Consider the following 121,896-nt stretch of genomic DNA (forward strand, 5'->3'; position numbering starts at 1 on the left):
GCTCCATTTTTGCAATGACCCCCAATGATAGAGTCACATCACTGGAAAGTCAGGTTCCAAAATTAGGGCTTAACATGATTGAATAAAGTCAAAACTAATCTTAAAAATTATTCAGAAAAGCCCCGCATTGGAGACCATCATGATATAGTGGAAAACAGATTGCTGTTTCTTTGGCTCAGCACCAGGTGTAGTAATTAGCTTGCATTCAGGGACCATGTTGTATGAGAAATAGTTACCTTTAAACTGTAAACTCAAGGTCAGCATAGCAAGATAATCACAGTTGGAGAGGCATTTGAGACCTGAGTCTGAAGGAACAAGTGATTTCCTTCTTTTTCTACACCCTGGAGCATAAACATACGGAAGAAGCTTGCTCTTTCCTGCATGCAACCTCTTTCATTCTTTCCCTCTTCCTCCTCTTTTTCCCATTCCCAACATTTTGAGTAGTTGAATGCACAGTTGAATCTATATATAGAGAGAGGTATAATTTACATATGTGTGTGTGTGTGTGTGTGTGTGTGTGTGTGTATATCAAGTTACATTTGCTACAACTCCACTAGAGTCAACGAAGGCATAATTGGTGTGATGGATGGGGGTGTATATGTTGATGTTTTAGGCATCAAACCAGAAAGGAGTGGCTGGGAGGGAAATTGCTAGAGTGGAGGAGGAGGAGCATTTGGCAAGATCGCTGGCATGAAGTGAGGGAAAGTCAGGTTCAAAGTCACAGACTCCATGAAATGTCTACATCTATTCTTTGAATCATACTTTTGTTCTGTGAACATTTTAGGAAGCTTCCCAGACCCCGAAAGGTAGACTACTAACAACTGACTTTCAGTTGTGAAGACACTTCTTCAACATGTAAAAACATGAGACTCTTCTACATAATGCAAAAGGAAAAATTAACTGGACTGGGGTCAAAGGCAAGGGTAAATGAGCTGCAGTGTAAACCCAGGGTGGGTACTGAAGGAATGTAGAGCATCCCATTCTGACAGAGAATGTTTCATTTTAAATTGAAAGGTAGGTAGGGTGGAGGGGGGGACATTTACAGATGTCTTAAAGGAGGAACAATATTTTAAGGAAAAAAAGAATGTCAGCCATGCAGCTGTTGATGAAGAGGGGGCCATTTAGCCTAAATAGAATCCTAGACATCTCTTTTTATATCGTTTCTATCGCAGTTCATCCTTTTTGGCATGGGGCCTTTTAGGGGAAATGTACAACATATTTTAAATCTGAATCTTTCGTTGTCAATTTCTTACCTACTGATTTCACCTTCCACTGTTTTTCTGGGAGGATTCATCTGTCTTCCACAGAAGAACTTTCCTATTTCAGTTACGTCTTTACTTTTAAAGCTGTTTTAGCTTAGCAATTTCTGCTGTCATTCAAATAAATCATTTTAAAATAATGTATAGGAATTATTATAATTATTGAGGAAAAAATGGAACGAATGAAGTTCTGCATAGTCAGTAACCTTTTTCCAAGAAGATGAAAAAGTTTATATATTGAATTTAAAGAAATTGAAAGTGTAAAAGTAAACCTTAGCTTTGAATATATTCAACCCCAAATCAGTTTTTTTTCCTTTGAAATAGAAGTTTGCATTTGCCAAAGGACACAAAATAACTGCTTTGCTTGCCAGTCAAGTTTCCTCTTTTGTTTTCCAAGATTAGAAAGAAAATTGAATTACCGCTATTTCATAAGGGTACAGGAGCTCTATTAAATTAAGATTATATTACACTCAACATTACACATCCACCTGAAATAATCAGCACACAATTGAGAATTTTCTCAAATATTTTCTATTATTTCTTCATTGTCCTAAAAACTCCATGTGCAAAATGTAATATGCCTTTCAGGTATCCCTTTGTCTGGATGTTATTTTAGACATTCTTAAAGACAGATTTTTTTTTTTTTTTTTACAATATTGCAGATAATGTATTTTCATAGGGCATGAAGAGGAAAGGTGTTAAAATGGATTTTTAACCAAAATGGGAAATGGAATCTGTAGTTTTTATTTGAAATTTATTTATAAATACATTTTTAAAGGTTAACATTCTTTAAATTACTAGCAGAAACAAATCTGTGAAATGTCGTATATTTGTAATTGTCTTCTGTCCATACTGATCAAGAACTAAATCGAAAGAGACGGAACAGGACTTGGGGGCAAACATCATTCTGCATCGTACTCGTAGATTTTGTCGTTGTATAGAGTCCCTTAAACAAATTGAAGCTGCACTGTTAGCTGAAGGGTGTCTCATGATACCATTTTACTGTATTTCAGGAAAACAGTGCATGTTCCTGGTGGATCTGGATCGAGCAAGAGCTGCAGAAGAATGTGGCTACTCCATCCAAGTGATATCCATGGAGCCAGAGAGCTGCTCTCCCAAAAATAACATGATCGTGGGAGTCCCCATTTAGCATGAGATATTCCACGTTTGATGTTTTGCCATCCGTCTCTGTGATGAAAGCCCAGTGGCATTCAGGAGGGTCTTGGCATAACTAGGAGACAGCATTAGCCATCTTGAACCTATTGTGCTCAGGAAAGAACACAGCAGGAAAGTCTTGGAGGAAGGCTGCCTGCAAAGTGTCACAAATGCTCTTGTAATTGTGATTAAAGGACTGCTGGTTTTCATAGTGAGAATCCCCTGAAGCCTCAGCTGCCAGCAGAGTGATACTCACGAGAGGAGTTTCCGTTACTGGAATAACGATTTCTCTCTCAGTTCGCAGCTTTTCTGATCTTGCCAGTGTGGGGTTCAGTTCAAAAGAATGTACTTGCAGCCTTAAAATCATTTAGAGATTCAAGTGGAGACCAAAACTAGACTCAGTGGGGTTTGTTGGTTGGTTGGTTTGTTTGTTTTTTATATTTTTAGCAATTGTACTTTTTAAATAATTTTTTCAAAAATCTAGTCAGATAGTTACAGTATGCTTATATTTTTAAGCCGGGGTGAGTTGGACTTAGGTATCATTTCATATACTCCTTTTAAAGATATTTCTCATAAATTACCAAATAAGATCATTGCTGGTTCAAACATTTTATATGAAGATATTAAATAATTTCAGTAAATTTCCCATTACAGGAACATGTAATTTGGACTTAAATTCTAACTAATCAGTAAATACATTGATTTATTAATTCAAGTCAATAAATAATTGTCGCAGATCCATTATTTTCAAAATCCTGACCTAGATTTGTCTAAGGATACAAAGATGAGTTGCAACAGACACAGTGCCTTGCCTGTAAAAGTAAATCATGTACAAGAGAAAGGTTCATGAATTAGTTAAGTTCTTTACATCATAATATGATGTATGGTCACAGGATTTGTTTTTCAGATACCAATCATTTTTTATTTTTATTTTTTTATTTTTTTTTTTGGTAAAACATACTGAATATAAATTGCAGGTGGAAGGAGTTGAGTATGGAAGCTTATTTGAGTAGTTCTCTCCACCCAAATTGTCCTTATTCCACCAGCCAAAGTTTTTAAAACCAGATGGCAGGTCTTTTCTCACATGCTGCTAATTATTTTTTACGTGTCCTGGGTTATTCCACTTGAGATAAGATTTATTTCATCAATTTTGATGTTTTCAACCCCCCGTATGACACATATCATGAGGAGAAAGGGCTTTAATAAATAACTCTTTCATCACTGTGGATTAAAATACAGGAATAATTTATAAAGGGGACGGGGGTTTGAACTCTTGCTTTCTGGGATAAAATTAAAGAAAAGAATTAAGCATCAGCCCTGAGTATCTTAGTCATTTGCACCTATACACATGCTCTTTTATCCAGGGCTTTCTTTTTCAATTGAGGAAAAATTTACAGCCAATAAAATAGCAGATTTTAAGTGTTCAGTTTGAGAAGTTTTGACAACCGTATATACTCATGCAACCACCACCAGAAATAAGATATAGAATATTTCTGTCAGTCCAGAAAATTCTCTCATGTGCTTTCAGTTCAATTTCCCCCACCCCAAAGGCAACCACTCTCTGATTTCTATCACCCTACATTTGTTTTGCCTATTTTTGTCCTTCACATAAGTGAAGTCATTTAGTATATAGTCTTTTGTGTCTGGCTTCTTTTGCTCAACATGGTATTTTTTGAGAAATATCCACTTCATTGTGTGTATCAATGCTTTCTTCTTATTCCTAAGTAGTATTTCGTTATATAAATATATCAAAATGTGTTTATCCATTCTCCTATTGGTATTTATTTGGATTGTTTTCACTTTGAGGATATTATGAATAAGGTCTATGAATATGCTTGTATAAGTCTTTTTGTAGACATATATTTTCATTTCTCTTGGATAAATACCCAGTAGTAGAATTGCTGGGTCATTGAAGAAATGAATGTCAGTTGCCAAACAATTTTCCAAAGTTGTTGTACCATGTTATATTCCCACCAGCAACGTATAAAGGGTCTAGTTCTCTACATCCTCACCAACATTTGATGTTGTCAGTTTTTTAAAGTTTTACCATTCTGGTGGATGTGAAATGGTATCTCATTGTGGTTTTAATTTTCGTTTCTCTGATGACTAGTACGTTAAGCGTCATTTATAAAGTGTCTACTCAAGTCTTTTGCTCATTTTTAAAATTAGGTAATTTGGGGTTTTTTATTGTTGATTATATATCCTGGATATGAGTCCATTGTCATATAAATGTATTGAGACTATTTTTCCCAGTCTGTGGCTTGCTTACTCATTTTTATAATGAATGTTTCAGTTTTTAATAAGCCTAATTTATATTTTTCTTTTATGGTTAATATTTTCTGTGTCCTCTCTTATAAATCTTTACCTACGCTAAGATTATAAAAATTCTTCCTATGTTCTTACAGAAACTTTATGGTTCTAGCTTTTTACATTTAGGTCTATGATTCATCTCAAATCAATATTCACTTATAGAGGTAGGTTTTGAGGAATATACAGTTGTTTCAGTGCCATTTGCTTAAAAAACTTTCCTCTCCTCATTGAATTGACTTTCAACTGAATTCTCAGTTGAAAATTGATAGACGTATAGGTATGAGTCTATTTCTGAATTCTCTGGTCTGTTCCATTAATCTGTTTGATTATTGGAGCTTTATAGTAAGTCTTGAAATTAGGTAGTTTGTCTTCCAATCTCACTTTTTATTTTGCAGATTATTTTGGCTATTCTAAATCCATTGTTTTTCCATATAAATTTTTTAATTGGCTTATCAATTTCTTTTAAAAACAAAAAGGCTGCTGAGATTTTTGGTATTGCCTGGAATCTTTAGATCAATTTAGGGAAAATGGACACATTAACAATATTGAGTCTTACAATCCATGAACATAATGTACCTTTCCATGCATTTAGATCTCCTTTAATTAATCTCAGCAATATTTTGTAATTTTCAGTGTAGATGTCTTATTTATTATTATTTGATAGTTCTCAGGCTGTTACCTTGAGTTTTTGCATGCTGTTCCCACTACCCAGAATAGCCTCTTTTACCCCTCCCACTAACATAATCTCATTCATCCTTCTGTTCTTAAACTCAACCTCCTGAGGGACGCCTTTCCTAACTTCCCTGGAGTTAGGTACCTGTTATAGAATGTGCACCATCCAGAGGAGTCTTCTCCATCCTCCCCAAGTGACTCAAAGCACCCCTTCCCCACCCACAAAAAAAAAAGCCCATATGATGAATATGGAGAATAAAAAAGGAAGTGATCCCACTGTTCTCCCACCCTTGTTCTCAGGCATGGAATTCTTCAGCTGTGATGGCTGTGGCCAGTCCTAGACATGGGTATTAACAATTGCTCTTGGGTCATGATTTTTTCTGCGTAAATCCTTGCCAAGGCTTCTTCTCAGCCAGAGCAAATAAAAGGGGTTGGATGCAGGCAGCAAGAAGGTTGTTGCAGTGACAACAATCCCAGAAAGTGACCTGGTCTCACCCCTACCCTTGTCCATCAAAAGCAACGCTGCTCCTCAATGATTTGTCTCCCCCATGGTTGTAATATTAGAAGCCAGAGCTTATCGTTCATTGACTTTTGAGCCTGGCGCAGAGAAGCAGGGAACAACTTTATCTTATTTAAGGAGACAAATTTCAGTCATATTAGAAAACAAAATATTTTCAGAGCATGCATACAAAGTTAAGATGTGCATAACAACAGTTAAATATTTTACCTCATTCTCAAGATTTTGGCTACAAGTGTTGCCAGCTCCGTGGTTCCAGAAAATTGCTGTTAATAGAACTTCCACGTACTGACACCTGTTTTTCTATTGACTTTCATAGTATAATTAGAGATACGTTCCTGTGGAAGTCATGGAATTGTAATAAGGCATACATTTTGTTTAAAGTACAATTTTTTTAAAACAGACTCTGAATGCAAAGTAGTTAGGAGTTTTTGAATAGGTTTTTAGATTACACCAGAAATACATGCCTGTTGAGGAAAAACTAGAAGATGTGGCTAAACAAAAAGAGGAAACATTTTAAAGTAACTTAATACTGTGTTGTATTCCTTCCTAGACTTTGTTCTGCACACGCACAAACACACACACACACGGATTTATTTAACAAACACTGTATTTAGTATTTGCTAGGTACTATTCTAAACCCTTTACAAATAATAACTTATTTAGTCTTTTTTTTAAGTTATTTAATCCTCATGATGACCCTAAAAGCTAGACACCATTAGTAATCCCATTTTACAGAACCAAGGCCAACGTTTCATAGTAAGAGCAGACCCAGATTTGAATTTAACCAGTGAATGGCAGAGATAATATTCAAATTCAGGCTCCTCTTAGGATCGGCTGAAACAGCCTATACTAACTAAATCCCTGTACCTTTTGAAGTTCTACACAAGAAAGATGTATTTTTCGCTCACACTACATATCCACGTTAGCGCTGATTCTACATTATCTTCACACCTGACCAGGCAGCCTCTACTAGGAACATAGCTTGTCTCATGGCAAAGGAAAAATAGGCATGGCAAACTATCAGCTGGCTACTGAAGATTCTGCTCAGATCTGTTACACTGCACTTCCCTTATTTTGTTGACAGAAGCAAATTACATAGCCACTCCTGAGTTTAACAGGGTGGGGATGTGTATATAACCTTGGTGGGGGGCTGCGGGGCGAGGCGGGTTGCAGATAATTGCAAACAATAATGTACTACCAACAATGTAGTTGAAGGAGAAAGAGAAGAAAAGGAAAAGAAGGAAGGAAGAAGAAAACAGAAAGAAAAGGCCATTGTATCTTCCAGTTTAGAAACAGATTCTGAATGCTATTGCCTTGGTGTAGGGCATTTTACTGGATCCATCAAAGAGAGAAAAGGCATGTATGTGCCACAAGCTTTTCTGACATTGCTCTGTGGACTTTTCATACTTACTTTCAGAAAGGAATTTTCCAGAAGATGCTCAAAGGAGTTGTTTTTATTGTTATAGAATGTTGGAGAAACTTCTACTAAATGGAGTTTCAAATTTGCAAATTCTGCCTCCTGTGTTAAAGTGCTTGATCTATAATGCCAAATATTCCTTCAAGAAGGTATGAGTTTACATGCCTAGGAATGTATGATTGTTTATATCCCTGTACTCTTAACCAACACAGGCATTATCAGAATTTTGTTTTAATCTTGGCCAATTTGATGGTCAAAACTCCTATTTTGTTTTGATATTCATTCTTGAAATTATTCCTATAATTGCACACTTTTCATATGTTTATTGGCCATTTACATTCTGCCAATTCATCAATTTGTTCGTTTAAGCAACATATATTGACCTCTTGCTTTGAGGTCAAGTATTGTGTACATATTTCTGGCTCATTTTTCATCTGGTACTTTCATCTTTTATATAAAGATTAGTAAAGGGTTTTTTAAAATATATATTTATATATGTATTTATTTCTGAGTTGTTTTATTTTTTTAATTTTTATTGGAGTATAGTTGATTTACACTAAATGTTTATTTATGGATTAAAGACTTTTGTTAATTACATTACAATTTAAATTGGCCTTTATGGGGGAAGGTGTTGTGTCTGTTTTCGTTTTGCTGTTATAAAATTTAAAATACGCATTTTATCATATATGTCACTCTTTTTCTTGTGATCTCTGCTTAGAAAGATTTTTCCTACCCAGTGATAAAAAAAATACTCACCTATATTTTTGGTATTCTAATTCTTTAATAATTTTAGTTTTTACATTTAAATCTTTTACTCAGCAAGAATTCCTTTCGGTGGGTGGTTTGAGGTAGAAATCTAATATTTCTTTTCATGTCATTAGTTACTTTTCACCATACTATTATAAAAATCTAACTTTTTCCATTGATTCCAGATGCCTTTAAAATACTAAGTATGCACTAGACTTTCTTCACTTTTATTCTTTTCTATTGAATTCTTGTACCAGAATCATACTCACTAAATTATTGCAGCTTTATAAGACATTTTGACATCTAGCAAGTAAGTTTTATGTTTGGTAATAATTTCAAGGGTTTGTGACCTGAGACAGAGAATGTGTGACCCTCTCCTGAAATTGTACCCTATGGTTCAAATAGACACGCATTTTCCTAGAGAGAGGGGCCATAGTCTTAATTAGATTCTCAAAAGGATCCGTGACCCCAAATAACATTATCACTGATCTAAAGGAAGCAAAAATGTAACAGAATTCAATGTTCTGCCCTAGAGAATTAGCCAAATATTAGAATCTTTTTTCAATATTTACAATAAAAGAATCATTATTTGCTTTTGCAGGATTCCTTTTTCATAGCTCTCTAAAGAAGCCAGGTCTTGTTCACTTGTATTTGTTTGTTTGCTTGTAGGTCTAGTTTATCTGACCTGAATAACAACAGTTTATAATCGAGCAAGAAAACAAAGTTCAACAGCAAACAGAGGAGAATATTTACTGGATGACTGATCTAGAGCATCCTGAACGTTTTCATAATGTGAGTCAGATACTGTTGTTAGCTGCTGTCACCTTCTAGAAGGAAGCTTTCTGCCTAACTAAAGTGGCCTCTCCTGGTTACTCGCTATCTCCCCACAATACGTTTGTGTACGTTTATTATTTGTCCCTCCATAGAATTTAAGCTCCAAGCAATCTGTTTTATCTACCATTATACTTTCAGAACTTAGTCCAGTGTCAGGCACATAGTAGGAACTCAGTGAATGTTTATAAAATGAATACTATATATTTAACACCTTCCATGTGGGGTGAAAATGCATCTGAGGTTTTCCTTTCCCATCTGTAGACATACATCCAAGCATCAGGTGTGTGGGCTTTTCTTATTGTTTGGGTTTATGTTGTTTTTATTTTGTTTATTGTTCTGCAAACACATTTAGCAAATCCAGCGTAAAGAAGAATAAGTAGTGACAGTTATTGCCTATGTCATCTGAATAGCTTTTATGCAGAAAATACTGGTAAATTATTTTCCCTGTCCAAGGAGGAAAAGGCAAAAGGGAATATGCTTAAGCTAAAGTGAGAAGAAAAGGTTCTCAACAAATGTCAGTTGGATGTTTACCGTTATAAACCTGTCCCAGCATAGAGCAGGGCTCACTCGAAGTGATTAGTAAATATCTGTTAAATGAGTGTTACTGAACGACCGTTAAAGAAATAAAACCGTGGAATGTGTAATCTGTAGGGAGAGGGCATTTCTCTGTCACCGGGGCTGCTTCAATGAGAAAAGAGATGCTTGCTCTTCACATGTCTGATGACTGGGCTCAGTTACAGATCAGTTCTCACCATCTGCCTGCCTCTCAGTCAGAAGGGGACCGTATGCACAGCCAGGGAGTCTCACAGACTACTTTCCTTGTATGATGCTTCCTCCTTTGCACAGAATAGCTCGCTCAATTATCTGAAAATAATAGATATCCCAGTATAATTTTGGAATGCACCACATATTTTGTTGAGAACGACAGCCTTATCCCTTACGAAGTTCTCAGTAATTAAGAAAAGTAAGCTAGAACTTCTTGGATAGGCAAGGAAACACAGCATAAGGGTAAAAATTTACCATACACAGTTAAGACCATGGTTTATACACATAACCAACTAGGCATTGACTATATATAATAGTAATAAAGGTGACTTTTCTGTATAACCAAATTTACTTTAACTGCAAATTTTAAATGATCATATGACTCATTTCTTTGTTTCAAACCTGTCTATTATTTCTATTAGATCCTTCATAAATCATCCCACAGTTTACTTTGAATTTAATGAGACTAAAAATATATAAGTACATCCCTAGGTAAATGGCGACTGTTCTTCCTTTATTATATTTTGAGTTTAGAACTTCCACAATGCAGGGATGACAATGATACTCTTTGATTGGATTTTTAACTGAGTACTTGGAGGCATGTTTGCTACTGAATTGAGAGCAGGTAGTTACTTTGGGAAAACATCTGTTTGTGTAATTTGGGGAAGTGAAAGAAGGTCATGGGGAGAGAGGAAACAATGCATATAAATTAATACAGCTCAATTTCCCCCTCAATCTCCCCATAAGAGAGCATCTTCACGTTATTCCTAGAATTACACAAGTAGAAATAGTTGATGTAGCAAAACATGAATTTCAACACCTTTAGTAAATTGAGCACCCAAATTTCCCGACAGACTAAAGTCAATCTGATTTTTCTTTTTAATTAATTAATTTATTTATTTTTGGCTGTGTTGGGTCTTCGTTTCTGTGCGAGGGCTTTCTCCAGTTGCGGCAAGTGGGGACCACTCCTCATCGCGGTGCGCGGGCCTCTCACTATCGCGGCCTCTCTTGTTGCGGAGCACAGGCTCCAGACGCGCAGGCTCAGCAACTGTGGCTCACGGGCCTAGTCGCTCCGCGGCATGTGGGATCCTCCCAGACCAGGGCTCGAACCCGTGTCCCCTGCATTGGCAGGCAGATTCTCAACCACTGCGCCACCAGGGAAGCCCCAATCTGATTTTTGAAGACACCCAGAGCAGGAGATTTTAGCTTCTTTCTCCATAAATCTTTAGTATACTTTCCATATCTCACCTCAAGGAAATTCTGTTTTAACCAAATTCTTCGTGCTACCTTTAAAAGGCATCTCAGGTGCTTATGTCAGTGGAAAGGAGCAGGAGCTATGAACTAACTTTCTTTGTTTTAAATCTGAATATACTTTAAAAGTATTATTTTTACCTGTTTATTATTGCTTATATGCTATTGTTAGAATTATCATCGGAATGAACCATCCTAATTTTACCTTTTGAGTCTTAGGGGTAAGTCTTTCAATATTCCTAAGGCTCCCTTCCAAACCTAGCTCAAGTTCCACCTCCTCCTTGGCTGTAAATCTTGGATGCTTTACAGAAGCTACCTGAATAGAATCATTAATGCTAATTACTATCTTAATTACCTGCAGCTTTCTAAGTCTAGATGTCTGGCAGGGAGAAGCCCTGCCTTGTTCTTCCTCAAAATAATCTTGGCTATTCCTGCCCTTTTGCTCTCTTCCATCTAGAATTTAAGATCTACTTGTCAAGTTCTACAAAAAAGCCTTTACTGGATTTAGAGATTGCATAGAGAAGAATTAACATCTTAACAATGTCCAGCCTTCTTATTTCTGAGCTTGGCGTATATGAACAAGGTAGTTCCCTTCAATTCCAACTTTATTGTGTATAGATTGCTGATTTAGCAAATGCTTTTTCTGTGTCCACTGAGGTGATCATCTGTTTTAACCCTTTTAGTATTTTAATGAGGCTAATTCCATTAATATATTGTCTAATGTTAAACTGTCCTTATACTCTTGGGAAAAACATAAATTGCTCAAGATAAGTTTTTACTAGCTATTAATGTTTTATTTTTAATTTTATCATCTTTGTTCATAAGCATTATTGTCATGTGATTGTCATTTTCTGATGTTATCCTGATCTGGTTTAGGTATCAGGATCAAGGCTATTCTAGCACCATTAACTGATATGAAAAATATTGTTTCTGTTCTCCAGTACAGTTTTTATAACCTAGAGATTGTCTTTCTCAAATGTTTGGTTCACTGGCCTGCAAAACCGTGCAGTATATTTGGGGACAGGATAATAGGAATTAGATTTTAAGCTGCTTATTAAATGTCTTTGGTGATCATTGGTATATTTAGATTTTCTATTTCTTCTTAAATCACTTTCCTAAAGTGTATTTTTCTAAGACACTGTCTGAGTTGACTTTTTTATTTCTTTATAGGTTGGTGATAAAACTTTAAAAAAAAAAAATCTAGGCTCCTACTTGACTTTGAAAAACACCTTGTATTATTTTTTGACCCTCTAGCAATTTGTATTCTCATCTAATAGTTATGCTGTCCAGACCACGTTTTCTAAATTTATTGCCTTATACAACTGAATCACCTAACCTTCCGAGAGCCAAGATAAATTAGAACTATCTCTTTTTCTTGATCTACCTGGGACTTTTATCCTAATAGATGAGGTTAGTCTGACAATGTTTATTCTTCACGAAGACTTGTTGGCAGCTATCAGCAAGATGCTTGCAAGTTTTTCTTTCAATGATGTTTAAATGTACAGACATTTACTGTATACAATTTATACTCACATTGCTACAGTTTTTGGAGGATTTTACTGTGAATGTCATCAAGAGTGGTTTCCAAGAACAAATTTTAGAAACAGTAATAATAGACAATGGAATGGAACCCTGAACAGATTCCTTAAAGAAGCCTCTTGTCCTTAAGAAGACAAGGTGGGATGTCAGTATAGAGAAATGTGTACTAAATCCTGAGAGTTTGCTACCTCCCCAGTCAGAAATTAAATATATTATGACTTATGTCACTGATAACAAGCACTAATGGATAGCTCTGGTGATGTTCCAAAACAACTGAAAGAAGACACCAGCTGCCATCAGATGCAGATTAAAAGATTGTTATTATCAAACATAATAGGAGAGGAAGATCATCTTATCCCATCTTAGGCATTCCAGAGGAAAGGCTATATAGCTGCTGCTACTCTTACTGTGGATTTGTATGGCCTTTATAGTGTGTCTGTGTATGTGTGTGTATGTGTGTATTCAAGAGTTTCCCAGTTCCTAACTACTGCAACCCATTCAATCCTTTGAAATAATTAATTCATGGATTGCCAGACTACAGCCCAAGGGCCAAACCAGCCCAAAGCCTGTTTTTGCAAATAAAATTTTATTGGAAAGCAGTCATGCTCATTTGTTTATGTATTTTCTATAACAATTTTTGCACTACAAGTGCAGAGCAGTTTCAGTAGAGACTGGCCCCCAAGGGTGAAAATATGTAACCTCCTGCTTTTCACAGAAAACACTTGCTAATTCCTGAGTTAAATCATTAGGTGTCGAAAAAGCTGGAGAATCACTTAATCTAGGCAAGTGACCTTAAACTGGCCTTCATAAATATGTATCTGGGGTCCGTCATTCCAAGAAATAATTTGTGTTATTTATTGTATGTGTGCATTTTACTGGTAAGAGAGTCCTGTGTCTTTCATCAGATACTCCAAGAGGTCTTGTGATCCAAAATGTGTTAAGAACTAACTTTTAGGTGACTACTGTTTATTTGTTCTTTTGAAGGCCTATGGGCTAGAAGAAAAAGCAGTTCATAAAACTGACCCAACACAATGAAATATCATTAGACCTGTTAGGATGGCTATTATTAAAAAAAAAAAAAAAAAAAAAAGATAAGTGTTGGCAAGGATGGGGAGAAATTGGAACCCTTGTACAATATTGGTGGGAATGTGAACTGCTTCAGCCCCTACGGAATCAGTACAGAGGTTCCTCAAAAAATTAAAATAGAACTACCATATGATCTAGCGATCCCACTTCTGGGTATATACCTGAAAGAAATAAAATCAGTTGCTCAAAGAGATAGCTGCACTCCCATGTCCATTGCAGTATTATTCACAATAGCCAAGCTATGAAAACAACCTAAATGACCATCAGTTGATGAATGGGTAAAGAAAATGTGATATTGATATTATTCAGCCTTAAAAAAGAAGGAAAACCTGTGATATGTGACAACATGGATGAACCTGAGGACATTGTGCTAAGTGGAAATAGGCCAGTCACAGAAGGACAAATACTGAATGAGTCCACGTATACGTGCTATCTAAAATAGTCAAACTCACAGAAACAGAGAACAGGATGGTGGTTGCTAGGGGCTGGGGACGGGGGCAATGCTGTTCAATGGGTATAAAGTTTCAGTTACGCAAGATGAATGAGTTCTAAAAATCCGATGTACAAAAAATGCGATGTACAATACTGTGCCTATGGTTAACAAACTGTATTGTGCACTTAAAATTTTGTTAAAAGGGTAGATTTCACATTATGTGTTCTTACCACAATAATAATAATTTAAAAACTGACCCAAAGAGTTTTTTGAAAGAATGAGGAAGTTGGTAAATACTGTTGGCTAAGGGAATTTTGTGTGCAAGAGAAAGAATTTTATAACTCTCCAGAGTTAAGTCTAAGTCATCTATTCCTATTGATTATGTGCCACATATTGTTCATAATGTCTAGTTTTCATGACCTTGCCTGATGGGTATTAACCCCTCATTTTACAGAAGCATGAACTAAGGCTCACTAAGGATACATAATTTATTGTCAAGTAACAGTAAAGATTTGAAAGAGCATATGATTCCTAAGACTGTGTACCACACACCCTTTTCACCAAAGTTTCATACATTATCAGAAGTTGTCTATGACATGTTGTTAAGGAATTTAATGCTCGTTTTAAATTGAGAAAAATCTTCACTTGTTGCTCTACTGGGAAGCCCAATGCTTGAGGTCCATTTCCACAAGGAATATTATACAACTCTTCCCTCTGAACTCAGATCACCTCTAGAGAGTGGAGTAGAGGGCTACTCTCTTCAGAGAACTCACTGACTTTCCACAGTCTGGGGAAAATTTTCCTCTCACCAATGCCTTCCTCAAAGTCATTCCTCTCTCTCCCTTCCTTGGCTTTTTTTTTTTTTTTTTTTTTTAATATTTATTTTTGGCTGTGTTGGGTCTTCGTTTCTGTGCGAGGGCTTCCTCTAGTTGTGGCAAGCGGGGGCCACTCTTCATCGCGGTGCGCGGGCCTCTCACCGTCGCGGCCTCTCCCGTTGCGGCGCACAGGCTCCAGACACGCAGGCTCAGTAGTTGTGGCTCACGGGCCTAGTTGCTTCGCGGCATGTGGGATCCCCCCAGACCAGGGCTTGAACCCGTGTCCCCTGCATTGGCAGGCAGACCCCCAATCACTGCGCCACCAGGGAAGACCCCCTCCTTGGCTTTGATACATAGCTTTGCCTTAGCAATGAATTCAGGCTTTCAAAAAAGAGAGAGAGTTATTTTCAAGTTGCGTCTGTTTTAGACCCTGAACAAACCTTTATGCCAAAAAAATACAAACTTGGTCGTGTGTGTGTGTGGAGTGGGAGCGTTATAAGTGCGTTTAGGTAAAGAGAACCAAACCACAAACTAATTTATAAATACATTATCATGTGACAGTCTTATTTGCAATGAGAAGCCATTCGGTTCTTTGTGGAGGGGAGTGAAGGATGGAAGCATTGTTTTAAGAAAAGGGAAACACATATTTGCTGCAAACTTAGAATCAAGCCTTAGACTTTTCACAATGTAATTATTTCACAATAAAATTACTGTGAAATAAAGTTTACTGAGGTTACTTGAAAATAGGTGCAAATACACAAATGGCCAAAATCTACCTTAAAATGTAACTTGCAAATAGAATGGAATTGAATGGGCTTTCCTACTGCCCACCCTCTACCTTACACCTTTGGTGCCTTCTACACGTGAGAAAAAGAAATGAAACACTGGAAATTGTAGCTTTTCCACTGTAAAATCACTAATATGTTAAATCACCCTTTAAAACTAGTAACCAGCATCTTTCTTTGTGATACTAGTGTTCCGATGCTCTCCTTTTCAAGTGTTTTCTTGGGAAAGGTATTCTGTTTTCTGAATGTACGAATCATTTATATGATGCTCAATCGATCATTCTGGATCAAATTGCCTTTGGTCTTTTTATGTCACTGCACTCCAAGAACATCAGGTCCTGGCAACCACATCTGTGCTTCCTGAAGTGGGTGCTGTCCCTTCTGGGTAACCTTTTGTGAAGTCACATGAGTGGCAGCTACCCTAATTCTGGTTGTCCTCCTCTAGGCAATAACATTTGTGCGGTGCTGTTTCATCTTGCAGCGTCTCAAAGCCAATTTTTCCTCCAGGTTTGATTACTCTTTCCCTTGCTGAATCTGTAAAATGTGTCTTGGCATTTTCAATTACCCAAGCATTCAAGAAGACAGCTTTTGTGTGTGTTGACTCAGGCCCACACCCACGCTAATGACAGAGGCTCTGTAAACACACAGCCAACTCCCTGTAATAAGAGTGAATGCACACATAAACTGAATTGTGATTTAATCTATTATTTTAATCACCAAAGTAAAATTCTGGATTATCCTTCCTATATTAGAGGAGCAATTTACAGCTAATCCAAAATATCCTTTTTGTATTAGATTTGGCTTCTCGGTTACAATTTACTACTAACAACATAATAACTAATGAGAGGAGGAGGCAGCACAAAAACATGTAATTCTTGCAGCTAGAATTTAGTAAACACATAGAAAATAAAAAAGTGGAATCAAAAACAGAGTTTAAATTTGAAAACAGTCACAGATCCACAAAGTAAACAGTCTATGCCTAAAGCATGGAGCATGGTTTTAAACGCCCGCTATAAATTGTCTTTTTAGTGAGGGTTTTCCTTATATCGTCCACACACCCCCTAACCGCTTCCCGCCCTGCCAGTGCCCCCAGGAGACTGACATTGGGGGAGCATGCGCAGAAATTCTGAAGGTCGAAAGGAAGGGAGAGAGAGGTAAGGGTATTACTTGCTGCTTCAGGGAGGGTTCTCCAGTACTCTGTCTGCCCTAAAGACTACAGCTCCTTCTGATGGGCCCTTCCTCTTCCTCCATGGTTCCAGTCTGGGCTATGGTTTCCTCTTGTCCTTTTACACACAAGGCTGTTTACCTGCTTCCCACTTTTGCTAGTCTTTTAGCTTTTCACGTCCCTTCATTATTCCCTTCCCCAGGCCTTCACATGCTTGTGGTCCCTGCAGTAAAACCTCTTCATTTGAACCACCTGCTGCAACCCTGATTGATACGAAGAAACTACAGTGAATAGCCATGGAGTGCTTTGAATGGTATCTTTTTCTTTTTTACTGGCCATATTGGAATGTAGGTGTGCATGGGGGGAAAAAATCTTGTGATCAAGCCTCTGACTAATTTACAGATCAAACAGTTAAAGGTTGGCTATTCATAGCTCCTTTGTTAACCATTTATCATGGTGGCCTCCTAGAATTACACTTCCTGAAGTTAGGTCAGATCGTCATCGTGTTTATAATTTAGTAGCATAGAAACAGGGATTCTTTCATTTATTTCAATTTGGTAACTTCTCAATCTGGTATTATTTGAAGGAAAATAGAGTTGTATGACCATAGCAAGCATAAAATGTCTATTAGTAATTCTCAGCATTCATTGGTCATAAAGTCAAACACTTTAGCATAAGTTTCAAAATGTTGAACATTAAAGTAGGTAGGGCATTAAAATGCCTCAAAGATCAAATCAAAGTCAGTAATAGAATTCAAAATGAATAACTCACTTATTTGCATAAGCAATCTGAACTTTAACTCTCAATATTCCAAATCAAATACTAATTTCTTTTATCTTGTGCAGGTGTCTGTAGTAATGTACCAACTAGCAATGTTAATCTGCTAAAACCTCACCCAGTACTAGCACACTATAACTACATCTGTTAAGTGTGTTTTCTTGTTAACATTTATGTCTCAGTGTAAGATACACAGGCACCCACACACACATGTTTTAGAGAAGCTATTTAAGGTTTTTTCAGTGAAAAATAGAAGTGTTTCTAGAGTGTAGATTTGAGTTCATCCCAAGTAAAATTAAAACAGTCCCTCAGAAATGTCTCCTGTTTGCATTTGGTCTGAAACATTGCTTCTCTAAAGTGTCTACTTGTCAGAATTGCCTGGAGAGCATTTTTTTTTTTTTAATTTTATTTATTTATGGCTGTGTTGGGTCTTCGTTTCTGTGCGAGGGCTTTCTCTAGTTGCGGCAAGCGGGGGCCACTCTTCATCGCGGTGCGGGGACCGCTCACTGTCGCGGCCTCTCTTGTTGCGGAGCACAGGCTCCAGACGCGCAGGCTCACTAGTTGTGGCTCACGGGCCCAGCTGCTCCGCGGCATGTGGGATCTTCCCAGACCAGGGCTCGAACCCGTGTCCCCCGCATCGGCAGGCAGACTCTCAACCACTGCGCCACCAGGGAGGCCCTGGAGAGCATTTTTAAACCACAGATTACTGATTTCAATCTCAGTCCTTCTGTGGAGGCTAGGGCAGAATGGGACTATATCTGTTTCATTCATCACTGTGTATCCAGAATGTCATGCAAGGCCCTCAGTAATCATTTGATGAATGAATGAATCAGAATGTCTGAAGGTTGAATCCAGGAACCTGTATTTTTGTAAGGGCCTCCAGGTGATTCTGCTGACCAATCACTTATGGAAAACACTGATCTTTTTTTTTTTTTTTTAAATAACTTTATTTATTTATTTATTTTTGTCTGCGTTGGGTGTCCGTTGCTGCACGTGGGCTTTTCTCTAGTTGCGGCGAGCGGGGGCTACTCTTCGTTGCGGTGTGCAGACTTCTCATTGCAGTGGCTTCTCGTGTTGTGGAGCACGGGCTCTAGGCACGCGGGCTTCAGTAGTTGTGGCTCGCAGGCTCTAGAGCGCAGGCTCAGTAGTTGTGGCGCACGGGCTTAGTTGCTCTGCGGCATGTGGGATCTTCCCAGACCAGGGCTCGAACCCGTGTCCCCTGCATTGACAGGCGTATTCCCAACCACTGTGCCACCAGGGAAGCCCAAAACACTGATCTTTACCTTAGAATTTTAGACCTGGAGGAGATCTTAGCCAGCATTTAATTCAACACACTTACTTTGGAAATGGAAAAACATGAAGTCTGAGAGATTAAATAACATATATAATCATAATATTTTCATACTTAGCAACACATTTTAGGACACATGATGAGAAACAAAGAGAAAGGGAGACTAAAAGATACACTTTTTCTTTGTGTGTGTGTTAAAATGCCAATGTGGCTAGAGTAAAGATTTTTTTTTTAATTGAAGTATAGTTGATTTACAATATTATGCTAATTTTAGGTGTACAGCATAGCGATTTAGTATTTTTACAGATTATACTCCATTAAAAGTTATTATAAAATAATGGCTATAATTCCTTGTCCTATACAATATAGCCTTGTTGCTTACCTATTTTATACATAGCAGTTTGTATCTTTTAATTCCATACCACTAATTTACCCCTCTCTCCCCAATGGTAACCACTAGTTTATTTTCTATGTCTGTATGTCTGTTTCTGTTTCACATATACATTCATTTGTGTTATTTTTAAGATTCTACATATATAAGTAGTATCATAAGTAGTATCATACAGTATTTGTCTTCCTCTGTCTGACTTATTTCACTAAGCATAATATTCTCAGGGTCCATTGATGTGGCTGCAAATGGCAGAATTTCATTCTTTTTAATGGCTGAGTAATATTCCACACCTTCTTTATCCATTCATCTGTTGATGGGCACAAGGGTTGCTTCCATATCTTGGATATTGTAAATAGTGCTGCTGTGAACATTGGGGTGCATGTATCTTTTTGAATTAGTGTTTTCATTTTTTCCAGATACATACCCAGGAGTGGAATTGCTGGGTCATATGGTAGTTCTATTTTTAGTTTTTTGAGGAGTCTCCGTGCTATTTTCCACAGTGGCTGCACCAATTTACATTCCCACCAACAGTGTACAAGGGTTCCCTTTTCTCCACATCCTCTCCAAGATTTGTTATTTGTGGGGTTTTTTGTTTGTTTTTTTTTTTTTTGGTGATAGGCATTCTGACCGGTGTGAGGTGATACCTCATTGTAGTTTTGATTTGCATCTCTCTAATAATTAGCGAATAATTAGTGATGTTGAGCATCTTTTCATGTGCCTGTTAGCCATCTGTATGTCTTCTTTGGAAAAATGTCTATTTAGGTCTTCTGCCCATTTTTTGATTGCATTGTTTGTTTTTTGATATCGAGCTGTATGAGCTGTTTATATATTTTGGATTAAAAGATATGCTTTTACCTTCAAGACAAGCCATTTTACAACTTGGCCTTAAGGACTATAAGAGGTCAGCTGAAGGGCACTCACCTACCTGAGACTCTTGGTCAGGATCCTGTTTCAGGGATAACTAAGGAGACTTCCCTCCTCTGCTCCCTTTCACTCCCACAGACTTTCATCCAGTTATGTCAAATCCTTGAAGAAAAGTGTTTTGCTTTTGCTTGAAGTATCTATAATGGCCTTCTCTTCCAATGAGAATTTCTCAAACAACTCTCATGTTCTCTGTGCTGCATAAATTAGGCAAATAGTTGTGAAGTTATTTTTTTCTTCCAAAAAAATCTGTCAATAATGTAAAATTCACTTGCTAACATAGTATTTTGTGCAAATACACCAAAAAATGTTTAATACCTAACCTTCTTACTTCTGCCTGCATATTAACATGATTAGAAAATATTTGTGTTTCGATAGTCATCAGAAAGTAAACATTTAGTCACCTAGCTATTATTCACAAAATTATTTCACTATGTTTCAATGGAATTTACTGCTGACCACAGTAATTCTTATCTCTCATAAAAGGAGCTATGCAGCTCATATCTTCAAGAGTATTCAATAGCCCAAAATAAAAGTGCTGGCATAATTTTTTAAAGTACTGGCAAAGTAAAATTTAGCATTTGCTAGAAAATGAGCCTCATTCTTTTTAAAAAGGGTGTATGTTGTCTTAAAGACTATAATAATAACAAAACTATAAGTAAGAATAATAGTAATTAGCATTGATAAAGCACTTACTATATGCTAGTTATATGCTAAGCAATATGCATAGAGTACTTCATTTATCTAAAAAAATGTAAGATACTTAGGCAAGTATCATGTGTGAATATTTGTGGCATATCCATACATATGATACAGTATATAGTACTCACAATATATTTACTTAAATACATACGGAAAATTTCTGGGCAGATATTAAGACACAGTTGATCATTTTCATTCTGGCCATCACTGGTGGTTGCCTGCCCAATAGCCATCGCCCTTCTTTCTTGCCAACAGAACACTGGTTTTGTTGAGGCAGCCATGTGCCGGCCCAGGGGAGGAGTTACTATGAACCTAAATCAGTCACGGGTCTCATTCTCTTCTGCCCATGGTGGCTCTAAGGATAGGAGTCAGTTCTTGTCTGGGGCATGAGAGATGAGGGGAAGTCTGCTTAGGGCTTCTAGGAGGATTTCCCGCCTCAGGAAACAAGGATGTGCATGAGGAGAAAGGTCTTTTTGCTTCTAGCCCATTCCCTCCTGCTTAGGAAACTTTGATTTGAAAATGCCTAGAGCTGTGTTAGGCTCCTTGTGGCAATGAGGTGTGACACTGCTGGTACACTGTGAATAGAGGGTGACTTCTTGATTATGTCACAAAGTACAGAATCAACCCTGATACCACCTACCTCTGAATTTCATATAAGTTAACAAAAGCCAATATTAATAGGGGTTCCTGTTACTTGCAGCCAAAGTATTCATGACTGATACAGTTACTTCTGGGGAGTGAGATTGAGGGTACAGGAAGGGAGAACAGTGTCTTACTTTTGATTGTGTATTGCTTTCTGCTGCTTTAATTTGATTTACCATGTATGGGCAATACTTCAAAATTATAAAACAACTCATTTAATTTTTTAAAAATTGCATTTCTGAATAACTGGTATATTAATTTGGAGAAAACTGAGAGCCATAATGTTTTAAATAGTACCCCAACTCAGTAGCTCACAATTTATACCCAGGCACTCTTTGCACCAACATTCATATATGCAATCACTTGGAGTATTTGAGCAGTTAGCTAATTTTGAATTTTAACATCAAATTCTCCTTCTTTCCAAACTATCAATATTTGTGAGTGTTTGTGTATCTCCCAAACAATGTAAGTATGAGTCTCCCTAGCATGTGTTTGGAGGGGAGATGTTTAGTGTGTCTACTGGGATTTACTTCCTACCCACAGTTTTTTTCTGAGTAATAGAGTGAGAATGAAGAGTTGCTTCCACTAGCTGGGGCTACGATGAGTCAGGAGGTATTTATACCAGGTAGATGCGTTGACCGGGATGAGGAAGAAGGGCTGAAGCATCAGGCAACATGAGCTCAAGTTCTCACTGGAATTTCTCCAAGAAAGGACCTTTATCTTTGTACAACCCAATTGACACTAACATCAATTTAACAACTATCAGCCTAGGAGAAGGGTTAGGATTGTACTCGTGCAGGATTTCTGGGGACTAGGCTTGCCAGGGAATCCATTATGTCCTTCCCATTTCTCCTCAGAGCTCTCACATCTCAGGCTTCTTTCTCCCTTAAATGAGGGTGTAGGAATTGAACAGAAGTTGGTTCTCTGATACTACCGCCTAGAGAAACGACAAACTACTGCATCACCAAGAGCTAACATCCCCATCCTCATCAGCAATATTTAATTAGATGGATAGAGTGTGAAGAATCAGGATCAAGACAATCAGAGCCAGGCCAGTCTTAATACTGCCTCTCCTGTGAACCTTCCCAAGGAACAGTCCTCGAATTCGGCATCACATTGACTTCATTATTCATAATGCCATCCTCTACACCTGATCTGTCATCAAGACCTGTTGAGGTTTTCTTGGTTAAAGTTCTTGAAAACCTCACTTCTTTTTCAGTTCCCTGTGCTCTTTTATAACTACGGTATCCTCCTTTCCAGATCTCCACTTCTCCAGGTCATTTACATATAGCTGGCATAATAATCTTTCTTATTTGTCATCATATTATTCCCTACCTAAGTTTTTTTTTTTTTTTTTTTTAAGAAATTCACGTTCTTTTATATATTTATTTATTTATTTATGACTGTGTTGAGTCTTCGTATCTGTGCGAGGGCTTTCTCTAGTTGCGGCAAGTGGGGACCACTCTTCATCGCGGTGCGCGGGCCTCTCACCATCGCGGCCTCTCTTGTTGCAGAGCACAGGCTCCAGACGCACAGGCTCAGTAATTGTGGCTCACGGGCCCAGTTGCTCCGCGGCATGTGGGATCTTCCCAGACCAGGGCTCGAACCCGTGTCCCCTGCATTGGCAGGCAGATTCTCAACCACTGCGCCACCAGGGAAGCCCCCTACCTAAGTTTTACTGAGAGATAGAAACAAACATTTGAACAAATGGAGAGATTAAAAAATCAATCGTTTAATGACAAATGATGGGATCCCCATTTTTCCATGAGATAGTCCTTCTCCCAATTTTTTGGTCCCACTTGTACATATAAACTTTTAGGGATATAGGGAATTCCCTGGAGGTCCAGTGGTTAGGACTCTGTGCTTTCACTGCCGAGAGGGCCCGGGTTCCTTCCCTGGTCGGGGAACTAAGATCCCGTAAGCCGCATGGCACGGCCAAGGCCAGAAAAAAATAAAAAATAAAAAAAACTTTTAGGGATATAGATGAAATAACCATAAATCTATTATTTATTTATTTATATTATTTTAAATACCCTCACTACTTAAAATCACAAATAAGAAATTTTAGATTGATGAACTTAAAATATTTCTTTTTCTCATCAGTGAAGGAAAAAAATTATTGAAACTGTTTCCATTGTAGCTTCTACATGGCATCTTTGTCATGGTTAGAGTTCCTTTTTATCATCTCACAAAAACAGATGTGCATGGTTCTCTCTCTGGGGGAACTACTTAAGAGGAAGAAGGTAACAGAAAACCTAAAGGAGGCTCTGAGGGGAGATCAGGAGGAAGAAACTAAGTCTCCGGCTCAAAACGCCTGTGCAGACAGTGCTTGGATAAGGCATTTCCTGGCACCAGCCTCCTGGGTCTGATACACCACCTCAGTGCTCACTTAGATGGTACATTTTGTTTGGGAAGCCAAAGGAATGCCCTGATTTTTACTAGTTCCATCCATGACTCTTTACCTTAACTTACAGAAGATGCTGTGACATATCCATTCTTCTTAATCTCAGTTTTTACCCAGTCAGCTGAGTATAAATGGCTTTGAGACCTTTTCCCAGTAAGAAAATCTCCAGAATCCCCCAAGAAAAAACAATGTTCCTTTTACCATAACTGTAATAATCATCAATCTTAGAACACTCAGAAATAGAGTAGCCTTGGCTGCACAGACCAGAGGCAGAGCCCTAGGCCACTTGGTCCGCGGGGGGACCCGGGCCCCACCAGGTGGGAGGAAGGAAATTGGAGTGTGAGAGGTGCCCCCCGGGTCCCAGATGCACCTGGATGAACCCACAGTATTTTCTTTATTGCCGTGGAGCCTGAGAGGATTACAAAAGTGTGTCTGGTGAAGTAGGGCCAGGGGACCGGGGTGGGGGAGATTAGGGACAGTGGGTTAAACTAGAGATGAGGGAGGTTTAGGGAGCCCTCTGCCACCGTGACCGTGAGCCCTGGTGGACAATGCCGTGACCACTGTGCAGTCCGCATCCTGGAGATCAGGTGAGGGGTGTGTTCTGAGAACCGACTGAGACTGGGGAAAAAAAGAGAAAAGAAAGCCTTGATGTTGCTCTTTTCATGTAATTACAGTGCAATGTCTGTGGGTCTACTTCTAGATATAATAATTCAAACCTAATGAGAGGTTACTGAACAAGGATCTATAGCCGATATATTATCAGCTATTTTCTCCTCTTTTACAGGAGAAAGTGGGTTGTCATAACGTTACAGTGAGTGTAATTCTGTAATGATGGAGTGAGAAAATCACTTTCCTATCGCCCTAGCATGCTTCTACATATACAGACACTTAAAATGGAGCTTTAAATTGAAGTGGGCTGTAACTAATTCAAACATACATGTTGTCTGCCCTAGGAATACCTGCTGTGAATCCAAGTTTGTGGAACCATCAGACCACACGGTGCAAGAGAGCATGGGTTTCAGGATCAGACACACCTGAATTAGCAACCAGACTCTGTCACTTACTAGCCGTGTGACCCTGGGTGAGTTACTTAATCTCTCTAAGTCTCATGTTCTTCATCCGAAAACCAGGAATAGTGCTGACCTACCAGCGCTGTTGTTTTTCCTGGAAAAGTAACTGAAAAATTCTGCTTATTTGTCCAACTTCCTTTCCCTCTCTGCAAATAAAGGCCAAAGAGGGCGTCCCTGGTGGCGCAGTGGTTAGGAATCCACCTGCCAATGCAGGGGACATGGGTTTGAGCCCTGGTCCGGGAAGATGCCATATGCCACGGAGCAACTAAGCCTGTGCGCCACAACTATTGAGCCTGTGCTCTAGAGCCCGTGGGCCACAACTACTGAGCTTGCATGCCACAACTACTGAAGCCCACACGCCTAGAGCCCATGCTCCGCAACAAGAGAAGCCACCACAATGAGAAGCCTGAGCACTGCAACAAAGAGTAACCCCCGCTCGCTGCAACTAGAGAAAAGCCCGCACACAGCAACGAAGACCCAATGCAGCAAAAAGTAAATAAACTAAATAAATAAATTAAAAAAAAAAAAAAGGCCAAGGAATAAGTAGTGTATGCCAAGTGCCAATGCCCAATTAATTGCAGATACATTTTCTTTCCCCTCTGGAAGAATGTTGTCTTTCATTAAAAACTATAGCTGGGTTTAAAATAAGATATCCTCAAGTGTTAGAACCATATAAAACTCTTTTTTTTTAACTTTTGGCTGAAAATGACAACCACTCAATTATACACAAAAGTTTAATGTAAAAGGGTTCAAACAAAATAACAATACAGTGACAAAGTGACGTGGAAACTGGATTTCAAAAGAAAAAAAGATCAATCACACATGCGTCAAACAATACAAAATCAAAGTAATGGACAAAAATAAAAATTTTACTTTAATTATAACTGAAAAACTAAAATAAAAAAATCCAAGTTTCAAAATTTTCTAAAGAATATATATAACTGCATAATCAAATGATTATTTTTTTGCTTGAATAGGATGTACAACCATTTTTTAAAACAGTGGATATAAACATTGAATATTTAAAAGATTGCATATCCTACATTTTAGTTAAAAATTGAAATTAAAAATAATGTAATATTCAAAAAATGAGAATATTTTGCTATTAAACTATTCCACTGCCAGAGATAAATTCTGATCTGAAATGATGGCCCCAGGAAGTTGAGTCAAGCCAGTTGATTACATCCTGTGAAGTCCCCTCTCTCTGGCCCCCAAATCTGGGCAGGGCTAGGATTTGGCTCTGGCTTTGATCCTATTGGGGGTGACGGAGGCAACAGAAGCTGTCTGTCTAGGAAATTCTTGATCCTGGCCCTTCTCTGATTTAGAAACAAACTTCAACCAGGTTAGGTGAAGGTATCAGAGAAAAAATGAAAAATTCTACTCTCTGCTGACTCTCCTGAAAATGTTCACATTGTCTCAGTCAAGCTATAGCACAATAAAGAGGCATTTTGCTTCAAAATCATGTATTGATAAATATTTATTGCATATACCTGAGTTGGATATTGTCTGCCTTATGTATCACATTGTGTTGATCTTAGATACACAACTCCATCCGTGTTTGTCCTAAAAATCTTCAGTTAATGTTCGAATGTGTCACTAAAAGTTTTTATTTCAATTTTAGAATTTCATTTCATTGGTGGAGAGTAATTCATGAATTTAAACTTCATTTGGTGGAAAATAATTTACATATATATTACTTTTTCCATTTTAATGGCTTTTCTCCCAAAGCCTGCCCCAATATTTGAACTTGTCCTTGGAAGTTATTTAAGATACTGTGAGAGTTCCAGGACACTGAAGCCCTGGGTCCAGACTGTAGTGATTAGAGACACATTTTGAGATTTCTTCCCAGCTCTCTTCTTGAAGAACACCTCTCTCCCTCGGGCAACTAGAGCACCAGCCCTGGGCCCTTCTTTCCTATGTTTATACCAAATAAACCGAACCCTCCTTGATTAGATAAAAGGTGGACACCTGACCCATGAACCAGACAAGTCTGATTATTTTTCTCTTGAGAATTTGAACTGAGAGACACAGGCTGGTGGTCAGGTGCCGGTGGTCATTAGAGCTTCAAGGTCTTGTGGAATGAGAGGCTATGACAGTTATTAAGGGCCATGCATGCAAGGGGCTCACACAGAGACCCAGTCTGCAGGGAGAGACTGGACAAGGCAGGAGAAACAGAAACTGTAGGCAAGAGAACTTGCAACCCGAGAACAGCTGCATAGTCCTGAAGTCTTTTCAGTTTCCAAGTCTAATTCCCCATGTGGCTCGACTCTCCTTCCTGTCTTGAATCCCATGAAGAGCTGCTGTAAAATAAATCCTCATTTACGTGTAGTGGCCAGAGCGAGGTTCTGTTCCTTGCAACCAAATGAGCCCTAAGACCAAGTGAAGCCTTATTGTTTTAGAAATTGTTCATGTTTCACTCCATTGACAGCAAGGGAGCATTTGATAATGGCATCTTCTCTGAAATACTTCCACCAAAGAGTTGTGGATTCACTCTTCTGAGACTAATGACATTTACAACTCAATGTTAATTACACTATTGGATTAGATATATATGGCCTTAGAGAAAATCAGACCATCATATTTTATAACTTAATTCCTTTGTAGAGAGTGAGTTGTAAAATTATGACTCGCTTTACATTTGCCCTACTCTTTTCAATGTGAAGATGCTCCATTTTCCTTGAAGAAGAATGGCAGCTATTGAAAGGCTTTGCCTCCTCCGGGCATCTGTTAATGTTTACCATCTTCCCCAAGCAGTAGGCCTGTTCTTTTCATGGTGATTTTCTCCTTCTAAACATTGCTAAACGAGTTCTGAGGGCCTTAGCCTTTTTCTCCAACTTCAACTTATTTGGAACCCAGCAAAGGACTATTTCTCATAGAAAGCCAGTTCATTTACCTTTTAACCTAAGGGATAGGTAAAAGTAAAATGAACTTGGGGAGATACAGAAATAGGAGAATGAAAAATACGTGATAAAAATAATTGTGGTAAAGAGATGAGTTAAGAATTCACCTTGTAGGGAAAATACACATGACTGCATAGGTTCTGAAGAAGTCCTTAGAGCCAAATGGAATAGCTTGAAATTTCCTATGTGCTCATTTGCCTTCACTTGGACATCTCTACAGAAACGGTCTTTCACAGCCAAGGTGTGTGCTATTTTTAACAGCCACGATTAGGATGCTTCCAACCTTGTCCTGGTGGAAACAGTCTCTCCCTCTACTTCTCTTATTAATGAATAATAGTATAGCAAGAGCAGGAAATGTGATTGTTACAAATAGGCTCTAAAGCCAGACTGCCTGGTTTTGGACTCCAGCTCCATCACTGAACAGCTGTGTGACCTTGCAAGTTACTTCACCTCTCTGTGCCTCTCTGTGTTTTAATATGTAAAATGGGAGAATACTGGCACCTACCTCACAAGAAGGATGTGAGAAGTAAATGAGTCCTGCTGTATTGTATGTGCTCAAGAAAGTCAGCTGTCGTTGTGAGGGTTGTCGTTAGTATTATTTGAGCAAGTCAAGCCTAGGCGGTATGAAAGAGAATGGAAAGTTGAGTCATAATCTCCCAACAGGAGTTTACTCTTTCTACTGGATGACATAAGTGAGGGGAGCCAGGGCCATGAAGTCAGGCTTTACTTCTTTTTTTTCTGTTGATTTTATTTATTTATTTTTTTAACATCTTTATTACAGTACAATTGCTTTACAATGGTGTGTTAGTTTCTGCTTTATAATAAAGTGAATCAGTTATACATATACATATGTCCCCATATCCCCTCCCTCTTGTGTCTCCCTCCCCCCTCCCTATCCCACCCCTCTAGGTGGTCACAAAGCACCGAGCTGATCTCCCTGTGCTATGCGGCTGCTTCCCACTAGCTATCTATTTTACATTTGGTAGTGTATATATGTCCATGCTACTCTCTCACTTTGTCCCAGCTTACCCTTCCCCCTCCCCATGTCCTCAAGTCCATTCTCCACATCTGTGTCTATTCCTGTCCTGCCCCTAGGTTCTTCATAGCCTTTTTTTTTTTTTTTTTTTTTTACATTCCATATATATGTGTTAGCATGCGGTATTTGTTTTTCTCTTTCTGACTTACTTCACTCTGTATGACAGACTCTAGGTCCATCCACCTCACTACAAATAACTCAATTTTGTTTCTTTTTATGGCTGAGCAATATTCCATTGTATATATGTGCCACATCTTCTTTATCCATTCATCTGTTGATGGACACTTAGGTTGCTTCCATGTCCTGGCTATTGTAAATAGAGCTGCAATGAACATTTTGGTACATGCCTCTTTTTGAATTATGGTTTTCTCAGGGTATATGCCCAGTAGTGGGATTGCTGGGTCGTATGGTAGTAGTTCAAACAACCCAATCCAAAAATGGGCAGAAGACCTAAATAGGCATTTCTCCAAAGAAGATATACAGATTGCCAACAAACACATGAAAAAATGCTCAACATCATTAATCATTAGAGAAATGCAAATCAAAACTACAATGAGATATCATCTCACACCGGTCAGAATGGGCATCATCAAAAAATCTACAAACAATAAATGCTGGAGAGGGTGTGGAGAAAAGGGAACCCTCTTGCACTGTTGGTGGGAATGTAAATTGATACAGCCACTATGGAGAACAGTATGGAGGTTCCTTAAAAAAACTAAAAATAGAACTACCATACGACCCAGGCTTTACTAGCCCTCTGACCTTAGCCAAATGACTTAACTTCTCTAAGCCTTGGTTCGCTTACCTAAAATTGGGCATAATAATAGGGGCTACCACATCACAAGTGCTCAAAGTTAGTTATATATATGGTGCAGAGCAGGATTTAAGTACCAAGTGAATATCCATTGTCATAAGAAAACACAATAAGGATTTTGAAAATGAGGAATGCTGCCTCAACTTCCCCAAAGTAACTGACAATGGACAGAAACACAGAGTAAAGCAAAGCTAAGTTCACTTGACCACCTGTGGTCTGTACAGGCCTGCCACACAAAGCTCTCCTCTTAGCCCCACCCTAAGAAAGGAAGTAGGAATAGCCAATGAATTTTTTATGTCTTTTTTTTCTTTTACCTGCTTTAAGATTTTGTCTTTGATCTTACCAGCATCATCTAGGTGTGGTTTCCTTTGTATACATCCTGCTTGGGATTCGTGACGCTTTTTAAATCTGGCTTGATATTTTTCCAAAAATTTCGGAAAATTCTCAGCCATTATCTCTACATACGTTTATTCTGCCCCATTCTCTTTGTCCTGATGTCTCTCTCCTTCTAGGATTACGATTACATATGTATTAGACTTTTTCACCTGTCCCAGGTGTCGCTCACACTCTTTTGTATATTTTCTATCCATTTGTCTCTCCATGATTCAATCTAGATGTTTTCTTCTGACTCATCTGATTCTTTTTCAAGTGTATCTAATCTGTTATTTAAACCTATTCATCGAATTCTTAGTATCAGTTATTGTGTTTTCAATTCTAGAATTGCCTTTTTTTTAACTTTTATTTTCATTTCCCGTTCTCTGCCAAATTTCTCAATCCAGCCTTTTAATTTCTTAAACATATTATCCTAATTTTCAAAAATTCTATTGAATAACTCCAATGTCTATACTCCCTACAAGCCTGTTTCTACCGTCCTCTGTTTTTCTTTCAGTCTCATCTTTTTATGCGCTTGATACTTTTGAATTGATAGCCAGACTTTGATATAAAACATTCAGAGAGGATTTGTGACCACAGGTGATGTTGTCTTCCTCCAGAGAGGGTTTGTTTGGCCTCTGGCGAGCAGCTGGGCTAGAGCGGTAGCAGATAGAGATCACCTAATCAATTAGGCTCTGACCTTTGTGAGGCTAGTCTGTAGCCAGCATACTTTTACTCCTCGGGTATACCCCTTTGAGATTCCAAAAGAACATCTGGGGGGTTTCCCAGGTCCCATCCTCCTCGGCAAGCTCTGAATTCTAATTTTTCTTCCCCCAACCATACATCTGCTGAGAGCTCTGCTCGGGATCCTACCTCTCAGCTCCCACTTGTAGAATTGACATTTGCCTGAAGAAGCGAAGCGGGGAATTTCAGGCTCATTTTTTGGGGGTTCCCTCTGTTCCCATGTCCAGACCCCACTAACCCAGTTCCTTACCACCTAGGTAGATTTTCTAATTCTTGAAGAGAGGGTTGGTTCAAAACATTCTAGTTCACCATTGCTAGAAGCAGAACTCTTGACTATGCTTTTGTTGAAAATCTGATGATCTTACTCTTCATATTTCAAGCAGCATGCAGATTTCTAAAAAAAATAATATTAATAAAGTGATAAAGTTCCAAACAGCTTGCCAAATAAACCTTTAGTGGAGAAAATAAATTTTAAAGACATCGGTAGGTCAATGGGAAAAGATGGAAGCATCTCTAAGGAGATCCAAATCTTTACCACAGATGGTAAGGCCAACATATTCCTTCAGGTTATAAATCACATTATCTATACCTTGAGGAATCTTGTGTGACCCCTTTAGTTTCCAGGATGTTACTAAATTCCTTGGGAGCCTTTGTTCCTGACCTGTTAGTTTTTTTGTTTTTGTTTTTGTTTTGGACATCTTAAAAAATTTATTTATTTACTTATTTATTTATTTGCAGTGTAATTGATTTACAATGTTTTAATTTCTGCTGTACAGCAAAGTGATTCAGTTATACATATATATACATTCTTTTTTAAATATTCTCTTCCACTATGGTTTACCGTAGGATATTGAATACAGTTCTCTGTGCTATACAGTAGGACCTTGTTGTTTATCCATTCTATATATACTAGCTTACATCTGACCCATGAAGTTTTAATCTCCTTTCTCCTAGCCCATCCTAAGGTTACTTTTGATGAGTAAAAAAGATTGATTCATTACCATACAAAAGGCAACAGCATGGTCACAATAATCTGTTTCACAGGTTTGGGGCGGCGGGGGCGGGGGGCGGGGTAGTTTGAGAAAACAAAACCAAATTAAATGACTGTAAGGGATGAAGCTGTCTTCAATCCCAGACTGAAAGGTTGGATAGGACTTAGATGTATCGCAGTACAACACACACGAGAGTTATGCAATAGATACCTGTTGAATTATTTATTGAAAAAAATAAATCTCTCTTCTAGACGATAAAGAAATTTGAGCTGATTTCACCAAGGGTTGACGTGAGCTGAGAGGACATCTCCCGCCAGGCAGGGAGCATTTGGCGCTGCTCCTAGAAACTGAACCTGGATATCAAATCCAGGCGGCGCTTTCTTTTCATTCTTTTGAGTTGGTATGTGTCACTTTCATCTTTATTTCATTAAAATAATAAACTCTTTATGTCTCTAGTCCAGGTGAATCCTTCCCTCTCTGGAAGCTTCAGTTGGCTAGTCTGTTGGCAGAATTCATACCTGTTGTTGAAAGACAGGAGGTCTTCCGCTTCTAGCCTCTATTACAGTAAGAGATAGGAAATCCCTGTAGCGAAAAAAATGATGTGCTCATAATAATGCAGAAATAGTCAGCATTCCTTTCCATCCCAGATGCTACGTCAAGAGATAGAGGGGCAGACACTCCATGGCTTTATATTTAGATAAAGCATGACCATTGGACAGTGACCGAGATCATAACGTTGGAGTTACACCTCCTAATTAGGCTTACTTTTCCTAACAACTACCATTCATTGAAGGTTTTCCACATACTAGGCGCTGTAATGACGGCATTATATTTTAACTCATTATATTTTCACAGTAAGTCTGCAAGACACATGTTGGTTGTTTTATATTCTTTAATGAGATGGTCAGTCAGGTGAGGCCACAAGAGGAGTCAGAGGTGAAGCTTAGGAAGAAACAAAGTTTATTATACTCACAGGTCCTAGAGGCAGGAGGCACACCAACCAGGGCCACATGGAAAAAAACAGGGTGGTCAGAAGGCAGAAGACAGGATGGGGGGTGGGGAAGCGCTTAAGCTACTTCATTGAGGTTTCCATGGGAAATGCAAAGCACAGCAGGGTAAACAGTTTAGGATTGGTGAGTTTGAATCATTTCATTTGGCTCTGGCCTATAAGGGTGGTCACCAGTTGCCTGGCACCTGGCCCTGGGATGATTAAGGCAGAGGAATATTGCCTCTGTACATGCCAGATAGAAGAGATAGGGCTCGGGATAGGTTAGCTTGCATAACAAAGTCATGCTCCAGGCTGGGCCTTTTGCCATCTCTAAGAATCAGCTAGCCCAGGGAGGGGCAGTCTCTCTGTAGCTAGAATGGTTTCTTATGATGTCAAAACATCATAATATACAAGAAATTATATATACACAATATATTAGTATTCCTATATAACAGAAGAGGAAATTGAGGTTCAGAGAGGTTCATTTAGAGCTCAACTGGTATTTATCAGAGTAAGATTAATTTTGAAGTCTGAATGACCATTAATTGCTATCCTGCATTAATTTTTCTCTTAAGTTCTTCCAAGTCATAGTATTTCTAGATATGCATTTAGAAAAATGAGACAATACTGCTAGAGTGATTTGATTTCTTTGATGGATTATTTTGCAAATTAACTGTAGTTAATATGCACAGTTATCAGATTTGAAGACACTCTGTAATTAAAAACATTCATCAACCAATATTCTTCAACTGATCAATTTTAACAAATTTTATATTTCATGTTATTTGCACTGGGGAGTAGGGCTTTGCTCATTCAATAGACCATATAGCTTGAGCTGTATGGTGTTTTGTTTTCTCCAGCTGGGACAGAGCAAGTAAAAATGGTCTTCACTGGACTTCCCTGGTGGCACAGTGGTTAAGAATCTGCCTGCCAATGCAGAGGACCCAGGTTCGAGCCCTGGTCCGGGAAGACCCCACATGCCATGGAGCAACTAAGCCCGTGCACCACAACTACTGAGCCTGCACTCTAGAGCTTGTGAGCCACAACTACTGAGCCCACACGCCACAACTACTGAAGCCCATGTGCCTAGAGCCTGTGCTCCGCAACAAGAGAAGCCACCGCAATGAGAAGCCCACGCACCACAACAAAGAGTACCCCCCACTCGTCGCAACTAGAGAAAGCCCACACATAGCAATGAAGACCCAACGCAGCCAAAAATTAATTAATTAATTTTGAAAAAATGGTCTTCACTGATTTAGGTTATATATAAGAAACTTTCCAACAAAGAGCTGAGAGGTCTTGGAATTGTATTTTGCAGCTTCATTTAGGAAAAGGCAATCTATGCTATGGGAGACAGATTTTACTGTTTGAACAGAAGGAGCAAAAGTAAACTGTTATAAAGAATGTGAACTATATACATACAGGTAAGATAGTACAATTCGAAATTTAAAGAATTTCTGGGAACAACTCAATGTTAGAAGCAGGAAAAAAAAACTTTGATGGGAAATCCTAAAACAACAAACTAAGAAGCAACTAAGCTACAGCTTTTAGATCAAGCCTAAATCTTAATAGTTGGGAGACTATGTTTTTATCTTTTTATTTATTGAATTTATTTTGGTCCTGCTTCTTTCCAGAATGGACTTGGAGAAAAGCCTAAAGATATGGCAATATAAAATAAGGGTAATAGAAGAAAACTCTGTTTCTTCCTACTCACAACACTTCTGACACCAAATGTGTGGGTTTTCCATGCCAAGCAGTTCTCCAGTTCTCTGTGACACCATCTGGGTGTCCTACAATTTAATTCATTATGACACTAACTATCCAGATTTAGCACAAACTCCACAAGTTAAGGGCTCAGTCCTGTAAGACTGCCCCCACTTCAGACACCAGTCACAAGTCCCACGTTGTCACTGGTATTTCTGACTAACAGGCTATAAACCAGAGGTTCCCATGACCCTCTCCTTGAGTTCAATACTTTGCTAGAATTGCTCACAGAACTCAAAAAAATACTTTACTTACTATTGCCAGTTTACTATAAGGGATACAACTCAGGAACAGCCAACTGGAGATACACAGGGCAACAAATGTGTGAACAAGTGAGGAGCTTCATGCCCTCTCCAGACCACCACCTCCTGGTATGTGGATGCGTTCAACAACCTGGAATCATTCTGAACCAAGTCCTTTAAGACTTCAGTGGAGGCTTCCTTACGTAGGCATGGCTGATTAAATCTTTGGCCATTGGTGATTAACTCAGTCTCTGGCCCTTCTCCCCTCCTCAGAGGTCTTGGTGTGGGGCTGAAAGTTCCAACCATCTAATTGCACGGTTGGTTCCTCTGGCAACCAGCCCCCATCCTAAGGCTACCTAGGGTCCCAAGGAGACTCACCTCATTAACTGAAAAACAAGAATGGTCAAAAGGGGCTTATTATGAATAGGAAAAGACATTCCTCTCACCCTTATCATTCAGGTAATTACAAAGGTTTTAGGATCTCTGTGCCAGAAGCCAGAACAAAGACCAAATATATATTTCTTATTATATCACAACATGTTAGGTAATAAAACAGAAAGAGAAAATCGGGACTAGTGAAAGAAAAAAAAGAGCACACATGCTAATCCACCTCCAGAATTTAAATACCGGGCTTCCCTGGTGGCGCAGTGGTTGAGAGTCTGCCTGCCAATGCAGGGGACACGGGTTCGAGCCCTGGTCTGTGAAGATCCCACATGCCACGGAGCAGCTGGGCCCACGAGCCGCAATTGCTGAGCCTGCGCGTCTGGAGCCTGTGCTCCGCAACAAGAGAGGCCACGATAGTGAGAGGTCCGTGCACCGCGATGAAGAGTGGCCCCCGCTTGCCACAACTAGAGAAAGCCCTCGCACAGAAATGAAGACCTAACACAGCCATAAATAAATTAATTAATTTAAAAAAATTAAAACAAAACAAAACAAAAAAATTTAAATACCTCTTGTGGCAGAGTTTAACTCAGAGAGATTGGTTTAAGACGGCTGAGTAGAAGGAAGTGTGCTTGTTCCCTCTTGCGAGACCATTGGAATAACAACTAACTGCTGAACAATCATCAACAGGACAACGCTAGAACTCACCAAAAAACATACCCTACAGCCAAAGACAAAGGAGAAGCTGCAATGAGATGGTAGGAGGGGCAGAATCACAATAAAATCAAATCCCATAACTTCTGGGTGGGTGACTCACAAACTGGAGAACACATACACCACAGAAGTCCACCCACTGGAGTGAAGATTCTGAGCCCCACGTCAGGCTCCCCAACCCAGGGGTCCGGCAACTAGAGGAGGAATTCCTAGAGAATCAGACTCTGAACACTAGCGGGATTTGATTGCAGGACTTTGACAGGACTGGGGGAAACAGAGACTCCACTCTTGGAGGACACACACAAAGTAGTGTGCACACCAGGACCCAGGGGAAGGAGCAGTGACCCCATAGAAGACTGAACCAGACCTACGTGCTAGTGTTGGAGGGTCTCCTGCAGAGGCAGGGGGTGGCTGTGGCTCACCGGGGGAACAAGGACACTGGCAGCAGAAGTTCTGGGAAGTACTCCTTGGCGTGAGCCCTCCCAGAGTCCACCATTAGCCCCACCAAAGAGCCGGGTAGGCTCCAGTGTTGGGTCGCCTCAGGCCAAACAACCAACAGGGAGGGAACTCAGCCCCACCCATCAGCAGATAAGCGGATTAAAGTTTTACTGAGCTCTGCCCAACAGAGCAACACCAAGCTCTACCCACCACCAGTCCCTCCCATCAGGAAGCTTGCACAAGCCTTTAGATAGCCTTGTCCACCAGAGGGCAGACAGCAGAAGCAAGAAGAACTACAATCCTGCAGCCTGTGTAACGAAAACCACATTCACAGAAAGATAGACAGAATGAAAAGGCAGAGGACTATGTACCAGATGAAGGAACAAGATAAAACCCCAGAAAAAAAAACTAAATGAAGTGGAGATAGGTAACCTTCCAGAAAAAGAATTCAGAATAATTATAGTGAAGATGATCCAGGACCTCAGAAAAAGAATGGAGGCAAAGATGGAGAAGATGCAAGAAATGTTTAACAAAGACCGAGAAGAATTAAAGAACAAACACCTAGAAGAATTAAAGAATAAACAAACAGAGATGAACAATACAATAACTGAAATGGAAAATACACTAGAAGGAATCAACAGCAGAATAACTGAGGCAGAAGAATGGATAAGTGACCTGGAAGACAGATGGTGGAATTCACTGCTGTGGAACAGAATAAAGAAAAAAGAATGAAAAGAAATGAAGACAGCCTAAGAGACCTCTGGGACAACATTAAACACAACAACATTTGCATTACAGGGGTCCCAGAAGGAGAAGAGAGAGAGAAAGGACCAGAGAAAATATTTGAAGAGATTATAGTCAACAACTTCCCTAACATGGGAAAGGAAATAGCCACCCAAGTCCAGGAAGCTCAGAGAGTCCCAGGCATGATAAACCCAAGGAGAAGCATGCCAAAACATAGTAATCAAATTGACAAAAATTAAAGACAAAGAAAAATTATTAAAAGCAACAAGGGAAAAACGACAAAGAACATGCAAGGGAACTCCCGTAAGGTTAACAGCTGATTTCTCAGCAGAAACTCTACAACCCAGAAGGGAGTGGCATGATGTATTTAAAGTGATGAAAGGGAAGAACCTACAACCAAGATTACACTACCCGGCAAGTATCTCATTCAGATTCAACGGAGAAATCAAAAGATTTACAGACAAGCAAAAGCTAAGAGAATTCAGCACCACCAAACCAGCTCTACAACAAATGCTAAAGGAACTTCTCTAAGTGGGAAACACAAAAGAAGAAAAAGACCAACAAAAACAAATCCAAAACAATTAAGGAAATGGAATAGGAACATACATATCAATAATTACCTTAAATGTGAATAGATTAAATGATCCAACCAAAAGACACAGGCTTGCTGAATGGATACAAAAACAAGACACATATATGTGCTGTCTATAAGAGGCCCACTTCAGACCTAGGGACACACACAGACTGAAAGTGAGGGGATGGAAAAAGATATTCCATGCAAATGGAAATCTAAAGAAAGCTGGAGTAGCAATACTCATTTCAGATAAAATAGACGTTAAAATAAAGAATGCTACAAGAGACAACGAAGGACACTACATAATGATCAAGGGACCAATCCAAGAAGAAGATATACCAATTATAAATATTTATGCACCCAACATAGGAGCACCTCAATACATAAGGCAAATGCTAACACCTATAAAAGAGGAAATCGACAGCAACACAATAATAGTAGGGGAATTTAACACCTCACTTACACCAATGAACAGATCATCCAAACAGAAAAGTAATGAGGAAACAGAAGCTTTAAATGACACAATAGACCAGATAGATTTAATTGATATTTATAAGACATTCCATCCAAAAACAGCAGATTACACTTTCTTCTCAAGTGCACAGGGAACATTCTCCAGGATAGATCACATGTTGGGTCACAAATCAAACCTTGGTAAATTTAAGAAAACTGAAATTATATCAAGCATCTTTTCCGACCACAATGCTATGAGATTAGAAATCAATTATAGGGATAAAAACGTAAAAACACAAACACATGGAGGCTAAACAATACGTTACTAAATAGCCAAGAGATCTGAAGAAATCAAAGAGGAAATCAAAAAATACCTAGAGACAAATGACAATGAAAACACGACGATCCAAAACCTATGGGATGCAGCAGAAGCAGTTCTAAGAAGGAAGTTTGTAGCAATACAATCCTACCTTAAGAAACAAGAAAAATCTCAAATAAACAATCTAACCTTATGCCTAAAGAAACTAGAGAAAGAAGAACAAACAAAACCCAAAGTTAGCAGAAGGAAAGAAATCATAAAGCTCAGAGCAGAAATAAATGAACTAGAAACAAAGAAAACAATAGCCAAGTTCAATAAAACTAAAAGCTGGTTCTTTGAGAAGATAAACAAAATTGATAAACCTTTAGCCAGACTCATCAAGAAAAAGAGGGAGAGGACTGAAATCAATAAAATTAGAAACGAAAAAGGAGAAGTTACAACAGACACTGCAGAAATAAAAGCATCATAAGAGACTACTACAAGCAACTCTATGCCAATAAAATGGACAACCTGGAAGAAATGGACAAATTCTTAGAAAGGTATAACCTTCCAAGACTGAATGAAGAAGAAACAGAAAACATGAACAGACCAATCACAAGTAATGTAATTGAAACTGTGTTTAAAAATCTTCCAACAAACAAATGTCCAGGACCAGATGGCTTCACAGGTGAATTCTATCAAACATTTAGAGAACAGCTAACACCCATCCTTCTCAAACTCTTCCAAAAAATTGCAGAGGAAGGAACACTCCCAAACTCATTCTACAAGGCCACCATCACCCTGATACCAAAACCAGACAAAGATATTTAAAAGAAAGAAAATTACATACCAATATCGCTGATGAATATAGATGCCAAAATCCTCAAAAAATACTAACAAACAGAATCCAACAACACATTAAAAGGATCATACACCATGATCAAGTGGGATTTATACCTGAGATGCAAGGATTCTTCAATATATGCAAATCAATCAATGCGATACACCATATTAACAAATTGAAGAATAGAAACCATATGATCATCTCAACAGTTGCAGAAAAAGCTTCTGACAAAATTCGACACCAATTTATGATAAAAACTGTCCAGAAAGTGGGCATTGAGGGAACCTACCTTAACATAATAAAGGCCATATATGACAAACCCACAGCAAACATCATTCTCAATGGTGAAAAACTGAAAGCATTTCCTCTAAGATCAAGAACAAGACAAAGATGTCCACTCTCACCACTATTATTCAGCATAGTTTTGGAAGTCCTAGTCACAGCAATCAAAGAAGAAAAAGAAATAAAAGGAATACAAATTAGAAAAGAAGAAGTAAAACTGTCACTGTTAGCAGATGACATGATACTATACACAGACAATCCTAAAGATGCCACCAGAAAACTACTAGAGCTAATCAATGAATTTGGTAAAGTTGCAGGATACAAAATTAATACACAGAAATCTCTTGCATTCTTATACACTAACAACAAAAGATCAGAAAGAGAGATTAAGGAAACAATCCCATTCACCATTGCAACAAAAAGAATAAAATACCTAGGAATAAACCTACCTAAGGAGGTAAAAGACCTGTACTCAGAAAACTATAAGACACTGATGAAAGAAATCAAAGATGACACAAGCAGATGGAGAGATATACCATGTTCTTGGATTGGAAGAATCAATATTGTGAAAATGACTATACTACCCAAAGCAATCTACAGAGTCAATGCAATCCCTATCAAATTACCAATGGCATGTTTTACAGAACTAGAACAAAAAAATCTTAAAATTTGTATGGAGACACAAAAGACCCCAAATAGCCAAAGAAATCTTGAGGGAAGAAAACAGAGCTGGAGGAATTAGACTCCCTGACTTCAGACTATACCACAAAGCTACAATGGTCAAGATAATATGGTACTGGCACAAAAACAGAAATATAGATCAATGGAACAAGATAGAAAGCCCAGAGATAAACCCATGCACCTATGGTCAACTCATCTATGACAAAGGAGGCAAGGATATACAATCAAGAAAAGACAGTCTCTTCAATAAGTGGTGCTGGGAAAACTGGACAGCTACATGTCAAAGAATGAAATTAGAACACTCCCTAACACCATACACAAAAATAAACTCAAAATGGATTAAAGACCTAAATGTAAGACCGGACACTATAAAACTCTTAGAGGAAAACATAGGAAGAACACTCTTTGACATAAATCACAGCAAGGTCCTTTTTGACCCACCTCCTAGAGTAATGGAAATAAAAATAAAAGTAAACAAATGGGACCTTATGAAACTTCAAAGCTTTTGCACAGCAAAGGAAACCATAAACAAGATGAAAAGACAACACTCAGAATGGGAGAAAATATTTGCAAACGAATCAAGGGACAAAGGATTGATCTCAAAAATATATAAACAGCTCATGCAGCTCAATATTAAAAAAACAAACAACCCAATCAGAAAATGGGCAGAAGACCTAAATAGACATTTCTCCAAAGAAGACATGCAGATGGCCAAGAGGCATATGAAAAGCTCTTCAACATCACTAATTATTAGAGAACTGCAAATCAAAACTACAATGAGGTATTACCTCACACCGGTTAGAATGGGCATCATCAGAAAAATCTACAAACAACAAATGCTGGAGAGGGTGTGTAGAAAAGGGAACCCTCTTGCACTGTTGGGGGGAATGTAAATCGATACAGACACTATGGAGAACAGTATAGAGGTTCCTTAAAAAACTAAAAATGGAAATACCATATGACCTTGCAATCCCACTACTTGGGCATATACCCAGAGAAAACCATAATTCAAAAAGACACATGCACCCCAATGTTCATTGCAGCACTGTTTACAATAGCCAGGTCATTGAAGCAACCTAAATGCCCATCGAGAGACTAATGGATCGAGAAGATGTGGTACATATATACAATGGAATATTACTCAGCCATTAAAAAGGAACGAAACTGGGTCATTTGTAGAGACATGGATGGACCTAGAGACAGTCGTACAGAGTGAAGCAAGTCAGAAAGATAAAAACAAATATAGTATATTAACACATATATGTGGAATCTAGAAAATAGTACAGATGAACTGGTTTGCAAGGCACAAATAGAGACACAGATGTAGAGAACAAACGTATGGACACCAAGGGGGGAAAGCAGAGGGCGGGGGTGGTGGTGGTGGTGGGATGAATTGGGAGATTGGGATTGACATATATACACTAATATGTATAAAATAGATAACTAATAAGAACCTGCTATATAAATAAATTAATTAAATTAAAAAAAAGAAAAGAAAGAATTTAACTCAGAGCTTCCTGGTAGACACTTTAGAAAATATATATGAATTTATTTATTTATTTATTTATTTATCCTCCAAGTTTACATGAAAATTTTAATTGTCCATAATTTAAAGTAAATAACATTAAACACAACTGCCATATGAAATTTAAATTATTGGGGAAAATTAATGGTAAGATATATAAACCCTTTCTTTTAAACAAATTTTAATAGATTTATTTTTTAGAGGCGTTTTAGATTCACAGCAAAATTAAATGGAAGGTACAGAGTTTTCCCACACACTCCCCTGCTCCCACACACCCACAGCCTCCCCCATTATCAACATCCCCCACCAAAGTGGTACATTTGTTACAATCAGTGCACCTACACTGACACATTATAATCACCCAAAGTTCATAGTTTTTTTTTAATAAAATTATTTATTTTTGGCTGTGTTGGGTCTTTGTTGCTGCGTGCAGGCTTTCTCTAGTTGCGGCGAGTGGGGGCTACTCTTTGTTGTGCTGCACGGGCTCTAGGTGTGCGGGCTTCAGTAGTTGTGGCTTAGTAGTTGTGGTACACAGGCTTAGTTGCTCCACGGCATGTGGAATCTTCCCGGACCAGGGCTCGAACCCGTGTCCCCTGCATTGGCAGGCGGATTCTTAACCACTGCGCCACCAGGGAAGCCCCAAAGTCCATAGTTTACACTAGGGTTCACTCTTGGTATTGTACATTCTATGGGTTTTGACAAATGTATAATGGCATGCATCCCCACCATCACCATATGACACAGAATTGTTCCACTGCTCTAAAATTTCTCTGTGCTCTGCTCATCATCCCCTTCTCCGCATTAACACTTGGCAATCATTGATCTTTTTGCTGTCTCCATAGTTTTCCGGAAGCCACTTTTAAAAGGGAAACTTGATATAGTAAGTGTTCATCAGAAAATAGAAGACGTAAAATTTTCTCCAAAGAAACAAAATTTTTATTGGCCTGAAATTCTATAAGAAATTACTTTATGGGATCAAAACAGATACATCAGACAACATCCACAACAATCTTCCAGAAAGTGCAGGTGAAGATCTTACTTAACTATATCTTATAATAAACTCATTTAAGCTGTAGGTCCAACTTAGTAAGAGAAGAATCTTCCAGGTTCTAAGTTAAGTTCCAAGAGACTAACTTGATCCAAGGTTAATATTTGGGAAATCCAGAGGAATTGTTAGATAGCACATCCCCTTATCTAGGTTGGCTTCCATAAATATCATTTATTTTAAGAAGGATTTTTATAAGCGCTAAAGTTTTGCCTAAAGAATTGGTCTTCCATGTTGTTTGAGAACAGATCCATGCTTTAGAGACCAGAAGAGTAGGTTGATAGTTTATTATGAAAGGTGAAAAGCTTAACTAGTACTTCCCCCGTGTGGCAGTGAGATGCAAGAGTATTTTAGGCAACTTTGAATTTCCTCAAATACTTTGATAAAAGCTAAATTGAGATTAGAGATTCACAACACAGCATTGTCAGAGCTGGTTTAGGCATAGAAGATGTTCAGGCAAGTGTTTACAGTTGCCTGTCTTAGACATAGAAAAATCTTAGAGAAGCATTTAATTCCCAGCAGTAAAACCAATCAGTATTTGTTGAGCACTTATTACATGTACCATGTGCTTGACTAGGTACTTTACACAATTTACCTAATTTAATTGGGTGAATTATACGTTAAGAATTACCAAATAAATATATTGACTTACTGTATGATGAAAATCATAGACTAAGTGAATTTTGGAGAATGATTTTCAAGTACAATGATTTTTCAGTGATGTCATAATTAGTGTTAAGTTTTCTTTCTGGCAATAATTAAATACTAAGTTTACTGATTTCTTGAGGCTACGGCAAAGACAATGCTAGATATTCAATTAAAAGTTTTCATTTTCCTCCTTGGCACACTGGAAAAATATATTTTCCAAATTCTCTTTTAGTTAAATTGGAGCCATGTAACTAGGTAGTGGCCAGTGGAATGCCACAAACCCCCCAGGTGTAATTGCCTGGGCTCTCTCTCTCCCTTGGCCACGTGGCTACAGGAGAACTCCAGGAAGATAAAACCACAGGATGGAAGGAGGCCAGCTGCCTGAATAGCCACTTGCAAAGGATCTCTTAGGAGAGCTGTCCAACTTGCATTACAATTTTGCACTAATGAAAGGAACTGAATTGTGTTAAGCCAAAGATATTAGGAGTAATGTGTTAAAGAAGCTGGCTAGTGGTACCACTCTTGGTTTTGTGATACTAAAAATTTATTGTCAGTGAAGAAGAATCTTTCTACTTTTATACATAAAAACATGAAGAAAAATTTTTTAAATTTGTATCAGATCATTAAGATACAAATTTAAAACAGCTGAAAGGTAAGAGACTAAACATAACTTATTTCATAATTCTTGAAACTGCTTTCTAATGTGTTGGTCAGCCATTCATGCCTATTTCAATTCTTCCAGTGATATTAAAATAGAATTGAAGGCCTATCAAATAAAGTCTTCCATTGTCTTTGCAGAATTACTTGAAGATGGATGAGAATCACTGACAGTAAGTACAGTTGTCCTTCCATATCCGCAGGGGATTGGTTCCAGGACCCCCACGCAGACCAAAATCCACAGATGCTCAAGCTCCTTAAATAAAATGGTGTAGTACGGTTGGCCCTCTCTTATCCGGTTCCCACATTTGCAGATTCAACCAGTGGTTATCCACCTTCAGTTCCATCTTTGTGACAACCCTATTGGCCTAGTGTCCAGTCTCTGCAAGGGACATGCGCAGTCACTGAACTCAGGTTGTTCCAAAGCTATGGTTTGCCATCTGGCATATTTGGTTCTCCCTGTCTAAATGCAGTTTACCAATCAGGGGTCCATTTTTACCAGCCACATAGCTACACAGTTCACAAATCACCTTATCAGGTTGCCAGGGGAACAATGCTAAAAAGTTAACATAAGGTCAAATTCTCATGAAGAATGGGAAAGGATTTTGTTAACCGTTTACCCACATAGAGGTTTCTGTCAACTTGACTGTAATGGATTCTTTTAGTATATTCCTAGATTGTACTTACTAATCATTTATTTAGGGCTTTTGCATTGCTATTCGTATCTGTATATGTGTGTATGTTTGTGCACATATGAAAAGGCTATTTTTTCAGGTGTAGATATCAACGACTTCTCAGGAATAATTCGTAAGCATTTCTTTTTTGATACTTTAGAAGAATTTAAATAGTATTAGAATTGTTCTTTGAAGGGGTGGTATGCTCTGATTGTGGTATAGCTACAGCTGCTGTGTGTAGGCTGGAAAGCTTGTGACACATGTTATTTTGTAAAATTATTACTATGCTCACTTGGAAGGTACAGTATATATCCAGATAAAAGGAATATCATTATAGAAAATGAGAATGTTAGTATCTTTGCTGCTCCTTGTTGCTTTTATAAGGTATCTTAAGAAGGGGATGGGCTCAGGCAAGAACTGGCTGTTTTACAAGCAGAAATGGCAGGAAATGAGAATGTCCAGAAATTTCGGGCCTCCCAGGGTTGAAAAAGACAACTGCTTTTAGGCCCTGAACATTAATATAAATATATATCTGATCCCTGTGGCCAGGATCAGAGTACGGGTGTGGCCCTCCCCAACAACCCTATAATTTGAGCTAGCCTCAAGGGGGCCTCCGTTAAGATGAAAGAGTAAGGTATGGACACGAGGAATCAAAGAAATAAAGCAGGCTTAGGAACTAGGACTGGAAAAGACTTTGGTTATGTTATCTGCACAAGGAACTGACTGGAAGCAATTAGATCAGAAGTCTATTAGGGTTTTAAGGAGATCTTAAAGCCACAGAAACCATGAGTCTGGCCTGAAAATGTGCTGTCTCTCTTAGCTCCTTAAAAGCAACACTCAGGCCTTCAAATCTGTACCAGTAGAAAAAGAACTGTCAGTGATGTACAGTCCCCAAGGAAGGCATATGCTCCAATAGTCACTTCTGATGTGGCCCTAGAGGATGGATGAATGGACAAGGTAGTAGAAGCAGGGGTGACCTGATTGTCTGCTCCTCCCTCTGCTGCCAGAGAAGAGCATCTCCGTGATTCTTGCTCACCTGGGGTCAGAACTGCCGCGAATGAGCAGCTGTGTGTTCCTCATCCTTCTCTTTTCTTAACAGGACTTTTTGAAGCAGTAGCCCTGTCCCTGTGTCACGGCCGCATATGGGACAGGAGGAGCAATCGCTTGCTTAACAGCTTGCACGACACGGACTACGAGAACTTGGTAGAGAAAACACATTTTCTCTCTCCTTTGCCCTAACACTACCGCTACCCAACACCCTCACTTTATCCTGACTCTGCTCAAATGTCATCTCCCAGAGGTGACCAAATCACTCCACCTAAAATCACAGCCCATCTCTCTCTATCACCTTATCCTTCCTTTACTCTATTTACACCTTTTACCCTCTCTTTATAGCACATATTGTCTTGCTCCTCCAGTGCAATGCAAGCTCTTTCGGGGCATGACTTTGTCTTGTTGCTGAAGTCCTAGCACCTAGAAATGGCCAATACAGGGTAGGCTCTCAATAAATATTTGTTGGGGAAAAAAAAAAAAAGACTAAATAATTAAGAGCTTCTGATTCCCAGGTATTGGAAGTTGTGTTCGCTTAGCTCTATTTTGCCATTTATCTGTATCACATTGTGGCCAGTGATAGATGATTATTTGTGTGCAAGGAAATTGGGATTACTCCTTGCAAGGTGGCATTATCTGGTATGAAACCTAACCAAAACGTTGTCCTACTGGAAAAGTACAGATATTGCTAAAAGCTGTTTGGTATGGTTCTTTCTTATTTTGTTTATTTATTTATTTGGCTGCATTGGGTCTCAGTTGCAGCACGCAGGATCTTTCCCTGCGGCACGCGGGCTCTAGAGCACGTGGGCTTAGTTGCCCCTCAGCATGTGGGATCTTAGTTCCCTGACCAGGGATTGTTCCACATCCCCTGCATTGGAAGGTGGATCTTAAAAACTGGACCACCAGGGAAGTCCTCTTGTTTGTTTTTAAGACTGAGATAGTGAAATGTCACTCCCATAGGAACTCCACCTCTTTTTTGGAATGGGCACGGGTGGTCATAATGGCAGCAGATTACCCAGTTAGACCTTGGAATTCCTTTAGAGTCTCCTCACTCCATGATTCAACAAAGACTGATATAATTAGCTATGGCTGACTCAAGGGAGAAGCTAAAGTTCACCAGGCAGAATTTAATCCAACCCAATGCGATCTATTTAATATTTGCTGAATTTAAGCCTTGTGCCAGGCATCGTGCTGGGCGCAAGGGATACAATGACGACTGCCCTTGCCCTCCTATTGGTTAGATTAGTGTCTCGAGGGAAACTAGATTTGATTAGAGAAGTAGTTCCACCACAGTACGTTAAGAGTTACTCTAGGGCTTCCCTGGTGGCGCAGTGGTTGAGAATCTGCCTGCCAATGCAGGGGACACGGGTTCGAGCCCTGGTCTGGGAAGATCCCACATGCCGCGGAGCAACTGGGCCCGTGAGCCACAACTACTGAGCCTGAGCGTCTGGAGCCTCTGCTCCGCAACAAGAGAGGCCGCGATAGTGACAGGCCCGCGCACCGCGATGAAGAGTGGCCCCCACTCGCCGCAACTGGAGAAAGCCCTCGCACAGAAACGAAGACCCAACACAGCCAAAAATAAACATAATAAATAAATAATAAATAAAAATTAAAAAAAAAAAAAAAAAAAAGAGTTACTCTAGGGGACGCATAGGGCTATAGAAGCACATGCCACAGGAGTCCCAGGCACGCGAAAAATCACAAAGGCTTCCTTCTTGGGTAACTGTCAGCTAAGCTTGTACCCAAACGGTAAGTGGAGAGTGTCCCTATGAAGAAGGAAGATGCTGATTCACTTTGCTGTACACCTGAAACTAACACAACATGGTAAATCAACTATATTCCAATAAAACTTAAAAAAAAAAAAGAAGAAGAAGAAGAAGAAGAAGGAAGATGAATTGAGTGTTTTCTAGGCCAAAGAAAATATATGGAAAAAAAAAGAAGAGATAGGCAGAGGGTGTATTACACACTTACTCCAGACATTTGTCCTATTTTCACCTACCACTCATCCTCCTTTTGTTCCATCTCCAGTTTTTAGCCTGTAGGTTGGCCCCTTTCTCTCTAATCATCCATTGCTCAAGCCAGGAACCTAGAAACAAAGAAAATGGCTAAGAAGCAGCCACTGGAACCTGGAACCAGGCCTACATTACACTTACAAAAATTTGATTTTCTGCAGAAAAAATATTTTGACTCCTACGTTTTTAGAAAGATCTGAAATGGATGACACCAAGCTGTTTGCCTAAAATAATGTCCCAAGCCTGAAATGGAATGGATATTTCCTGAGATTAAAATAGAAACTTGTTTTGCTAACAGAAAACAACTTGGAAATCAAAGAGTCATTTAACTTGAAACCATTATTTTTCCTTTTCTTGCAGAAAATTCCTGTGTTTATACACACTAAGAGATTGAGATAATGAGGTCTCTCTGCCACAGAACTTTCCATTAAAAATTTAAAGTTGGAGAAATCTCAAAAAAACAATAAAGATGGGGCGGGGAGTTTGTAACGTAACAAACTCATTCGGTAAACATTTATGAGCACCTACTACATGCCAGGCACTAAACAAAGAAACTTGCCCTTGTAGAGTTTGCATTCTAGCAGAAAGAAGACATGCAAAACAAGAAATAAGCAAATTATATAGGAAACTAGAAGATGAGTGCTTTGGAGAAAAGACAAATTAGAACAGGCAGGGACAGGTTGCAATTTTAAATAGGGTGGTCAAGGTTCGTCTCCACAAAGAGGTGACATATGAGCAAAGACTGAAGTGAGAATGGGAGCCATGCCGATATCTGGGTCCAGGCAGAAGTAACAGTTAACGGCCCGAGGCAAGGGGCATGCCTGGAGTGTGGGAGAAAGGCACGGAGGCCATGGATTAGAGGAGAGGTATGGGAGACCAGATCACCGGCCTGGGCAGTTATTCCGGGTAGGGCTTGGGAAGAGAGGTGACTTGATTGGACTGATGTTTTAACGTGCATTTTAGGTTAATCACTGAGTGTTTTCATTTGAACACAGTCCTTTTATAATACATTTTACTCTGCAATAACAGAGCAATGATGGTTCAAAATGGTTTTCTAAATGATCTCCGCAGTATCGGGCACCACAGGACTGCTAAGTAGTAACCGCCCTCCCTCTCCGGGGGACACGTGTCCCTAAAGGGGCAGCCGTCGCTCTCCTTCTAATGTGCTCATTGTTGAGCTGGCAGAGATGGAAACAGTCTGCACGTCTCTTCTTCAAAAGTCGAAAAAGAAGCCAAGCATTTCTTTCGCTTGGTTACAAAATTTTTAAAAATCTGCCTCTGCCAACTCTGCGGGAGAAGCAAACTCCCTGAGTTTGCCTTTGCTAATTTGTCCAAGTCGGGCTGCGGTTTCACTACATGCAGACACTGCTCAGCTCCAGTCCCACAAACCTCTCTCATCTTGGACTTCGCCCTCCGGTGAAAGCTGCGGCTCGCCCCTTCGATCACCACCTGCTCGGAAGGAACCCGCGGAGCGCGCACCTCCGGCCCGGGCCCCTTTCCTCCCCGGCTCTGACTTTCCTGCCGAGCACCCTCTCCCCAGCCCAGGCCAGGCTCGCAACTTTCCTCCCAGCCTGGCGCCCACCCCGCTTGGCTGGTCCCCAAGAGACGCTGCCTTCCCGCGGCGCCCCCGCCCGCGAGCTTCCCGCAGCCGGGCCGAGCACCCTCACCCCTCACCCGGGGCCCCGAGAGCGGCTAGTCGGGCGCACGCGCGCCCCCCGCCCCTCCCCGCAGGCGGCGCAGCTTCCCCTGCAGCACCTCCCCTCTCGCGGAGGGAGCCGGAGGGGGCTCGGGACGCCGCGCGCAGACCTGCTCCGGCTGCGCGCCGCGCCGCTCTCCTCCGAGAGTGGCAGCAGTAGCAGCGGCGGCCGCAGGGGTTCCCGGCTGCCGCAGCTCCCCGGGGGAGCCGAGCGCGCCTCTCCTGCGAGCCCAGCACCCCCAACCTGCTCGCCGCGCGCAGCTGAGCCGCCCACCATGGATTTCCTCCTGGCGCTGGTGCTCGGGTCCTCGCTCTATCTGCAGGCGGCCGCGGAGTTCGACGGGAGGTGAGTCGGCCCCCGGGGCGCCCTCTCCTGCTCCATGCAGCGCTAATTTCACACCGCCCTGGGGTTCCCCCTCTCTGCTCTCGGTCCAGAAGTTGGGCCACCGCGCAGCCTCGGCGGGAGGAGAGCCGTCGAGCCGCCCTCTCTACCAGTGGCTGCCCGAGGCCTGGAGGGCGCGCCCCCTGCGCGTCCGGGAACCCCGCCGCGGCTCCCCGAGAGAGGCTGCGCGGCGGCGCGAGCCGCCCACCCCCCGGCTCGGTAAAGAGGGCTGGGAGAGAAGGGAGGCTGGAGCCGGGCGTCTGGGTTCTGAGGGCGCGGGTTAGCCGCCCCGGAGGAGGTGACGCGCGGGACATCCCTTGGCTGGGAAACTCTCGCTCTTGATTTAGACAGCTCTGCGGTGGGGAACTTCCAGGTGGTCGGGACCAAATCCCGGCTAGGAGCTGTCAGGGCTGCTCACACAAAGGGTGGGGAAGAGGAAGCGACTGGGCTTCCGGGGGGGACCTGTTTGCCTCCCCTCTTGGTTTTCTTGGCGGGGGTAGGGGAACTCTGCGTGCGTGCGTGCGTGTGTCTGTGTGGTGTCTGTGTGTCTGTACGCACGCACAGCTCCCGAGACTCAGGGTGAGCCTGACTGCTGCGTGCTCTGACAGGTTCCAACAACCCAAGGCTCTGCTCCGCTCCGCTGTCACTCAGCCGCTCCTCCCGCCGCTGCGCGCGGAGCCCTCTTCCCTGCCGCCGGATCGGCTCCCGCGAGTGTGTGTGTGTGTGTGTGTGTGTGTGTGTGTGTGTGTGTCGGGAGGGCGTGCTCGGTTTCCCCACCTCGGTGCAATTGCAGACCAGACTCGCCCCGAGCGCCGCTCGCTGCTGCTTGCGCAGAAACTAGGCAGGAGCACCCAGGAGAGTTTTTAACTTGGGTCACACCGCCCTGCAGTCGCCCTCAGGCAACGATCGGCACCCACACTCCGCCCCCGCGCAGCCGGAAAGACTGCCGCACCTGTTTTTCCTGCAATCTTGGAACGAATCAATTCCACGATTGATTGGTTTTCTTGTACCTGGAAGGAACGGAGGGAAGCCAGTGGAGCGCTGAAGAGAAGAAGCGCAGCCTCTTGTTTACCACCTGGTTGGAGGAAATGGAAAGTTCGTGGTTATTTGTCCTTTGGGCTTGGGGGCCTAAGGGAGAGATGAAAGGAAGGGGAATTGAAAAGATTAGGGAACTAAAAAAAACGTGGGTAGCGGCCAGAGGCTGTTTTATTTTTTTATTAAAGTAATAATTTGCCCACATTCGGGTCTGTTGTGCGTTTCTTGCACACATATTTGCAACAAGAAATACATCACATGATTATGCATAAGATTTCCATACAGCCTTAAAAAGATGTCTAAAACAGACAATTAAAAAATTGATCCTCTAGGGGGAAAATGTCATTGAGGTAGGCGTGAATCTAAACAACGAACCGATTTACCAAATAAGGTGCCAAAGTGGAATCCGGTAGTAAATCTTATCCTGAAATCGAGTGCTTGCTTTAGTCCTTATTTACATTAGAGAGGACGGTAACACGAATCGTTGATGCAGGAAAGTTTCAAACCACAAGGACACTTAAGATGTTAGCTACACTTTAAACTCTCCTTGGTTTTATTTAGTCTTCTTTCTCAAGTACATTCTTTTCTGGGAACTTTTTCTGAAGAAGAGTCATATCTGGAAAAGAGTTCTGTTTCATTTGATTTTGAGAAACCTCCCTTCCTTCTCCTTCCCACATGTACCTGTTATATAAGGCAGAAAAATTTTTTCTTTCTGCTTTGACATGTCTTATTTAATACTTTTCAGTTTAAGGTGTTATCAGTCAAAACTGACTTTCCTCTCAGGAACAGGTGTGGGCCTTTGAGGAATCTTTTATTTCAAGCTTAAGAAACCATCCTGTGAGTGGCAGCCTTGAGAATTCTTGGTTTTAGCTGGCGCTCTTTCCTTGTAAGAAAGGATCTTCCCCTCCCTTACCCCCCCACCCCCCCACTCTTGGGTGGTTGTATCTGCGTTTGTCTGATGTTTGAAATTAGATCATGGCAGAACTATTTCCCTGAAGGTGTGTTATTGTTTTATTTCTTCAGGCATGAAGAAGTCCATAGAAAATTGTTGGGTGTGATTAAAATTTTTTTCTAAAGTAATAACAAAGAGGAAATTATTTTTAATTTCGAAAAGTGTCTTTATTTAATTCGAATCTTTTTGTTTGGTAGGTGGCCCAGGCAAATAGTGTCATCCATTGGCCTGTGTCGTTATGGTGGGAGGATTGACTGCTGCTGGGCCTGGGCCCGCCGGTCCTGGGGACAGTGTCAGCGTGAGTATCACCCCTGGGACTTCAGCTTCCTTTGAGGGCGGGCCGTCCACCGTCCGTCATGGCTTCGCTCTGCACGTCGGAGGGCTCACTCCTGAGCAAGGCTTGGTGGTGTGGTTCTGACAGAGTCTGCAGTCCCTGACCTCTTATTCTGCCCCTTTCCACCCTGAGCCACCTGTAGGAAGGTGCCAGTTTTGTTATTCACAGAGAGCCACCTAGGATGCTCCTTTGAGCTTTTGTCCCCCATACTTCCAGCTATTGTTTTCCCATCAGGCTTACTCTTTTCTTTGCTCTGGGCTCTGAGGTGTGGGTAAGATAATGAGTCTAGACTGTATTTACACTAAATAAACTCTGAACCTTATAGCACTTATAAATTCCTTAAACCATGGCTGTTGTATAAAGTGGCCTATTTGTAAATCTTTTTTTTGAAGTGAGATTGTATTGACTGGCTTCTAAATGGACCACCCAGTATAATCCAATAATACCTCTGGGAAAAAACCCATCACCTTTAAGTTCCATGAGTAATCAACATCCTGTAATAAGTGCCCAATCAGAACACTGATTTTTAATTTTACATGATCACAAATGGGTATTTTAATGGTAGAAATCAGAGCCACATCCCAGTATTTTGAGAAATTCATTCCCAGCATTTTATCTGGATCTTAAAATTTTATCCCACTCCCCCTAACAAAAGGATCCACAAACTATCAAGTAAATTTCTGGGATATCTTTGGAGCACGAGGTTGGCATGTCTGGTTAGATAGTGGGAACTGAGTTGGGTGCCATATATCCCAGTGTTTACTGCTGATGAGAAAGGGGCTTAGAGAAAGAGGGAAGGATAGTTAAGTCTGGAGCTGGAAAGGTAGGAGCCTGCCTTAGAGAAGTGCTGGCAGGATGAGGAATCAGGTAAATTTCAGTTTGGAAAGCTAGGCACTCCCTCAGCTATTTCAGTCTTTGAGAACTGTGTGTGATGCCTGTCCTTTGTGAAGGAGGGAGAGTGACAGTCCCAGGTTGACCTCTCTGGTTAGGGACGGAAAGGTAAAGGGGACTAAAGTTTGTCTACCTGCTCCCTGCAAGCCACTGGGCCAGACTTTTTGCACAGTTGGGTCATTGCTGCTTTTTATAAAGGCAGATGATGGTAACTCCAGTTTTCAGTAAACAAAAGAACTAGGTAAAGGTTCTGTGCCCCCACTGGTTAGTCTATTCCCATTGTTTTTAATGGAAGATGGTCAAAAAAGAAGAATGGTACCTGGTGAAATAAAGTCTTATGCCACAGGGCCAGAGGTATTTGCACAGCTGGAGGCCACAGGTGTGGAACTTGAAGAGCAATCCGGTGTTGATAAGCAAAGGGTGAAGAGAGGATTCTTCTCTTGACCCAATACACACACCTCTCCTGCATAAAAAATAAGTAGTTTCTTTGCAGGAAGGGAGACAGTTTCCTCCTCCTTCACTGCCTTCATTTTCAGGACACTCCCAGAGCAAATGTTGCAGTGCTTTGGGTGTGCACAGGCCGCCAGCCCCACCCAGCACAAGTCCGCCTGGCAGAGTGCCCTGAGCTCAGTGGAGAACACCTTCCACGAAGGCCGCGTGTCAGGGCAGTCGGCAGACGCACGCGGAGGAGTGTATTTGCACTCTGCCAGATGTGCTAAAAGAATTCCGCGGAGAAAACTCTATCTCTTAGAGGTTCATCAACTGCGGAATTCCCCAGAAGGAACCTCTAGGAGCTGTTTTATGTCTCTTTACCTTGGAATTAAATTTTCCCTAATATACACTGACTTGGCAGTTCTGAATTTGAATGAGTGTAAAGACCTTTGAAAGGTCCAGTGGCATTACAAAACTTAAACATCCAAGTGATTTCCTAGCATTCCACTTTCTGCACAGTAGCTTTCCCAGCAGATATGGGACACTATTCTGTTATTTTCTATACCTTCATTTTGTTTCTAAAAGACTGCACAGTGGTCAAATATAGTATTGGATAGTACTTATCTTTTCCTTCCTGTTATTGAATCTGAGGAAGCTACAACATGGCATGAGGTAAATTACTGAAATGGTAATAAATGCGTAAGGTGATCCTGCACAAATCACAGTTTACCTTAGATTTGGTGGAAGTTTGAGAGGCAGCATAATGGAGGGAACGTGGACTCTCGAGCTAGATTGCCTGGGTTTAAATTAGTTCCACCTCTTATTAGCTGTGTGACCTTGAGCAGGTCATTCAATCCCTCTGTGCTTTATTTTCCTCATCACTAAAATGCATCTAAAATAGTACAATACCTCCTAGGACCACAACACAGCTTAAGTAAGTTATGATTTGTAAAGCGCGTAAAACTACTCCTGGCACAGAGTAAACACTGTTATGTGTGTTTGATGAAATTAAAGAAATGTAAAGGACTACTGCTACTGACACAATGTTCTGGGATGGGACATACCCATGCTATCAGATTCTTTGTTCTTTAGGCATGATATATGCATTTTTGCATTTATACTGCTGAAATAAAAAAATGGTTCCAAGGTTCTGTGTTGCAATAAAACAAAATGCCTTTAAACTAAAAAGGGCCAGATGGATCTTTACCATTAATATTACAGATGGCAGAGTTGTAAAAATGAGTTCAAAGATGGATGCTTCCTTGTCTGTGTTTTATTTTTGCAGAACCTCAGATGGTCCAAATGTCTCTTGCCAGTTCAGAGATCCCCCTGTCTTTGTTTTGCTGTAAACAGGTAGAGGAATGTGGGAGAGGAGGTCACCTCAGAGTGGGAAGGAAGAACAGTGGCAAAACGAGGCTTGTAGGGGACAAATGGAAAACTCCTGATTAGTTTTTAAAGAAAGCTTTTGTGAAATTAAAACCTTTGTCACTATATTTATTCAAGGAAAATACCTTGCTATTCGTTAACAGTTACATCTGGTAATGGATTACCTATAAAAATTCCAAATAGCTTCTGGGAAATCTAATGTGAAAAATGTTTTTGCCTTCCTGACCCTTAGATAATCTCAGAGTTCTTTTTCCCATAAGGAGCATTCTCCCTTCCTTAGCAAAAGTGCCCTGGTTCTCGTTTTTCTGAATGATTTACTTTGGAATTTTCTTTCAAATCAGCACAGCAAAGCAAAAGGAAACTGTTCCCACCTGCATGTAGAAGCTCCCAATTTATCCCTTAGAAGATGTGTAAGTTGGGGGAGACCATACCCTCATCGTACTACTTGTCAGGTCTCACACCCTAGAGCACTGACCCTTGGGTGAGTGTTTACTTCCATTTGGTTGAGCATACGTGAGACATATTGACTCAGTATTCGTGTGAGTCGAGTATATGTATTTACACAAAACATACTGCATTTCATTTTCACTTGCTGCCCCCCTTTCCATGGACTTGTTGGGAGAAGACAACGAACATGGCAGGGGGCTTGCGTTGCCCAGCCTCGCTCCTGCCTCACCAAGTCCAGCCACAAAGCCCTGCTCAGCCAGACTTCCCGCCCTTCCCTCTGGGACTGAGGAAGGAAGGACCAGAGCTGCTACCCAAACAGGCACAGGAGCTGTCCTTCTGCTTCCCGCCTGTGCCACCCAATATTCCCGCCCCGCTGGCGAAAGCATGACCTATTCCAGACATAGGCAGGTTATGTTTTCATTGTTCTTTTAGAGATCATACCCGTACCTTCTTAATATCCTTTGATTCTTTGTTCTATGTTCTTGACTTAAAAACAGATCTCTACACGTTGAGAATTCAAAATTGGGTTTTCCAGTTAATCGTCTTGGGCTTTACCTTTATTGACTATTGATATGGCTCTTGATTGTAAAGGGAAAATTTCTTAATATGTTTGTAACACACCGATGCTTCCATATTTACAGCACACAGCACCTTAATCACTTAGATTATCACAAAATACTTGTTTCTTGCTCTGTAGTTATTTTATTTAACTTCCTTAACTTTTCCATCTTGTTAATGGCACATTTCGTTTTAATTATTTTAACAATTTCTCTACTCCAAGTGGAGATCTCTGTAATAAAGGTTTCTCAGGGTTTGTATACCTGATTTTAAAAAGCCATGTATTCCGTGGAAACAGTTCTTAACTAAAAGCACTAAACAATTTGGGACAGCTGAGTTGAGCCCTGACTTTTGTACCTGATTAGCTATTTAACATTTCTCAGCTGCAGTTTTCTTATTTTACAAGTGGATCTCTAAGGTGCCCTGCAGCTCTAAACCCCATCTGAGAACTTCCTTAATATTGAAAAGGGTATATAGGGTCTAGATATTGCATTTCTGTATGGTTGTCTTTCTGTTTACTTGGACATTTGGCTCTATCTGTGGCTATAACAATAGTGTTTCTGTTGAAAGCACTTTGTTAAGGTATGAAGAAAAACTCAAAATACAACTAGTTCTAGGTTTCAACAAAGCTATTCAGTTCCTGAGTTCTTTGGCTGTCATTGAGCAATTTGTGGTTTTTGAAAGAATTTATATAAATTAAGATGGTTTTGGATCATTTTTCCTTAAGACCAGGCAAAATGCAGGTGTTTTGTTATGTTTCTTTGGAGATTTTTGTGAGAAGTGAAACCTACTCCTAGAGTTTGCTTTATTAGTTCTAAACCTTGTTTTCTCCTCCCTCCTCTCTGAAGTTAGTAAAGGCTACAACTGTACAATTGCCATGTAAAGTGAAAATTCTGGATTTTTATCAGCGCTAGATAAACTTATAGGTTAGTGCAACTTAAGGACTGAGAAACAGTAATTCATTCTGAAACTGTTTTGGAGTTGTCGTATAATTTCACTTGGATAATGTATGTTATGGCTGATGATCGTGGACCACTAGAAAGAATGATGAACAAATCATTGAATTATTTATTTCTGTATTTCAAATGAAATGGTTATTAGTTTAAGCAGAGAATTTTGATTTGGTAAGTGAAACATTTAAATTTCATATTTCATTCCTTATTCATATCTGGGTTCAGGAATCAGCCTCTTAAAAGGAACATGATTTTTTAATTTTTGCTCCCTATGTTGGTCATTGATTTCCTGTCCCTAATCACAAAAGTATATAGATTACACCCTTCTTTGATTTTTTGGATTTTGAGTACTTTCTTTAAAATAGTTAAGAGTAAACAAGAAATATTGGAAGTGACTTTGAAGGCCACACATAGGGTTCCCCTACTATTCCTAGTGAGTGCCTTTCCATTAGCAGTGAACAACTATGGCAACCTCCACTGGCCATGAATCAGAATTTTATAGATGAAGCAGTTTCTTACATCCATACAACCGTACGCGCTCCAGGAGTAATTGGGAATCTCAAGGCAGGTTGTGCTGCTCAGAGCCGTGGTGCAGATTGCCAGCAGGTCCCAGGCCAGCTTAATGGAGCTGAGCACGCTTCACTGTCTTAATGTTTATCAGCTTCCTCCTCTAATTTTGGGGTGAGAATGCAAAATCTCATGTTTTATTTTTTGAGGTAGGAATAAATGCAGAGCAGTGGACAATCTTATAACTACTTTCAGCGCTAAACCTGAATCTCCAAATCCTTAGGAAGTCAGTTTTTTGATTAAGATTATCCAACCACCACTTTCCATGAAAAGGTTAAGAACAGCATGTACTTTGGGTGACTTCAAGTGGTCTTGGAATGCAGATTCCAAACTAGAATCAGTGTTGAAGAAGTTTGACCTTTTTCCGTAGGTAGTTTTGGAGTATGTGTCGTCTTGAGAGTTAAGGTTCACAGAAATTACCTTGTTCCTTCATTTTTTCCCCCCATTAGGACTGATCTTTATATCATACTGTTGAGAGCTACTAATTTCCTAAGATCCCCTCATAAATTAATCTGGGCAGGTCTTAACCTTTACGGACTAGAAATTTTAGCACTTCTCAGGCTGGGAGGTCAGGTCAAGTAAAGGGAAGCCCTTCAGTGGCTGCAAGTTCAGCTTCTCCATCTGCCCTCCAATACCTGCCACAAGGAGATGCTGCCTGAAAGCGCACGTGCGCGTACACCTGGTCCTGAGGAGCCGCTTCCAGCCCAGAAACAGCACTTTGCTACTGGGAAACTTTTTGATAAGCTTTGGAAAATGTAGGTGTGCTTCCCACACCCCCTTCTGTAGCAATTGTAATGGTGGTTTTCATGTTATATGCATTTTCAGTCAGTTGAATCAACTGCATGCTTTTAAAGCGAATCCAGAGATGCTGAGTGATTCCCTGCAGTTTCCTTCAGTGAGTAATGGAAGATATTCATCACAGGGGCTGCGCCTTCATCACGGGGGAGATGAAAGGGAACGAGAGGCGGGTTATAATGGTCTAATCCTCATCACTCCTCCCCTCCCCCACCACCATAACAGACACTTTTGCCCCTTTCCCACCGATTTTGTGCAGGCTTAACAATTTTCCCATCAGTCTTTTAAAACTATATATTTTATAAGAGAAAATGCGTTCATCGCCTCAAATACCCCTCCTTAGAGCAATAAATGTTACCAGGTCTTTGTATACCTTTCAGAAATACTTTACGTACTTATGGGTAAATTCTTATGTATCTTTTATATATATATATATATATATATATATATATATATATATATATATATTCTTATATATAGCATGCTATATACAGCATTTTACCTTCTTTTTCCTAAAAATGCATCTTGAAAGACTTTCTTTATCATCAGCACATGAAGAGCCTGCTTACTTTTTTATGGCTGTGTAGCATTCCACTGTATGGCTATACCATAATTTGTTAACCAGTTTCTTATTGGTGGACATTTATGTTGATTCTAATCTTTTGCTAACACAATTCTAAAATAAGCAACCTTAAACATACATTGAAACAAATATTGTTCTGCAAGATAACTTTTATATGTGGTCAAATGACATATACAGTTGTAATTTTGACCAGGTGGCCAGTGGTTTCTTCCTTGGTAGTAAGCAGGTAAATGAAAGACTGGATTGCAATACTGACTTAAGGTTCTGGCAATTCCACATCCAGAATCTGATCTGTTGCTTGACTCTAGGATGCTCTAATCCCTACTCTTTCCCAAAAAACCCCTCTGACAAGTCAGTGAAGGTCCCTCTGCCCCCATTTTTCATCTGTTTAATCTTGGACTAGAGGCAACTGGTTGGGAGGATGGGGTGAGGTTGTCCATCAGCCAGGATCCCCACCTGGCGTCCTGCCTGTCAGTTGTCTACTCTTTATGGATATGAGGTCCTTTTTACTTATAAGAAAGACTCATACATTCTTTTAGGAATTGCTTAATTCGTTGACCTTTTATTATGTTTATAGTTCAGCCGTAATTTTTACAGCTATGTATATAGTGTTTGCTTTTTTCTAGACCCATTACCTGTTAGGGAGAAGTATGTAGAATTTTGATACCTGAATAAAGTTTTTTGGGACACCTGCTATGACATGAGTATTTTCAGGAAATACTAAACTATTGTACCAAAATACTTCTAAAAAGTGACTTTGAAACTCTAGGGGTGGGAGTTCCCTGGCAATCCAGTGGTTAGGACCCTGTACTTTTACTGCCGAGGACCCAGGTTCAATCCCTGGTCAGGGAACTAAGATCCCACAAGCCACGCAGCGCCACCAAAGGGGTAAAAAAAAAAACAAAACTGTAGGGGCATATCATTTCCATTAGTTACTCTAATCCTTATTCCAATTATATCTTAAGTCATCTTATTTTTAAAAATTAAGAAATGCGTGCATAAGTTAAAAATTAAAAGAACCAGATTGGGAGAGAGAGAAGGCAGTGAAGGTAAGTCTTTCTAACTTCTCTGTTTTCCTGACACCTAGTTCCAACCTCCAGCAGGCCACCACTGTTCCCTATTGATCTTTGCAGAGATTTCTAGGCATTTCAAAAATTTTCCTTGTTCATAAAATGATGGCACAATGTAAAACTAGTCTGTACCTTCTTTTTTCATGTAATGTTACATTTTGGAGGCTAGTCCTTATCAATTCATGTAAACCTGACTCATTCTTTTAAATATGGGTGTATCATATCTTTTAAATATGGATGTACCATAATTAATTTTAAATTAATTAATTTAAAAATCCCCTATTTATGTACATTTAGGTGGTTTTCAATATTTTGTTTTTACAAAATATGCTGTAGTGAATATCTTTACACATTCATCATCACTGTTATATACATACAGATATGGGACAGATAGTCATCCTATTTTTATGTAAGTACAATTGTTGAAGAGCTCTCATTTTATTTTTATAGATTTTCTTATATAAAATATGTAACTTAAAGGCGATTAAATCATGGATAATATTACAGAGTGGAAACCTTCCATTCAGTCATTTTCTATTTTTGATTCCTTAGAAGATACCTTAAAAAACGAATAGAATGGATTTATTTCTATGTTTTTATGCCCTACCTTGTTTGGGAAAGGATGTGAAGTGGCTTCCAGGAATGAATGCAGTAAAATAGGAAGATAGAATTAACAATGGCTAGAGGAAGGAAAAAGGATAGAGTAAAAGGTAAGATGTTGGGAGGTGAGTTAATAAGTGCAGATATGTAAGCCATAGGATTTAAATTATGTTTCATAATTTGGCTCTTAGTTTCTGCTAGCCAAAGGAAAAAGGGAAGTTTCATTGCTTATATAATTCATGTTGTTTGTTAGGGAAAAATCAAGCCAGTTATTTGGGGAAATTATGGCTTTTCCCACATATAGTACTGAAAAAAGACTTTCATGTGGTCTTCAGAGAGTGGGGTTGAATGATGGAGTGGAAGGGGCTACAGCAACGTTTTTATCATGAAGCAAGTGGTGGTTTTGTAAAGCTGTTCCATAGAAGAGCCTCCAACCTAAGAAGAGGCCCTTACTCTAGAACTGCAGTTCATAGAAAACTATTTTACAAGCAGCTTAAGAAACGTTATACATGCTTAGCTTTCTGATGACTCAGCTTGATTCAGCCCAGAATATCTAGCAGTGATGGGTGAACTGTATAGTATAGGGCTTTGGGTGGACAATTCCAGGCTAGACAAAAGACAGTTTCAAGTTAAGATCTCTAACAATGTCAAGTTTGCTGTAATATTAATTCAAAGCTAGTCCATATATTTTTTCTTTTCTTTTTTTTTTTTCAGCCCATGTATTTTAAAAATTAGTCAGCAGTTGATGGAGTTGGTACCCAGAGGCATTGGGAATGGAATACAGATAGGTGTCTCCTAGGATCCAGTATTAGGAGACTCTGCAAAGAAATCAGTGGGAGAATTTTTTGTATCAATTTTGTATGAGTTAATTATTTTTGTATTCATTGAATATCAGTATAGAAAGTCATTACCATTTTGTATGTACTTACTCATTTTCATGCAAATTATAACTTGGGGTAAGAGGTGAGGCACAAACATTGCTTCCAGGAATCATTTATCCTGCTTATGCTGTTACATGGAATAAGGGCCAGTGAGCCCAGGAACAACAAAATCTTTGAGCAGTGCTCATTTCCCCAAAGCTCCTGATTGTTATAGGTGTGCAAAGGAGCCCAAATGACCCTTAGTTTTTATTCTAGTTCATCTGGATCTCATGGAGGGCTGCTTTAAATAAGCCACTGAGGCCTGAATAGACTCAAAGCAGAGTCTCATGTCACTGTCCAGACACAAACTTAACTTGTTTTCACTGGGGTATGAGGAAAGGTTAATCCTCATGCACTCCTGAAGCTCCATTGGCAATGGAACCTGAAACTCTGGGGTACATATGCCCTAGGAGAATCTCTCTCTCTCAAAAAAAAAAAAAAAAAAAGAAAGAAAAAGGCTCAACGTGATGTGTCTGGAGAGGGCCCCAATCCAGTAAGTGCCCCATCTCCTTGGGAGAAAGGGACTTTGAATGCCTTTCCCCAGAGATCAGCACCAACCAAGAATCTAACCTGTCCAAGAATTGTCACCCTATATCAACCTGGAGGGGAGCCAAGGAGTTTACATTGCCAGGGCCAAGATCTTACATTTCTTTGTGGGAATAAATAAATGATCAGTTCTCAAATATAATAGACTGTAGCCAAGATAATTTCGCTTGAAAAAATTTCAAAGTGATATCAATCGCTGACCATAGAAAAATACTGTAGCATAGGCCTGATGTGATTGACAGTGCATCCCTGGGAATCTACCAGAGAAAATTGGTTTCAAAATGTATATCTAGTTACTTAAAAATCATCAGTGTGTTACAAGGTATAGAGTTCAATTAAGTAATATCAAATATAAAGAAATTTATATTTGTGCATTTTAAATTATTTTTAGTGCATTTTAATGCACTAAAGCTTCATTTTAAATTTTCCAATTTCATCATGTAATTACTACTAGTGCCTAGTTGAGATAATTATGGTCATAATATAAATACTAATAAAATTCCTAATAAAGCCAGCATAAAAGAGTACATTACAGCCTAGATGTGATAAAGTATTATTATGTATGGTAAAATAGTGTAGATATCCATGTGTTATTACATATTCTTTCATAGATAGTCTCAAGAATTTTCGTTTTAACTTAACCTGATGAAACACTGTTAAGTCAACTTGTTATTCTTAGGTCTGATAGAAGGAAAAAGAGATATGAATAATCAAATTGGTTTCATAGCTTTATAATATAGTAGTTGATTTTGTAGAAGAAACAGTTTTCCTCCTAATTATATTTAATTAGAAGCCCTCATTTTCTGCCATATATTAACCAAAGGCTGGAGACAGCCTTGGTAGGTTTTAGATGCTGGGGAAAGCCAACTTGAGACTAAGGATTTGCTGTAGGTGATTTGCATGAGGATAGTCTAGAATCAAATAAATTTTAAAACTGAACACTTCATTTGGTTAGTATCTCTTTAATGGTCCTGTAGATTAATGATATAAATTCTCCAAAACTGACATTGTTTTCCTATTATAACATCATCAGATCACAAGGTTAAGGTTGTCTTTTGTAAATATTACTGACTTATCCTGAACTTTTAGAACTATGTCATCACAGTTTAAATTTGTGCTAATGTACACAAAAGAAACTATTAGACATTTCTGGATTTATGCTTACCTTGCCAAAAACAGTGTTGTTTTTCAAAAATCTCTAGCCTTGTATTTATAGATCAGAGTTTTCAAACTCAGTTTCTGTGAAAAATCCCTAAATGGTCAAAGGTGTGTGTTTAGCACACAGACTAACTCCTTGGATAGATTTTCCGAACATAAGCTTCTTGCCACCCAAAATATTTTGCTAAAGCCTTTGTTACCTTCTATTTTATTTTAATGTTAAGATTTTGTAGGTACTTAGTAACTATCTGCCGAATGCTTTCATGCCAACAAATAGCAAATAATAGAAAAACACAAATTGCAGCTCATGCTTAAGTGTGTTTTTTTTAATGTACATGGATGTTTAGAGTTGATTTTATATTATATAACTTACTGTGGCAATAGTTTCTACTGGGTAAATTGTCCCAAGCTCATCTGATTACATAAATATTTCGTGGTGTTTCATATAGATAATGGTTTCAAGTTCTTTTGTCCCTTGGATTGAGTTTTTAAATCAAAACTCAATTGAGTTTTTACTGATGAATTAAAAGGTTCGTTGCATCTTGGTGTCTAGGTATGGCCAAAAATTAGGATATTCCCCTGTATAGTTTATTTCCTAATTAAGGCAGAATTGTGTTTTTTTGAAACAGGTAAATTGGGGGAGAAAATATAAAATTATGAAGAAATTATTTGTAGATTTGTTAAATGTTCTGTTCTCTAATCTTGTGTTGAGGTCTGATGAATGCTATAGCTTTAATGCCTATAAAGCAGTAGACTGAAAGTTGGGGTCATCCAAATTCTTACTCAAAATGCTATTCGTGGGCATGGGATCTGTTGTCCTGGATGTTGGTGTTATAAACATGCAGAGTTGCAGAGCTGTCTATGAGTAGAGTTTGCCAGGCTAATATTAACTTTTTTGACAATGAGAAATACGTGAAATTTAGGGTTGGGGTATGGAGAACATCTTAGAATTACTTTTTTTCTAGCTAGAGATTAGGGTTAGAAGGTAGAAGTACAGTGTCAGGGAGGACCATTCCCTTTCATCTGTGTACCTGGCATTTATAACCTGGAAAGAGGTGCCTGTATCATGCTTAAGAGACTGTCTGACGATATGCCAGAAGATAGGGATACCTTTAGCTAATAAGGAGGCTCAGTTCCTTTGGGTTTCTTATCCCTCATTTTCCCTAACTCTGTCCAAAGCCCAGGATGGACTCCAAATTTGTAACCTGTGTTTAGCAGGCAAGAAAAGTCATCCCCGAATAGTTCCGTTTCTCTGGTTTATATTAGTCACAATTTTATACAATCATTAGGGTGCTTATGATCTTTAACCATGCCTGATAATCACTGAGACCCCTCAGTAGAGTGTAGTGTCACTGAGAGCCCTCAGGTGAACTGAAGCAGTGGTCTGGGACAAGTTGCAGGAGAGAGTTCTACAGTTGTGAATTCTCACCAGGTGGCTTTGCTGGCGAGATTGCATGTGTTAACCACTGTGGCTCTTTACAGTGGCTGTCGGGAAGCAGGTTATCAGGAAAAAATGGGACAGATTTTTCTATATTATGTGCTACTAATGAATCCTATTTTAGTGCTTTTTAGTGGGGTTTACCACAAAACAATACATGTAGGGCATTTATTTTTGGCAGCTTTCACAAAAACCGTGGTGATGGTTGCCTGTGAAAATTTCCTTGTGTCAATAGAGAATAGATTCCAGAAACTTCCTGGAAATAATCTTCTCCATGTTTAAAATTGCTTTGATTTAAAATGCAGTTTTGTATAGTTTTAAAATGCAAATTTTAGAATATGGGGCATTGGCTAAAATTTCATGCTAAAAAGTCTTACTTAATGGCTATACATACTGACAACATAAAACTTGCTAAATCTATGTGTGTCAAGCCTGATTTAAGTAAGAGAAATGTGACCCAACTTAAGATATTATGAACAAAAATAAACTATACAGAACTGTTGGATGCTTGGTACTAATATAACTACTTAGAAAACAATGACGTTTGCTATTCTTCATTGGCTTGTTTTACCTTTGTTTAAAAATCATTTAATATTTTTTCTTGATAAATTAGATTTTTCAAAATTGGCATTTAAAGAGTATTAGAGAAACGGTATCCTTTTATATTTTTCCCTTCTCATACATAACCATAGTCATAAACAGTTTTCTTTAATATGTGATCCAGAATATAATTTGCAATTTATACTTTGATTTATTTTCAGCTTTTTGCTTAGATTGTGCCTGATATATTTCATTACTTTTTTTTTAAGAAATGTATCAACATCAAGATATGGTGAATTCTTTTAAAGTTATAAACCTAACCAACACACAAAAAAACCTCTAACAAGCAAATGTAATGTGTACCTTTAAAAGTACAGAGCAATCATTCTGGATCGATAGTTAAATTATTACTTCAACTGAATCAAATTGGACTTAGAATTTTTTTCTTCTAATATTACCTAAAAGAAGGCTCCATTCACCTAATTTTAAATTACACAAATAAATACACAAATGGAAAGTTAAAGTCTTTCCTCTTTAAAGCATATTTTATGCTTTAAAGAGGAAAGACATTAATCCAAAAGAGAAGTCATACAGTCATCTCTTCCCTTACCTCTAGGATCTCTAGGTTGGTCGAACGCTGACTATTACTAGTAGTGTTTCAAGTTTCTTCCATTTACTTTCATTAAAATGGGTAATTTACGTATCTTCAAGTGAAATGGCTGAGCTTTCACACTAATTATTGTTGCTATTGACAACCAAAGCAGCCATGCAAGAAGAAAATGCTGTGGAAGGAAAGAAAAAAAAAACCTTAATATTTCCTCTGCAAAGTTGGAGAGAAAAGGGAACACACAGTATGTAAGAAACAGGTAAGTAAAGATATATCAATTTAAAAACTACCAGACTTGGTTACTAATTTATCAAAAGTTTTAATTTTTTTCAGATATTTTGTCCAACACTCATTTAAATAAAAGGATACTGTCTCTTGGAACCAAAAATTAATATTCTGAAAATGAAAAATTGGATTGGAAGGTACAGTGTCACAAAAGGTCTGAAATATTTTAATTTAGAATTTGAACTATGAAAGAATAGCACAACTTCAATTATTGGTTAATATTTTTGTTACAAAATGTTTTTTAATGACAAAATGGTGACTAAAATATACTATTTTGAACATGTCCTAGATTTTTTTGTTTGTTTCAGAAAAGCACTGAAAGTTGCATATGTGTAAGTCTCCGGGAATGTAACAAGTTGATAAATACCCAAGTCCAGCCTCCTTACAGAGAAAAGATCTGGAATTTCTTTTTTTGGACATTTGTTTTGCAGCTTTCTACGTCTTAAGGCAGAGAATAGCCAGGATAAGGTGCCAGCTCAAAGGTTAGATGAACATATTTTTTGAAATAATTTTGGCTAATCTATGTCTTGAAAGACATACAGTACTTCTAAATAATAACTTTACAAAGTTATTAATAAAACTTAACACTAGTTGTGTTTTTGAGTTGCTTTTGGTGGGGGGGAACTATATTCCTTAGAGATTTGTTTCTTCTGTTTATAATTTTATTTCAGTTATTACATTAAACATTTCCCTTTCAGTTTATAATTCCTTTCTCCTGTTTTATAAATCTAATAAATTGACCTCCATTCTAACTTAAAGGACAGTTTATGTTTTTAATACTTAAAGAAGCAAATAAAAAAAAAGTCCACCAAATGAAATTACTAACACCATCCTATCATTAACCTGAGGGAATTGTATCTCATATTCATTAATTCTCCATGGAAAGAATCAGGTAAGAAATATTTTTATTGTATAAGATATGTAAGATGTTATAATAGCACCTCGTAGTATTCATGCCATTGTTTTGGTGCATAAAGTGTTTCTTGTTTTAAATATTTTTGGAAGTGAACAATGTTACCTAACAAATCACCCTTGTGATACTTTTGTGGAAATTTTTGGTGAAATATGTGAAATTCTATTTAATGGAGTTGGGGCCAAGAAGACAATGTACTTTAAACTGATAGATGGAAGATACTATGACATGTCAGAGAAAATGTTTTTAAGGGGAGATTTTAATAAAATCACTTGGGAACAAAATTGATAGTTCTAGAAATAAAAGTTAAGAAATTTCTCTGTTCAGGGACACTTAAAACACCAAAGCATATGTATCTTATATTTACTATCAGCTGTAGTATTAACTAGCAGAGCTATGGCAGAGGTTAAGGAGGTCATAACAAACAAAGAGTATAATGTGGGCTTTGTCACCAACAGATGTGGGTTCAGGACCTGTTCCTGTGACTCACCAACTGTGACATATTAGATATTTTATTTAAATTTTCTGAGCCACAATTTCCTAATCTTTAAACCTACTTGGCAAGATTGTTGCTGGCCGTAAGGAGAATGCCTCATGCAGAACAGTTCTTGATAAATGTTTGCTATTATTGTTGTATGGTCAACATAAAGAATACAAATGAACTTTGAAACAGTGTTTTATTTTTACTAGGGTCCATGGTGGCATCCATGGTATAGCATGTTTTAAAATACATTTTGTTTACCATGCCCATCGTTTGGGAAAAATCCACTGGAAGTAGTAGAAGATTTCTCAGATTACTCATTTCTAAAATAAAAACTGTCATTGGATGACCGTCTGTGCTTTTGAACCATTCCTTTTCCACTTCTTTAATAGCACCCATTTGCAAATGTCAGAGTGAAGTAGGGTTTTGGTTACCTAACCCAAGGAAAAGGAACTGGAAGGATCGAGAATTGAATCGTAGAATTACATGTAGAGTTACTTAGTCATTTATTTGACACACATTTGAGAGTTTACTAGAGGCAAGGAGCTAAGTTAGGGGCTGGCAGAGATACAGAGATTAGTAAAACATGGACTCTTACTTGGGAGGAGCTGAGTTGGTAAGATGGTTGTCTCTTATTCCTTCCAGGATTCTAAAGTAGGCAAGAGTTAAGGATAAAGAGTTGAGGCTGTTTAGAGGAAGAATGACTTCCTGCTGGAGAGGATCAAGGAAGATTTCACAGCCTCAGTAGTGTTCAGTTGATTCATTCATTCAATAGCTACATACTGAGGGCGATTACCTGTCTGATCCTGTGCCAGCCACTGCAGATACATCAGTAAGATGAAACTACAGGCGTTTATGTCATTCCCTGTCAATGTTGAAGGCCCACAGATGAAGACAATATTGGATGAGAGGTGTGTTTTGAGATAGGATATTGTGAGAGCACGTCTCAGTGGGCAGTATCCCCGCCCAAGAGTGATGGGCTGGTGGCCTAGCTAAATCCCGAGGGATAAGTAAGTCAAGTAAAGGGCACCCTGGCCAGACAGAAAAATGCACTGAAACTTCAGAAGCCAGAGTGAGAGGCATATTCCAGGAAATGTAAGAACCTTCATTTGGCATTGGGGTATGTGTTTGAAGGATATCTGATGAGAGATGCTGTGGGAGAGGTAGGAATGGGCTGACTCATGGAAGGCCTTTGATGTCATCTTAAATAGAGTAGGGTTTATCCCAGAGTTGCAGAGGGAAATTGTACAGATTTTAAGCAGGGAAATTACATAATCAGATTTATGTTTCATAAGTTATAAGCTGGTGCCAGTGGGTCAGATCTAGCATACAGGTGAATTTGATTTTGCTCACGGAGAGTTCTAACATTTTTCGAAATAGTCGCCAGTGTTTCCGAGGAAAAATGGGTATCAGGTTTTGTTGATAAATCAGTAGCTCTGCATTGCTGCAAGGAATTGGTGAGCTGGAGAACACGGGAGAAAGTGCAGATGAAGACTTCAGTGTTGGATGTGATATGTGTGAAGTGCTTATGAGACTTTGAAGTGGAGAGATGTGATACGTGGTTGGATTCCAGGGCCTGGAGCTCAGGGGCGAGATGTGAGAGGGGCACAGGCTGTGATTTGATGATCTCTCCACCCCTGTCCTACCCAAACTTTCCTTCCCCTCCGTCACCTTCAGTCAACATTAATGATCCTCACAACTACCTCCATAGAGGATCCATGTTACACAGTATCAGAAGAATGTGGGAGAGGTAAAATACTATATTGCCTGTCGGCTGAAATGTTTTCTGAGAGTTTTCAATTCTTGAAAAACTTTCTTTCCAGTTTACCGTTTTGGCCTCCAGACGAAAGAAATGAGTAATTCAGCATTTGTTTATATCAAAGGCTGAAAAACATCACACTCTACAAACATTCTATCTTTTTTCCCCTTTTGGTTGGCTTTTTCTGTTTCCAATCACTATCACTCCTAAAAGCAAATATTCAACTAAAAGTAAATCACTGTTAGGAATGAATGACTGTACTTATGTTTGAAGTTTATATTCTTTCTTAGCTGAACATACTGAGAATCAGCCCTGCCTCCAGGCCTGGCTCAGATGCCACCTCCTCCTTTCTTTCTTCCTGATTTTAGCGGCAGGAAGTCTCTTCTTTCTCTACATTTAGTTATTAACACTGGCACGGAGCCTATCTCATCCTGCCCTACGTTGTGGTTACTTGTGGATCTATATCATTTGTTCTGCTAGGCTGTTAGTTCCAGGAAGCTGGGGACTGTGTCTTATACATCTTTAGCTTCTGCAGTGCTTAGTCTAGCTCAGTGAGTACTTTGAAGGTATAAGGACCAGGCACTTCTATATAAAAGGCCTGAAAAGTGTGAACGTGATGTAATCTTAATAAGCAGATTGTAGTTTTAGGAAAGACTGTTTACTGGGAAAATACATATATTTAATTTGTCTGCCTGTCTTATGACCTTATTACATATTAGAGATCTTAACTCTTGATGAAGGTTCTTAAATCAATTTACATGCTTGAAAACACATAAAGTGTAATCTGATTGTGTCATCTACTGCTTATAATCCATTATTGTTCGCCATTATGGATAGAATACTGGTTCTCTGAGTGCGAGAGTCTTCAGGCTGATGATTGCCTTATTTTAAAAAGGGAGTATTTTTTGCAATGTGGACACAATCCCAGTGGACTGCCCTCGCATTGCCAGACCCTCTGCTGCTTCATGCCCCTCTGGCTTTGCTTATGCTGCTTGGTCTGAATTAGGCCCTTCACCCAGCCACATGGTGAATTCCTACTCATCCTTTAAGATTCAGTTCACATTTCTTCCTGCCGCCTTTCCTGACATTTTTCCTACCCCCTCCTGTCTGCAGAGAAATTCTTCCTTCTATATTCTTTTAACACCTTGTACACCTGTCATGTCTGTCTTTGTCAGGAGACTGTATGAGATTTCAGAGCAGGTACTGTGTATTCAAAGAGCTGAAAGCCTAGTGGGGGAGCAGGATAAGAAGAATGATTGTGGTAATAAAGCATGATATATGTGTATATGTAAATATATGTGTATAAAATTTATGGCAGAGGTATGCACAGAGGTTTAGGAAAGCGCTGAGGAGGGCTCCAAACTCAGAAGGAGGAGCTAAAGCAAATCTTGGAGGGGCTAAAGCAAATACTGTTTAAGCTGGGTATTGAAGCCTGTCTAGATGTTAGTCCAGCAGACAAGGGGAAGAATGACATTCCATGTAAAAGCATGCAAGTATTAGAGTATGTTACTTCCTGGGAACTGCCATCAGTTGGTCTGTTTGTGGATATGATTGGAGAGGAGGCTGGTGGGACAGGCAGGAGTCAAATTATGAAAGGTGGGGTTGAATGCCATACTGAGAGTTTGAACCGGTATGATAAGTATGATGATAAGTAAACATAGTGAGGAGTCAGTGAGTATAAGGGGGAGAGTGGCATGGTGAAACCCCCAGTTCTTAATACAGTTTCTTAGACACTGTAGCTATTCCTCTTTGTCATTCTTATAATTCTCATTATAGATAACATTTTATTGAGCTCTTACTATGAGATGGGTACTGTTCTAAGTACTTTATTTGGATTTTCTCATTTAATCATCCCAATAAACATATGGGTAAATTCTATATGCACCATGTTGCTTTTCTATTTTGTAAGTAAAAAATGGCAGTGCTGACAACTTCCTCTGGTTCAACCTATGATCTTCATTTTAGATCAGAGAGAAGTTGGGTAATCTGCATGGGTCATTCATTTCCCAAGTGGTAGAGCTGGGACCCAGCAGTCTAACTCCAGCATGTGTGCCTTACCCTCTTCTCTAGAGTGCACTAAGTGAACAACAGCTCACATGTTAAGAAATATTTGTCAAAGTATACATATTATCTACTCATGTTTATAAATTTTTTCCCATTTTTGTGTTTGAAAATTTCAAATCCACAGAGGAATTGAAAGTATCGCAACAGTTAATAGCCATATACTCTTCATGTACAGTTGTTAACATATTACATATTTGCATGTATGCTAACTCTTCTCTCTCTCTCTCTCTCTCTCTCTCTCTCTCTCTCTCTATATATATATACACACACATATACACACACACACATATACACATATTAGTGTGCCATTGGAAAGTAACTTACAGACATAATGGCTCTTTGTACCTACATACTTCAGCATGCATACCATTATCACACTTAAGAAATTTACCATAGGTACAATAATGTTATGTAACAAGCAGTCCATAATTAGATTTGCCAAATTATCTCCAGATGATTTTTATGGTTTTTTCTGATCCAGGTCCAATCAAGGATTGTATATTTCACTTAGTTGACATTCCTCTTTGGTCTTCTTTAATTTAGAACAGTTTTAGAAGAGTTCTAGATCTACTTTTTTTTTTCCTTCTTAACAATAACATTTTTCAAGAGTCCAGGTCAACTGCTTGGTAGAATATTGCACAATCTAAATTTGTCTAAGGTTTCCTCATTATTAGATACTCGTTAAACCTTTTTTGCAAGAATATTACTAGGTGATCATATATTATAACATTCACATTGCACATAATGCCAGTTTGTTCTATTACTGGTGGTGCTAAGTTTGATCACTAGATTAAGGTTCTGACTACCAGATTTTTCCACTGAAAGGCACCTTCTTCTCTTTGTAATTAGTAAGTAATTTATGGGGTGATACATTGAAACTGCTTGAATATCCTGTTCCCCAACAAACTTTTGGATAATTTTTACTCAAATTATTTAATGGTGGTTATAAAGTTGTTTTTTTCAGGTTCTGTCGTTCCTTCTGCGTGTTCACTGGCATTCTGTAAAGAGGAGCTCTGTTCTCTTCTTTTTTAGAATCACTTTGGACCCGTGGATTCTTTTATTATTCAATTGTTATCAATTACTATTTGTATTCTTCTTGGTGCTCAAATTATCCCAAATTTGCCCAATGGGAACACCTCCAAGTAGCTCCTGTGTCCTTTTCACTTGTTTCCATCATTCTTTCAATATGTCCTTGCTTTTTGTCACAGCAAAATATTTCAGCCTCTCTGCCCCAGCTCTGATTCCTTTTATTGTGGGACGGTATTTAAAAACAAAGATCTGGAGACTTCCCTAGTGGTCCAGTGGTTGAGACTTCGCCTTCCAGTGCGGGGGTCTGGGCTCGATCCCTGGTTCGGGGAGCTGGGATCCCACATGCCTTGCGGCCAAAAAACCAAAACATAAAGAACAGAGCCAATATTGTAACAAATTCAAAGAAGACTTTAAAAATGGTCCACATCAAAAAAAAAAATCTTGAAAAAAAAAGAAACAAAGATCTGGGTGTTATGTCTGCTCATTGCTACTGTTACCTTACTTAAAAAAACAAAAACAAGAATCTACTTCACACTCCCTGATAAGTAATAACACTTTCTGATGTGTTCTTAAAGTCTCATTTGGCATTAATCTAAATTCCACTCTTCTACCACAATGAAAACAGAAAGAAAAGTTAAAATTTCAAGTAAACCAAAAATGACAATATTTTTCAGAAGATTTCTTAAGTGGAAATGGATATTGCTTAATTATGGTAAATAAAAGTTAGCTTGAGATTCAAAGATGCAGATGCAGGCACTTATTTTCTTTGGTCTACTTAAGGAATTAAAAGTTAAATAGAGATTAAATAGGTACTTGAGAAATTTGAATTGGATTTTCCCAAAGACAAAAATAAAATAAGGTAGCCAGACAGCTCTTGGGAGATAACATTATATAGAGCAGAAATCCTTATTTATTTTAACTTCATACTCTAAATTATTAATCAATTGGTTGACTTAATATTTGACTGTAGTTTATGATTAGTTTAAATTCTTAATAAAAATAATGTTACTTAAAATATGAGAACAAAAAAAATTATAGTTGTAGTAATACATCAGAAGAGATAACAATTCTATACTTTATTAATGATTCAAAATCTGGGTTCTGCACAAAACATGCAGTAGAGCAAAGAGATTATTTTATGTTGAAACATTCTGGCAGGGTTACTTTAATTTTCTTAACTTACAGATTGTATTCTTAACTGCGCCTTTTCCTTCCTAGAAATGTAACCTAAATACCTTTATGCCTTTAATTACCTTTGATATTCTCTATCCCTCTCATCCTTTCCTGTTTAATATTACTATAATCTCACTCTCTTCCAAATCCACTCAAAAAGCTAGGTTTCTGGCCTTTTTCTGACTACCAGAAGTATTAGCAGATTCTCCATGGAACTGGGATAAGAAATTTTTACTGAAATCCGGCAAGTCACTTAACTTTCTGTGCTTTTGCTTGTCTGCTGGTAAAATGAGGATAATGTCTTTCTCTCTCCTGCCTTATATGGATACTGTGAGGGTAAATTTAATCAGTCATATAAAGTGGTTTTGCATTCTGTATTCATGAGATCGTTTAACAGATAGTATTTTATAGTGGTAACAATCAGAGGCCCTTTTATTTCAGTTTTTACTACAGAGGGAATTTAGATTTGAAAATAGGATATTCAACACTAGAATACGGGATATTAGGAAGGCTGGAGGGTTGTTTTCCTCTGGAGATCTTGGAATCTGTAGGATTCTTCCCTTTGGATTTGTTATACCTATGATATAGGGAAGCTCGAGGTACCTTTCCAGTGGAGCCCTATAAAAATTCTGCCTCCATTCCTTCCAGGTCCCGTTAATATAGCAATATAGCAATGACTTGTTTAATGCCTCTTTCAGCTACTCTTTCTCTCCCAAGGCCAACTTGCATACTTTATGTCACCTGTTTCTAAATTACAGACTCTGGAGGACAGGGTTCTTTTTTCTGCTTTTAGTGTTCCATGTCTGAATAGCAACATGATGGAGATTGCAAAAATTACAAATGATTCTTAGGATTCGAAAGACAATCTTATTTACATTAAGAAAATCATTTTCGGGCTTCCCTGGTGGCGCAGTGGTTAAGAATCCACCTGCCAATGCAGGGGACACGGGCTCGAGCCCTGGTCTGGGAAGATCCCACATGCCGTGGAGCAACTAAGCCCGTGCACCACAACTACTGAGCCTGCGCTCTAGAGCCCACAAGCCACAACTACTGAGCCCGCGTGCCACAACTACTGAAGCCTGCTCACCTAGAACCCGTGCTCTGCAACAAGAGAAGCCACCGCAATGAGAAGCCCATGCACCGTAACGAAGAGTAGCCTCTGCTCACCACAGCTAGAGAAAGCCCACAAGCCCAACGCAACCAAAAATAAAAATAAATTAAAAAAAAAAAAGAAAAAAAAATCATTTTCAAGTTACAACAACACCTGAGGTTGAGTTGGCTTTTCCCTTGTCACTTTCCAGAGCCACCACCTGCTTGGGCAACTCAACATGTCTTTATTTTTTTTTTTACAAATGTTGGCACTTGACTCCCAAGTGTGATTAGATTACATAAAAAATATTATATAGAACTGATGTGGGAGTTTAATTTTCCCCCAACTTATTTGATAACATTGTCCAACTCAGTGTCAGAAAACATTGTCCAACTCTCAGAACCCCAGTTACATCAGTTAGGATGAATTTTTAAGAGTAAAATCTCTTAGATTGCAGTCAAACAGAAGAGGCTTGGAACATGTGACATTAAAGAGCTATGTTTGCTTTGCCAGTTGAGACATGTTTCTTTTTCTAGTTAAAGTAATGACTTAGGGGTTATTTTAAGGGCACTTTGGAGATCGTGTTGCAGGAATGTTAGAGAGTGAATTTTGAGTGTGATTTGCCCATTTGACCTTAATTCCAGCATCTGATTTTTGGGGAAAAAGAATCTGTCATTAATGGACTACCTGTGATCCTCACCTGAACTTTATTTCTTGAGCTGCTAAACCATATGTGGGTGCTAGTGGCCACTGGACCAAATGTGGCCCAGACTTCTTGTCACTGATCCACGTGAAGGTCAGAGAAACAATGCTGACTTTTGTGATTAAACTATAGCGACAACAGACACATTCTTTCCTACAAATCAGTGTCTCATCTATTTTTGATGTTTTGAGAAGATCATTCTAAAATAGACTACTAAAGATAGTCCACTTATTTCTTTCCTGACCTGCTATTCACAGCAGGTTGTGAAGGTTGGTGTGTGCTGGCCACTGAGAACTCACATTACAGTGAAGTGGGTTGTCAAAAGGTGGGTCTGTTTACACAGAAGTTGGGAATCATTTTCCTCTAGTCTCGAGGTGGCTAAGTATTTTCTAATCTAATTTTTAGATGTAGAAATGAAATTCTTTAGATACTTCTAACATATATGATATTATAGGTATAAGATAACTTTGACAAATTGTATTTCTTTACTAAGATTTAATCATAACATTTCTGTCCTAAGTGTGTATCCAAAGAAAGCATTTGTTGGCTTGATGGTAAACACAGATTAAGTTCAGATTCCTCAGCCTTGTGCTCAAGGATAGTTAGGAATTGTAATTGTAACTGTATTGAATTGTAATTGTAACTGTATTGTAATTGTGTTCGGCTGCAAGTAACACTGACACAAAGACCAGTGTCCTAAATTACTTGGATGGCCTTTTAGGGTTAATATTATGACTTCCAGCTTTGCCTCTTTTCCATTCTCAAGATTCACCTCATGATCACAAAGTAGCGCTGTAGTTTAGCCATGACTTCCATATTCCAGGCGAGAAGACAGAGGAGCCACCTGTCAGCCACCTTTTGTTTTTTTTTAACATCTTTATTGGAGTATAATTGCTTTACAATGGTGTGTTAGTTTCTGCTTTATAACATAGTGAATCAGCTATACATTTACATATATCCCCGTATCTCCTCCCTCTTGCGTCTCTCTCCCACCCTCCCTATCCCACCCCTCTAAGTGGTCACAAAGCGCCAAGCTGATCTCCCTGTGCTATGCAGCTGCTTCCCACTTGCTATCTATTTTACATTTGGTAGTGTATATAAGTCCATGCCACTCTCTCACTTTGTCCCAGCTTACCCTTCCTCCTCCCCATGTCCTCAAGTCCATTCTCTATGTCTGCGTCTTTATTCCTGTCCTGCACCTAGGTTCTCCATAACCAATTTTTTTTTTTTAGATTCCGTATATATGTGTTAGCATATGGTATTTGTTTTTCTCTTTCTGACTTACTTCACTCTGTATGACAGACTCACCTTTTTAAGTAGCTTTTAAGTTCCAAAAGCCCCACCCAATAACTTCTGATTACATATAATTGACCAGAATTTAGTCGCTTGGCTACCCAAATATGTCAGGGAGGATAGGGAATGTAATTTTCCACTGCTGACTCATTATCCACTCCAAAAAAAAAAAAAAAAGCCATTCTGTTTTAAAGAAGAAGCGAAAAATAGATACTAGTAAGCACCCAGCAGTTTCTGCCACCAGTACCTTTTATGACCTGCCTTAGCCTGTCTTTTGCTCCCATCCGCTGTTCTAAGCACTTTGTACTGTAGCTCCACCAGAGCCATGGTGCTCCCTGAGAACTCCCTTCGTTGTCCTTCCCCCATCCTTTGCTCATAGTTTGAAAGGCTTTGTCTCCCATCCCAACTATCTCTGCCTCTTACCTCTAAGGCGTTGCTCAGATCACATTTCCTGTAGGAGGCCTTTCCAAGACCCCAGTCACAGTTATGATCTGCCCCTCCCCCCTTCTTTTATCTCATCTCTCTATCATAGCCCTTGTTAACTTTCAGCCAGTGTATTAAAGTTTCACAGTTAATTTTCAAATCCTCTGTGATTCCTTCATCACCCTTACTTGCCTAGCAGAAAAACTGCATCTATTAAATATTCAGTTCATGTTTATTGGACTGAACATCACATTGCAGACCTAATGCCAGCAAGATAATAGGAGATAGTCTTTTGTGCAGCCGTTTTCAAAGGCTGTTCTTTTTGTAAGAGAAAAAAAATTGGTTACATCAGCATTGTGAGTATCCTGTTCCATTTAATACCTGTTGGCTAATATATAGGTCATTGGTTACTTCAGTGGATAGTCTGTTGGGTAGACGTGCAAACAGCAGTTTGTTTGAAAATACTGGCTCCCTAAACATGTAAGAAACATTAACAGCCTGGATCTCTTGGAATGAGGGCATTTGATGTGCCCCAGATTGGGGCACTCCACTGAGAACAAACAATGAGAAAGGGAGGGTGACAATAAAAACCTTTGTTCCTGAAAAGCACCTGAAAGTACTATAAATGGATGATCTTCAAGCTGGTCAGTAGGTCAAAAGGCAACACAGCCTGAGCGCCTTATATTTGTTTCATAAATAAACTTTTTCATGATTTTTAGTGGCACTTTCTAAACTTCTTTTTCATGTTTTTGAGATGTTTTCAAATTCCGATTATTTGGGGAGGTTATTACCTAGACTTGCATTTAATTATTTTGAGATGTTTACTTTTTCTTTTTTTTCTTTTTCTTTTTTAAAAATTTATTTTATTCAAGTGTAGTTGATATACTACTTTTTCTTTTTAAATATGGCACTTTGGATGCCTCCGTGATAACTTGATTCATTCAGGTTGTATTCATATATAATTGTTAAAATTTATGGAACATCTTTTTTTAAGATTAAAGAAATTTCTTTTTAACTTGCATTTCTTGGTGATTGGGCCTGGAAATTACATAAAAGGTGGCTTATTTCTGGGACTTGTTTTTAAAACTGCATATAAACCATCTACCAGGTATATAATTGACTGAAGCATAATATTGGAGGGCCTTCCTAGGTAGTGCATTTCTTCTCACAGATCTGAACAGAATTGTTTCCTGTTGAATGTCATGCCATATCTAAAATCAGATTTTTATGAATTTCCCCATTGCATTTCTGTACCATTTACACCCTGCTCACCCTTTCTCTCTGCAAACTTTTGCATTAAATACCTACAGAGCAGCAGTAAGGATTCATCATGGTACAGGGTCCAGTTGGGGTGACAAATATACAGGCAGAAAAGGCCTGAAAGTAAGACTGGCAAATAAGCCTGTGGAGTGCCAGGCGAGGGGAGGGTTGGTGAGAGTTGAATGAGGAAATGTAGAAAATACCAAAAATAGCATGCACATCAGCTTCACAGGAGTGTTGGAGTTTTGAAGGGAATGTTTGAGAATTGTCCGAAAATGGGAGCATCTCCCAGAATGGAGAAAAGCATGGGCTGATGTGAGAGGGAGCAGGTGTCAGGGACTGGAGAACACAGGGTCACTGTTGACCCCCCTCCACCTGGTCTTCAAGACCTGTCTGCTCTTCACTCAGGGGTTACTGAAGCCCGTCCCCTCCTGCCCCAAGAACAAGTCATGCCTTCTGCATGTCAGTTAGACTCTGGTCTATCCTACGTATCCTCCCCATGCTCCTGTTCCCAGAGTTTTTATTTTATCAGGTAATCCTCCTGATGATGATGATGATGATGATGAAGTTTTCATTTATAGATAAAGTATAGAATCCTCAATCTGGAATTTAGGGAACATCATTGGCTGGTACCACTCACCTATGATTGTCCACTCTTACTCTTCCCCCAGCATTTACCCATCTCTTTAGCTTGACAGGCCTCCTCAGTGTCCTCTAAATAAACGATGGCCTGTTTGGCTCTACACTTCTCCACACCTTGGATGGTCCACTCTCTTCTCTGTCTACCCTGGCTTCAAGATCCAACTCAAGATCTCTTCTTCGAGGTTTTCTGTGCAACTCTGTGTGATGATTTCTTCACAAATTTCATATGTGCCACCAATTTTGCTCATAAATAAATATTGCCTTGAATTTAAAACATGATTGTTTTGTCTCTTCGTCTAGATTGTAAGCTCTTTGAGACCAATGACCACACTATACAGTTATTTTTCATCTATTTTAGTATCTGGTGTAGCACCATATATATATTTGGTATGGAGCGATTTCTCAACCTGGCACCATCACGTTTTGGGCTGGATAATTTGTTTTTGTCGGGTCATCTGAGCATTGTAGGATGTTTAGCAGCATCCCAATATTCTACCCACTAGATGCCAGTAGCACCGTCTTCCCAGTGTGACAGTAAAAAATGTCTCCATTTGTGCTAAATGCCCCATAGGCAGCAAAAATACCCCCTGTTGAGAATCACTGTGTAAACAGAATAAATTGTAACCAGTATCTTGGTAGGAGTTGAAGACTGTGAAAAGATTTGAGTGATGATGATTTATAGCATTTTGGGGTCTTGAAGGAAGACAAACTCAGTTGATGGAAGACTGGAAATGTAAAATAGAACTTTCTATTTTCTGTGATAGGCTGTAGAAAGTGTATTACAGATTGATGAGCAATTACGATGCAACTTAAGGTTAAGAATGGACAAAATGACAGAAGTATTCTTAAGTTGAGGTTTCAAAAATATTTAGTTTTAATTTTTAATTCATTTTGAACCATTCTTGGAAATACCATTTCCAATAAAATATTATTTAATTGGAAATTTATTTGGAGTTCATATTTAACGAATATCTTTGGATTAAGAACTATGTTTTGAAGCATATTTGAGAAAATGATTTTGAAAGTATGGGTGCAGGTTATTATAAAGTGGTAACTGTTGACAAACATCAGTTGTGTTTATGCATAGTTTTCCAATTTTTCTTCTATTTGGCTATTTGAGTATTGTCCTCAAGTTTAGCAAAATTTTCAGCCCCAAGCAATACACCACACACACACACACAACACATGTGTGTGAGTCTGTAGTCTAGACAATGTTTACTGCTCCGGGACACAATGATCTTGTATATTTCTATTACTCTATTGTAAGTTCTTAGTCTTTTCTTTTATTATCAAACTAGTACATGACGTAGATTCTACTTGGTTGACATGCTGCTGACCTAGAAATAATGCATGATATCCTTTTTCACAGCTGTGTGCCAGCCACAGTGCAAACACGGTGAATGCATCGGACCAAACAAGTGCAAGTGTCATCCTGGATATGCCGGCAAAACCTGCAATCAAGGTAGGGAAACTGTGTGACACAAGTAAACAGTCATAAGCCCTCTCAACTCCTGCCTGATATAAAAATTTAAGTTCTCATGCAAACCACTTTTCTATAACTATTGTCACCAAATATATGAGATGCCATTTTGCTGAAAGACAAAATCATAATAAGGGTAAACCTTTTAAAATCTATTTAATCGGAGTGCAATTGGAATAATTTTATACTTTTATTCACTATTAATAATGAAAATGGATTTTGAAAAAGAGAATTGCAGCATCAGTAACCTTAGAAGCCTTACATTCTGCCCCTCCTTGTTCTTCCACTAACTAGTTGGGAAGCTTTGGCAAATTGATAGCCTCCTTGGATCTCTGTTAGATGAAAACACTTTAATACTCAAAGTCAGGTAGGAGGTTTGGCTTTAAATTTTGAGGTCCCTTCCAATTCTGAGCTCTTTGATCTTTGTGATTAAATTCCCTTCAACTGTTGACCAGTTTGTAATGTTCCTCTGAGAAGGATTTTGATTAACTTAGCAAGTTATTTTTAATTGGCGTCAGATGCTTATAAAAGCAAATCATTATTTAGCCCTCATAGTGCTTGGGTATTTTACATATATTATCTGTTTTCATCACTACAATAGCATTAGGAGGTAGAGTGTTATTTATTATAATAAGCTATAAATAATATTTCATTTTTCATTTGAAGAGACATCAGGGATATTCAGTGTCTTGTCCAAGATCACAAAATTAGTTTGTAAAAGATCTACTATGTCAACTTAGAGCAGTTGTCTATATAACTCCTGTTCTTTCTACCAGTGTAGTTTTGGATGAAGAAAACGTCATTGGAAATGTGATCCTCTGACGCATGCTGCATTACAAGGCTGACAAGACTTGTCTCTTTAATTAATTTCAACCGAAAACGTTCTACCATTAGGTGTTAAAAAGAAAAAAACAGAAATAAAGAAGAGATAGGGTTAGATTTCACTAGAACGATGCAAGGATAAAAGAGTAAAATTTTTCACTTATTCCTTTCAGTAATATTCCCTAGCATTTTAAAAATTTATTTATTTATTTATTTATTTGGCTGCGCTGGGTCTTCGTTGCTGTGCGCGGGCTTTCTCTAGTTGCAGCGAGCGGTGGCTGCTCTTCGTTGCGGTGCGTGGGCTTCTCACTGCCATGCCTTCTCTTGTGGAGCACGGGTTCTAGGGCTCGTGCGCTTCAGTAGTTGTGATGCGTGGGCTTAGTTGCTCCACAGCATGTGGGATCTTCCCGGACCAGGGATCGAACCTGTGTCCCCTGCATTGGCAGGCGGATTCTTAACTACTGCACCACCAGGGAAGTCCTTTTCCTAGCATTTTAAATGTCAAATGAAGGAGGTATGTAGGGTCTAACTGTCCCATAGATACATAGTTGACCTCACCTCATACAGAAATAATCCTGTTGAAATACTCTTACTCTTCAGTATCTGATACTCCTTTAAGTGTGTCATGTAAACTTGTGATTTATAGACATAGTTTTCACAAGAATTAGGAACACTGAAATTTGAAAGTATATGTAATTGTTCCTGAACTACCAGATGAAATCCATGTTAGTAAAATGTGACGTGCCCAATGGTAGGACAAGCTGTTTATTCTAAAGTGTGTTCTTTAGTATCAGCTACTTGACTGATAGCTGATATTTTCCAAAGTTTCTTTTCTATCTTATAATATATTTTTTTAACTTGAAATTTACCTAACATACGTGGGTAGTATTTTCAAAATAAGTGGGGTTCTTATTATCTCAGTTCACTCTTTTAAAAACCCATTTGATTTTTCCTCTCCAGTGTAAGTTCTCAGGTAGCAGCATGTTCAGTTCTGATTATTGAGTTTTCAGTGTTCATCTGAGAGTGCCAGCATGCTTCTTTTTTTTAAGTGCTGAACATAAACCATCAAAGGTTCCCTTAATATGTCAACACCATAAAACTTTGTTGTCCTGATGCCAGGAATGTATACATAGAAGACATTAAAAGAAGGCACTGTTGAGATTGCAGAGGAATTCATTTAAATTTATTTGCAGGAACTACATCAACTTTAATGTGCTTCAGAGACTAAAACTATCATTGGAACATGGATCCATCTCTGGGTATCTCTTATTTTCAGAAAACCAGTTTACCATGTACTCTACCCTGCAATACATACCCATTTCTCTTAAGAAAAATCGAAGTATACTGAGTTGAAATCTTGCCTCCCAAAACTAAATATAGTTAGGGGGGGAAGAGGATTTTATTAGTGGCAAAATGGGATTTGACACCTGTAAAAATAGTGCTGCCACTGAAGATGTAATTTCAGGTTCAGTCTTGAATATAAAACTCCAGTCCACAGTAAACCTATGTGTTTTAATCATCTGTTTCTTTTCCTTCCTTACCATAAAAGCAATTGTGGCAAGTTCCTGATGGGAAAGTTTATGTTCTTTGAGAGCAGGAACCCTTTGTGGGGTCCCTCTGATTTCTAGTTTCCCAAAAACTTTTATCAGAATGATTTGCAGATGATAAGTGCACATTAAATATTTGCTTAGTGACTGTTTCATATAATGGCTCTTGGTCCTGAACACCATAGGAACGGGAAAGAGTTCCATGGAGTTGTCTGGTATAGCTCCTTAGTCTCTGAATCCGTGGACTGTCTGTCAGAGTGAGAGAGGCAGCCAGGAGTGAGCCAGGTAAGTGGGAGAGCTGTCCAGAGACCCCCAGAAACGTTATTAGAGCAAATTGTCTGTATCTGCTACATAACAAATTAACTTAGACAGTTTTTTATCCAGACCATACATTTTAATAAAATGGAAAACATGCCTCAGAGATATGGGAAATCAAATAGGTTTCTTTTTTCTTTTCTTTTTTTTTTTTTTTAAGCACAGAGGTTTTGGGGAGGGGGTGTTTGTTTGTTTTGGGGTTTTTTTGTTTTGTTTTTTATTTTTTGGCTGGGCCACGAGGCATGTGGGATCTTAGTTCCCCGACTAGGGATCAAACCTGTGCCCCCTGCAGTGGAAGCGTGGAGTCTTAACCAATGGACAGTCAGGGAAGTCCCTAGTTTCTTTTTTCTTGAGGAGAGAAATGTTAAGAAGACGTATACTTGAAGTAGTTAATTTCCACAGAACTGGAAATTAACATTTGATTAAAAGTAAGTTTTGGTATGAGGCAAAAATTATATCCGCTAAAAATTGTGTTGCGAGCTGTGTGCTTTAGGAACTCACCCCCTGGGAACTTGCTTGGCTGAGTGAACAGCTTGAGTAGATGAGTGCTTTCAGAGCTGCCTGGGGAGCTGCAGGAATAGCAGGGCAGGCCCACTGTGGAACTGGCTTAAGTTAGCAGACTTGTTACAAGATTAGTGTGAATCTGCTGGTGGTGGCTTTTGCTTGCCTCTGAGTTATCCTCTGGATTTGCCATAGCCAGATCATGTATCGAATCATGGCCTTGGGCTGACCATATTCTGTAAGGCACAAGGTGCCTTTCACAGTAGATGAAATTCTAACCTGAACTCTGGCAAGATGTGCTTTTTCCCACCTTACTTTCTCTGGTAATTTTAATTCATTCAGATTTCCCCCCTCCTTGAGTCTCTGTACCCATACAAATCTCCTCAGCCAAAAAGGGATACTATTATAGATAATAATCTTTTTCATAACTTTCCCATTAGGGAATAATTTGGGGCATGTAATATACCATATCATTGCATATTTTCAGGAATGAAAGATATTCTTTTGAATTTACAGCAGGCATTATAATAATTTCAGAGGAAACAGTTTATAAATATCAATTATTAACGTTTTGACATGGTTCATGTTTCACATGTTGAATTCCTTCTCCCAGGAAAAGACTCAGTATCTCATAGCACAGAACCAGATGGTAAACTTTGGTCAGCTAGTTAAGCCTCAGTTGATTGCTTTCCTTAGCACAGTAGTCAAAGTGCTTTAACCCTAATATTAAGGTAGTTTCTTAAGGCCTTAGTTTTTGAACGATATGTGATTTCAACCCCAGGAACCAATGTTCATTTAATTTGGAAGTTTAACTGGCTGTTAATAATATGAAGTCTTGAAACAGGATGGGATTGCCTTTTTGACTCTACTTTGGGTCTCACCCATCTTATAATATTTTGGTTAGGTAATAATGGCCACAGTTACCATTTTTTGCAGAAAGCATCTTATGTATATTCTTCTTTTTCTTTTTCCAGCCCCAGATATCTCAGTCCTATCCGTCTTTGCATGGGGTGTCTTATGTATATTCTAATTAAGTGTGACCTAAATGTGACATAAGTTCTTACACTTGAATTAAAACATCCATGATCTATTGTGTTATTTAAATGAGAGCTTTATGCAAATCATAAATTTATGCATAACTCTGGAGTGTTTTAAACTATTGGACAACATAATAATATAGGAAAAGATTTTAAATTGGTCCTATAAGACCTAGGTGTACCTAAACAGAGCAGGTTGATAATAATCAGTTTTTATATAATCTGTTTTTTTGAGTTTTCTGTCTGTGTTGATGACTAAAATCATCTTTTGAAAAAGGACCATCTCCTTTTTGGTGCTTAAAAAAATTGATATGAGGATGTACGTGGATGTTAACTTATAATGTTTGTGTGTTCTTGGGACACAAGATGGCAGTGATAAATTTTAAGGAACATAGAAATTAAAAAAGAGAAACCAGAAGAACTAGAAACTAATTTTTGTAAAGTATCTAAAGCATTCTTTTTGAACTCCACCAACTTTATGTAATTGTTTAATATACACTTATAAAGATTTTTAGGGCTAAAAATGACATCAGTTCAAAGTTGACTCTTATTACCTTCTTCCTGGTGTGAAGACGAACACTTCTACCCAACTCCTCTTGACCAAGGCAGTGAACAGCCTCTTTCACAACCCCTGGATCATCAAGCCACAAGTTTACCTTCAAGGGGTGAGCGTGCGTTATCTCAGGTGGTCTGCTCCTCCCACCTGCACGGCTTCCTGCAGTGTTGTCACTTCTTGCCAATGTTCTGAAGACTCACCCCAGGAGTGCCCAGTCCTCCGCATTCCTGAGCATGTGAAGCAAGCAGCAGGAATTGTCACCTGGTGCTGATTCTCTGTGCTCTACAAAGCCTGGAGCCTCCGCTGTCCTTTCCCTGCCTCAAGTATCCGTTGCTTTTCTTCTTCTTTTCTGGGTTTCAAAATGTTTTCTAAAAAATCAGATAACAAAATAACTTTTGTTTTCCTGTGTAGGTGAAGTCAGGAATTCCAAAGCACCTGAGATTGGGGTTTTGATGACTTTCGCTAAATAGATTTTAGAAGTGCTCAAGTCCTCTTCCCCACCACCACATTTGGGGCGTAGAATTTTTAGGTCACTTGGAAATCAGACCATACATTAGCTTCCTTCTTTTGGTGAACATTTTGTGGTACTAGAAAGCCTGAGTTCTGGTTCTAGCACAGCGCTGAAGTAGCTCAATGACTGAGAGCAAGTCTTAGCAAACCGGTTCGTAATAGGAGGAGAGTAATTCCTGCTCTCTTCACCTACAGGGCTGGTGTGAGAATAGAAACACCAAAAGTATTAATGTCTTCATTAGGCTGGAAGATTTTGTAGAAAAATTAGGTGTCAGTATGACTCTACAGTATTTCTAAAAGACTTTATTCCTCACTCACTCATAGATTTAGGAACTTAGAATGACTGAATTAAACTCATTTAAATTGTTAATTGCTGTTTCTGCTCATAGGGAACTTGATGCATTTGGATCAAGAAATTAGGGCAATGGGATGAATTTCAGAATCATTGAAAATTTATTTTTTTTCTTTTTAAAAAATTTTTTATTGAAGTATATAATTGAAAATTTAAAGAGTAAAAGTTATGGCAGTTGACATATTGAGATCTGTTTGCCTGTGACCTCCACTTGAGTCAGATAAAATGTAAAAGCTTAGACTTCTGAGACATTGCACAGTTTAAGCCTCAAAGGGAAAAAAAAGGTCCAAATTACATTAAATGAATGAAAGATTATTTTCCTTAAAAATCCATTGGATTATCATACTCAATTAATCTCTTCCAGATTTTCAAGCACTTTCCAGTGTCTGCACGCTAATAAAATTTCTGATTCTTTCTTCTTCCTGAAGTGTAATTATAATGCTACGCAGCTTGCATTTTTTGTTCTGAACCAGCTCCTTCCCCTTCTCCCCCCACCCAAGCTCCTGAATTCACCACCTTGCTTAAATATACTCCTGACTGTAATAGATGCTCTTTAAGAATTGTATATACAACAATTTAAGCATTTGAATATAAGTGGTTTAATTGTAAAGTTCTGTCCTTGATGTAAGATAGGTACATGATAGAATTCATTAATTTTTTATCATAGATTTTCCTTATAATGTATGTTATATTACAAACTTCTAGAAAAAAGAGCAAGATTTAAGTAAATTTAAAATAAAGACACTAAAGTTTTCTTTCCTACGTTCTCTTATCAACTTTTAAGATTGATTTGAGAAAGCAAGATCAAGAGTAATTTTCTTGTTCTCTACATTTTACTTATTATTATAGGAGCATTTACTATAAATTGAAAGTGTCATTTTTGAATTTCTGACTTAATTTGATAGTAATAAAACTGTCACTAGGTCTATAATCCAAGACGTTTTGGAAGCAGCAAGTATTAACTCAATTTTATAAGGCATTTGGTCAATAAGAAAATAAGGTATAATAATCATAGACTGGAAACCCTGAAGAATGTTGAGGAAAAAGTTCATCACCAGGACACCAGATGCTTTTAATCTTTTGAAGCTCCCTGCTTTAGCAAAGTTCTGATATTTGGTAAAAATTGATCATTGTTGATTATTATGGAATCCTATTTCATCGTTTCTGCAGTGGTTTTGTAAGGGTCAGCGGGAAGTTTTTAGGAGACAGGTGCATGTGGCCGATGGCAATGGTAGCGGTCACGGGGGACGTCGACAGCAGCCAGCTATCAGGGAGTATCATCCAGCCCGTCACCAGCTGTTAGAGTACGGATTTCTCAAATTGCTTTCAGCCTATTTGGCTACTTACGTGTCAGTTTATTAATAGTAAAATAGCCAACAAGCATCTCTACATTTGCCCACTGAATGCTGCATGTTTATTTCCTTTTCCATATTATTTCATAGGTGATTCTCAGGTTGGTTTGGGTCTTTTTATTGGAGTTATGACATCTTATCGATTTTACATTTCCTTTCAATTTCATGATTCTTAACCCCAAAGTGCTTTCGCTATGGGAAGGGAAAGATAAATTTGGATTGAAGACCACCAGCAACCCCAGTCTGGATCATAAAGACTCTCATAGCCATCCTAAGGGGCCCTTTATCAGCCAAGGCTAGAGTGGCCTCAGCTTTAGTTCATGGCCATAGTGTCTGAAGAAATTTCCATCAGTGTAAATACGCCTTGTTTGTGAGCTGCCTGGAGCTATAAATATCTAACCAGTTCCCATCAGGAACACACAGAAGTTTCTGAGGCTCGTTAAGAATAAACTTAAGGGTTCTTAATTGACACATTTTATATCCATCAGTATCCTACCCTTGAGGTATAGAATTCGGTCTTACTCTGTTATTTGTTGTACTATTCTGTTATATTTCTGCTTAGTACAGAAGCATATTTAAAACACAAAGCCTTTCTCTAACAATGTATTCAGATTTAAATACTATTTACTATAATATCAATCAGGGATTTATCAAAGCCAGATGTGAATCTGCAGGGACATATTAGGCATGATAATTAACTCCTCTTAGAACATGAGAAAAGATTCCCTGACTCTAATTTTTAATAAATATTAAAATACAAGGTAGAAGAATATGAGAAGTGAAGTGAATACCCTTGACTGGGCAAGAGAATATGAAGTTTAAAATTAAAGAAAGCATAGGAAATGATGAAGGCATCTGATTTATTTATGTAACCTCCGCAGGCTTCACCCAGCTGGGGATCTGCTTCCAGTTGTGTTAAGGTTAGAAAAAAGGCCAAGTTGGCAAGTTAGTAAAATATTTAAAAAATTTTGAGATGGAATAATTATTTGGTGGTTTTAAAAAACAATGTAACTTGGTGGTTACATTAAGTATATATATATTAATATGTATAGATTTTTAATAAGTGAGCAGGTCAGATTTAAATTTGATTAGATTTGAAAACAACTTGCAACCAGATATATCCTTATTTCTGATTTGACGATATGGATTAGTAGATAATTAAATTATGCTGGCAGTGCAGACAAAATAAACATGTCATTTCTTCTTAATGAAGTCTATATTTTGGACATTACTGTTTCAGTGTATATTTGTCATTATGAGATTTATTTTCACTTGAGGCAATGTTCAACTTGAGTTGGAAAATTCTCAAGTGAAGTTTATTAACTCACTTCGTATTGATATTTAAACCAATAAACCTAAAATATATAATGATAATCTATTATATACTGTCCATTAGTATTTCTGTATGCCCTTCCTAACTGCAGAATGAATGAAAATATGATGTTGGAGGGTCTTTTTTTTTTTTAAGTTTATTTTGTGACTCAAATGCTTTACTAAAGTAGGAGACTGACATTTCTTTAATCTGAGATCAATATACACTCTATAAGATTGAACAAGAGGAACCTCAATATTGATCACTCTAATTCAATGAGCTTCTATCCTCTGGAAAAAGAGCTTTTCTTTGGGAAGGTCGAAGCAGTCTAATGTTAAAAATCCATGTACTTTCTGTAAACTAAGATAGGCTCACACAGTATGTTCTAAACAGAGACAGGAAGAAATTGAAATAGGAAGATCACATTGTCAGGAGTGAATCTAGTAGTATCACCCAGATATTTTGAGGTTATGGAGTCAGAAAGATGGTTTGTAGTCTGCTCTTTCTAGGGATGATAAGCCACGTGTCTGTGAGGGGAATCTTCCCAACTGTCCTTTGTAAACAGAGATCACATGTACTACATTACTTAAGCTCCAGAAATTCACACGGCCTTCCATTATTATAAGGCTTTCAGTCACCTCTGTTAGGAGACTCCTGGTGGCCCCCAGTGTAACCAGCATTAAAACGAAGACATTGTGAACAGACTCTATCTCTTATGTAAATGGCTGGTTACTATAGCTTGACTGACTCTACTCCTTCATTCTTCGGAATAGAGAAGCATTTTCAGTGGCTTGCATTAATGTTGAGGCTTTGTCAAATTTCTGCTTCAACCCCATTCTTTTCAGATCTAAATGAGTGTGGCCTGAAGCCGCGGCCCTGCAAGCACAGGTGCATGAACACTTACGGCAGCTACAAGTGCTACTGTCTCAACGGATACATGCTTATGCCGGATGGATCCTGCTCAAGTATGTCAAGAATCTTAACTGCTTTATAAGTGCTTTGGGCTTGACTTCATGCTGTGCTCTGGGAGTGTGTGAAAAGTGGCCTCCTAGCCCTCCTTCTAAACAGGATGTGAGCACATGTTTGTATGTGTGCCTAAGGAATGGAAATCAAAATAAGAGTTGCCCATTGTAGATGTCTAACATTCTTTTATCAGGGGTGCCAATGTTAAATTGATTCGGAAATGGTCTTTAGAACAAGAATCACAAAACTAATGTATTTTCTAACGTTTTTCCTAGCAGTCTTCCGCTTGTCTTCTATCTGGTCATAGAACTATTCCACGTAGAAAAAGAACATTGGTGACCATTTGAGGGCTCATGTGCTCTCGGTAAGGATGGACACTAAATTATTTGCTGGTAGAGAATCCATCCAGCCTGGTGACTGAGTATAATCCGTCCATAAGTACCTCCTTACTTCATTTTTACATTTCTTTATAATAGTCTGAAGACTAAGTTATATCTCTTTTCTTAAAAAAAACCTACTTCAAATGAAAAAATAAATGATTATAATAACATAAAAGTAGATTTCATGTGTGTCTTTGTAAGAAAGAAATGGATGGTGTTTTTGATGTGTTTATAAAACGGACAATGGCCTGAAATTCTCTGCAGGCTGAACATTGAATTGAGATTGTGGTTATATGATATCCAACAATTGATGACTTGATTTTTAATTTTACTGAACTGTCAGTTAAATTAGTTAATTACCAATCAGTTAATTATCAGTTATCTCTCTCTAACTGGGTTGCATTTTATAAAATAAAAAAGGTTAGCTAATTTTATTTATCATTGCATATTTGGCATGGAACTTTTTGCAATAAGGTGAGTTCATGTTTATTAACATGTGGCAGTGATGCTAGAATCCTCTAACATTGTACAACTCAGTGGGAAATCTGCTGTACCTGGAGAAGTTTAATGGATGGTTGAGACAGTTACTTGGATGCCTTAGTTAAGACCAGCACTTAACATGAGTAATCTGGAAAAATACCTCAATGCTCCAGTTTCCTTGGCCACTGGAAAAGCTTCCAGATAATCTCTGTGAGATAAAGTTTTACATTTGTCTTTTATTTCTTCAAATACGTTAAAGGTCTTCCCCAGATGCTAACAGAGCTGGTTCACTTCTTAATTATCCCTGAGGGAAGAAGGTCTTTGTGTTTTTCCTCCTATTTTTTACTTTCTTTAGACTGTTGGAGAACTAAGCCCTTTTCATCTGCATTGTTGATTCAGTGTCACTGATTTCAGAACAGGTAGAAAACATAGTTATATTAGGTACAGAGTATGCTCTCTGCCTCTCTCGGACAGTCACTGTCTTTCCAGGTGCCCTGACATGCTCCATGGCAAACTGTCAGTATGGCTGTGATGTTGTCAAAGGACAAATTCGGTGCCAGTGCCCCTCTCCTGGCCTACGGCTGGCTCCTGATGGGAGGACCTGCGTGGGTGAGTTGTAAAATCAAGCATCTCTATCAGCAGCCTCTCTAGGATAAGGAAGAAAGTGAAATGTGATGGCAGGAAGGAAAAAGGGCAGTTACTTAACATCAGGTAATTAGCTATCCTTTAGACAATATCAGATGTCTCAGAAGGGGACCTCTCTCTGTGAAAAGACCGTGGAAACTTTGTTTCCCTAAAAAATGAGGGACAGGAGGACCTTCAGGCAGAGGAAACCACACGTGCAAAGACATCGAAGTTTAGAGGGAGCATAATATTCAGGGAACAAGAAGAGCTCAGTATCTCTAGGACGTAAGAGGCAATAAGTATTGAAGCTGAGCTGGTAGACAGGGCTAGACTGTATGTATTGCACTAAAGGGTTAGTTTTTTTTTTTTTTCCCCCTGTAAATTAGGAAGGCAGTAAAAGATTGTGGTTAAGAGTCTGGGCTTTGATTTTAAACCTGGCTCTGCCATTGACTTGATATGTAACCTTAGGTAAGAGGCTTCCTTTCTTTGAGCATCAGTCTTCTCATCTTTAAAATGGGAGTAATGTCCTTGTGAGGATTGAATGAGATCATGAATGCAAAGAGCTTAGCACGGTACCTCACATGTAGTAAGCACTGAATGAATGGAGGTATTTGGGGGCTCAAGAGATATTTACTGAGTACTTTCTATATACCAGGCACTGTGCTAAGTGCTAGGAAATAGAGTAATGGACAAAGCAGACAAGATTTCAGTCCTTACAAAGCTGATATTCTAATGGAAGAGACAGAAAAGAAAGAAATATTCAGTAAAATTACAAACAGTGCCAAGTGTTAATATGAGTAACTAAGAGAGTGAAAAACAAAAAGGATCTATTTTGGAAAATAATGGTCAAGGAAAGCCCTGAAGTAAGAAGTAAGACATGGACCATTGGCCACATGAAGTATCAGCCAAGCAGGTGAAAACGTTGCAGAGCACTGCAGTGAAAGAGAGGTTGGTCTGTTTGAGGTTTTGAAAGAAAGAAAACCATATCCTTAAGTACAGAGTATGAGGGGTGGTGGCTTGAGATACAGCCAGTGAGGTGGGTGAGGACTGTTTATTACAAGGTCGTCAAAGATGTGGTGAGGAAGGAATTCAGAAAGCAAGTAGAAACAGTTGAGAGTTTTGAGCATGGGAACAATCCCTTCTTATGTCTTAATAAAATCATTTGTTGACAGTTGAGTGGGAATGCTTTGGAGAGGCTAAGATTGGCAAGGAAAAGGCCAGTTTGGAGGCTCTTGGAATAGTCTATCCTGGGAGATGGTGGCTTGGACTAGGGTAATGGCAGTGGGTGAAGAGCAGAGTAAATGAATTTTACAAATTTACAAATTCAAAGAATTTGTCAGAGGTAGAATCCGCTGGGGTTAAGGGAAATATGGTTGTCAAGGATGACTCATGTTTCTAGTTTGAACAACTAGGGGGGATACAGGTGCAGTACGTGCTGGGATACAGTACAGGAGGAGGACGGCTTGGGTTAGAAGGATGAGTTGAAATTTGGAGATCTGGAATTTATGTTGCCTGTCCGGGCAACCAGCTGGATAACATTCATGATGAGCCACTACGTGCCACGCAACCGTTGCAGATAGTTGTATATTTTAAAAGCTACTCCATCTGAACATGCTGTTGCCCTTCCTAAGACACAGTTGGCTTATGTTTCTAGACATTGATGAATGTGCTACTGGAAGAGCCTCCTGCCCTAGATACAGGCAGTGTGTCAACACTTTTGGGAGTTACATCTGCAAATGTCATAAAGGCTTCGACCTCATGTACATTGGAGGCAAATACCAATGTCACGGTAATGAACCCCAACCCTTGCTTTGTGTTGTTTTATCCTGTGGAGCGGAAAGGTCTCTTAATTATGGTGATGACTGGGATGTCAAGGGCAGGGGAGGGTACTGGCATTAAATTAAACAGAAGTGAAACTCAAACACTAGTAGTTCTGGACGCACACTACTTTATTTCTTCTCTTTATCTGCCAATTTTATGTGAACCTTCACATTGCAAAGAAAATTTTTATTTGAAACTGTGTATTTTTGGTGTGTAATCATATTTATCTCCCAAATAAACCTCTTCTTTTCCTACTTCCTGATGCAGATATAGATGAATGCTCCCTTGGTCAGTATCAATGCAGCAGCTTTGCTCGATGTTACAACGTACACGGGTCCTACAAGTGTAAATGTAAAGACGGATACCAGGGCGATGGACTGAATTGTGTTTGTGAGTCATGCTTGTCTCCCAGCTCTAAATTCCAGCAGGAAGTACAAGATTACACAAAGGCCATTACTAGGAAAGATAAGGAACAAGATTAATTATCAAAGGAATATCACTTTTCATATCTAGTAATACTAGTCCGTGATTTCCACAAACAATAAAATCACTTGCTCCGTAATTTTTAAAAATTAAAGACTCAGTAATACATTATACTCTTAAAAGCATTCAGTTCCTTGACTAAACTCTCTCAGTAGCTTCTCCTTAGCTGGTACGAAATTATAGAGCCCTCCTTGAGAATTTGATTTTAAATGTATGTTTGTCATTAGCATTAGATTATAATGGTGGGATAATCTGAATATATTCGTTCCTCTGTTTTATGCCTCCAATTCTGCTCTTAAAAAATCATTTCCATATTTATTTTCTCTACGTTCAGAACTGTTTTGCTTTTTAAATTTTTATAAGCTCTATTTGTGGTATGGCTATGCCAGTAGATAAACATGAAAAAAATACCCTCCAAGGTGAAAGTTTCACAAACCAAAGGCCACAATTTAGCATACATTTCATGCAACGATAGATCATTTTTTAAATTTCTGGAGTAAAATATTTACTGAAAATCATGGGGCATAAAATCATGAGGATTAAAGGATTTTTGAAGGGTCATGTAGTTATACTCAGTCTGGAATATATGCTTCCAAGAAGATTAAATATTAATTCCTTTTGGTGAATACAGTCAAGGACAGAGTTTCCACAGGTGATCTTGGTGACCTCTGAAATTTTTTTTAAAAAGCAATTGTATAAATTAGTAAAGGGGAAGGAAAACCAAATATAAAACAGTGAGTAGAGCATTTAATGAAAATGTATTTGTGTGAATTGAATTTATATAAAGTGTGGAAGAGAAAACTATTAGTCTTCAGACAATTCTAAACATGATTTTATAATATACACATACCATGGAGACACTTAACGTAGACTCTAAATATACATTTCTCATATTTTAAAATTTTAGAATGTCTCTGCACTTAAAAATCTCATTGATTCTTCTCTCTTTCCACTTTACAAATACTTAAAACATTTTGTGTTTCAAATGATACATTTCATTACAGAAACACAATATAATTTTTGTGTATACCCACCAAATAGATATATGTGTGTATGAGTATATATGTATATATATTACATATACACACACATATTAATTTTTTTTGGAAAACAGCCTGACTTAACAGCAGGGGAATATTCTCAATGTGAAAAGTAAGCCAGTTGGCATGAGGTATTTTGATGTGTTTGTTTTTTACAATTTGATATTTTACTTCTTAAGGATTGTACTTCTTAAGGGTTGTACACTAATTTAAATACATTTACTGTTTTAGATATTCCAAAAGTCATGATTGAACCTTCAGGTCCAATTCATGTACCAAAGGGAAATGGTACCATTTCAAGGGGTGATGGAGGACACAGTAATTGGATCCCTGATGTCAGAAGTACTAGGTGGTCTCTGAAGACGCCCTATGTACCTGCTGTCATTACCAGCAGGCCCACCCCTGAGCCAACAGCAAGACCTGCCCTGAAGCCAGCGCCACAGCCTGCCCCACCCACAGAACTCCGAACACCTCCGCCAGCAGTAACCCCAGGAAGACCAACCACCAGACTGACAAGTGTAGCACCAGTTGCCACTGCGTCTCCAAGAAGGGTTACAGTTGACAACAGGATACAGACAGAGCCTCAGAAACCCCGAGGAGATGTGTTCAGTAAGTCATAAACGTTACCACATTTTCTGAGGGTTTTTTTTTCCAGTTCTATTGACATGTAATTGACATACAGCACCGTATACGTTTGAGTACAGCCTAGTGGTTTGGCTTCTCCGTATCATGAAATGATTACCACAGTATGTTTAGTTAACATGCATCATTTCATGTAGATACAAAATAGAAGAAAAAGGAAAACACATTTTCTTCTTTGGTATGGGAACTCTTAGGACTTACTGTCCTAACAACTTCCATGTAAGTTATACAGCAGGTATAACTATAGTCGTTGTTGTATATATTGTTGTACGCTACATCCCTGGTACTAGTGTATCTTATAACTGGATTTGTACCTTTTGACCACCTTCATCCTGTTCTCCCTTCCCACCTCTAGTAACCACAAATCTGATCCCTTTTTCTATGAGTTTGTCTTCTTTTAATAGTCCACATATAAGTGAGGTCATGTACAGTATTTGCCTTTCTCTGTCAGATTTATTTCACTTAGCATTCTATCCTCAAGGTCCATCCATGTTGTCTCAGATGGCAGGATATTCTCATTGTCACGGCTCGCTAATATTCCACCGTATATATGTTTATATATACCACAATTTCTTTATTCATTCATCTGTCACTGGACACTTAGGTTGTTTCCATGTCTTGGCTATTGTAAATAACGCTGTGAACGAAGAGGTGCAGCTATCTCTTACGCATAGTGTTTTTATTTCCTTTGGATATATTCCCAGAACTAGGATTGCTGGATCATATGGTAGTTCTGTTTTCAGTTTTTTGTGGAACCTCCATACTGTTTTCCATAGTGGCTGCACCAGCTTAAAATCCCACCAACATCGCATCAGGCTTCCCTTATCTCCACCCTCACCACTTGTTATCTCTTGTCCTTTTGGTAAACAGCCATTCTAACAGGTATGAGATGGTGTCTCATTGTGGTTTTGATTTGCATTCCCTAATAATTAATAATTAATTAATGATGCTGGGCATCTTTTCATGTGTCTGCTGGCCATTTAGTATATCTTCTTTGGACAAATGCCTATTCAGGTCCTTTGCCCACTTTTTAATTGGATTATTGGATTTTTTGCTATTAAGTTGTATGAGTTCCCTATATATTTTAGATGTTAACCCCTTGCCAGATACACGATTTGCAAATACTTTTTCCCATTCCATAGGTTGTCTTTTCATTTTGTTGATGGTTTCTTTTGCTGTGCAGAAGCTTTTTAGTTTGATGTCATCCCACTTGTTATTTTATTGCTTGTGCTTTAAGTGTCATATCAAAAAATCATTGCCAAGACCCATGTCACGGAGCTTTCTTCCTACGTTTTCTTCTAGGAGTTTTGTGGTTTCAGGTCTTATGTTCCAGTCTTTAATTCATTTCGAGCTAATTTTTGTGAGTGGTGTAAGATTAGGGTCTAGATTCATTCTTCTGCATGTGACTATCCAATTTTTCCAGCACCATTTATGAAGAGACTGAATTTTCTCCCTTGAGTATTCTTGGCTCCCTTGTCAAATATTATTTGACCACATGTGCTTAGGTTTATTTCTGGGCTCTTGATTTTGTTCCATTGGTCTATATGTCTGTTTTTATGCCAGTACAATACTCTTTGATGACTATGTCTTTTTAGTATAGCTTGAAATCAGGAAGTGTGATGCTACCACTTTGTTCTTTCTCAGGATTGCTTTGGCTGTTTGGGGTCTTTTATGTTAGCACATTTTTAATAAGCTTTTTATGATGGCATTTCAACCACAGGACATGGCTTGAATAAGAATAAAACTCATAAAAAGAATTAGTTATACAAAGTGTGAGTTATATATCCCTATTGTTAAATATTATAAAGAGCTGTATAGAAGCCAGTCAGTTGGGCAAATAAGAATGTGAATAGAAATGGAAGGAGTATCACAAAGTTATATAGTAGATCACAGCTCCTATCCAGTATGCGAATTCTCCTAACATATTCATATTTACTTGAAAACTCTCAGAGATGGGGAGCTTAATATAGCATGTGCCATTTAACTTTTAATCTAAGTGTTCATTCATTCAATCAGTAAACATTTTTAGTGTGTTTTAGAATGCCAGGCCCTATATTAAGCATTGGGCTTACAAGGTAAAACAGAAAACCTTATAGTCTGGTGGAAAAGACAGTTGCCCCGAAGATAACTGTGGTACTGTGTTAGTGGGAGAGATTTGTGTGGGGCGTTATGGGGGTAGAGAGAAAGGGTACCTAACCCATCTTTGGCCAGGGACAGTTTGGGGAGTAGGGAGGCTTCTTGAGTGAAATGGGGCAAAGGGGATGAAAAAAGGGAGGCATTATAGTTCACAGGGACCACACAACAGAGGCACAAGCGTAGGAAGCAGCACAGCATGTGCAATAAACTACCAACAAACTGGCAGGTTGAGCCAAGGATTGATGAGAAAAACTGGACAGCTACCCTTTGTATTTACTGTAAACTGGTGGTTAAATCTAAACTGGAGCTAGGTTGGATTTAAAGATTCCAGATTTTTGGGGCTTCCCTGGTGGCACAGTGGTTGAGAGTCTGCCTGCCAGTGCAGGGGACATGGGTTCGAGCCCTGGTCTGGGACGATCCCACATGCCGCGGAGCGACTAGGCCCATGAGCCACAACTGCTGAGCCTGCGCGTCTGGAGCCTGTGCTCCGCAACAAGAGAGGCCACGATAGTGAGAGGCCCGCGCACCGCGATGAAGAGTGGCCCCCACTTGCCGCAACTAGAGAAAGCCCTAACACAGAAACGAAGACCCAACATAGCAATCAATCAATCAATCAATCAATCAATCAATCAATCTTAAAAAAAAAAATCCACAATTCTAGACCGCATGATCTGACTCTTGTCATTTAAAAAAAAAAAAAAAGATTCCAGATTTTTAATGGGTGACTGGGTACCACCAATGGTGTTAGAGGCTATAGGTAAAGAAGAAGATTTGAAGGAGGAAGAGGTTGTTCCCTTATTACCAGAACAAAATTTGCAATTTTCAACCTCTTTCTTAGCCTTTTAATGTGTTCTCTTTTTAAAAGTCTCTCTTGCTTCCCATTATTCCTCTCTATACCAATACACATATGAATTAAAAATAACATGGAAGTTCACCAACAGAATTTAGCAGGATGAAACTGGGGAGACACGGAGTTCCGATGATGTTTGAGAGCACTTGTTCTAAGAGAGTGTGATCTTAAAGACACGCCCTGGGAAAGAATTACCTTGATCCCATGCCAAGGCTGTTGCATGCCACAGATAGCATTGCTGCCTCTGGATATTCCTGCCAAAAATTAAATTCCACTCTCATTTCATCTTCAGCCCTAGCTGCTGGTTAATGTCAGCATGGATGAGGATATTTTGGACACTTCTTAATTTGCTGTCTGGAGACTTTAGCATATATTCCAAATAAGGGAGTAGTTCTAAGTTTTTAATTCAGAACAAATAACTAGTATTTATTCATGGTGAAAACAGAAAGGAACCTTAGCACTATTTTAGTTCAACACCATTTATTCATTGACTATTTTCTTCATTTCTGGCATAATAATTTCTTAAGCCATCCTTATTCTCCACTGGTCGGAGAGTAGACTTTGGCTCTCCTCATTCCATGAATTTTCAGGTGATGTTAATTACAGCCACTGTTGGGCAGTCTCCAAATAGCCCCATACTTCAGTTGTGTTTTTCTTTACATTGAAAGATAATATATGTTTAATGGAAGAGGTTGTTAAACAGAACTTTCCTCTGTAATGTGTGTGTGTGTGTGTGTGTGTGTGTGTGTGTGTGTGTGTGTGTAGGTATGTATTGCCCCCCAAGAAAAGACTATAAAGATATTCTAAAAGGAAATCAAGGAAGTACTTATAGCACAAGTACATCTCTAGCCCAGACTTCTCCTCAAACTCTAGACTTGTATATCACCTGCCTGTTTAACTGCTCTAGTTGGATGAAGATACATGTCTCAGACTCAACTTGTCTAATCATTCCTGATCGTCACCCCAAACACATTCTACCCACAGCTTTTCCCACCCCAGGAGATGGCACCTCCATCCTACCAATTGCTAAGGCCAAAAAACTTGGAGTCATTTTAAATTACTTTTTATACCCACATCCAAGTTGTATGGAAATCCTGTCAGCCCTGCCTTCAAATTATATCTGAAGTGTGGCTACTGCCAACCATTGCCAGGGCTACCACTCTGGCCCAGGCCATCCTTCCCCGTGGTGTATACAGGTCCAAAATCCTTTTTCCAGATAAGTAATACAGCATTTTTTTTAGATTTTAGAAAAGTAATAAGGCGCATTTGCTGTATAGCATACCCTGAAGCATATTAATGTTTCTACAGGGAAACATGAATATTTACACTCATTTGGCTACTAAAGCCATTTAAGTTAGGTTAAGTGAAGGTTAGATTTGCCACCTAATGAGTTTATGGAAGCAGCTTTCGGATTTGAGAACGACGGGTGAGGACCCGCGGATCCGTACTGCAGCAGCCTTCCGGCCCGTCTGCCTGCTCCCACCCTTGTCCCTCTGCTGTCTCTCCTCAACCCAGCAGCCAGGGTCATCTTTGAAAACTTAAATGAGATGTCATTGTTCAGAGCTCTGCATTAGCACCCACTTCCTTCAGTGAGAACAGGAGCCCTCCCGGCGGCTTCCAGAGTCCTCAGGTCACATCTCCTAGCACTCTTCCCCTCGTTCACGTCACTCCAGCCTCCTCGCTGTTCCTCCAGCTTCTCCCATCTTAGGATTGTTGCTCCAGCTCTTCCCTCTTTCTGGAACACTCTTCCTCCTGCTGTCAGCTTGTCTCACTTTCTCACCTCTTCATGCACATCTCAACCTGCCAGTGAGGCCACTCTGACCCCCCCCTTCAATACTGTGACCTCTGCAGCCACTGCCGGCACACCTGATCTCACAACTCTCTACCGTTTTTTTAAAATAACGTTTATCACCTTCTATATACTATCTTGTTTCCTTATTTATAATGTCTATTTTTGTCTCTTCTGACTAGAATATTAGCTTTTTGAGGGGCAGGGGTCTTTCTCTGTTTTGCTCATTGGTATATCTCAAGAACCTAGAATAATGCCTGGCACATAATCAGCAATTGAATACTATTTGTGGGACATAGAAATGAATGATTAGGTCAATCACTCATGACATTTTAAAATAAAAATTATCATGTAATCAATTTCCATACAAACGCTAGTTTAGTAACACATTAAATCTATATTAAGAAATAAAAAATATTCTTTCCTGATTGTTACTTATTTTTATAATATGGGGAGGTTTTTAATTGTGCTTCCACCATCTTTTTCTCTCTTTCTCCCTTTCCTCCCTTCCTTTTTGGAGATTGATGTTCTATTCAGTGGATTATTAAATCTGAAAAGTCAAAGTTAGTGAGAAGGAAAACAATGTTAATTTAGAGATAATGTTTCAAAGTATATACTTCCTAGCTCCTGAAACTAGCTCAAATAATTTTTCTGTTGTACTTTTATTATTTATTTTATTTATTTTTGGCCGCACTGGGTCTTCATTGCTGTGCGCGGGCTTTCTCTAGTTGCAACGAGTGGAGGCTACTCTTCGTTGCCGTGCGCGGGCTTCTCTTGCGGTGGCTTCTCTTGTTGCGGATCACGGGCTTCAGTAGTCATGGCGTGCGGGTTCAGTAGTTGCGGCGCACGGGCTCAGTAGTTGTGGCTCACAGGCCCTAGAGCATGTGGGCTCAGTAGTTGTGGCGCATGGGCTCAGTAGATGTGGCTCACAGGCTCTAGAGCGCAGGCTCAGTACTTGTGGCGCACGGGCTTAGTTGCTCCTCAGCACGTGGGATCTTCCCAGACCAGGGCTCAAACCCATGTTCCCTTAATTGGCAGGCAGATTCTTAACCACTGCACCACCAGGGAAGTCCCAGGAGCATTTAAAGAATACATGATTAAGGAAATAACTTTTTATGTATGATATGAAATATTAAACATGTGTTTTAAAAATAATTTTAACTTGAGGAGCCCTAGGTTTTTCAGATTGTGTGAACAGAATTATAACCAGATGTATTTGCAGGGCTAGCCCTATAGACATGATTTGAGCAACACTAAAGTTACCTGATATAGCATGAAATTCTTGTTCCTTCACTAATGGGACAGACCAATGCTTCTCAAAGTGTGTTTCATAGAACATTAGTTCTCTGGAATATTATGCAAGTGTATGCCTAAAAAAGTTCTGAGGTCAAATAAATTTAAGAGACCCTTGGTTTAGCCACTTAAATAGGTTTGTTAAGTGTGGGACTTTTCAATATGCTAATGGTCACTGTGAATCTCTTGGAGAGGTATATAATGTGCGTCATTTCCTGAGTGGATTTAACTGGGTTTATTTAACTGTTGGGATTAGAGTTTATTGTAACCCACTTCAGATCAGGCTGGGCTGAACTCAGAATTATAGAGACCATGCTCCACAAATCGAACAGCCTTCTACCATTAGCTCTCATTTGCATGGTTTCTGAGACCAGTGGGTTGATCTTGGACTCTGGAAGAGCCTGGGAGAGAGGGGAGAGCAGAAAAGTGCTGGGCAGACTTAGAGCAAGAAAGGCAGATTTAACTGGTGGGCTGCCTGTCTGGACACCAGAGGTATGCTGTAGGGGATTGCTAAAAAGTTGGAGACCAAGTGAACACCAAAGATAAAAATCTAGTGTAAGAGCAGGTAGGAGGTACCCCAGAGCAGAGAACATAAGAAAAACATTATGTAGAATCCAAAGTAAAGGACGTTAGGGGAAAATGCAATTCCAGTCTAGCAATACCATGAAATAGTATGAAGTAATGTTTTTTTTTAAAAAATGTTTAATGACTTGGGAAAGTACCTAGGTTATAAAAATGTTAAGTGAAAAGAATATACAAAACTGTGCATACCATTTGATCCCAATTACGTGTAAAATACACGTCTTCGTATGTCTGGATGAATATAAAAGTCTGGAAGAAAAAAGACCAGAATAGTAACCATGGATCTATCCAGTTGTTGATATTTGGGGTGATTTTCATTGTCTTTGTGTTATCCTCATGCAGTGATTTTTAATCTTTCCATTCCCACTGTCACTGGTCACAGTAATTTATTGTAGTAGTCAATCTTTAGGAGAAGGGCCAGGGGTAATGGAATCCCGCTCTCCCAGCAGGAGAGTTGAGTCGTGTGCTTTGAAAAAGTACCCCAGGGGGATTCTGATTGTGAATCATGTTAACTTTATTTAGAACTTACTGGTTTTTAAAAATTCATTCAAAGTTTTAACTTATTTTTAACCTTTCAAAATGTCTTTACAATTGAGCACGTCAGATCTGTCCAGTTTTAGCTAGGAAGCTCTGTAAGGAATATAATAGCACTTGGATCAGGAAGTAGATTTTTCTCAAAGTGTTATCAGAAGCCCAGTTGAACCAGAATAACCTAGGGTGCTTATTGAAAATGTAGATGCCTAATGCCTACCACCAATTTACTAAATCGGACTTTCTAGGGAAGTACGTCTCAGTCTTTAGTGTGTGTACAGGTCACACAGAGACTTTGTTAAAATGAAAACTTTGATTCAGTGGGTCTAGGTTAGGGCCTGAGATTCTGCATTTTTAACAAGCTCAGAAGTAAGTAACACTGCTGATCTGCTGAGTACATTGAAGAGTAGGGCTCTCTCAACCATAATCGCAGCTCCAACCCAGCAGAGCCATGTCTTGAATGGAGACAGAATTAGCCAGATGTGGGTTGTTTAAAATTGTGCCTAAAATATAGCATATAGCATCTGGGTCATATAAAGAAACAAAGTGTTGCAGAGTAAAGATTATAGAGTACATTGTAATACGTAGCAGGTGCTCTCACCAGTGGCCGTATCAGAAAACCAGACTCATTGTTGCTGTGATGTTCATGAGAATGTGTTGAAATTCCAAGCACCACCAGTAAGAACAAAACTGTTTGCACTTTAACGATTGCTGCTTTGCTGCCTGCTGTCCACAGGTTTTTTCTCTCATTTCCCTTTTACGGATTTTACGGAGTCTGGCTGGTGTGATCACATTGTTCTTAGTCATGGAAATATGATCTTTTCTGATTCTATGTGGTGATGAGTAGAAAGATTGTTTCTGCTGAGGGGTGAACAGGTCTTCAAACTAGTTTGCTTCCTAGTAAACCATAAGGCCTAGAGAGACCCTGAGAAGATGCCTGACATCTCCCTGAAGATGAAATTTCAGCGAGTGTTTTGAAGGACTGCTTGTAGGTCAGATTCTGGTGCTGTGAATTCTGAAAGTTTTCAAGGCATTTTATGTATATTTTAATTGGATCCTATGATGGCTGGTAAAGAAAAAAATAGCTCTTTCCGGAAAGTATAAATTGAGTTCTTGGTGAACGTGACCAAAGTCAGAAATCAGATTTTTTGTTGAGTTTTATGCACATTTTTGTATAGAGTTGTAATGAAAAGTATTGTGCCATAGCCACTCTGAGATGTGGGGCATGTTACTAAATCTTCCTATGACTTTGTTTCCTCATCCGTAAGTGGTGATAATAATAGTATCTACTACATTGGGCTGTTGTGAAAATTAGGTGAGAGAGTGCTTGGCGTAGAATAAGAACTCAATACACAATAGCTATACTACTTCTGTTGATGTTGTTGAATTCATTGATATGGTAATGATAACATTTCCTACTTAACTCATAAAAACACAGCCCTATTTTGTGTTCTGGTTTTGAGTTTATATTTTTCTGATGCTTTTTATTATGGTTCATTACAGTTTTAATGTTCACAATATTTTAAATGTTATTTTTGGCTAACCAGATCCTTTAGAAACAAATTGATGTGCAAGTATGAGCTATTAGGGGAGCAGAGAAAATGAAAATAGAAAGCTGCTATTTCATAGACCCTTTACTTACGACCAAATAATTGGAACATCCGGTTTTATTTAGGTGTTTACGGTACCTAATTGAACAGTTGTGATGTTTAATCAGAGACAGCATCACCTCAACTTCTCTACCCAGCGAATAGTAACAACAGCCTTTTCAGAGATGGATCTGTCTAGATGAGAAACATACATGATGGGTCTGATAAATATCAGAAATAAAAGCTTCCTTTCTTCCTCTAAAGTGATTCATTTGGCTTGAGAGCATTGACCCCTGTCCCCCACAGTAGGTGGGCTTCTGTGTCACCTCGGGGGTGTTCGTGCCACACTCACCCAAGCAGCTATACTGTAGTCAAATAGTCGGCTATGGCACCGCCTGCGTTCTGTTCCAGCGCTCGGACTCAGTCCTGACAACGCCTAACCTTCTGACTTCCTTTGGCTTAGAAGAGGGCAAGGGGATAAAAACGGTTCTGGTGGCAAAACCCAGGGATCTTTAGAGATGACAGAGTGGGGATGAAAGACAAGGGGTCTAAGATGCCATCTCTTGCCTCCCCCCTGCATCCCCTCTCTCACCTCCTCCCTTCTTCTGTCCCTCCACGTTCGCTGTCAAATGATCTCCTGATCTAGAAAAGTTGAGTCATCACCTTTATGGCCACACTTAGAAATTGCTGCAGGCAGTACTTCAAGTTGTTCTGAAACTTTATTAGAAGAGAGAGAGGAGAGTCACACATTGGGGCTCATTATTGTTAGCTGGGTGTATGTTCCACCTTTCACTAGAGACTTAATTTTTCCCAGTTGTGCTCTGTACTCTCAGTCCAAAGGTGTCTTTTGAACTTTTTGGATTTTTCCTACGCAGTGAAAGCTTTAGCACACAAGGGCTTATTTCTGTGGAGCGCAGCAGCCTTTTGCTTTTTGCTAGTAATCAGTAGATGGCTGGGAATTTTCTCTGACGTAGTTAAGGAAATGTCAGACTCTCTTTTCCAATCTTTTTATTGCTTCTCTCTGGTAATTTAAAGCTATAATGTGTATGTGCTTCATCTGGAGAGGGAAGAAAAGGGGCAGAGGAGAAAAGGGAGGGGGGCAGAGGGAGAGGAGGAGAAGAGAAAGCGGTGTGGAGGGGAGATGCAAGAGGTGGCCTCTTAAAACCCTTGCCACTCATCCCCACTCTGTCATCTCTACATTTCGCCACCAGAAAGAGCCTTCAGAATATTAGGGAAGTTACATACATACCATTCTCTTCAGATGAACTAAATCCCTAAGCATAGAAAGAATTTAAGACCGTGTTATCTTTCATCTTTTAGTCCAACAACAAATGCCAGAACTGGCCTGGGTAATGTCATGGGAGCCACCCTAGAACAGAAACAGAATTAGCAAACCTACCTTTAATAAATTGTGCTTACATTCTGCTATAGTAGTTACTGTTTGGAGGAAGTCTGGCAGTGGTAGGTGTGTGTGATAATATTTACATTTACTTCACTGTGCTTACTTTTAATGCTTTTTGGTAAAAATATGCAGTCGACTCTTTGGGAAACTTCATTCATGAACGCAGGCTATAGATTAATATTATATCCCTGGGGAAAATATATTTAATAGAATGTTCTGGGATGGAGTTCCTTTTAAGAAGTTTCTTGCTTATCTGTGTGGCCAGTTCTTCTCACAGGCTCCAGGGCTCCGGGGTTCCCCAGCCGCTAGGAACGTACTGGGCCCCTGAGCCCCCGCCAACCACGTTTTTATCCGGCTGTCTGCTCGCTTCAGTGCCTGTACGTTCCCTATGTTTTAGTTCATGCGGAAGATTATAAGACATACGTCTTGGTGGATGAAACGTTAACTAATGGAAGAAAAATGTTTAGGAAATAAATCTTCTAAAGAGTATATGAACATTCTTTTTTTTAATGTTAATTTCGGTCATAACTGCCCTCTGACAGCCACTCCCTCCTCCCTCCTGTTCGTTCTCTGTGCTCCAGCCAGAATGATGTACCTGATCTTGGCGCTCCTCTGTTAGAATCCTTGAGACTTCCAGTTTCCGCCAGAATAAAGTCCACAATATTTACAGAGCTTTAAAAGGCCCTGCGGAGTCTGCCTGCATCTCCAGCTTCATTTGGTTCCCTCCTTCCCTCTCCCTCCCTCTCCCCGTGTGAGCTCTACACCTAGAATGATGTTTGAGTTCACACCCGTTCACTCTCTAGGGCGCTAGCTCACAGTGACTCATCCTTCAGGTCGCGGTGTAAGCAGCACCTCTCAGGGATTTTCATGCACCTTCCTCCTGGGCTAGCTTAGACAGCCCCCCGTCTCCCCCTCACCACCAAGGCTCACATAGCATCCTCTAGTTCTCCTCTAAAGCATCCATTACATGGGAGATTGTCAGATGCCTGTCTTCACCTCTAGAATGTAGATCCCATGAAGGAAAGAGTACGCTCATTGCTTCACAAAAGTGAGCCTAGTGCCTCGTACTCAGTGGATGGTCAGTTTCTTGATTGAGAGCATTAATAAGTGGATGGACTAGAGGGAGGGAGGATGGACAGACAGACGGTAGAGGAATTGTGTTGTTAGCATTTCTCGTATCCTTTTCTAATCTCTAAAATTACACCATTCTGATTCTAAGGATTAATGGTCCAACTACAGAAAATATCAGATATGTGTTTGTCTTTATAAATATAAATATATATGTGTGTTTGTGTGTGTGTGTGTGTGTGTGTGTGTGTGTGTTAGCATCTCTCCCGGTTGTAATTCTATTTTTAGATAAGGCTAGTCATGTATTTTAATTAGCATTTTCTGCACTGAATCAAAGAATATGTTTGAATTTCACAAATACATCTCAATTTCATAGCCTCACATTTAATAACAGGTATCAAGACTATTCAAAGTTCTCTTTAAGCAATCAAAATACAAATAACAGACATATAGCTGCTATGGGGTAGGAGACTGTGTATATACTCTGACAGAACTCTCTTTTCTTTCAATGTTTTAGGTACTTTTTTTTTTCATAATAGAAATCCTTTTTATAAACAATCTTAAAAAATACAGAATTACAAAAGACAAACCAATAAATGATAAAACATTACTTTTATTTCCAGTACTCAGACTACTTCTATTAGCATATTGGTGTATTTCTTTATTATTATTATTGATGTATATGGACATATAACATTACATCGGTTTAGGTGTACAATATGATTCCATATTTGCATATGTTACAAAATGATCACCACAATAAGTCTAGTTAACGCTTGTCACCAAACATAGTTATAAATTTTTTTTTTCTTGTGATTGGAAACTTTTAAGATTTGCTCTCTTAGTAACTTTCAAATATGCAACACAGTATTATTAACTACAGTCACCATGCATACATTATACGTCCTCATGATTTACTTATAACTGGAAGTTTGTACCCTTTGACCCCCTTCACCCATTTCATTCACCTCCTACCTCCTGCCTCTGGCGGCCACCAATCTGTTGTTCTATGAGCTTTTTTTTTTTTTAGATGCCACATATAAGTGAGATCATACAGTATTTGTCTTTTTCTGTCTGACATAATAATACCCTTAGCATAATACCCTCAGGATCCATCCATGTTGTTACAAATGGCAGGATTTCATTCTTTTTTATGGCTGAGGAACATTTAATTGTGTGTATATATATACGACCGCTTCTTTTCGCATTCATCTATTGATGGGAACTTAGGTTGTTTCCATGTCTTGGCTGTTGTAAACAATGCAGTGAACACAGGGGTGCATGTATCTTTTCAAATTAGCGTGTTCACTTTCTTCAGATACACACCCAAGAGTGGAATGGCTGTATTACGCAGTAGTTCTATTTTTAATTTTTTGAGGACTCTCCATAACGTTTTCAAATTCCTATCCCCACCAACAGTGCATGACAGTTCCCTTTTCTCCGCATGCAAATAACCATCTGTTATTTCCTGGGCAGTCAACCCTTGAACAATTCAGGGGTTGCAGTACTGACCCTTTGCACAGTTGAAAATCTGCGTATAACTTTACATTTGGCCCGCCCCATCCAAGGTTCCATATCGTATGGCGGAGTCAACCAGCTGCGGACGGTGTGGTGGGTCTGTGTTGCACGTGTTCAGTGAAAAGTACCCATATGCGTAAGCGTGGACCCGTACAGTTCACAGTCGTGTTGTTCCGGGGCCCACTGTCTTTTTGATAGTAGCCATTCTAATAGATGTGAGGTGCTATCTCATCGTGGTTTTGATGTGCATTTCCCTGGTGATTAGTGATGATGAGTGCCTTTTCATGCACTTTTAGTATATCTTCTTCGGAAAAATCTCTCTTCAGATCCTCCCATTTTTTTAAATCAGATTGGTTGTTTTCCTATGGAGTTGTATGAGTTCTTTATATATTTTGGATATTAACTCCTTATCAGATAAATGATCTGCAAATACTTCCTCCCATTCATTTTTGTCGATCATTTCCTTTCCTGCGCAGAAGGTTTTTAGTTTGATGTAGTCCCACTTATTTATTTTGCTTTCGGCGTCAGATCTAAAAAAATCATCTCCAAGGCCAGCGTTAAGGAGCGTAACGCCTATGGTTTTTATTCTACGGGTTTTATGATTTCAAGTCTTACGTTCAAGTCTTTAGCCCATTCTGTCATTTTTTTGTGTGTAATGTAAGAAAATGATCCCGTTTCATTCTTTTGCATGTGGCTGTCCAGTTTTCCCAACATTATTTATTGAGGAGACTGCCCTTTCCCCATTGTATATTCTTGGTTCCTTTGTCTTGTTAATCGACCATATAAGTGTGAAGTGTGGGAGTGTATTTCTTATCACTGTTTTTTCTAGTCTGGTTTTTTTTGTTTGTTCATCTGTTTCTCTTGTACATAGTGGAAATTATTTCACTTAATATTTTTATATAAACTGTAAAACATACTAGGGAGTGAGTAGTGAACCTTCTCTCGACATTTCAGTGGGATGCTTACCAATGCATACTGGTATGTGTAAGGAAGGAGGATTCGTTCAGTGCTTGGGCAGAGCTACAGACTGGAGCACACAAAATTGTAAGAACTAATAGCTGCTGAGCATTTCAGGTCTAAATTCCTTGGCATGTTTCCCAGTGAATTGCAATGAAGGTGTGCATGATCGTCCACTGCTAAATTAAAAGGTTCTTGGAAACCAAGTGCCTAAAATACCAATAACCATCTGGCACTTTGCAAGTTGTTAGATAACTGATTTTCTGGGTGACTGTTTTCCAAACGTGTGGTCTCATTCCTTCCTTTTAACCTCCTCCCATCCCACTTTCTTCGTTTCTGAGCATCCTCCAGACACTGTGAACGCCTTTCTCTAATGTTCCCGAGCGCTATCTTTGTACTTACTGCCTGAAATACTCCGTCTTCCCCCACTCCAGCACTTTGCTTTTGCCTGGATGGTTCCATGTTCTTTCCCTCTCAGACTGAATGGTGCTTGCTCAGAGAAGACGTCCTTGATCTCCTTTTATAAAACAGGTCCCTGTGCCAGGAAACCTTTCTAGGATCCTCTCCCTCTGCACCAAGACTCCATTTACCATTTGACCATCCTTCACTTGGAGAAAAGGGTGCTGACAAACCAACATAATGCCCCTAAAATATGGCACTGTAAGATTTGAACTATTACAATCCAGAGATGATTTCTATAAGTTACAACAAGAGAAGGGAACAAAAAAGTGTTGTTCTATAGAGTTGTGTGTGTGTGTGTGTGTGTGTGTGTGTGTTTTTAACTTTCTCTGTCATGAGAAATGAAGCATGTATGCCTACAACTCTGTAATATTTCTAGTAAATAAGAGGCGGTCTCCCTCTCAGAGCTCCAAGTGAGGAAAGGAAAGCTGGAATTGGATGCCATTGCTGTCAGTCATCTGAGTGTAAAAGAGGGCGGCCGTTTGCCTCTCCCAGGGCACCTGGGATCAGGCTGTGTCCCCAGATCTTGTCCGTTGACCCGCTTCTCTTCTTCCATCTTTCTCAGGCTGTGTGTAGAGGGGTATATGTGAGTGGGGGGAGTGGAAGAGGAAGGGGTTCACTGTTTGGACTTTTGCAACAAAAAGGAAAAACTTCAAAAGCAGTAAGCTCAAAATATCAGTGCAAATATTATGGGTTCGTTTACTTAATTTAAAAAATTACTGCTAAAAATAATTGGAACATTAATGAAAGAGAACCGTTTTGACTGATGTGTGTTCCTTGGTGTTCTACATCTTTTACTCCCTGCCTTATAAAAATAGAGCTAATTTAAGTTCTGGCAAAGAAAAGGGAGGATTCCCTGATCTTTAGCCAAGAATTCCCCTCCACTGCCACCAACGTTCTCACACACTCCCCACTACCAACCAAGCTATTCTCCCTCATATCATCTGGTGTTTTTCCATCCTAGTTTTCATCAAATTTAGAGCTGTGGTGTTCTTTTATCTACATGTTTAATGTTTGCCTCTCCCATTAGAATGCAAGCTCCACAGGGGCCAGGTCCTTGTTGGTCTTGTTCACCCTTTTACCTTGTCTCCTCGGGACCTACCCCAGTGCTTGGCATATGGGTGGCAATCAGATGTACATTGAATGAATGAGCAAATAATGATTTATACGAATCCATTTTTTAAAGTGTATTTTTCAGCTCTGTCCCACTTGTTTCATTTGAGGAAAAGGGTTGACAAAGTACGTGGGTTTCTGACAAGACCTTCCCATTCATTCAGTAAACACTTATTGAGTGCCTGTCACTAGGTCAAGCCCTGGGAATGCCACATGAGTAAGACATGATCGATGCCCTCCAGGACCTCAGAGACCAGCAGAGGGAGAGACACACATGTGTGTAAATAACTGCAGTTCTTTAGGAAAGAGTGTAATAGAGGCATGTAAACATGAGCCATCAGAGTACGAGGGGGAAGATTTGAATTCGCCTAGAACGTGAAAGTTTTCACCCAGGCAGTGATATTTACACTGACCCTTGAACAGAGAGGGGAAGTTTGGCTGGTTAATTACCAGGAAGAAGAGCATCCCAAGCTGGGGATGGGGTCAGAGACGTGAACATGAATGGCATATTTGGGCAGTATTGTGTGTTTTGGGGGGTGGATTGTGAATGCTGTGCAATTTGGAGTTTGGATTTGATCTTAAAGGAGCCAAGGAACCTGCTTAAGCCCAGAAGCCATAGCATACGTAGGGTTCACTGGAGAGGAGTCCATGTTTTAGGTTAGAAAGTCAAACCATTTGCTGCAATTACGGGCATTTTTTTTTCCATTAAAACAGCCTTAATTTAGAGTTCATAATGTATCTTTCATAGACAAGTTTTAGAATTTCATAGAGATATTTTGCTCGCAATTGGTAGCTGTTTTAAAATGTATTTTCCAGATAAAGACTTTTTAATGTATTTTATGTTGAATTTTAGAAACTTTTGAAACCCATTTTTTAAAATTCTACCCAGATAAATGTTACAGTATAAGATCTCTACAGAACAAACTTCATGAATCTTCATGTGAAATGTGATTAAATATTTTGGATTCTTCCAGATGAGTGAAATACCTAGGTCTTTTCCCCCTGCCCCATCGGTAAAGGTAATGCTTCTTTGTCAATGCCTCATCAGAACAAAACAAAATGCATCTCTCTCTTGTAGTTCCACGGCAGCCTTCAAATGACTTGTTTGAAATATTTGAAATTGAAAGAGGAGTCAGTGCAGATGATGAAGCAAAGGATGATCCAGGTAGATCCCTATATTCTTAGTACCGTTATAATGACATTTTATTTTTTCCCTCCATTTCATTAAAATAACTTTTAAATTGTAGATTGTTCGGTTACATCTGGGAAAATTATACATTTTTTTTTTTACCACTTGGTTTCCTCTGTAGTTAAATCAGTTGAGCAAAAACAGTGAACCATCATTATCTTTTTAAAAAAAATATATATAAAAGCAGCATTTAAGCTGAGGAGGAAATCATATTTTATAAGTGATGATGTAAGAAGGTCATAATTTGGCAACAATTGTGTGTTCTATTTTTACAGCTGAGCACTGATACACAATTGTGCTGAGAAAAGGATTCATATGATTTCCTTTCGATCTCACGAAGAGACATTCTGGTGGGATAATTAAGTGCAGACAGGAGAGAACACTTGTACAGATACCCCTAGTTCACAAATTCATTTTTGTCATTAGCTGTTGGGTTTGTGGTCTACTCATGTTCCTGGTTATTTCCTTGCAGGTGTTCTGATACACAGTTGTAATTTTGACCATGGGCTTTGTGGATGGATCCGAGAAAAAGACAGTGACTTGCACTGGGAACCAGTGAGGGATCCAGCAGGTAAAACCATTCATCTAACCAGAATCTAACCAGATTCATCTAACCAGTACACATTTCGGTTGGATCCTATCTGAGGACTCCAGTTCTGCTAATCAAGGATACCATAACGCAGCTCTGTGTTTACTTAATAGAGAAGATAAAGAAAGCTTGTCCAGCATTCATCTTCTGTTTTTTTAGGTGATCTGAATTTGTTAGCTATCAATTAGAATTTTAAGTAGACAAGCAGTTTATTAAAAGGCCAGCTAATTTCTCTCAAAAAAAGCTTTGTATATATAAAACATATAGACTCATTCTAAAATATAATTTTCAAGTTACGTGTAGTGCCCCATTCCCAAGCATAAAAATAATATTGTGGTACAGCAGCCATCATAGTAGCCTGTGGTTGTTTTCTTGATTATGTCTTTCTTTTTTAAGACGTAGCAGAAGGAGACAGTGGAAATTCCTGCAAAGTTGTGAATATCTCTCACAGTCTAATTTTCAGTCTAATTTGGATGCTGGAGAAAATAGTTATAAATTACCACCACTTATTCCACAAGAAAATGTTATAAGAAAGGGAGATTTAAATATAGTCCCTTGGAAAATTAAGACTTTTAAATTGCACACTTCCTATGAATCTATAAAGTTTCAGAACTTACAATATGTTTTGTCGTCTTATTTCAGGAAGCAAAGCTACATATTATTGTTGGCTTTTTACCCTCCCTTTAGTAGTTAAATCTTATATGGGTGAGTCCAACTTAATGGAAGGGTGAGGAGTTTGGTTTCTTTTTTTCCTTTTTATACTCCTGATTCTAGACTTAGAAATGAAAGATACAAGACATGAAAAAAAAGTATATTACTTGTTTTTAAAAGCCTAGTTCCTAAATACCATCCCAAGTGTCCAGATAGAGCACAAAACATGTAAAAGTTAACTTGAGGATATGCTCTATTAAAACCAGCTCTTCTCAACGGTCAGTGTGCACACAGGTCAGCTGGAGGCCTTGTTAAAATGTAGATTTTGATGCATTTCTCACACGCTCCTTGGGGATAATTTTAGGGCTCATTCTTAATGCACATGTTGAGTAGCAAGTTATTAAAGAATTAATTAGTGCAAAAATATATTCATTAGATCCCCTAATATTGAAATGTTAGAGATATTAAAAAAATGAAAATTTGAGGTAAGCTTTTAAAAAATGAGTATCCAACAAACTCAAAGGAGTTTTTAGATTTCTTTTAACTATAAAATAATTTTTAATGCCCCCCCACACACACACACACACCGGTACACGCCTTCTCATTCTCACTTTCATGTTCTCCCTCTCACTTATTTAAGGTTAACCCTGAGCCAAACCACATTATTATTAATATCATAGATAACTGTGAATAAGAGAGAAACCAACGTTTATTTAATACCAACTACAGTCCTGACTCATTCATCATCTCAGTTTTATCTAATCCTCTTATCTACCCTGCGAAGCAGGTAATACTGTTTTTGTTTCACAAAGGGCCCGAGGTTACATCAGTTTCCTAAGGCCACCGAGCTGAAGAATGGACCTCCCATCCAGGCCTCTCTGTACTGCCTGTGCAGCCATCTCAGCAGTTCAGTGCCCAGAACATCTGCAGCATTATTCTGGGGTTTTCACTACCCAGTCTGGCCTCTGTGTCCTGGTTGTGTGCATGATCCGATTAGCAGATCTCGGGCCTGTAGATGTGAGTGACCACTGACCTGGAGTAGTGTGCTACAGAAGGAAGGATCTTTAGCAACCATGTGTGATAGAACGGTGAATAATGTTCATGGTCATAATGAATAACTCTTTCAAGTAAGGTATACACTGGGGAGAATAATTCATGCTAAAGTCAGAAGAATTCATTGCACTTCTCTGTAGACAGTCTATGTAAAATATTTGACCTTTAGAACTTAGATACTATCTTTTAGAACCAATTTAGCACTTTTCAACAGTTTCTATTATTCGTCACATATGTAAATGTTTAAATTTGTTGTGACGCCAAATCCACTTGCCCTCCAATAGAAAAATGAGAAGAGAATTGACAGAGTGGTAGACAAAAAAAAGGTTTGAAATGGTCCTTTGGCTGTGATAATACAGAACAAGTTGAAAGGAAGTGGTGGCCGCTTGGGTGATTGGATAGCTCCTGGTGATTGGCTCTGGTCCCTCAAGGATGCTCTTCTGGGGTCGCTCCAGGTTTTTACCAACAACTTGGATGAACTGGATATTGAAGGCATACTAAGCAATTTGTGGATAACGTAAAGCCAGAGGAGAACGCGACTGTGTGTGCTGACACGAACAGCATCCGAAGATTAGATCAGTGGGTCACACTTAAGAGGGTGAAATCTGCTGGGGATGAATACGTGGTGTAGCTCATGGTCGAGAAACCACCTACACAGCTGTAGGAGGGGGAAGATGTGACTTTTAGCAGAAAGTGTGAAAGACTTTTAGAGTTTTTTGTGGGTAATAAATCAATATGAGTGAACCCTGTATCATTGCTGCCCAAAAGCTGGGTCATCTCCATAGAAATAGGGATTTTTTTCCAGCATGGAAAATACACTTTGGTAGGTTCTTACCAGTCTGAGAAGTATAGAGGTAATGGTAGGTCACTCAAAAGAGAATGACCTGGATGGAGAGGTGTCTCAGAGCCTGTAGAAAAACAGGTGAAGAACCCAGAATGTTTAGCCTGGAGAAGAAATAATGGAGCAGGGCAGCTTTTCAAATACAAGACCGACAACATCTATCTCAGTTGTTCTGTGATCACAAGGGGAATAAGAAGTCGGATCAGTAGGTGAAAACTACAGGGGGATCGATTTTTGCTCCCTGTCAGAACTTCACCATAGTCAGAGCTGTCTAAAGAGAAATCAGGCGGCCGCGGAAGCAGGGAGCTCTGTGTTGGTGGAGATGTTTGACTGGGTGACGTATGAAGATGTTGTTTTGAGAATTAGACAAAGGGTGGATTAGAAAGCCTCTTATACCGGCTCTGGGAGCCTCTGACTCAGAATGGAATGTCCCAGGTAATCCCAGGAGCTCAGTGAGCAGGGTTCTCGCTTGGAGAATGGATGGGAAGACCAAAGATGGCAGAGATTTAGTTAGAAGGGGTAGGAGGGCATAGCTTATGTCAGGGCGGAATCGTAGGCGGGCTTTTTAGAATATGTCGGGGAATTCTAACCATATACAGATTCTGACATATTCAGATGGAGAATGCTAATGAAGCTTACTTTCCGGGCCTATTTTCTTCTAGGAAGTTCAGGTGAGGTTATGTATGTATCACATGTTAAGGCCAGAGAAGACTATAAGCAATTTAATCAATTATTTTTGTGTATCATTCTAACTACCAAACTAGTTGTTTGCGTGATTCTATCTAGATTATTACCATTTGTAAAGGAACATATGTTTGGATTTCCACATATGATTTTTATGTTGTGCATTGCTTATCCAAGATCCAGATTTGCAAATATTCTTATATGCTAAAATCTCTAAAAAAACCCTCCCTTAAACAAACTTATAACTTTGAGAAACAGCTGCAAAATAAGTGCATTTGCTAGTCACCTTCCTGGTGCTCGTTAGGTTTTGTTATCACATTCATTCAGTCTTAAACTTAATTGCGAGATAGTGAAATTAATCCATCCTCTAGGGAATGGAAAATTGTGCTCCTGACAGATGTGATAATGTGCTACAGACTTATAGCTGTGGCCCTGAACACACACCCTTCTCCTGTAGTGTCAAGGCTAAACTTGGGGCCCTTTTCCTGGAACCCTAATCTCAACTGACTCAGCACTCTGTCTGCTACTGGTAGCTACAAGGAATTCGTTTAAATATAAAATATGCCAGCGTGTACGTACAACTATGTCTATTGCAGCATTAAGAAACATTATTTTGAAATACATGAAAACGGAATAATAAATCAACAGTGAAAATAAAAGCTCCCTCCCAACCCTGGCTCCCATCATCCTCCCCAGATGCAACCAGTTTCTTGGTTACCTTTCCAGAGAGCTATTTTTCCTCACAACAGCCCTCTCTTCTGTACCTTGCTTCTTCCACTTAACAATATTATCTTAAGAGTTAACCTGAGTGTGGACCTGCTGTATAACACAGGGAGCTCAGCTCGGTGCTCTGTGACGACCTAGATGGGTGGGATGGGGTGGTGGGAGGGAGGTCCAAGAGAGAGGGGATATAGGTATACATATAGCTGATTCACTACATTGTACAGCAGAAACTAACACAACATTGTAAAGCAATTATACGCCAAAGGAAAAAAAAAAAACAAAACAAAACGTGAGTGGACTTTGAAGCCAGAATGCCTGGGCTGAAACCCACCATCACCACTTACGAGCTTTGATCTTGAGCAAGTTACTTAAATGGGGTCATCAGTAGTGTCTAGTAAACATATGTAAAGCATTTAAAGCAGTCCCTGTCCCAGAGTTACCATTAAAATAGTATTAGCCATTGTTGTCGAAGATTGTTCTGTATCAGTGCATACAGAACACCTTCATTCTTAAATGAATGGCGGTTACTCCATCACTTTTTAAACGTATTTAACCAGACATCCATTGAGGGATGTTTCAGTTGTTTCCAGCCTTTTGGTAGTTCAGACAATGCTGCAGTTAGTAACCCTGTCCAGATATCATTTCATATATGTTTGAAATTAAAATTTTATCACCTATATATCTGGCAGGTGTTACAGCATCTATTATTTACCAAAAAACAACTTTAGATATTGTGATGCTTTAAACTGAATCCATGAAAATATTTAATGTAATTTTTTACTTAAACCAGTATTTTGGAATCAGAAGTGAAATTTTTATTTAATAGGTAATTTGGAGTGCTAGATCAATTTTTCCCTTAGCTACTGTTCCAACTTTGTAATACTTCCATTTATTAAAAAGGGAAAGAATTCTTCATGGTAAAAAGAAACAAAATCCTAGTGGCCACAGAGTAGCCCTATAGGGGAAGCGCAATAGTAACCTCATTTATAGAGTTTTAAATATCTATATAAAATGATTATTTGACTCTTTTATTAGGATGTCTTGGTTTTTGTTAGGTTGTCTTGCTGCAGGCAGCATCTGGCATAGTGATATTAGTATACATTCCACAGGGATTTAAGATAATCCTTGTTTTCTTAAAACTTGCAGGTTAACTGTAATAACCTTATATCTTAGTCTTAACCAAAATACCTGTGATGATTCAAAAAGCTGACTAACGGGGAGACATTATAAATCCATCTAAATATTTTGGCTCAAAATATTGTTTGGATTAATTGGGGAAGACGGGGGTGGAAGGAGTACAAAAAACTGTGTTTGTTTTTGGTGAGTCAAGTACCTGACTCAAGGATCTATTTCTCTGTTGTTTTTTGCTATATTCTTGGAACGTCATTTATTTAACAAATGGTATTAAACTCCTACCATACGCTAGGAGTGTAATGGGGTTTGGAGAGAGGTTGGCTCTGACATCAAAGAGTTCACAGTCTCTTTGACTGTAAGAGACCCTCTTTGACGGGGGGAGAGAAACGTGTAAACCAGTGATTCCTGTGCTGAATAGGGGTTCAGGCAGTTCTGAACTTAAACTGTTACTCTGCTGCCTACTGGCTGGGTGACACCTTGGGTGACTTCATCTCTCAAAGCCTTAGGCTTGTTTTGCAGGTGCAGAAGCTAATAAGTGTTCACTTCAAGGGCTTGTTAGCAAGGTTAAATGAGATGCTCCCTGGAGAGCCCTCGTACAGAACCTGGCCCTCACAGGTACACACAGCTCACCCAGTCGGGCCTTTAAAGGCTCAGAGGAGACTTGGTAGAGGAGAAGTCACTTGAAGAATAGGACATCCCAAACCTTGTCATGTCTTGTACAGATTAAGCATAAGGAATGCTTTTCAATGAAAGATAAGTGGGGTTTCTACCAAAACAGTTACAGGTGTTCAGCATTCCAACCACATTTTTCCTATGGATAAGTCAGTGTTGAGACTACAGTGTGTTTTTCAGGTGGCTGCAATAAAACAGCCTGAGGGGAATGTCACTTGTACTTGGACTGAGTTTCAAACTACTATTTGCAACTTTCCGTCTCTCTTGAGAAGCACCGTCCCGCATGTCACTGCTGCTCAAACTTTTTTTTCCCCCTTAACTGCAATTCCTCTAACAATAGAGGGAAGCAAACTCTGGAGCCCTAGGGATCCAAGGACATCATCAAAGCGACCTTTCCAAAGGGAAAGATTTTACTAACATTTTGTGTTCATGTATGTGTAATGGAAAATTTATATATTAATTAGATTGTTATGGATTTGTATTTATATAAAAATCTTTTAAACTGCTTACCTCCAAATATTACTGATGCTCCAGGAAGATGTGGCAGGTTTCCAGAACACTTCTGCATCTTCTTGAGGTCAGGTATGAGAAGCACAGCAAACTCGTTTTTAAAGGATCCTTCTCCCTTTAGAGCATTGGTCCCCAACCTTTTTGGCACCAGGAACCGGTTTCTTGGAAGACAGTTTTTCCACGGACCGGGGAAGGGGGGATGGTTTGGGGATGATTCAAGCTCATTACATTTATTGTGCCCTTTATTTCTATTATTATTACTTTGTAATATATAATGAAATAATGATACAACTCACCATAATGCTGACAGGAGGCAGAGCTCAGGCGGTAATGCGAGCTGTGGGGAGCGGCTGTAAATACAGATGAAGCTTTGCTTTCCTGCCCACTGCTCACCTCCTGCTGTGCTGCCTGGTTCCTAACAGGCCACGGACCAGTACTGGTCTGTGGCTTGGGGGTTGGGGACCCCTGCTTTAGAGATTTTTTTTTTTTTTTTTAAAGAGGGGAGAGGAGAGAATAAACAGATCTAGTGCCCCTTTAAATCACTGCCAGGAGACAGAAAATCCACCTAGAAAATTCTCCCTGGTAACTTCACCACCACACCAGCCAGCCAGCATGACATTATGATTCTAGGTGCAAGAGGGTCAAGAGGTGGTGAATGTGTGTATGCCTGTGTATGTCTGATCATATTTAACTGGAAATATTTATAGCGTTAGGATGACTACTTATTGCCTGTCCCTGGCATAATCTGTACTCCTTGTGAGTGAAGTGTTTTCTGTAAATACAAAACCGTAGAATTTAAGACAGCCATGGGCCGAAGTCCTATTTCCCTCCTTCGGGAATCTGGAATTCTTTCCTGATGACTGGCACCGTCTGAAGTTCACTAAAACAAGAGCAGGGCGATGCCCGTCCCCGCCGTCGCGCTGGCAGGGACCTGGGCGCGCGCACACACGGCCCTGCTCTCCCCCTGCAGGTGGACGGTATCTGACGGTCTCGGCGGCCAAAGGCCCGGCGGCAAAGGCCGCTCGCCTGCTGCTCCCCCTCGGCCACCTCCTGCACTCGGGGGACCTGTGCCTGTCGTTCAGGCACAAGGTGACGGGGCTGCACGCCGGCACGCTCCAGGTGTTGGTGAGAAAACACGGTGCCCACGGAGCAGCCCTGTGGGGAAGAAATGGTGGCCACAGCTGGAGGCAAACGCGCATCGCCCTGCGAGGGGCTGACGTCAAGAGCGTAAGTAGACCCGCCGGGGAGGCAGAACCGGGGAGGTTCTCCTTTCAGAGGAGAACTCGGGGGTCTGCGGTGGACGCCTCCGTCTCTTCCTGAATTTAGGCGCAAGGCTTGTGCCTTGGCCAGGTGTGGTGATCCCATGCGTTGCCTCTTTCTGTACCCCCTCTGCCCCTTCGTACACATTCTTCATGGCAACCTCTGACCACCGTCACTCTCCCCACCCTGGTGAATAGCCCCTATTTTTAATGAAAAAAAAATTGTAGGAGTTGAAAAAGTGAAAAAAAAAAGTTAACAGAAACTTCAAAGGGTGGCGACGGGGTACCTGCTTTTCCTTTTCCTTAAACTCCTTGTACTTCGAACTTTGACCACCATGAGTTACCCTAAAGTGGTTTTTGTTTGGGGGGGGGGGGAATGTTTCTTTAAAGTCTTTGTTTTCTCTTTGCCTCGGAGATCATAGTTAAGCAGCCTTGGGTGGGAACCAGAACACTATGCTTGGAAAGTATTATCCTATTCAGGACAGGTGGTGGGAAAAGCTTTGATTGCATATATAAATTTTATCCTAAGTAATCAAGTCATAGGTAGCAATAAAATGATCTGTAACACCCCACTGAAATAGTGAATGTATTTGGAAAAAGTGTCTTCTTTATGTTGATCCTAATGAAACAGTTATTAGGAAATTCTGCCTCTCTACCTATAGGTGTAGTGTCTAGAAACTTTTTAAAAGAAAGAATAGACTCCATGAAGACAGCTTGTATCAGAGTCTTGGATTTTGTTTTACTCTGTTTTTCTTTCTTAAAATTTTTCTTAATATTTACATTGTTTGGAAATATAAAAATAAGTTGTTTCACATCCTAACGTAGGTTTCTGTTAGATAAAATACAGGAAAGATTTTGGTCTTTACATAAGTGAAACAACACTGTGTTTGCATTAGGGTGTTTGATTCTGTTCCATTTTAGGCAACAAAACTGTATTAAATTAACCCAGAGGAGGAACTAGAAAACATCTAAGCTAGGCTGCATGATTATGATCTTTCAGATCTTTGGCTCCTAATTTCTACACCTTTATATTCCATCATGCTCCTTACTTCTGACCTTGGTAATCTTTGACAAAAGTGTCCACTTCATAATCATTCCTAAATGGAAGTAGTCTATTGTTTAGAATGACTTTTTAAAGAGTAACTGATTGTGGGCAATGGGGTCTGGTTAACGATTTACTGATGACTTAAGTTTCCACCAGAAGGCAAGCCTCAGTGACACTGGCAACTCTGTTCTAGTCTTTCCTTCTGTTAAGTAAGTTTACTATTTAGTTTTGGGGAAAGTTTGTCTTTATTTTGCTAAACGAGCAGGCATTGGAAAGGGGCAGAGGAGGCTTGACCGGTGTGTACCTTCTCTCCCTAGGTCATCTTCAAAGGTGAAAAAAGGCGTGGTCACACTGGGGAGATTGGATTGGATGATGTGAGCTTGAAAAAAGGCCACTGCTCTGAAGAACACGAGCAACTCCAGAACTAGCAATGAACCCCTGTGTTGCTCCCTTTTCTTTTTCCAGTCTTCACCTCCTGTCCTCTCCTCCCTCTTATCAGGCCTAGGAGAAGAGTGGGTCAGGAGAAAGTCTGGTTGGTGACCCACATCTTGCTGGCCTGCTTTTGTGCAATCCCAGTGAACAGTGACACCTTCCTTGAAATACAGGGGGGCATCTGTAGATGTGTGCAAAGCCATCTTTGGGTGTTACCTTTCATCCTGTGTCTCTTAAGAAGGCCTTCAGTGTGTGTGACCTATACCGTCCTTCATCCTGGTTACAAGGTGTTCCTTGTAGCAAATTATAGGAGAAGTTTTCAAAAGAAATCTGTGCAAATGACCTTTCTGTTATCTGTTCAGTGTTGTACCACGAGTAGTATTGACTTCCCCTAAGATGCGTTGTACAATGTGCTTGTGAAATTGGTTTCTCCTCTCTACTTGGTAGTTCTGGTCTGACCTGAACTCTGACTTTTACTGCCATTCGCTTTATAAAAGAAGGGGATGTAGCATATCAAGATGCATTTATTCTTGTTATCTGTATTTTTCTTTTAAAGACAATTATGTAGAGTGGGCACGCAATCCCTCGTTAGTACTGTGTTTTGTGTAAATGTGTTATTGGTATTAAGTAGTTATGTGTTCCTAATATTTACAGACTCTAGTTGCAAGGGAAAGGCAGCTTATGATCTCGAGTTAAAAAAATACATGGTGGAATGGCATCCAGTTCCATGACCTTATATTGGCAGCAAGAGAAAATTGGAAGAGGTGTCTGTGGTTGTAGGG

General features: G+C 39.2%; 2 protein-coding genes and 1 long non-coding RNA gene across 16 annotated transcripts in view; 2 read left to right on the plus strand and 1 right to left on the minus strand.

Moving 5' to 3' along the window:
- GSTCD (glutathione S-transferase C-terminal domain containing) overlaps nucleotides 1-4,659 on the plus strand; it is a 136,912-nt gene extending 132,253 nt beyond the window's left edge. For all 8 annotated transcript variants that reach the window (XM_082389084.1, XM_082389080.1, XM_082389083.1 and 5 more), the window contains one exon: nucleotides 2,273-4,659. In XM_082389084.1, coding sequence (XP_082245210.1) covers nucleotides 2,273-2,409 — 137 coding nt within the window. In that variant the 3' untranslated portion in view covers nucleotides 2,410-4,659. The remainder of the gene's footprint in view (nucleotides 1-2,272) is intronic.
- A 16,264-nt stretch (nucleotides 4,660-20,923) lies between these two features.
- LOC309627296 lies at nucleotides 20,924-50,995 on the minus strand. The gene is made up of 6 exons (XR_014243657.1): nucleotides 50,679-50,995; nucleotides 47,811-47,897; nucleotides 32,328-32,391; nucleotides 31,068-31,211; nucleotides 23,146-30,727; nucleotides 20,924-22,812 (listed from the first exon to the last, which is right to left on the minus strand). It is a non-coding gene; the product is annotated as an uncharacterized lncRNA (long non-coding RNA).
- Nucleotides 49,019-121,631, plus strand: NPNT (nephronectin). Of its 7 annotated transcripts, XM_082389070.1 has the most exons (14): nucleotides 49,037-49,865; nucleotides 52,086-52,186; nucleotides 66,430-66,480; nucleotides 80,198-80,290; nucleotides 85,103-85,195; nucleotides 89,458-89,577; nucleotides 90,925-91,044; nucleotides 92,714-92,848; nucleotides 93,148-93,270; nucleotides 94,635-95,012; nucleotides 111,411-111,497; nucleotides 111,994-112,092; nucleotides 119,349-119,605; nucleotides 121,000-121,631. In XM_082389070.1, the coding sequence occupies exons 1-14, from the start codon at nucleotides 49,180-49,182 to the stop codon at nucleotides 121,108-121,110; spliced, it is 2,454 nt and encodes an 817-aa protein (XP_082245196.1). In that variant the 5' UTR covers nucleotides 49,037-49,179; the 3' UTR covers nucleotides 121,111-121,631. The 7 variants fall into 7 exon arrangements, with proteins under 7 accessions (XP_082245199.1, XP_082245196.1, XP_082245197.1 ...); XM_082389073.1 differs by lacking the exons at nucleotides 119,349-119,605; nucleotides 121,000-121,631 and adding an exon at nucleotides 118,403-119,333 and having other exon boundaries at nucleotides 49,019-49,865; XM_082389071.1 differs by lacking the exon at nucleotides 66,430-66,480 and having other exon boundaries at nucleotides 49,042-49,865.
- Nucleotides 121,632-121,896: the final 265 nt, after the last annotated feature.

This window comes from Balaenoptera borealis, assembly GCF_965194805.1.
Source record: "Balaenoptera borealis genome assembly, chromosome: 4".
In the NCBI taxonomy this organism is placed as follows: Eukaryota; Metazoa; Chordata; class Mammalia; order Artiodactyla; family Balaenopteridae; genus Balaenoptera; species Balaenoptera borealis.

What these genes read in the sequence shown, in the direction of transcription:
- NPNT (XM_082389070.1), top strand. Translation starts at nt 49,180, where the DNA reads ATGCAGACACTGCTCAGCTCCAGTCCCACAAACCTCTCTCATCTTGGA. An exon ending in CACAAGTTTACCTTCAAGGG is followed by an intron (nt 85,196 to 89,457) that starts GTGAGCGTGCGT and finishes CATTCTTTTCAG; the next exon opens with ATCTAAATGAGTGTGGCCTG. An exon ending in GAGGGGCTGACGTCAAGAGC is followed by an intron (nt 119,606 to 120,999) that starts GTAAGTAGACCC and finishes TTCTCTCCCTAG; the next exon opens with GTCATCTTCAAAGGTGAAAA.